This window comes from Acipenser ruthenus, chromosome 18 (genome assembly GCF_902713425.1).
Source record: "Acipenser ruthenus chromosome 18, fAciRut3.2 maternal haplotype, whole genome shotgun sequence".
Taxonomy (NCBI): domain Eukaryota; kingdom Metazoa; phylum Chordata; class Actinopteri; order Acipenseriformes; family Acipenseridae; genus Acipenser; species Acipenser ruthenus.
This window is the reverse complement of record NC_081206.1, coordinates 26,996,239-27,140,417: the sequence shown is the minus strand read 5'-3', so window position 1 is coordinate 27,140,417 and position 144,179 is coordinate 26,996,239. Positions and strand designations below refer to the sequence as shown.

At 36.0% G+C, this 144,179-nt stretch overlaps 1 protein-coding gene across 2 annotated transcripts; it reads right to left on the bottom strand.

Annotated features, from left to right (window-relative positions):
• Positions 1–90,669: 90,669 nt before the first annotated feature.
• Positions 90,670–134,383, bottom strand: LOC117419657 (B-cell lymphoma/leukemia 11B-like). 2 transcript variants are annotated; one of them, XM_034032647.3, is made up of 4 exons: positions 133,434–134,383; positions 123,963–124,337; positions 95,882–97,735; positions 90,670–93,377 (listed from the first exon to the last, which is right to left on the bottom strand). In XM_034032647.3, the coding sequence occupies exons 1-4, from the start codon at positions 133,489–133,491 to the stop codon at positions 93,355–93,357; spliced, it is 2,310 nt and encodes a 769-aa protein (XP_033888538.3). In that variant the 5' UTR covers positions 133,492–134,383; the 3' UTR covers positions 90,670–93,354. The 2 variants fall into 2 exon arrangements, with proteins under 2 accessions (XP_033888538.3, XP_058847755.1); XM_058991772.1 differs by lacking the exon at positions 90,670–93,377 and having other exon boundaries at positions 94,548–97,735.
• Positions 134,384–144,179: the final 9,796 nt, after the last annotated feature.

The following is a 144,179-nucleotide window of genomic DNA, read 5'->3' as shown; positions in this document are numbered from 1 at the left end:
CCCTTTTCTCTGAAGGGTTAATATTTCTTTTCAGCTTTCCTCATTTTTTCAAAATCAGATGTTTTAGCAACTCAGTTGAAAAGGTTCAGGGAACTTACTTTAGAAAATATTATTTGAATTAAACACAACTGGTGGATAAATGCCTGCCTCAAGGATTTGCTAAATGATTAAATAAACTTTAGTTTTTTGTCACACATACTGTACATTTAAATGGTGGTATGTATTTGAATATGGTATAATTGGGAAATCATTGCAGCATGGACTGTTTAACAGCTACAAAATGTTTGTAAAACAATGTGTTCTGGATTTTTATCTTCCCAGTCTTTGTGGACCTGACTTGAAGATAACAATTACAAATGTAGTCCAGAAACAGGGATACTATACATGACAGTACTGAAATGACATCTAAACTGCCTTCATACTCACTGGCTCTTGATGTTATAATAGAGGTGAATTGTGCCACAAGGGGGAGGCAGGCAAAGCAAATTTGGCTTCTAATTCTCCAGCACGCAGGCAGAGTTGCTTAATGCTGTATGGGTTCCAGATATTACGCTGAATATTTTCTAATGGAAATCTAAAACTACAAAGCATTTTAGAATATATTGTGATTTTCGTTTTTTTAAAACAAATTTACCAAACAACACTAGGGTGGTAGCCAAAGAGGTTGTTGTGCATTTCGCTCTGCTCTAAACCCTGTGTTGGTCTGAGCCTGGACTATACCAAATGACTGCATACTGTACTTCAGTTTTGAGGTATTGGTAATGTATTTGTTTCTGTTATCTTTTTCAGAATGATTATGATAAAAAGGTACTACTTGTTGTAGTGGACACATATAAGCTGTGTAATAGCACGGGAAGCAAAAAAGATTTTTGTCAAATTATGTTTATAGGCATTTTCAACATGTGCTTTAAATGTAATCCTCAATAGACTGTGGGTAACAAAACCAGCACACAATTTGGCACAATTGGTTGACCTGGTTGAAACTGATAAACCCAAGAATAAGGCATGGAAATGATAGCTTCCTTTAACCTAAAGTAGTACCAGAAATCATGTTTTTAAATTAAAATGCAAGTCTGTTATAACATGTGTTTTTGTAAAACTGCACATTTGAGACCTATGTAGCTACCAGAAGTGTGAAATGATTTATAGAAATATTTTGTTAGCTGCAATTACTTTAAAGCATCTGTTTATTAGGACCTCAGTAAAATCCTTTGTTATACTTATGCTGTGGCCAATTGTTTTAGTGGTAGGACATTGTACGTATTCCATGTGATTATATGTGAAACTATCCTGATGAATAGTATTACAACGAGTCAGGTTCTGATGTAAGGTCCTTTTATATTCAATAGTGGATTACTGTTTCTCAGCCTGGTGTGCTGCAAAAGGAGACACACCCTAGCTTTGTGGCATTATTCCAGATAATAATCAAGTACCAACATGTTGCTTCTTGTGGTCATGGCGTGAGTGGTTCTCACAGGAGATTCAAAACCAAAGCCAGCTTCATTCACACCAATGACCAAATCGCTTTTCGTCTTCGAAAGCCAGTGGCTTTGGTGTGCTTTACTGCTTATCTAATCTCACCCTGCCCTAGCACAAGTCAGTGCTTAATGTATGTGCTTAATTTTTTTAAAATTTAAGGAGACAATTTGAAATGTGTTTTTTGTCTCTTTTCTGCTGCATAAGGAAGCATAAGAAAATAATCACAAAAAGTGTGCGATCATATTATTATTTATTAGCAGATGCCCTTATCCAGGGCGACTTACAATTGTTACAAGATATCACATTTTTTACATACAATTACATTATTTTTTTACACATTATTTTTACATACAATTACCCATTTATACAGTTGGGTTTTTACTGGAGCAATTTAGGTAAAGTACCTTGCTCAAGGGTACAGCAGCAGTGTCCCCCACCTGGAATTGAACCCACGCGCCTCCAGTCAAGAGTTCAGAGCCCTAACCACTACTCCACACTTAGTCAAGTTATTAAATCAGTTCCACTGAATTCAGCTTCTGACCTGAAACTGTTGTCAATGTAATAAACAAATGCATATTTTTTTTATCGGATATGTTGACCAAATTAAATAATGTTTTCACCTACTTTGAATGGCCACTGAATAGAACAGCAGGCACCTGGTATAAGCACATATGACTAACACATTTGTAAATAATGCTGGATAAAATAAACCAGACAATGTTAGTAACAATCCCACCCTAGTCGTATGCTATTAAGAACAGCCGCATATATCTGTATCTTTCCAAACAGTGTGTAAATGTCAGTCTATTATTGCCTTCAATGGCTTCATATAAACTAAGTGATTTATGTATTCTGTAAATTGTTCAGCATTTTCTCAGTAGCTTACAGAGGGTCTGTTTTACAGCTCATATTACTACACAAGGGGTTAACCTTCATGGATGTCCTGTAAAATCTACTGCTGAAAGTTTCTGGCAATGTCTGTATTTAATAAAGAAAGGTATGATTATACAGGTTTCAGCCAAATGCAGTCCAGCAAGTTGGGCAAGATTCATAAACATTTATATAATACAGTATACTGAACACAGCTTAATGGTTCTATAACACTTTTTAATAGTGACTTGTAGCTTTTAGCCTCTGTTTTTTCAATTTTTGTTGCCAGCTGTATTATAAAAAAGCTAACTGGACAGGATATCCATTAAACAAAGCATGTTTTTTTTCTTTTTTTTTTTTTTTTTAATTTACATAGGATGGCACAACAGGTATGCAATACAGTACTTATCATTTAAATTAAGGAATTGGTTCTGTACACAGAGACACCAAGTAAAAAGGCTTTCAAGTAAGGCCTTGCTTGAGTCATGGTTTGAACCATTGCCAAACTTGTCAGCTTGTACCATAAGGATAGCACACATACAAAACTTTAAAGGTTCCATATGGTATTTGAATCATTTTGCACTTACTTTGTAATTAGACATTAAATCATTTTACTGTATGTACTTCAAAACTGCAAGAGCTTCAGGAATTCTAGCCTCATATATATTTGCATATCTGTGTTCTTTGCTTTATATATGTTTGGCCTTGTTTTTCTACACTTTGCTGATACCATTAGGATACCAAATTGCGGTCCCTAATTCAGTTTAATTTATTTATGTATTTTTTTAATCCAGCAGTTTTGAAACTGCGTGGGGCTTTGGCACAATGAGGCACAGAGCAAGTTGGTGTTTAAGGGAAGTGACTTGCTCAGGGGAACATTACGTAACTGTCTAAGCTGTAGTTATGAAATAGGATCTTAGAACTCCCACTCATTAGGTCTGTCCATCAGGCTAGACCAAATTATTTAGGTAATAATACACAATAAACATCAAATCAGTTTATTTTTCAATAAGGATTTTACTTTCATGGTTATATCTAGCATGACCAAATGGAATTATGTTGATGTTTTTAAACAAAATAAGTCATTTTGTATGGCTTGTTGAAGTTGATGAATTGAAGACAAAAGGGTTAAACTGAAGTGACCCACTTTGTTGTTAACAAATCCAAACACATGCTGTATTAAAGGGTACTTAAGGACCTTTTTATTTTATTGTGTTACATGTTCCCATGTGTTGCTACAACTGTTTACGTAAGGTGTGTGTATTGTTTTATTTTATTTTTTTTACATTTTGACCACTTTTTTAAACTTTTAAATTGCATTCCCTGCCTCAAGATGGCTTCACATGTACCCGCATGAACCTCTCAGAACTACATTTCCCATCATCCTCCTGCTCACTGGTGAATCCATCTCTGTTACATATGGTGGTTCACGTACGCCACTACTGACATATTGTCTGTGCAGACAAGGGCATGTCTGTTCTGGAGCACAGGAAGAAAATGTTGAAGCATGAGGTGGACCGCTCTCAGCTCCCACGCATTTATGTGCAGGGATGTCCAGCGACCCGACCAGGGTCCGCATACTCTTCTGCCTGCCCAGACCGCCCCCCAACCAGAGTTGGATGCGTTTGTCATCACCAATTGACGGTTGTGTATCACTCCCATCCTTACTCCTTTAGTCAGGTGAGAGGCTCACCTCCACCAGCACAGGGCTTCCCAGCATAGGCGAGACACGGTCAGCCGACGGTGTCTGTTGTACTTGGGAAGTAGCCGAAAAGCACCAAGCCGAAAAGTGCACGAGTACCATGCGTACTGAGCGCAGTGAGGCACTGAAGTACCGCACCGAGCACCATGTGCACCGAAGTATCAAGTGCTGAGTATGCACCGAGGTACCGAAGCACCGGGGGCAGCTAATGCAGCGGTGCCTACCCAACCGCGTGTAGTCAGCCACCTGGTCAGTGCGCAGCATGCACCAGGGGAGACACGTAGGCCGAAGCCACGGCGGGCGCGTGTGCACCGAGCACCGTGTGCAGCAGGACACCGAAGTACCAAGGGCTGAGCATGCACCGAGGTACCGAAGCAGTGCCTACCCTGACCGTGTGTAGTCACATCAGCGCTCAGCATGTACCAGGGAGACACACAGGCTAAAGCCGTGGCGGGTGATTGAAAAACAATATGGGGGGAGAATAGACGACTTTTTTTTTTTTTTTGAAGGCCCGACACACCGGGGTGGGTGGGTCGAGGCAGCCTGCAAGATCTACTCTACATCGGGGCAGGTTACAACACAGCCCCGGTGGAGGAACTGACTGGCTGTTTGTTTGTTTGTTTGTTTTTTAACTACACTGCAGCTAATTTTCGCAGCATAACACAGGAAAAGCAGGGTTGTGCGGCGGGGTCAACACACAGGTGGACCCGCAACAACAGTTACAATAAAATATTATTTATTTATATTTCGCCCGACCGCGTGCACGGCAGCCGGCTGAATCGCTCAACGGCGGGGGTACACCAGAGCTTCACCCCGGCGGAGAAACTGCGTTCTCCCCAAGAGTGTTTAGGCTTGAAAAGACACACACACACACGCACTCCTTTAAATCAGTACTGCACAGGCAGTCGCTTACATTCGACAGACAGTAAAGAAAAGGCAGCCTGCAACGCAAGCGAGGCAGGCTGCTGAAGAAAGGAGAATAAGAGGCTTTATTTTAGAGCCACTGATTCCACAAAAGCAGCAAGCCAGCTTTCAGCATGAATGCAGGGGAACTGCAGTCGACTCAGAAAAGCTTGTAATTTTATACTCAGTTGCTACTACACCAGGTTAAATAAATCTCTATTTGCAAGCCTTGTTTTCAGATTGCCTTCAACTTCTATGGTCATTTCACCATACGCCTTCTTTCCTGTCACAACCAGCTGCTTCCCCTATTCACTGACATGCTTTGCAGACAATAAGATTCTTTGACCCCAAAGACTGCTGGAGGGAAATAACCTAGGAAGTAAAGCATTAATATACTTACTGGAAGGCAAGTCAAGAAAACTGAGAACTTTCATTAACCTACTATAGTGCCAGATTTCATGTTTTAAAAATAAAATACAGGTTTGCTGTACATTTGAGACCTACTAAGTGAATGGAAGAAAAAAAAACAGGTAACATGCATTAAATGTTAGCTACAACCAATTTAAGATTTAAATACATTAGAGAACATTAACATTGTATTAGGTGACAGCCAAGTAGAGGCTACAGTTAGAAAAAGCCACTGGTTGCTTCCTATAGGACAGTACATAGCAAGTTATCGTATGCATCAGTTTTGCAACAAAATAAACTATACAGTAATTGGCTGTGAAGATGCCAGAGAGTATAAGACAGGTGTAAGACAAAAGTTATTTGCATCACTTATTGAAGAAATTGCAGCAGAAAATATAGCAGAAGAAAAATTAAGCATACTAAACATGGCCATTTATGCACAATAGCATTTACAGTGCCAAACATAAAGCACTCCAGTTTATTGTTCAATAGAACAACTGTTGCAAGGAATATATATATAGATTTTCTACCTCAAAAAATACTACACCTATTTGCATTCCATTGAATGTCATAGGTTATTGTGTTATTGTTGGGAATAAAATGCAGGTATTCTGTTTTATTAATAGGTACATATTTTTCCTGTTGAAAAATAGCTACATATATTTCCTGGCAAAAGAAGGCAGGCCAAAGTTACTTGCCTCAGGGTAACTTTGACTGGAAACTTAGTGGCTGGGCTGGGGTATGAAACTGTGCTGAGATGCAATGACTATTCTTGCTCTATCTAGGTCAGATGATCAAACCCAGCGTGCACGGAATGTCTATAGGGAAAATGCTGGAACATAAGTGTCCATTTGCAAGGTTTCTTCCTAATGTCCATCATATATTTTATATCTCAGAATCATACTTGTCTCACATGATCTACAGAACAATAATGTTGAGTTTCATCTTCCAGTTCTGTTTCAGCATGGGTTACAGTTCTTAACAAACTTGACAGTTTAAAATGTGCCCTCTTTCATGGTCCCACGCTCACCTTCATTTACATAAATGCCGACCTTGTTACCTGAAAACATTTGCCGTGATTTACGAGGAAGTCTGCACCATTCACATTTTAAATCTTTCACCTCCAAGACACTCCTTCCCTGGTATTCATCGACCAAAGATATTTTGTTAAGCGCACTTTGGACTTAGGCCAGAAAAGCCACCGGGGATTTTCTTAAGGGATAGCCAGAATGATGTGTGAATTACAACCAGCTTGTGAGCTAAAAAAAAAAAAGAAGATAAGTTTTTTTTGTTGTTGTTGTTCTTTCAGGATTTTTAACTGTTCATCTAAAGAAATAATAGCTTAAAAAGAAGCTCATGTTTTTATAAAAAAGAACAATGACACAGGTTACTAGGTAGGTAAGGTAAGGAGGCCAGTAAGGATTTATTGCTGTTGGAGATCTCACTTCCTTTGCCTTTTTAAAATTAGTTAACAGTGCCCTCTCCATACCTGTCTGACTGTTCACTTTCACACTGCAACTTCCATGTTGTGACATCATTTTAATCACTCAGCATGGGGTTGTCTACAAAGGTCAACTCAATTGATTAAAAGGAAAAAGGAAGAGTATACTCATCTTTCATTAGAAGGTGTGCAGATGATACTCTAAATAATTTAGTGGCAGTTAGATATATTTATTTATTTATGTATTTATTTATTGTTGTCAAGGATGCTTATACTGAAGCATACTCCTATTTTCATAAGGGTATTAATTGCCCCCTACAACTCTTTGCTAATGACTTGAATACCATTCTGACATGGAACAGTACAAATACTAAAAGTGGGAGGGCACATGTAAACAACTTGCCAAAAATCACTTAAAACTAAGGTTTGTTTTGGGGGATTTGGAAGTCATGAATTTGGTCTTAAATACAATTAAAATAGTATTTATGGGTTAACAAAAGTTAAGAAAAAAATATGAATGAATGGATACACAGTATCTCTACAATCACCATGATCCATGACATTGTTCTGATCAAGCCTAATACATCAGAGAAAAGGAAAAGCTTACTATCAAAAGTTAAATTGTTAATTGTCAAATGAATTACTGAATTCTAAACTAAAGTCCCCTGAAGTTAAAGAGGACAACCTATAAACAATGCACACATTATCAAATACAGCACTGGTGCTACTTGACATGCATATATCTACAAATGTTGCCTTATTGACATGAAATCTGCTAATCATTGTCTCTATTTTGTCTCAGGTCTAAGCCTGTGTTATCTGTGCAACTAGAGTTTTTCCCAGCCATGCTGCCTGATGTAGGTAACAGTATGAAAAAAAAAGTCAACTGGGATGCTGCCTTTAAAAACAGGAGGTGGGAAAGTCCTATTGGAAAGGAGCTTGAATCTTTGTAAAATTGAAAAGTTACAAGGGCAGAGGTTAGAGTCCAGTCAGCAGCCAATGTGCTTTGTTACCATGGTGACAGACTTACTTGGGATATCAAAGCAGCATGGTATGTGTCTCATATAAGCATCTCCTTATGTATAATTGTATGCAGTCATTAAACAAAATAAAGATTTCTAAATAGCTTACAAGCTGCTTGAAGTAAGGTAACTGTGTTGTAAATGGGGTTTTTTTTAGAGGAAAAAAAAACACTCCTGGGAAGAACAGCTTTATAGGAACAATAACTTGCAAAATGTCAACAGGGAGACTACATCGATGCTTTGTTACAGTATTTGTAATGGTTTATGCTGTACCAAACTAAATTGTATAAAGGACTAGAATACTACTATTTTAATTCTAAATTAATATATTAATGAAAATAATTAAAGACATAAATGCTAATTTCAAATATCTCCGCATCGTTAAAATTGTCAACATAAAAAAAATTAACAAGGTCATTGGCTACAAAAAGCCTTCATACATAAACAGAAAATGCCAGACCTAAACCTTACTTCTCTCTGGCCCGCAGCTGCTGTCACAGAGGATGTGAATTCATAAGGCAGTTTATATGTGTGATTATTTCACGTGAATCGACAATACGTGTGAAACTTGTCAGGGAAAGTTTGTGAAAGTGTCCCAAAAAACTATTTTACTGTGAAAGTCACAATTTCATGTGAGATTCCAGGAAAAGCTCATGAAATCAATGCCCACTTACACCTGTAAACACGAGTTTCTCATGAAAATGTTAATTAGCTCGTTCAAGTCCTTTCCTAAAGCTGCTATAATAGTCTGGTCCCAAATCTTAAAAAGGTCTGGAAAATGGGTTATAAGGTATCTTTTGTTAAATTTGTGTTCTTGACCCTCAAAATTGGAAAAAACAAAATGGCTGCCAACTGTACTGTATACCTCTATAACTTCTGACTGCTTTATTGAAAAGTATAACTCTTGCTTTGTCTGTTGTGGCCACATTGGGAACTTTGTAAACTCTACATATGAATGACTCTACATTCACCATTGTTTCCTCAGTAAGAGGTTATTGTCCAAGGCCACGAAGCAGTTCTTTGTGCTGGAAAAAAACATTGAAAGCTGTTTTCTTGGTGTGGCCAGACAGGAATGAGGTTGTATCACTACCAGGTATGGCATGGAAGGGTAGAAGCAGCTGTGCAGTTGAGTGGTCTAAGCCACATGATTTAATCACCTCCCTGAGAGGAATGAACTTTGGCTTCTTATGTGTTCCTGCCTTCATCCACAAGTGTGTGCACCTCATACTTTCATAATGTGCTATGAGTAACAGCAATACATCTGTGTCACGTGCAGACACCACAATGGTATCAGAACTTGCATTCACACAGTGAAGCACAATCCTAGTGTCTGCCTCCTCATGGAAACCTTTAAGATGTGTGGCATTAATGTTAGGGCTATTGCATGCAACACGTGTTTCCTCCAGGAATCCCCCAGCAACTACAATTGTCTTGCCTGAGTGAACTGCTAACTAACTCCTCGATAAAAATCGTGCCAGGTCAGCTTTGTTGTCAGGGTGGGATAGGAAACCATGCCAGTCCTGTGGTAACGGTACATCTTCTGATGTTATATGTATTCGAATAGGTGCTCCTCTCATTCTTTTGGCCCTGGTTCCTGCTTTGATTGAATCCTGATTATACCTGTCAAAAACAACGTCAATGCGAGCATATCCTGACCGATCCTGAACCCAGCTTTCTGTTTCCATGGTAATAACCTTTTAACTTTGGACAAGCACCAAGCCTCATTGATTTCCTATCTTTAGTAGGCATTAAGCATGTTTGCCATTTTGATTGTAACCATATAAAAAATATTTTAAAATAAGTTATTTAAATACTTTTATCACACCCATATATTTAAGGTATAAATAATCTATCACTGTATTAGGCTTAAGAATTTTAAAAAAGGAGATAATGAATAATAATTTGGAAACATGCTGTCCATCCTCCAGGGATGTGACAGAGTAGAAATTCATTAGGAATGCAATCACACTTTCAAGTGAATGACCATATCAGCTTACTAAATGCAAATACCAAAAATCTACTAAGGAAGAAAAAAGGGATTAGTTGGTCGGTCTATTAACCTTTCATGGGGCTCGCTGACACCTTATCTCACAAAAATGGCAGTAAAAGCTTGACTGTCATCAACTAGAGTTCGACAAAGAAGTCTGCAGTAATTAATGGGATCAGATGAAATTTTAAATAGGCTGACTCGTTTCTATTATGGGTCTCCTGGGTCGTGAAAAACATATGCAATATTTGGTGTTTTACTACATTTGACTCAACAACGCTCTTTGTAATAGTTATACTATCCAGATCTATTTATGACTGCCACTTTGTAAAAAAAAAACTAGACCCCCGAAACAAAAACTTTTTGGTCAGGTCCAGATATAAATCAGACCCCTTAGACATCTCTGATGCTATAGAAATAGCCTTCTGACACTGGTCAATAAACAAGCTTTACTGTATGCTTGACTGCACAAGATTTCAGATCAACTGGAAACTGACCTTAAGTCAGTTAAGAGATTACTTCATTTTAAACAGTAAGCTTTTAGAGCTTGGGTCGTATTTTATGAAAGTAATTAAATTGGCATGGGTAGATTTATTATTGTAATAAATACAAAAGAGTTTGCTTTTGTTTTTATTTTTTGAATATATCGATTTCTTTTTTTAACAAATACAAACATCACATTGACATTTATACTAATTTAAACATGCAGCATATTTTAACTGTACTACAAGGCATTATCTTGAACATTACAGTTATAATCATGATCTGGTGAGCTCTAAAATAAATGAAATCCATTGCACACTGGAAAGTAGTATGTTTTGTGAATGGAAATTATTTTTGAAATGTGGGATTCCAGTACCTGCGGCTGTAACATCTATATGTTACTCACACAAGATAGTGATATATGCTTATTATGTATGATGAAAAGGTGAATATTTGTTTACTCAACACTATAAATATGAATAATAAAATACATGCATGTTGAAAAAGAGAAACATGCATATAAAGAATGATACTATTAGAAAAGACATTTTGAAATTAAATTAAAAGGCCACATCACTGTTTTATGCTTGCCGCAGTTTTCTATTAAAGTGTCTTGTTATTGCTTTTGAAAAGCTTAGACACGGTGTTTGCAAAATTAACTGCGCAATGTCAAGACAATCAAGTGAAAATGTAATGATTGCAGCACATTCACAGCAGGTAGCAGATCAATAAAATTAAAGTCAGCAAAAGCTAGATTTCATTTTTATAGTTATGTGCTATACAGTATTTCTTGAAGTGCTTTTGTCGTCTCCAGAAAGGGAGAGAAAATCTGTGAAAAAATAACCATCCAAAAATAACACACCATAATTCAAAAGTGAGACCTTTATGGTTATTCATGAAGGTCGTTATCATGTGTAAGTGACATGTCAAAACTCTTCTGATAGAGCTTGCATTGTTTTCAGTGAGTGTGAACATTCACACTGACACTCTGTTCAGGAAAAAGAAATGCAGAAAACATGAATACGTCTTCAATCTATTTATCACTGGTCCTCCAACACCTCTTCAGAAAACAATGTTTTAGAAATGTTTAAACTTCTTTCCCAGACTTCATACTGCTTCGACCCCATTGATAAATGAAGGGGGCAGAAAGCGTATACAATGACTGTATATGAAAATAACCTGTAAAGCATTGTTAAGGCATTCATAACATTTCTTTAGATATGTATTGTTCAAAGCATTTTCTTATGACTAACCAAAATAAAAGTAATGATCATAAACACTGATGAGATGCTTGCGTTTATTCTGGGCATTACTGGATAGAGTTTAATCTGCTCCTCAACCAGTCAAAATAGTCATTCGTGCACAAAAAAGTTCATGGTGAGGTGCTTACTACAAAGGGAAAAAAAACACTCTCAAGTAGATCCAAATGGTGACGAGCAGTTCAATGTCAGGACTGCCCAGTCCCTGACCACATTCCGGCGCCTCCTTAAGACTCACCTCTTCAAACAGCACCTGTAGAACTCCTCTGTTGTATCCTGGGACACTATCACCCTTCATTTAAATATGCTTTATTTTGCTCTTATCTGCCCCCTATTTTACTGCATTTAATCCTGTACCTCAGAATATTGTAATCTGCCAAGTGTTTAATCTGTAGTATTTTGTACTTAATCATATCCTGATGTAACTATCACTATTTAATCATATCCTGATGTAACTTTCACTATTATCTGCTGTATTATTGAATTGTGGTTTGTCACACTTGAGAATTATTGTATTTCTTGTTCTTATTGTATGACTTATATTGTAACACTTGAATGTATTTGTATTTGCTTGCGATTGTAAGTCGCCCTGGATAAGGGCGTCTGCTAAGAAATAAATAATAATAATAATAAAAGGTGAAGAGACAGGTATCCCATCAAAGTTTATTCATTGACATTAAAAATGGTCTAGAACAACGCATTTCGACACGTCCGTGTCTTCATCAGGTTACAATGTACCTGCTGTATCAGAGACAATTCATTTAAAATATATATATATATATATATATATATATATATATATATATATATATATATATATATATATATATATATATATATATTAGCTCAAAGAGCCAGCTGCCCAATGTTTCGATATGTTGTACATATCTTTCTCAAGGGAGCCTGTGTTTGAATCAAAACATTGGAGGTATATATAGGTTTTTGATGGCATGACAACTACCTGTTATTGTTTATATTCAAATCCATGATTTATTCTTACATGATGTAATGGTGTTCTGTATATTGTGACATCATTTTTTTTTAATCTGTATTAATTTTAATTAACATTGTTTTATATAAACTTATATTTATATTATCATGCAATGCTGCCTCTGAGGATCAGCCTTGATTTGGCCTCCCCAGCGCATCAGCAGGCACAACTTTTGAATTAATTTTGTTGATTTATTTATTAAAATGTTATATATTAATTGGAGTTAATTAGTTAATTATTTTCTGTTGAGCCCCGCTGGCATAATCGTGTTCAGTCTATTTATCCATTTACTTTCTTTTATTCTTCTATATGTTGCATTTTCTAATTTTAGCTGTTCTAATACCACAAACTTTACATCATTTATGTCATGTCCTTGACTGGTGAAGTGCTGTACTATTGGTTCATTATTTTTTTTTTATTTCTGATTAATGACAGGTGGTTCTGAATTATTTTATATAAAGTTGTCCCAGTCTATCCAATATATTTTATTTCATCACATTTTTCACAGGCTATTCCATAAACAACATTGCTATTAACTACTATATAAATGAAATTGAAACATAATCTAAATACTATCAAATATTTTCCTGTTTTGGCTATACCAGTATATTGGGAGTACGCATGTTATTTTACCTTTTTTCACATTCACACGCATACAAGGAACTTAAAATCCTCTGGGACAATGTATTAGTCAAGATCATTAATTTTTACACACATAGGAACTTGGAGGTTATTGACCCCAGATCATTAAAAACTTCACTCCTTGTCTGGTCAGCAGCTTTCATTGGGACCTTAGAAAAATGGTCAGCTACAAATTGGGTGTGATTAGCATTGTGTGATGTTCACATGGTAATGGTTTTTTACAAGTAAGCTGGACTGAACAGCCTTTAGCCTACGGACATGAATCCATTTTAAACTAGCGTTAAAAAGGCGCCTCAGATATCAATCCGAATTTTGGTGTGCAATTCAATGTTGCTGTATTGCCATTCAAATCATCAGATTAAAATATAGTGTACAGAGTGTGTTTTCTCTGATGACTTTACCCCAGACACATTGGGGTGCTAAATACCAATATATAAATAAAAACAGCTGAGCTCCCAGATTAAATAGAAATATTTACTGGAAGAAAGGATGAAATCAGAAACGAGTAGATGAGGTAATTGTAAGAGAGGTAGAGAACAGCTGTTATCAAGCAGACTGGCATCAGAACCAAAAGTAAGACACATCTCCAATAAAAACAATGTTTTACTGCCCTGTAACAATACTACAATGGTACAAATCACCACTATAAAAACTGTTAATAACACATATGTTTGGACACAAAATAACAACTGTCAACCAATTTACGGTACTTTAATAAGTGAAATATATGTTAGAGAGAAGTTAGCAAAACAAACAAACAAAAAAAAACATACCCCACCTTTCCACATAAAAGTACTGTGTGAATCATACATTTGCCAATTCCAGTGACACCACTAAAAGTAATTGAGGATAAAGAAAAACAAGATATAATAATAAGAAATGTCAATATCAGACACTGTGGTCGTGACACAAAGAGGCTCCAATTAGGAGGTCAGACTCTTAATAGTTGGACAGATCCCAACACGCTGACCTGCAGCTGTCATTGGGACCCAGGAGTGATGATCAGGTTTACAGCATGGTTTGTTGTGCTGTGGTAACAACTCTTCTAATTGAATAGTGTCTGACTGCATTAGCCCACAAATTCAAATTCTGCTCACATTCACTGAAAAAAAAATGGAAGAAATAAGTTTTAAGAGAAGAAGCGTTTGGGTTTTAATTGATGTGTTCGTAAGCCAATACACGGTCTATAAGTTTGTTTTATCAGATATAAAATGTCATGTAATTGTGGAAATGAATTATGTCTGTAATCAAAAGCACTCTTTTTTCATCATTAATGTTAATGCTGACATTTGCACACCTCAACCTGTCTATATGCACAGTCTGCCTAATTCAACCACTCGTCTCTTAGGTAATCTCTTTCAGATTAATACAGTATTCTTAAAGGAAGGAAACAATAGGAAGTGTAATAGGGATTTTTTTTTTTTAAATATAATATTGCTAATTATTAGCTGCAGGATGTTTCTTATTTGACTATAATAATGGGGAAAATGTATAATTATGTCTTGTGCTTTATACCTCCATAATGTTCCAGTTTAAACTCTCACCAGTGTCTTTCAAAGAGTTCAAATTAGTTCAAACGACAGTATAATGATAACATTGACTCAATCACTGAGGAAAATAGATTTTATTACATTGTATTATTTTATTTCAGTGAGTATAATAGGTGCTCTACTAAGCAATACTGGATGAACATAATTTGATATCTATGTAACTGGAGCAATGGCTTTAACTTTTTAATGAGGCCTACAGGCAAAGTTAACATATTATAATTTTGGGAAACACATTGATATTTTAGAAAGTTCAAAGCAACCTAAAATATATTTTTTACTGATGAGCCTTTATCTTCTGTAATGTATGTGGACTGAGTTTCTTTCAGCTTTGGTCAGTGATTAGTGGTTAGGAGTTTTAACCACTATAGATGATGGATACCTTGCACAGGCTGATGTGAGAAGGTAAATTACTTCATCCACAACAGCTGTTGAGCACAACCTCAGGCAAAATGTAAACCCAAGGGGTCAGTGAAAAAAAGTCAGTTACCCACCTCTTCAGAACAAGGTATATATCTTTGTAATAATACAATAATAAGAAGAAGAATTTGTGAGTGCACATTATATTTTTTTTAATTTTGTTATTCTCTTGGTGACTGCCATTTAATTAATGTGAACTTGGCCTTCTTGTAAAACAGAAGCTCCCTGCCATAACTTAGTTGCAACTGTTGACTCTGTGACTGGTTGCTGCTGTTTTTTATGCAACCAAATAACCAGCATTTTTTAAAAAAAAAAACTGCCCTCAAGGCCATGTAGCCTGCTGGGCTGAACTCCCCCTGAACTAAAGCGGTCATTATGTCATCAGGGTTATAAGTATCCAAAGTCATACTGCCAGACTCCCAAAGAGTAGCCTGTCCCCATAGCCAAGGCTCTTTGACATTAATCACTAACCTGACCTCTCTACATGAATCTTTTGTGGGCCCCAGGTCACTGGAGGTTCATCTTATAATTAGGCTTGCTACTTTTCGATATTAATTGGTAAAGCTTGTTAAATGTCAAATTCCCCAAAAATACGAGTTTGACTGAAATAAATTTATATAGGATAAACGTCGGTAAAACCACTCACTGTTTTTTGTTTTTATTTTCTTACCAAAAATAATCATTTAGAAATCATCTCTAGTTTGTGTAGTTTGTATACTTACTGTCTGTCCCGTCTCTGTTCCTCTCTGAATGGCTAAGGGTTGCTGTCAGTCATCAGTTAGTACTATAGTGTCACGGTCACTTTCACCCTGTTCTGACATTGTTGACTGAAGCAGCGCTAGAATGCTCTCATTCGTTTAAATGACTGTCAATCATCAAGACCTGCACTGACTGTGCACTTTCATTTGCCAGCTACAGCGGCTGTCATTCAAAGCACCTACTTTGAAATTAGCGGCTTAAGGTGTAAGCTTTTGTTATAGGTATACAGTGACAGTTACTAGTTTGATTTGAAAATGGTGCGAAAGAGGAAAACACTTAATGAATATTGTGCACAATACCCTGACTGACAGTTGAAGTCTCCGCGGCAGGACAAAGCAGGTCTGTCTTCCTTGCCTTCCAATGACTCTGACTCCAGCTCTGCTGAAGCAGGAGAGGGGGGACCTCAGACTCGAAATAATAAGCACAAGTTAGTTCTCTTCAACTATCTGATGTTTTGTTCTGTGCATATTTTTACTCGTAAACTTATGCTATAAAAGTCTGTGTATGCTGTGTTTTCTACGGTTTATTTGAGAACATTTTAAAATTTGTGTAGGATCTTTATCTTTACAAGGTATAGCTCTGCTGTAACCAAACGTTATTTCAATTAGAATGTTGGTAACCATGGTTTTGTTGCATGTTGAATATGATAAACGGGTTTCGTTAAATGAGACATTTCTCAATGACAAAAAGTCTGTGTTTTTTTTTTTTTTTAAAGATTAAAGGTTGATTTCACTGATTATCTGCTTGAATTGAAAAATAAACATTGAAAAAAGGGTACATTCTTTCTAAAATAAACGTCGATATTAATCGACGATTTGGCAAAAAAATAAAAATCGAACAGTAGCACGCTTACTTATAATACATTCATCCAGTGTCCTGCTTTCAGAACAAACTTTATGAAAAGTGGTTTGCAGCATAATACAATATCCACCCACCACCCTGTATGTACTGAAAAGCTTCTAACTGCACACACATTCATGTGTTTTATTACACAGACACAATAGCTTTACTTATTTGCATAACGAGCACTTATACAAACGTAAATGTAGCACAGCAAGCATACAATACTATTTCTAGAAATGCTTCTGAAATGTGATACTACAGCCAAGCAGTAGTTATTATATTCAGTGCCAGTATAACTTATACGGCATGAATTATTATATGCAATAAAGGCATTAGTAAAGACCTGAATTTCATTACTTTCAAATGTGAGCAAGCACCAGATATTTTTTTTTCCTATAAAAAATAAAATATTGTGCAAACTTGTGTATCAAGCAACTATAACCTCCTATAAATATGCTTGGTTTGGTTTATTAATCCAAATGAACTGTTTAAATGAAATCGTGTGCTCCTAGTAGTTGAGATTTTTTAGAGCTTTGTTACTACATATATATGTTTGGATCTGTTTAGCATCTAATGATATATGTATTTAATGGTTATTTATTTCAGTTTTTGACCTAATAAACTCTTTCAGGGGGAAGACATTACAGATTAACACTTCTAGTGGTCAGTTTTATACTGGCCTCCTTACAGAAATATCCATTAAGAGAGGGTATTTATAGAACTCAATTTGACCCAGCTGAAATTCAACGAATTTACACCTTGCTCAGGCTTGCTCAGAGACGGTCCCAGAGGTAAAATATGATGGCGACTTTGACATGACAAAGATGAGTGCAGAAACAGTATTAAATGATGGTAAGGAAAACATATTATTAGATAATACACAGTTAAGACATTAAATAGTATGCAGCATATATAAAGGGACAGCAGTGTGGAGTAGTGGTTAGGGCTCTGGACTCTTGACCGGAGAGTCATGGGTTCAATCCCAGCTGGGGGACACTGCTGCTGTAGCCTTGAGCAAGGTACTTTACCTAGATTGCTCCAGTAAAAACCCAACTGTATAAATGGGTAATTATATGTAAAAATTATGTGTGAAAAATAATGTAATTGTATGTAAAAAATAATATGATATCTTGTAACAATTGTAAGTCGCCCTGGATAAGGGCATCTGCTAAGAAATAAATAATAATCATAATGAAGTATTACTTCAGGTCAAAGTATATGAAGTATTACTTCAGGTGTGAGTAAAACAATGAAATAATGCTAAATTACTTGGTAATATTTCAAAACAGACTGTGTCTGACAGTATGTACAATCTTTTTTTTTTACTAAATGGTGGGTACACAAGAGGCCAAAGGAAACCCAACTATGTCAGCATGCATGTATTAATTTTAAAGCAAACAGATGGAACCAATAAAACAAGAAACAATAATTTCTTGTTAAATATTAAACATTTCTACCTACTGAGTTTTTCCATCATGATCTGACAGCAAGGTAGTTAACTGGAAGCCCATAGGCCACTGGTGTCAATGTCAAAGGTCATGGTAACCAAAAGAACATCTCTGAGGCCGCAGCTCCCTCCGGGGCTAAACTTGACTTACCTTTGACCTGCAGCTGTCTGTCACAGGAACCCAGGGTCATGGTCAGATGCAAAGCTGCTTATCTAGTATGTTAGACACAGACATTGCTATTAATCAAAGGCAGGCTTCTTTACTTGCCTGACTTACTAGGCCACAGGTAAATAAAGATATTATTGATTTATCATTTGTCTGACTGGACAGACCACAGCTACAAATGGTAAAAGAGTAGTTCATCACAGAAAGTACCCAGGCAAAACTTTAATTTAGTTTATTACCTACTTTAATAAGAAGAAATAACAAATTATACAAAAGGCATTCATAATAGTTGTTCACTGATGCTTCTGAAATTGAATGGTATGTCCTCCTATTTATTGAACTCACATTTCATGTCTTGTTTTGGAGTTTTATATAAGCAGTTCTTACTATAAGTAGTCCTGCAGGGATCTCTGTAGTATTATACCACCAGTGGGATTAATGTGTTTGTCACTTGTTAGAATTTATAACCACTGTTAACAAAATTCACAAAAACAACAGGAAAATGTGTAGTTTCCTTTTGTAGTTTAGGTACTCCTAAAGCCTTCATTCAGAAAAAATAGAATCCCTTGGTGTCTTTAAACATTATGGAGGCATATTTTGTGCATGATTGCATGTGAAACTCCTGGATTATAAAATGCAGTATTAGTGCAAGTAGAGAGTCTGATGTATACCCCAATTACATTAATTGCCAAATGCGTTTATAGTAAATTTCACTTTCCCCTCTTAGATCCTTTTGCTAGTACATAACAAAATATATAACTTTTTTTTTTAATAAATAAATAAATCATAAGTTGCCCCCAAGCAAACACCCAGATTCCATCCTCCGCGAAGCATTTGTCTGTTTCCTAAGTGGCTGTAACAAAAGAAATGCTCTTTCCGAGAGGACCTGACAGCAGTTTTCCCTCTTATCGATCGCGGTGCTAGCTCTGAGTGCTCAGTTTATGACAAAAGAGTTCACGACACCACAGTCAGAAAGTCAATAATGTGATAAATACTCCCTTCTGTTGCTCCCTTGTCCGGCACTTTACCAGGCATTTGCCATGACAGTTATTACTGCTGCAGTAAATTCTATGGAGAGAAAAAAATAGTCTTCTGGTGAATTTATTAACCCTGGATGCTGGAGTTTACCTAATTTAAACACTTGTTATATAGGATATCAAAGAAATGGGGGCATTTGTTATTCAAAATTTGCTAGTAAATATGTTTTTTTCAGTGACCAGGGGAGCAGTCTCTTTTGAGCTTCTGCTTTTATGTACGTATTAAACAAACGCACAGTCCTTTGAAACATGAGATTTATGTCTAGATTTAGATAATATCAATAGAGGTGTAAACGTTCATGCTTAAAATTCACTTCAGGGACAATAATAAAGACTTTGGTTAGCCAAGATTTACAGTCCCAGATCAGTTTATATATATCAGGTAATATTTATATTTAGATGATTTAGTATGGGAAACATATTCGTGGAGATTAATTAAAGTGGTCTCTGGTCCTTCTATAAAGGTGAATCCAACCTTACATTGTTTGCAATTTTTTGTCGTGATTGAGTCTATTAATGTTCAGTGGGAGGGACACTAATATTGTATATACCTGTGCTGCCTCCTATGTAGGCTCTTAAACGGGGGATATTCCTGACTGTAACATAGTTGTGAAAGTAACTGCCTAGAAAATCCCCCTGCTGGGTTTAAATTCCTCCCCGAATGGCATCAACGATGAGAGAAGAGAGAGATCACAGAGAGCTCATGGCTACAGTGAGACATTTAAAGGACCACAGTGTCCACATCCAGTTCGGGTCTCTTCAATTATTTCTAATTTAATACAGACTTTATTGTTTTTGATTTGGAACACAAATATGCAACACAGCTCTTACAATACTTACAAGATCTTACATCACTAGTAGCTACATGTGCTGATAGATCTGCCTGATTGGATAACAGCCATGTTCCTGTTTTATTGGTATAGTTGTACACTTGAGGTTGTTCCAGTTATCCCGAGATATACACCCGTCTCATGTGGCTGGAAGTTCTCTACTTTGCCTTGAACCTGTACATCAAGATAACAGGATACCCTCTTTTCAAATACCAACAGTAAGCACCAAAATACCTTCAAGGAGGCCTAACCCAGAGTAAATGTTTAGCCTACCTGCCCAACTGCTTAACTATCTGTGTCGGTGTTTAAACAATTATGCATAATTGTCATAATTTTCTCCGGTTAAAATAACAGTGCAGTAATTTTATTTTTAATAATGTTGACTGTGGTGCATGTTTACAATAGTAAAATTTAAAAATTGTTTATTTATTTAATTTTATAAGTAAAGAGATTTCCTTTTCTAAAGAGGATTATCCATATTTTGTAGGACGTTACTGTCAACTCTTGTCTTTTGTGTTTAAAGGAATTACTTCCAGAATGTCGGGATCAAGGAAATGAATTCAAACACGTTAAGAAAAGCACCATTGAAGCACTTTATATATCTATAATTGAGTTTATACTAGACAAGAAAGAGGCATTTCTTGTTTGACTCAGTTACAAGTTTGTTTGGACTGGCTTAAGCTCATTCTTTGGGAAGGATCAGAAGTTACTTTGTAACCTAACAGGGACAAAGAATATAATGACGTAATCCCCAGATAGCATATAAAAAAGACCTCCCACCAGATTACTTGGAGTATGTGCCTTATGAGAAACCCTATTAGCAAAACAGTGTATAACAAAAGAAAACAGTCCAGTGATGCAAACTGAAGTTTTAACCTCTAAGCCAACACCTATTACCTGGCTTAAAACTGCTTGTCAGCGATGGTACTGTAGCTATTGTCAAAGTCTGCATTCTGCCCAGTCATTATGAAACATGGACAGAGCAATGCATTGATCAAGTGATGTTAACTGTAGACACCAATAACATAGATCATTCCAAAGGGATTCCCTCCAGACAGCACAGGAGAACTGTGATAAAGCAGAGAGAGAAAGAAACACGAGCAGCTTCAGAAACTCTGAGTGAAACTATTTACGTACGAGCCACTGGGTGGGTGAATTTACAATGAGAAGAGCTCTGTTTGTTTTACGTTATTAGCTGATGTCATGTCAGCTAAATGTTTAAAAATAACAAAGACCAAAGTGTAGGACTGTACTGCTAAAGCAATAATATACAGTATCTCAATGATGCAATCTGTCTGTACTAACAGAGCTGCGTCCTTTACGATCATATACATGTGCATAATTGTGTATTTATAATATTTTGAATATGTTAACTGTTATTTTGTATATCTGCTGTTGCTGCTGCCAAATATAATTATTATTGCCAAGTATAATAATAATAATAATAATAATAATAATAATAATAATAATAATAATAATGTTTTATTAGGATGGATACCTGTTGTCCATCATCTATAAGATTTTAAATTAGTGTGGTGTGGGGGTTGGGAGGTGTATGACTCTCATATTTGTGCTGATTATGTTTTGTGTCATTAAAAAGGAGCGAAAATTTAAATATTTACAACCCAGCCAATTGAAATAATATACTTTTATCAAGAGGGTTTGACTTTAAGTGGTATTTTTTTCATACCTATTAGTGAACCAAAACATGTGACTCTTGTCAATGCTGTGCTTTCTGCAACTCTTCTTGAGGTTTTTACAAGAACTCAAATTACGAGAAGCTTCATATAAGGTCTATCCTTCCCAGTAACCTTTCATTGCTTTCCCATGACTGAAGAAAGGAAGTGAAGAATTGAAATACATATGCAGAATGAGCAATATTTTTTCTTCACTAATATCTTAGAGAAATCTAATAAGCCTTTACAATAATGGCTGCATGTATCATATAGGAAATGTAAGCTCTAAGAAATTATGACAATACATAATAGATAAGATTTAATGGAATTATTTGGTTAGCTCTGTGTACTGGGTTTGAAGAGGTTAAAAAGATGGTCAAAGTGATGTATGCCTTTCTCTGCCAGTGAGCAGCCATGCAGCAAAACTCTGTTGTTGACTGGGGCCTCTGGGGGTGAAGGGACACTCATGGTGCACACTGATCATTTTGTTTTACCTGCCGGCAAGCTGTTCCTAGGTGCCTTGTTGTGAAATATGAACCTAAAAAGCTGTACCTTGCTGTTTACTATACTTGCGGCAAAAAATGAAAAAAAAAAAAAAAAAAAAAGAAACCAATACCTGTTATGGTAATTTGCTGTTTCTATTGACTGTGTAAAAGCTTGAGGCCACAAATTAAACCGTATTAGTACTTGTATATATAATGTATGGAAATACAATAATGGTCATTCATGGTAAATTCAAAAGTTTCAAATGATTCCATATGATAAAAACAAAACCAGATTCTGTTCCTAAACCCCAATCAATAGGCTCTCAGTATTCAGTTCATTAATAGATACTAGGAAGACAGGGTGTATATTTTTTTAAAGATCACTGAACTGTTTGAATGAATTCCAAACTGGAGGTTTATATTTAGTTCACAATCCCCCATACCACTTTACCCTTTTGATTCAGGGACAAAGCTACTGCCACCTGAAGGTGCTTGAGGTCAAATTTGCATTGTAGATGTATTGCAGAAATAATGCCAGGGTTGGAACCTTACAATTACTGAACCATTGCATAAGTAGAACAAAAAAATTGAATATGCATTTTGTCCCACGCATAAGATGTCAATTCAAAAGAGAAGTTCTCTTTACAAATGACGGAACACTCAGGTGCATAGAAATTAGTAGTAATTAGTACATTTTACACACAACGGAAGAAATAAAAATAGACAAGCAATGCTGAGTATGGCTACACAGGAACTGTCCTAACTTTATAATCAAGAAAGAAAATGTCTTATTGTTGGAAAGATATACTGTTTTGTTTTACTTTCATTTAGAACATATTTCACAAGGAAAGTTTTGTGTTAATTTTAGTGTCATAGTTCCAGGTTGAATAAAGCTGTTATTGTTTTCTTTCAGTAACTAGTATTGACAGTACATCCCCATGCATGGTGTGACCTTAAGCGTTTGTCGTTAAGAAACAAGCCTTGTCCTAGTCATGTCTGATATTATTTTCCTGAAGCTCCTTTTAAAAAAGTGTTACCTGGAGTGTAGCGGATCAACTAATCCTCTGAGTAAAGTAACTGGTGGCTAATCCGCTGAGTTTTTCATGAGAACCTGCTTGCACTGATCCCAGCAGAGACAGAGATTCATGTTCCTGTTCTCTCTCCTTAAACGATGCCCAAGCTCATCAACATCAAGACTGAATACTTCCCACTTGAGCAGTGGTATGGCTCCCCAATTACCAATGATTCTTTGAACATCCACAAAGGTAGGAAATCAAGCACTTTCATAATGAAGTCCAACACTTTTTTTTCAGGACGTCATTTTGGTTGAAACCAGTGGCGTACTAGGGCAGTTTTATGAATGCTCTTGACACTCTGCCAGCACCCTGATTCAAGTGAGATGTATATTTTCACAAATTATTATAAACGTTAGTGAGTTATTGTTTTAAAATGCCCTAAATGATGTTTGTGCATAACAAAAACTCTCAGTGAGACATGTATATGTATTACATCTAAGGGCACCAGTGTCGCAATTACTATCTTACTGTCTTGAATAAATCATTCCAACCAATGTCTAACTATGTGATTTAAACTTGAAACGAACCTGCTGCCAGTTGTATTGTGTGATGCTATAAGCATGGGGTAGAGTGGCCAAGTGGGATTTGGCCAACCATGAGACCTCCGATGTAAACAATGGAAAAGTTAAATGGACACAATGCTTTTACATACAACATACAACACTCATCTTAGCAACATCTTAGTTTGTGCTTCATCTATCCAGTTTTAACCATTCTTTTTATTTGTTTAAGGGTTGTGATTCTTAATGTTCCTCAAATAATTTGCATATTCACTTGGTAGACATATAGGTGTTTCACCTAGCAGTAATTTGGTTATATACTGTATGTTTGCTGCCAAGGCTTGTGACATATGTTTACAGTATCTCTACTACAAATATTTGAAAAACCCGACAAGACCAAATGTCGGACCATGTGTGGTTTGCCGTTTTCTTCCCACATCCTCTCCAACATGCTGGGTTAACTGACCTATCACATTTAGGCTGTATTTTGGGGATTTTGCTGTATTTTGGGGAGTCTGTGTTTGTTTAAGGTGGTACATCGTTTTTTTCAAATAAACCTTTATAAATAAAATCTGTGCAGTCATTACAGATTAAATTTGAAAATCCTTAAAAAGTGAGTGTCTTTTTTTGAAGAACAGTGCTGTACAGTATGTACACTGACACCAGTATATTTTAGACAGGTGAAGAGAATGAACATGCACACTTTATAAGGTGAAGAAGACTGACACTGGTGTAATGACAACATCATTGAGCACCATCATTTGAAAATACTACCTTCTTCAATGCTTTTGGTGGACGTTGATGAAGAGGATTAGAAAAAACTTTTGGAAAGGTAAGCAACATATACTATGTTCATGTAATGTATAATGCAGTGAATATCCAATCACAATAGTTAACGCTACCGCCTAGTTAATCACGGGAAGGCAACAAGGTGATGACATAGCTGGCTTGCGTGCAGTGCCTGCTGGGAATTTTCTGGAATCGTTCCGGAATGTGTCCTCAACGCGGTTCCCCGAACTTTTGAGAGGATAAGAGGATGTGTTCCAGTACACGTTGGTAGCATTTACACTTCCTAAATACATTCTCTTGGACGCTCGTTCTAGAATATTTGTGCAAGTGTAAACGCACATATTGGCACTTAGTGAGAACACAAAATAATGTTCCAAGACATAAAGTCCAGCAATGTGAATAGTGAGAGTACGTGGCTGTTTCACCATTAAGATAGTCATTCTGACTTTAACATATCAGGCTTTTATGTATTTGTTTTTCTTCAATAAATCTTTTTATTTATTTATGTTTTTTATTTAGTAGTCGCAAATTATTTTTTAATATTTTCTCCCAATTTAGAATTTCCAATTATTATTTAGGCTCAGCTCACCGCTACCACCCCTGCACTGACTTTGGAATGGCGAAGACGAACACATGCTGTACTCCGAAGCATGTGCCGTTAGCCGACCGCTTCTTTTCACGCTGCAGACTCACCATGCAGCCACCTCCGCAGGTGCCTGGCCAGACTACAGGGGTCGCTGGTGCGCGGTGAGTCGAGGACACCCTGGCTCCCCCCCCAATCTTTTCAAAGAATGTTCAAACTGGTAGAGGAATGACCTGTTAGGTGCACATTTTCATAATTATGCTCCATGTTAAGAATGATCTAATAGCTCATGTCTACAAGTGAATTAAAGGCTGGTTTGTAAAAGACTTGAAGTTGATCTCCCCTTTCATAAAACAAGAGCCCATTCTGGTTTAAGACAATAAATGTCTCTGAGAAAAGATTTTTTGAAAACATGACGACAAACAGTGATTTGATAAACTAAGATTACTGTGTGGAACACTTTCCCTTTAATTATGTTGTGGCCAGCATTTCAAAGGTGAATTAAACTATTCCCCTGCAAGGTGCGGTATATATTTAAGAGAAATATGGTCCTTTTTTGTGGTTTCACATGGCAATTAAAGCTGTCTCCAAATGCTGGGTGGCATTAGGCGTTAAGAGGCGAAAAAAAAAGTGTTTTTTGGCTTGAGGCAACGACAAACTGAAGAAAAAACACAAGGAGTTACTGTAGACAGGTATCTATTAGAATAGATTTGGTTTCCAGAGCCTTGGAGGTCTTTTAAAACCAATAATATGATTTTTAAGCCAAACACTGTCCAAAAAAAAAAATAGATAAGAAAAATACTAAACCCTACCTAGCTATTAAAACTTCAAATATGCTTGTAAATGTTTTCTTTATTGGACTCACAGCTCCAGCTGGTCTCTATTTAGCCATAGTGAACAGCAACTGTGTATATCAAAGCACTAAAATAGTTAAAGTGGTTATATCTGATTAAATAATTTCACAGACCTTAAATGGTGGCCAATATGTTGTTTCTCCATGTCGTAGTAGTAGTAGTAATAATAATAATAATAATAATGTTTACACTATTGGCATATTTCCTTTTACTGTACATATTATTGATTTACAAAGGCATGTGAACTATGTTGTGACTGTAAGACTGTAAAAGCAGCATATCACAAATGTTCAAAAGAGAAGCTGCTAACTCGCAGATTTTAGAACCCTGCTCTGTGATTAAACATTATGAAAGCTGTATTATTTTTTGAGTAAACCAGACTTTGTGGGTCATGATTATCAGGCTTGGTTCTGGCATCTTCATGCATTGTAGTCATACGTCTCATCACTGCTTATAATTATAATGACTCAATAGTTAACATCTGACATGTTTCTTTAACTAATGCTGTACAGCAACATGGTTAATTAAAAATCCCAGTATGCTATTTAGGAAAAACATTAACACACATTGTATATTAATGAGAATTTGACAGTAAACAATTTGTATAGTCATGTTTAACTCTTTAACATAAAAAAATAAAATACTGTATTGTCATTTTTCACTGACAATTCCCAGCCCTCCTTCTTAATGATTATATTAAAGAATAAAACTGTTTCTTAACCACAGCTTTTAAAAGGTGCATACATGAGCAATTGTTAGTTGCTAATAACACGTGCTGTGTTTTGTTGTGAATTATTTCATTCAACAACCAAAATTCAGCAAAATTGCTTAATTTCTAAATTGACATTTTCCCCCTGTAAACTGGCAATAATGTAGTTGATGTATATATATAAAAAGTCGTGTGTGTCAATGTAAGTGCCTTTATTTTTCAGGTGTTTCTAATTAAGTGCTATCTGGCCTGTACAGGCAGATTTGTATAGGCAGAACCAATGTTATTTTAGCAACAATTTTAGCAACTGTTCTGTCCTGCTGGATTCATTAAACTGCATGATATGTTCACAATGTTCCAGGATTGACTGAAAACATCAGGTTGCATCTAAAAGCAATTTGTCAAATAATCAATACCTATTATATAGTTCACACTGCCCTAAATAGATTGGAATATTAATTTGACAGGAGTAACTGATCAATATTGTAAAGTACAATAAAGCACTGAACGATTGGTGAAGTATGGTAATATCTATGGCTATACAGTAATAAACTACATGAAATGCATAATATATTCATGGTGTATGGCACATTTATCATGTTAAACTTTAAAAAGGAATGATGCATTAAAAATTAAATTTGTGCGTAACACGCCTCAGCAATGACGCAGTGCCACAAGCATCAGTGAATGAAGCACTGTACATGGTTTTATTTTTTGAAGAATGATAAGGACAAACTCTACCTTACTGAATGTTTTCCACCTTATTCATTGCAAATATTTTGGAAATTAAATGTTGCTCTGTGACAGCATTCAGACCGCATCGTATTGCAAAAGGGCACAAGGCCAATTTTCCTACACAAAGCACCTCTCTGTGAGGGACAACCCTCTTTTTCGGTTTAAGCTTACCGTGTTCCAACATAGACAACCCTAATCTCATTCTTTATAATAATCTATTATTTACATCAGAAGGGAGGCTGAAAAAATCTCTTTCCTGATACTAACAGGTTCGGGTGGGTTGACAGTTTTAAATAAGTAGACTTTTCATCAATCATGATCTTTTTTTCACAGCCTTCAATTGTTCCATTAATAGAAATTAATTGTTCTTGTTACCAAATCTTTAATGACATTTTCAAAAAAAGGAGAACAAAGAGATTCCACACAATTAGGTCACTAAAAGAGGGAAAGTGTCTAGACTTTTATTTGCGTCTAGTGTCTCTTCTTTGAATTCGGGGGTGGCCACATTATCAGGTTTGCCTCGACAGGTAGAGTGAAGGCTGGATCAAGGTGTGGCATTCCTGCTTTGATGTCTGCCTGTCATGCTCGGCTGCCTCAAGAGTTCTTTGGCTGCCGGAAAGTCTGTTGCAGGAGACCAGGTAAACTGGGTCCTGGACAGTCTTTTCTTCCTGTTTCTGGCTCTGTCTTACAAAGCCAATAAAGTGTACAATTGCAGTTCTTTTTCTTGTAGTGTAACAAAGGCTAGTTCTGTCATTTAAGAAGTATTATGCCTCGGGTATTAAGCTGCGAAATAAAAGTCAGTGGCAGGTAAAGATTTTGCTGCCAACTTCAAGTTTCATCAAACAACTACTGTAACAGACTTTACATTAACCCATGTATATATTAAATAATGTAGAATGTAACGCTTTGAGATGTTACATTAATTTTCACAGAACAGTTCACAGCAGGTTGGTATAATAAAACTTGCATATGTTTAAACACCAGGGTGTGAATGCAGCTAATTTTTATTACAAGAGTGGTTCATCGATGACTAATAACTAATTTTGATTGACTTGATTTGATCCTAGAGAATGGCAAAACCTGTGCCTTAGCGGGATGCAGACAACAACAACCCTCTTTTTAATTAAATTCAGTACTCAATCTGAAAAAACTTAATTTAGGCCAAAGTATTATTTGTAAAAAACATATCTATAAACCTGCAGATTCCACTGGTGACTTTTAATGCAGTCCAGTAGTCAAGCTAATGGAGTAGTCAGGTTAATTCTGTGGAATCCAAACACAGAATCATCATGATCCATTCACACTGTGACGTTCATCAATAGTTAATTAATTCCACTTTGAATGTTTCTTTTTTTTAAGATGCCTGTAAGATGAAAGAGCCATGGCCTTGCCTTATCACTATCTTTTGAGCTTTCAGAACTTGGCAGCCCCGTTACAAGAGAAACAGAATTTGGGATTATAGTTCTAAGGACAACCCTGACTATTCACACTTGGCATTAGCAAGACAGCCTTAGTACAAGAAGGATATTTTTTTTATTCCTTCAATTTAACTTTAATTACTCAAATCTATGTGAGGGTACATAAGAAAGGCCCAGGCATTTGTGTCAAGAAGATTACCAGACTGCCCTGCCAAGTCTGTGTATAGCTGCATCGTTAGATAGAATTCAAATTCAAATCCAGGCTAAAGACAGCACAGCTGTCACCCCCCTGGCCTGCAAAGCCCCTCTTGGATCAAGAATTAGCTGTCCTCCCTCTGCCTGTGTCTCATCTCCTTCGTGTTCCCCCAGAGGTTACTAATCCTCCTTTCTTTGCTTACTGTGACATCTAAAATAAAGCCATAAAACCTCCCAAATAATTAGTAATTAAAAATAAAAATGCTTTATTGTCAGGTAGGGAGGGGGGCAATTTAACTGCCAAGTGAAACTATGAGTCCTTCATGATTTATGTCTTTATTCTATTAAAGGACTGAATTCACTGAACCAATATCAGCTAAAAAACAGACTTTCAAGTTGAGAACCTCTAAATTAATTTAAAGTGTGAAACTTTTTAAATAATGGTATAGTTAGGGGGGGTGGACATCCTGTTGTGCCACGGACCAAAGACATTCATCTGTAAGTGCAATGTAGCCAAATCTAGGTAAAGGGACTCTAAATCTTCAAAACCTCTTATGCCAGACTCAGTTAAGCCATATTTATCAACCACAGTAATGTTTCAGCTTCTGAGTCTCAAAAGCTAGAAAAGTGAAGGAACACAAATGATTGTCTAACAATGTGAGGTTTAGCCATTTGAAGGCATAACTTCTTTATTTGAGTAGAAAAGGAAGGCTTTTTATCAGCAGGAAACATATCCTCAAAACAATTAGTAAACTTAACCTGTTGGGCAATGAATTTAAACTTTTGAAGTGTTTATGGTTTACTTTTGTCCACGGGGCAGGCATGTACTTTCTTCCCTTTTGAAATGCAGTCAAAGAATTCTGGCTTCTTTAACTCAAAGATTACAATTTAAGTGTTGAATAAATGTCTTCTATAATGTTCTGTGACTGTGTACACCCACGCATAAACAGGCATAGTAGAGCTTAGTCCACAGACAAGTTATCCACACTGAAGCATTGAATGGCTTTGCTATAGCAAGACGACATTTAGGCATATCACAGGATCAAACATGCCATTGATTAGGAACAATTGACCCAAAGCGTAAAGTCTGGTATCTATTTTTAGTTATGGTCACATTGGTTTGGGAAAGAAGAATTTTGCATTGTAATAAAACAGTTCTTCCAAGAATGGGTATGGCAGCCTGTTTGTGCTTTCCAACCCAATAAAATGTACTATAGTGTACAAAATGTACTATATGTACTATTTATGGAATAAGTCAAAGATGGTAGAGGCAGAAGTCAGTTGTTTCCTGGTGCTTCGGACATTCAGAACTCTAGGTAAATAGAAGATCATCAAGAAAAAACGGAATTAAAAAATTAAAGTGCATAAAAAAAGATTTGTCTCCTCAAGGGCTTTTCTCACTGCCTTATTCTGACTTCTAACAAGCCGCAAGAGCTAACTTAATAACCCCCCCCCCCCACACCCCCTCAGCTCCCTCTGGCCTCAGGGAGGCAAGGCCGATTAATATCTGCCTACCTTGTTACCTAATTCATTATGGAATAGCAGTTAATTTGATTTGATATTATTTTAATAAAATTCTGTAATATATTAGATTGTTTCAGGCTATCAAAATAATTTTCCAATTATTACGGTTACTCAAGCAAGTCTTTTTTTCCCTTTGCGAGCGGCAGTTGGTCTGACTCGGAATACATTAGCTCCTATAACTCCATCCCGGTTGAAGGAATAAGAAATATATATGCATGATTACACCAGAAATGTTATTACTGGTAATGTGCTGCCCGCAGAACCAAGCAAACGGCCTACAGATTGATGTGTGATTGGCGCAACATGAAGCCTTAAATGCTTTTGATTATGTCCTTGTAAAAAAAAAAATCTGATTTCTTTTATGCTAATAATTGAGACTTGGTATTATTTTTTCATTAATTAGCGACACGGTTGAACAACTCTGGCCTTCTGGTTGCATCAGGGCATTATGGGTTGCAACTTGGATTTAATCTGCCTATTATCCTAAAGGCTTTGATTATAATGGCTGGCATGGTGGCACAACATACTGGTATACTACTGAATTCACAATCTACAACACAAGACTAGTATGAATTCCAGCACTGGCAGACAGCTAAAATTAGAGGCCAGAAAGATTAGGTGCCAGTGAAATAAAGCAGGTAAAAATTAGTTATGTTTGCGCTCTGTGTAAACCAATTCACACTTGTCAATAGATGCGTTTCTATTTTCAGACAACAATGAGACGATGTATAAAGAAGACACTAAGGGACCAAATGCAGGCTTCTTTCTAATAAATAAGAGTATTCCATTCAGTGCAAGACACATTTTTATTGATGGAGTAAGACACACTAATAATACCTATAAAGTGGAATTTCTGTAATTCTTTGCTAATGGTTGATATGAATAAGTAACACAACTATTATCCATTATGAAGTAGCATTTACATTCTTTTGGATCTCAATACTCTGATAAAATCCCAGACAATTATCGTCATGCCATCATAAGTACTATACTTTCAGGAATACAGACATGCTCAGTTGTACTTTTTGTTCCTTTTGTTTAGTGGCTTAAATAGTGGCATTACTATGTAGTACTTATGGGAGATGGGTGGGTGTGGGTGGGTGTGGGGGAAGGGGGCAGACATGCAATCTGAAGATATTTTGGGTGGTCATAAGGAAATTCTTTTAAAATGCTTTTCTATGTTTTTATTTTTATTTTAAATTATGATTTTAATTCCAAAAGACTTTTTTTGGCCAGAGTCCAGTTTTCTATTTGAAAAAAATGTTTAATGCTAGATGTTCAAAAATCTTCAAATCTAAAGAGTATTATAGTCTTCTTGTGATGGTTAATTTAATGGAAAACTTATGTTGAAATTCAACTGAAATAAATCAGCAGTACATAATGTTAATTCGTTCTTACGTCTATACTAGCGATTGAAGAATCAAAACATATTTATTGTAAAAAATCACACACTAAAGAATGACAGTAAAACATTAAAATAGTATTCTAAATTCTTTATGTAAAATTTGGCATTTTAAATGCCATGATCACAGTACAGAAAAATAAACTAATATAGTTCATATTTTTTGTGCTCCTTTGTACACGCTATAGTCCACTTTACTGTACCTTACTGTATCTGGCACAGAAATAATATATAACAGGTGAGCTCAAGGTTATACGCAACCTACGTCATCTGCGACCTCAGAATCAGAGAATCTCAGTTGTTAAAGACTTTTTTTAAAAACATGACTTTATTAATGGCACAGGTAACAGTTAAGCACAGTGCCGACAGGCACCATTAGAACTTCTTCTCAAAGCTTTGTGAGTGCTTCTCAATGCCCGCCTGACCACCACATGTTGTTAAGTCTGGGGCTTTTTTCAAGCAAGGAAAGACAATTGTGCGTAATTGTGTACATTACTATTTACTGGGGGCTAAGCAGGAACCACTACTTCTCTCGACCTGAACAGGCATCAAACTCAAGCCTCAAGAAGTGAAGGCCGTAACAGTCAAGTGATTTAGCCCCAGCAACTACAAGGTAGCAATATATCCCAGATATCCCCTAAGCTCCTTTTATTTTGTCACAGGCCATTTTGTCAACACATTACACAATCAATATATGTTCTAGCTATTTTCATCATACACACAACAAAATGAAACATAAAAATAAAACAACTTTCACGCAGAAAGGAGAAAAAAAATCAATCATGTGACATGGTGACACAAACCTATCATCAGATATTGCCCTGTCAGATCTATCACCTGAAGACTGTAGAAAATACAATATAATGGGACCTCTCTCCTCTTAGTCATGAATAGTTATTCTTAGTTGTTAATGTCTAATACAATTTTAGGTAGGCATCATCATTTTGCCACCCATATTACTGGAACATCTCCAATACAAGTATATGATAGATACAAACCAATTAACACACTGTAATATATCCAGCTCAGTTGGATTACAAATGTAAGAAATAGATCAGACGCCTACAAATACCAGAGAACTCATTACATCTTACATCTTAGATGAAACTTGCAAATACTTGACATCCAAAGAAGATGGAATTATAATATTTAAAACAATGCCAGGCAGAAACTAATGACCACAAAAACACATCAAAGTTAACCACCAATTAGATACAACCAACAGTTGTGACCTTGTAACTTTTTCACATGTTCTGTCCAATAATGTCACCAAAATACGCTGTTACAGTACAGTACAACTGCAGTTAAACTACACTATATCCCTGTATCTGGTATTCCACGTTACTCATTAGTTCCAGTTTCAGCCTGCTTCGATCTACGAATACCCTGCTGGGTGAGCTAAAGTACCCATGCATACCAGTTAATGCACGTTCATAAGTGGGCTTATGGTGGCCGAGTGGATGGCAGTGGATGGTAAAAGTATTTTTGATTGGCATGTTACTGGCAAGACTCCCTGATAGGTTTAAGGATTAAGATATTGGTTTGCACAGGCCCGGCTGTATACTGATGCAGATTCTACACAGGTATATTCCTTATCTCTCTACTGCTCCATCATTCCAACATATTTCACTTAACAAGTATTATCATTTGTCATTGCTATCAAGGACACTGGTCACCCAATGCTTTTTATCATCACGTTTTATTGATATTAAAACCTTAACTGCAGTAAATTTTGAATTTCAAATAAAATGATGTGTGTTGTAACTTGATTTAAAATCTACAGGAGAAGGTCTTGTTGCTGTCTCTATATTTTAACCAGGTATATACATTTCCAAACTGAGCCCTCGTAAGTCCCCCTATAATTACCTTGTATGGTTAATGGTTTTTGGGTTTTGAAATTGTATACATTTGAACAAAAAATCTATAATTATGTGGCATATTCTTAATTAAAGTATACTGTAATTGTAAAAGTATTTTATTGAAGTGAATCCTTTTTGCTAGGGACAGGATTTACAGATGATAAAACTTGTCTTGTGGTTTTACAGTGTGTGCCAGAAATGCCCGGAGGTAAGTACAGTGGGCTGGGTCAGATGTGGACGCCAGCATTTCTGTTAATGTCGCTCTTTTCTGTGTACTCATAAGACTTGACTGGTGCTTGAAGCCAAAAAGTATTCTCAGCAAAAGTTATAACCTATGTGGGTGTTTTTGTGCTTTTAGACAATTGAAGCTGACTTTCAATGCCATACTCTCTCTCTCTCTCTCTCTCTCTCTCTCTCTCTCTCTCTCTCTCTCTCTCTCTCTCTCTCTCACTCACACACACACACACACACACACACACACACACACACACACACACACACACATACACAGACAGTGGAATGAATGTATGAGGGTAACACTTTGTGAGTCACAATCTCTACTGTGAAATTCTTCAGTACTTTTATACAATTGCATATTGACTATTGTAGATGGGTTATATGAGGCATTAATATAAATGGAGTGATATTAAAGAGGAGCTTGATATGGGTATAGACTGTTAGTTACTTAAAAGCAATGTTTTCTTCCTGTTGTTTATATTGGTCTCAATGTAGCTTTCTTTGATGTGGTATTTATTACTGGTGTATTTCTTGCATCTACCACAGGCAATTTCTTGCATCTACTGGAGTGTTGCAAGGGGATTAATGGCCATACTGTGATCTATAAAATGCACCTTGAGGTTAGGCGTGATTCTGAGAGCTCTATTGAGGCCACAGGTGTTTTACACTTGTTTTTTTTTTAAAAGGATGTGACGACTGAATCTAAACGACAAGAAGAATGCCTCTTCATATCTCAGGCCCATAGCAAGTTCCAATGCCCTTTTTGGATATCCATTCAGATGCAATGGAAAAGGTTTGGGGTCACATCTGGAAAACAAAAATTTCCCAAATAATCACTATCTGCTTTACATATGCTATTGCGGTTTAGCATTAAATTATATGTCAAAAATGCTGGTCACCACTTTAAGTTTTGCCAGAGCCCAAAGGACAGGAATGTTCTTGTCTGTCATTGCCACTCCCTTCACAGTCAGTCAGGCGTGGCATCAGCTGTTATAATAAAGAAGATGATTGTTGATTTTCCATCGTTTCCACCCCCTTGATGTGTCATGCCGTCCACCCAGCGATAGAGGCAAGAATGAAAACGAGTGAATGAAGAAGAATGAAAAAATGAGTTTATTTAGGGCTACTCGTAAGGACTACTTTGCTTTTTTAAACTGTGTGGGAAATAATGCTCATTGTATTGTGAACTTACATATGTGAAATCTCAATTTTTAAGCAAAATACATACACATACATACATACATACATACATACATACATACATACATACATACATACAGTTTATTTGCTAATTGTGTGTGTTTGTGTGTGTGAAAAGGCTCTTTACGTGCAATGTATAGATTTGTGTATGTCACTTTGTTCAGAAGCACCCTAAAAATGAAATGTGTGTACATGTATTTATAATGTAGTTTAGATTTGTATCATTATTTATAAATGTCCTTGACATTTACTATTAGTAACACTAAATATTGTGGGTTATATTGCTTAACTTAGTGTGTTTTACTACATGTTGTGTAAAGAAAAATACCTTTGTCTTTGACTGTTGCAAATGCTCCATTTTAAAGATTGATAACAAAAAGAAAGATTTGATTAAACCTTGCAGTGTATACTGAGATCTTGTTCTCAAGTAAAAGACATCTTAGCTGCACTTGTGGTTCCCAATGTTTTATAAGATGAGGACCACCTTGGTGTTCAGGGACTTCCCCAGGATCCACTACCAGCAAGGCGCCAAAAACATGTATTGTTACTACAAACAAGTACCTTAAATGTAAGCAACCTCAGTAACTTTAATTTTTCACCTTTTCATTTTAATGATTTTGTGTTGCTCCAGTTTTAATGTAGAATTAACATTTCACCCCTAAGTTTATTCTAAGCAGGGTATTCATGTTTTGTTTAAAACAAAAAATGAATTTAACACTGTATGATTCATTGTGTGTGGGTTTTTTTTTTAAGATGACGTTTATGATGTTTTTCTGACTGCGCTTTTAGACCTTTTAAGTTGAAAAAAATGCAGCTCAGTTTACTTCCTTGTCTGTCACTTATCTTACATGATCTAATCGATGAACCAATGAAAGTTAATAGTCGTCGTAGTAATTTGCCACTGAACAGCATGAAAAGGTAATACATTATTCAACAGTAAAATGATTGTTCTTTTATATTATGTTAATGGTTAACATTAAACACTCTTTAATTTACTGGTTAAAAGAGTCATGCATCCAGCGCACAATTTATCTGAGCAATTAAACATTGGCAATTTAGAATGGTAAAGTAAGTAAGCTTTTAACCCACCAATTATAGAGCGTCATGCCAAGACTTTACAAGGCGGTTACTAAACCAGAATAAACCAAGCTGGCAATGTGCATGCAAGTCCATAACTCCAATTCTGGAATAATAATCAAGTTGCATTCCCTGATTATCAAGATAATATTTACACACAGGAAGTGCTGGCCAAGTGTATCAAGTGATTCTACTTGATTATTTAATGTATGCAACGCTTTGCACATTAAAGATCCATTTCATTCTATCTGTGCAGATGTTGTGCACTCTGCCATGCTAACTGTGTGACTGTTTGTGATAAACATTAACTTTAGCATGTTTTATGAAAGAAAATACACAACATATCATGTGTTGATATTTCCAAATATAAATGTATAAATATCAATATCTAAATTGAATCTATACTCTGCAAAGGATACAAATTTACTGTATGTATTCTGTTTTGCATCATCCTCTGAACAAACCTTATTTTGTTCTTTCAACAGATTTGTTTTACCTATAGCATAACCACCAAACTATAGCACACATGCCAGAACTGAAAAATGAACTCACGTCAGAATGCTTCAAAATAAATATGAATATAAAAAAATATATTCAGATCTGCTCCTTCAATGAAAAGGCTAATTTCAAGTTCTTAAGTTAATCCTTTAGAAACATCCAAAGGATTTGATTATCCAATATGCGTGGAATATCTATTGTATAAATAGCTTATAATGCGTGCTAATAAATTCACAGAAGTCAACATAAGTAGGAGGCATAGTACCAATACAGGCCTGTTGGTGAAAGGAAGTGATATGAGTCACCGTCTGTCAGCTGCATATTAAAAATAAGTCTCAGAATAATTTGCACTAATATTAACATATACGATATTGAACAGTTTCATCAATATAGAAGTATAAAGTATGCAAAGGGGATCATGTGCTATGTAAAGGTATTGTATGACAGACAGCTACATCATTCACTTATGCCTGCTGTGTCAGAGAACTGAGTGGTCTTCATCACTCAGTTATATAAAAACAACACATAAATCCAGCTGGCATCATGTTTCCTCTATGAATAAATTAAGTCGTTTCCTGAGCAAATTTAAACAAGAATTTCTTGTGTTCAGAAACTTGCATCTGGCACTAACACAGTCTAATTTTTTCTTAGAAAATGGATCACTGAGATAAAAAAATAAATAAATAAATAAACAGCATGTTTCTTGGATCATAATGAAGGCATCCAATCATATTTTACATACCTGTCATTACAGTTAAAACTTTGGGGGATGTTAACGACTGCTTTTCAATAAAGGACGCAGATGTGTAAACTATTGAGGAATATAGTAAAACTACCAAGATATATTTGTGTAAAACTGAACATGGTAGCTTTAACTGAAATGTTCACCCTACTGGCTCCTGTTCATGAGTAAAATGAATGAAATATTTAACAAAGGTCTAGAACAGTTTTGTGGATCTATAACTGTGAATGCGACCCACTTTATATAAAGAAATAAAGATGCATTAAACAATCTTTAAAAAAAGTTGCAAATGCAATTAAAATATGTATTTATTAATTTTTCTACCCCTTTTATGGTTTATCCAGTAATTTACCATGAAGCAGGAGGGGTCTACAAAGTTAAAATGTCACTATATTATATGATTAATCAAGATTGGGAGGAAAAAAAACAAATAGCAAAACCAGACAAGCAGGATGGCAGCCAGTTTGAAAATGATAATACAGAATCATATTTTAAACAACTAGGAATAATTCAGAATGTTTGCAAACAAAATCGAAGGGATATTGTATTACTATATCATACATATTTGACAATGAGAGTTATTTTAACGTATGTGTACTCAGTGTAACCATAAAAATGCCATATTACCAATGTGGTGTTTCTTACATCCACTAGGGGCAGTGTTGGAGGGCAAGTTAATGCTGACACTGGTGTTACAGACATGAGAGCTCTTTTAGACACTTTAATCATATTAGTTTTAAAGGATGTGAAACAGAAAATTATATACAAAGTGAATCTAAACAAGAAAACTAACATATTTGTTATGATAACTGGCATTTCATTATCCACACTAAGCTTCTCTTTGATTTGTCACTTTGAAGACATATCTGATATGTTTGCAAAAATTTATCTAAAGTTTAGCACCATTGGCATGCAGATCGATTCATAATCCTTCTAAAGAGCCCAAACATTGCCACTGACCTTGTTGGACCTACTCTGTGCATTGAGCCTAGAACCTGTCAGAACAATATTCACATGTAACAAAAATAATTTAAAATAGAGAGCATAGAGATTTCAGAACTTCTGTTTTATCCAAAAAGTAGAGCAAACTGTTCTAAAGAGGATACCCAATTATAAGGGTAAGGACCATACCACCCTACAGAAGACATGAGTCAACTTATTCTAGAACACTAACACAATACATCTTGGATTTCAAATGCATACATGTACTCTGTAGTCACTGAGTATTTTTTCTTAAACTGTGAAGTCATATGGTTGTTATGGATTCAGCATGTTATAAGGTAAACTCAGGGAGACATGGAGAACATATGTGTCCAGTCGTGATAATTACAGGAGACACATTATTAGTGGAGTGTATTATGGGTCATGGAACTTAAAATTCTGAATACATATTTTAAATTAATTGCATCCCATATGTATTTCTGCACTCGTATTTGTTTTGGACACCAAAGCCTTTAGACAGATGTATATGAGCCTGTCCCATTGTTCTAAGAGGCTCAAGGTGGCCAAGCCTTCAATGTTGTATTATTTCCCCATTAAATTATATATATATTCAAGGGTCCAATTTGATACATGAAGAACCGTAAACTTAACATATTTTTTCTGAAGGCAAAAACTGCGAGCTGCACGTTAAGATGATAGTATTGACAGTGTTTCCTTTTACTGATTTCGAAAAAAAAGCTCAGCAATGAGTCGACACCCTGGAAAACTATAGGTTACAGATGTAACCCCAGTTCCCTGAAAGAGAAGACAACCAACAACCAATACTTTTGGGATATGCCTGCCACAGGTCAGGTATTTACTGAGCATTTTATGTCAGAGCTGTCGATAGGCCCTTCCGGGGAGTGATGTCCTTGGTCCCACCTACAGAGGGAATAAGTAGGTTTGTTGGTCATCTTCTCTTTCAGGGAACTGGGGTTACATCCGTAACCTATTGTTGCCTTTCAATTCAAAGACGAGGCGGGACCGTGGACATCACTCCCCGGAGGGGCCTAAATACGTGACCTGTGGCAGGCATATCCCAAAATATTGGTTGTTGGCCATCTTCGAATTGAAACAACCAGTTTTACGCTTTTAAGAAACTTGCTATACCAAAGTAAATTATTTTGATTGACAGTATGAGGCAATTTCCAGCACAGCTGATTTAATTGAGAGTGCCAGGGGGCATCATTGGGGGCCAGGTAACAGAGCTTTTTGAGCGTTTTTTTGATCTCTCCGTCTCTCAATAGTAGCGTCCGCTCTGGCACCGAGGGCTAGAGAGCACGAGAACAAAGGGAATTTTATGTCTCTGAATTCCAATTCTTTCCCTTTGAAACAAAGCTTCTGGATTGGGCAAAAAAAGTGTAAAAATGGATTTCCACGCTCATTTGATGTTAAGTCTTTAGTGTCAAGAGCAGTGCATTCATTGATAAAAAGCAACATCTTCTAACAAACAGCACTTGCCTTCCGTGACAGAAGAGGTGTGGATAGTTTTAGAAATGGGCTTGGAGGATTAGGAACTGAGGCTAAAAAATAATAATAAAATAAAATGAAAAAAAATCTGTGTCAACCGACATCCCTTTCAGCTACAGCATCAAAAAACGTGGCCGCCCTGTACACTGTGCTGGCTGAATAGCCGGAGCCTGTAAGCCATTTTATTAAGTTCAGCTGCTGCTACCTCTCTGACCCCAGTGTATTCCGGGGTTGTAAATTCACATCTCAGCACTAGTTCTGACCTTAATGTAACTGATGCAGCTAGTCAATCATGCCAGCTAAAAGACTTTTTCTTTGTGGTGTTGAAGAGAGCTACTGCCCCCCTGGGTAGGAGGAAAAGACAACTTTGTCCCTGGGTCAAAATTGTTCTGGCTTCCACGTAAAACAAGAACAGCTTGGCAGAGTTGAGTTGCACAGATGCTTGCTGCTGTAAATATAGAGCCTACCTTTACAAGTGTGTGCACAAACCCAAACCCAGAATAATTCAAGCAACATAGAAATCAATATGTTTGTTTTGGACACATACCAATTTAAGAGCCAGTACCATATCCATATAAATTATAACAATACCTGTAAGAGGTATTGGACCTTGCTGTGCTGTTTCCTAATTTCCTGGATCACTTGAAATAACTTTCTGTACTTTTTCGGCATTCTGAACTGCATTGTTTACATTTTGGCTGCAGTCCCGGGATTAGCATCTTCATTCTTTCCAGCACGGTTCACCCCAATAAAAGTCAGTAGATATACACCTATTATTCTCACTCATGAGTACGCCACGCTAACTTTTACACACAGTAGCTGCTCAGGTTTCTAATATACGGTCTGCCTAGCGCCACAAGCATCAGTGTCGTTTGGGATGATTCCAAACTGTAATTCCACCATTTTACAAAGGCTATTTATTCATTCAATTATGTTTTATGTTACTGTAAAAATAGAAAAAAAGACTAGCTGTACAAAATGATAAAATGAGGGAAAACTGTTTATAATTTAAAAAGAATGCATGTACAACACTATGATATTGGACCATTAAACACCAGCACCCTGACTAAAAATAATTATTGAATTTTGACCAAAATATTCAGTGTATATTATAATTAATGTAACTTTATAAAAAAAAAAACTGAAAACCTGAACTTTTTAAAAAATAATAATATAATTTCTAAATAAATAAGTGCTTATGTCAGCTAAACAAACAGGAGACTTCCAAAAACTCGGATCTTGGTATGTATTGGTTCATACCATTAGGATACCATTGAAATGTAAAAACATTAGAATCTGGTTTACTGTTCTAGCAATGGCTTACAGCTACTCCTGTTCCATTGCTTGTGCATATAGAAGCACTGAATTGCTCTTGTAGTACCATTGCATTATATAGCTTTTGTTTGGTGACTTTAAAACTTGTAAACCAGTCTAAAATCTGAACAGTTAGCTTGTGTTTTTGTTCAGTTCTCTTTCAACACAGAAAAAAGAATGGTAGCCTTCGTCCCATTATTTTATTCACTTGCCTTTGCATTATAAACAGAATATATAATATACTGTGATTTACCTCTAGAGGGTTTTCTGGCAGTTTGATATAAAGGCAGCTCACCATTAGCCATAAGGAAGAGGTTTAGACTTCTCTTTCGTTTATTAAGCATATTAATAAACATGGCAAACCAGGGTAAACTATGGTAAGTGCATAGTATAACCATAGGAAAAGCATGGGAAAACTGTAAAAATATCATGCAAAAATACTGTGATAACATTTTATAAAGCTAACAACATAAATACAGAAATAAGCCCCCAAATTTTCAAAAAATAATTTATTGACGTTATTTATTGTTTCCATAGTTATGCACTGCTAATTTACTATCCCAAACCAAAATGTTGCAGCACATATTTGACTTCAGTTTAGATTCACCTACAGAATCTCACTATAGTCAAAATGTGAACATCCTCTTCAGATTATATAAGGTTTTCGATCCACCATCTATCCACTACTATATTCTAAGTACAGGTTAAGGTCGCAAGGCTTTTTCAGTACAACTAACTTTTGCAGAATGTTGATGGTCCTGTGTTTAACACTTCATACATTTTAAAACAGAGGAAAATAATTTTTGTAGCTACCCTGGGCATTGCAATACTGCATCAAGGCCTATCAGAAATGATACTGTACATCTAATAATGTCTTTATGAAATCCCACTGCTTATGCAGTGTATTATAAAACAGATGCACATTACATTTCAACAGAAAAACATACCTCATATAAAAGCATGCATTCAGATAGAACTGCATAATTTCATTTGCAGAGATAAAATCTTAAACCGGCCTAAAATTAAACCCCTTCTGGCTAGATATTTGTGCATACAATAGACCCTTAATCCAATGAAGAGACCCTGCACTTTGAATTAATGTGCATTACTCCCCCTCTATCACCTTTTTCACTTCCAGCATTTCCCTAATTTTTATACTTTTTAAAAGTCTGCATCCTTTTGTTTTGTATCCGGTTTATTGACATGATTAATCACCAGAGAACCAAATTATTCATATAAAATTTTAAAAGAAAGATTAAACAATATAAAGCAATGTTCTTTCACAGTTTTTCTACCAGAGAATAAAAAGCTGTTATTTCTTTATACTTATTTCTTTCTCATTTATAATTGTAAAAAGAATGTATAGTGTCTTCTTTGAACATTTTCATAAGACATTGTCACTATTCCCCTGCACCCCCCCCCCCGTTATGAGAACAAAAAAACTCCTGCTATTAAATAGAAGACTAGGGGGAAAAAAGTGTAGTTATGAATAAAAACATAAAGCTGCCTTTTAGATAATACAGATTATTTGAAACAATTACCCTCTGAAGGACAAACTTTTAATTCAAATAACCTTCCATCAGGTGCAGGCATTGATAGAAATCAAAAGGCATTGCCTTAGTAATTGTATTATTATAGTGCAGCTAGCTGAAAAGTTGCAAGCCACAATTTAAATTTCCTTGCACTTTATTGTTTTCAAACTTTTTAGTCTTCACACAATAAAATCCTTTATTTAGCCAAATAATCAAAGAGATGAATTAACATATGACTAACCAAGTTAACTCTGGAACCAAACAAAGTCACACAGACAATCAAAACTTTAGGTTTGCTCTTCTTCTTACTGTATAACAACATACATGGATATGTTTGTACTGTATGTGTATCTACTAGGTTTCATGTATATATGTATATGGTGAATAATGACCACAAAAAAAAATTATGCTTTAAAATATACAAATCCCCACTGCTTTTGAAGAAAATGCATGGATGCAGCCCACTTGGAAATCCAAGATTGAAATGTAGATTTGTGCATTGCCTTTAAAATAGGCTACATAAGAAGCAGAGTATATATTTCCCCTTATTTTCATTCAGACGGCATCTGATCTATGGTATGTAAAATATTTTTGAAATGTGGATAAAATAACATAATTAAAAAAATATGTATATGTGCTGGTCAAAATATTTACAGCTTGTCAGCAAGAATGCATGAATCCAGTACTGTATGTACATAACTTGTCATTATGTTTACCCAATAAAAACATCAGAAATACATTTGCAAGTGTCATTGTGAATGACGGATGGCAAGCTCCAAACTTCCACAAATTCTCAAAGTTGGAAAATAATTAAGACAAAAAGTTTAAAAAAAAAAAAAAAAAAAGTTGAACTTTTTTTTTTATAGATTATAAAAACAAAATAAATGTACAAATGGGAAAGTTATCCTTTAAAGTAAGTGTTAGTAGCAATTAATAATTGCAACACATAGTTATGGCTACAATATTAGGTTCCCTTTTATTATTATTTATTTCTTAGCAGACGCCCTTATCCAGGGCGACTTACAATTGTTACAAGATATCACATTATACATTTTTTCACATTATACAGATATCACATTATTTATTTATTTTTACATACAATTACCCATTTATACAGTTGGGTTTTTACTGGAGCAATGTAGGTAAAGTACCTTGCTCAAGGGTACAACAGCAGTGCCCCCCACTGGGGATTGAACCCACAACCCTCTGGTCAAGAGTCCAGAGCCCTAACCACTACTCCACACTGCTGCCTTTTACATGAGCTTCAAATGTAGCCTTGCATATGTCATAAGAATTTAGCAGAAATAAGTGGTATTGTGTTACATTGAAATACTCACATAACAACCGACAAGTTAAAGTTCCTTTGAGCAAAGACTTTACTTACTGTATGGTCCTCATGTTGGAACAGAATATAGCACCATATTGGTAAGTAGTTTGAAGCCAGTTAAACAATGTGAAATGCCATTCCTTTGCTTAATTACACATGTGCCAGCCAGGGCCTGAATTATTGTGGTGTTATTAATACCAGATGGGCCACTTGCTATGTGTCGTGAGTATAAAGAAGCAAGCAGAGACTTTAATTGTAGCACAGTCGTTTAAAAAGTTATAGTTTGGTATATGTAAATTCATGATCAATTTTCTGTTTACAAGGTGGAGCTGTGGTGGATTTCCGTAATAGGTTGTAGCTTTTAGAGTCATGATTGTGGACCATGTTATAAACAGCCAAGAAATGTGAGGAAATGTTGTGGATGGATAGATCAATCCAAAGATTGGGATTAAAGGGTTAAGGTTGTGACTCTGATGTTTAACCTAACAATACCTACCAGTACTGAAACAATATTAAACATTTCTAGTTAAGCCCTGCCTTATGATTTATCTTTATACAATCATGTAGTTATTAGTTAAATAAAAATAATATAGTACGTAGGCATAAAGCTTGTGTGTGATTTCTGCAGACATGTATACAGGTTGTTTCTGACTGCATGCAGACCACTCAGTAGATTCCCGTTCCATAAAGAGTCACTAAATGAATCTTATGAAAGTTAAGGTCAACCCACCACTGCTTGAATGCTAATGGCATCACACACCCATCAAACAAGCATGTATCTTTAAAGATCAGTGGTGGCTTTTGAATATCACAACTCCCTCTCACTTGATCTGGTAAATCAGAGCTCTTACAGTGCAACCCAACCAAAAAGGAGATTTCTTTAAATGTATGAATTTCAAATGATTATTTAACTTTGCTTGTTGTTGATTTTACTATACAAGTCAATAATCTTTTCTATTCCCAAGATTTAGTTAATCTTCCTAATTACAAATTAGCATTCTTCACATACCAGTCATAGATTTCCAAATTAACACCCCCAGTTTCAAGGGAATGGGAATGAGCTGTGCTCACTCGTTCCACCACGGATTGCCTGGCGCACAGCAGATTTTAATATTCTTTTTTTTTAAGTGTCTAGCTTGCAAAAATGAATGTATGAATCCCGCTATCGCTCGCACTTATCCTGTTACTGCTAGAGGGGGAGAAACGGAGCTGGCTGTGATCAGGAGCATTAATAACAATTAAGGAATAAAGTGGTGAGGTGGTACGGGATGATATCTCTGTCTTTCCTCATCAGGCAGGCACAGGGTTTGAATATTGGAGGACTGACCTGTCAAGGTGGTGTCTGATTCCATACTGTCATTTTAGGAGCCCTGTATCCAGGTAGCTGCATGTCCCCATTTTCAATACAGTACAATTGGAGAGCCCAGAAAAGTCTTGATTACTAAGAGAGAGTCCACTGGACTTGGGTGTGTGTCCTCAAAACTGTATTTTGTGTTTAGAAATTATTGTTTGCTACTAAGTGTTTGTTTATTCTTTTAAATCCCAAATGTATCATTTACAAATAACTGCAATACATAAGATTTAGTACAACATATATCTGTCCCTGACAAATATATTTAAATGTACCATACATATTAAAATAATGTACTTCTATTGAAAAAGTAATTACTTCTGAGGTGCAAGAATGATTAGCTTAATGCTGTTAGAGTAAATTCAATCTCCATTTAAATGTATCTATATTTGAGTAAAATTACAAAGTCCACTAGGGGAAGAACTGAGGCAACAAAACTCGTAGTTCTTCATGGTTGTTTTATTTATACTAAAGTCAGTAAGTCCTTGAAGAGTCCAGGAGCTGGAAAATAAAAAAAGTGAACCAATTCACAGTTTTTCATCAAATACCAAGGTGAGGGCAACAAGGGGAAAAATAAACAGATTTGAAAAAGCAATCAACATTTCCCTAAAGCTTGGAATCTGATTTGCATCAGATTCCAAGATCATGTTTTATTTATCTGTAATCACAACCAATCAGGAGAGAAATTAATCAATGAAGGCGCTAGCAGGAGTGATATCCGGCCATATGGGGGTCGAGGTTGCCTCCCTTTTTCTGCTGTGCTTGTCTTGGGCCTGTATTTAGGTGATGATTTTTTTTTTTTCTTACAAGCTCTAAGGAACTCCATATGGCCAGGATCAGAGGTGTCGCTGGGTGCATGGTTCTGCTTTATTGCCAGCCGCTACTGTTAATTAGAAAACAAGATCAGAGGCAGTATTAAAATCCAATTAAACTGATATGAACAGATTGCCAAGTGATGTTCGCTAATGTATAATTGAGCACCATGCAAATTTCAGTAGCTCCCTTTTGTTTTTTGTGTCTCTCTTTTTTCTATCTCTCTTGCACAGAATGAGCAATGAAGCTTGAATGTTTTTACCCCCCAACCCCCACCACCCTTTGCAAAAGATAAACCAGTTAATGTTGTGATATGAGGGTATGGCTTTCATCAGTTAAGTTAAAGCAGTACACTGCAGATGTAGTCTAAGCATACAGCAGCACTTCACTTTACATTCCTACATGTCATGCCTATCTTGGAAGGATGTGCATTCTATGGAGCTGGTCTCTGAAAGCCTGTTCAAACATGAGCATATTAGGGAAATGAATAACCCTTTGTAACAACCACTGATATCAAGGGGGTTGCTGCATTGGCTGATCTATAAAATGTAAGTAAATACAGTACATGATGTAAGCAATTGTTTTTCCCTTTCATCTGAAATATTATTAAATGGCATTAAATGAACAGCAGATTGAATGTTAATGCTATATAAAGTGCCAATAGGGCAGCTGTTGAGAAAGGGTTGATAAGGGCCCCCTGTCAGTTGTATTCTGTGTCTGGGCACATTCAACAAATGCCTTAATCTCACTATAGATCTGAAACGATGATGAAGTGAAGCCTTCAAGGAATCTACATCTGGGCTAGATTTTGCATGATGCCATCAGATTACCACAGTGCTTTCTTCTTGAGCTACAACTGCATTTATTTTTGAAACTCAATAAGATAATTTTGATAATATAATTGGTTTTATATTACATACGGTATGAATCACACAAAATGCTTCTTGGAAAATGTGAGCGACCAATGAGAAACAAATTTCTGATTTTGAAAACCACAAGAATAATGAATGCATTCAATATTTTGTTGTATTCAATAATGTTTTAGACAATATATTGAAAACTAGCTTTCAATTAATCAAAATAGGGCAACTAACTACATAGCCCATAGCCAACACCGCACAAGGCCATTAGAATAATTTGGCGTACCATCATTTATTATGTATAAACATGTTTTTTATTGTAATTTTTTCTGGCCACATTATAGTATAGTTCTAATTACTGGAATGGCAAAAATATGACAGTGCTTTATAAGGTATATAGTGTGCATGATATAAAATATTAATTGAAAAACAAAAACATGTGCTATACACAGTTGCACATTATCCATGAATATGAGATGTACTCTGAAAAAACTGACGTGTTGAATAATAGAAAAATACTACAGTTCTATGGTGATGGAAGTATTGTATGGAAAGGTGATACATTCAATCAGTGTACATAAAGTATAGGGACATACTGTACAGTACACTGGCCATAACATAACATACCAAATAATGCTGAAACCTTTACAAAAATGTGTAAATAATTTCAGGATAATATTATGATAATTGGAACATATGGACAAAATCCAACTGCCTACGGTTTTTCATAATCTCTACAGATCTGGCAATATAGATACAAGCTTGTAAGTTCTGGCTTTTTTATACAGTTTCATGCAATGTCTCTTGTTTGATGTAACCAGATTAATACAACAGCACTTGTTTCTTTGTGTAACTACCAATGAACAGCAAAGTTATCCGTTTCAGACAGAAACAGGATCATTTAAACCAGACATGGTTCAGATGTTGTATGACCAGGACAATGATGTTGTATCATTTCTATTTGCTTGTTGGCGTCTGGCCTCACAGTTTGAAACTTGCTATGTTCGCGTGTTACACGACTACATAATTAACTTTAGAGATTCTAAGCCGTCAAAGAAGATCCAGTCTTTTCTAAGGAGAAACAAGAATCAATTAATTAACTTCAGTTACTTAAAGTATGTGTATTGAGAACTGTGTTATCTCATTGAGCCTTTAAAAAAAAAAAAAAAAAAAGCAGTCTTTTTTGATATAGTCCTATATGTTCAGATATTTAACACTAATGCTCCTAAACATTTATCATCATGCTCCAAACACTTTTATTGATGTTAGCTGTGTGCACAGAAAAAGTTTATAAGTGCTTCCAGCTGGTGACCGTTGTAACCATTCAACACAAATTTCCTAATGAAATGTCTTATGAATCGCATGAGAAGATTTGTAAGGTCTGATAATGATATGCTAATGTGATTGTCAGGAAAGAAATGTCAAGTATCGGAAATTGCTAAAAAATATAGTGTTAAAATGAGGAAATTTAGGAAATATGCTTAGATTTATGAATAGCATACTCTCAAAAGCAGCTTGGCAAATTCTGAACAAATTTTTTTTTTTAAAAACCAGCATAGATAGCAGTCTGGGTAATGAAAAGGCTGCAATTTTATTGAGAGGATCTGACAAAGCCAGAGAATATATAACACAGTTAAAGGAATACTCCTCTGAATTGGCATAATATTTCATTTTGTATGTTTATTATATCAAGATCTGTGTAATTTGATCGATATTCATTATTTTTTCTTCATTATTTTCCTTTGTGGTGGAATATTTGTAACGTCAGTATAAAATGACCACTAGGAGTACTCCTCAGAAAAGGGGTTTGTTAGATATTTAACATTTTAAATCTTTAACAGACGTGTAAGGGTGATGGTTGGAGAAATTAAGAGTGCTTACACACTATTGGTCATTTTTAAATTACACTTTGCTCAGGCTTGCTCAGACACTGACCCAAAAGTAAAATAAGATAGTGACTTTATTAAACATGGCAAATATCCAGGGCAGACACAGAAATAAATGATGATTAAGAACACATATAATGGGGTAATACATTCTTAATGGACCAGCGGTATACCATACTGCTTACTATATATATATATTGTGATATGATGAGGGGATTGGTGCAAAATGGGAGATACATTAGGGCAGTCTTGATGGCAAATTCTGGCTTCAGTCATACCGGAAGCAAGATGGCTGCCAAACAGGAAGTGACTAGTTTTAATGCCACATCATCAAAAGGGGCGTTCCCAGGGGGATAAAAAGGGAGGCCCAGGCAAGTACCAGGGGGAAAAGAGTTGGGAGAGTGGTATGCTACAGGAAGTGAGTACTGAGAATTGTTGGATTACTTGTTATTGACCTTGGATTGTTTGACTGCCTGCTGTGTGCTTAATACCTGGACTGTTTTGAAAACCCTGGATTGTGTATGAACCTTTGCCTGTTTCACCGACTACCCTATGCTGGATGGACATGTAAATAAAGCACTAACAGGTACCGCCCTGTTTGGAACTAACTTTACAGTATTTTGTCTCTGTTTACACACTGTCCCGCTACAAAGTACTGTATGCATATTCTACACAGCCTATGAAGTTGCTACAATATATATATATATATATATATATATATATATATATATATATATATGATTTATACTAGTATAAAATACATACATTTAAGTGTCATTTTCTGTGCTGTGAACAGACGTGAGTGGTTTAAAGACATAGCTGATTGTTTAATATCATATTAATTGTTTGGTGTTACAATAATCCTTTCAAATGTTAGATATGAATAAATATAATTAATGTATTACTTCCCTGCTGTTTTAGCATTGGCACTGTATTTTCTACAACCAAGTAACAGATCATTTCTGAGAGCACACTGCATTTAAGGGCATTCAATTTGTAATATAAACGTAAATGTCCTGCTATTATCATTACATTGTGCAATGGAAATTCTATCTTTATTAGACTCATATGTTATGCTGCCAAATGGCACTGCCCTGTGCATTGGAAGATAATAATTAAATTAGACGCCTTGAGTTGCTTTTGTTCTGACACTGTAGCAGTAGTCTGTATAACGTTAGCTCAGTTTTGTGTATCTATTTGATGCTTTTAACCAAATACTTTAAACACAAAAAGGATGCCTCTTGTTTAAAAATATGTATCTGGAATACACTGTACAAAACAAACAATAGATGAGATTTTTTTATGCTTTCAACCCACTAATCTCAAGAAATCGATGGTATCTTTCATAAACCAGAATTCAATTTTCCTTTGAAACAGTGACCCTTAACCTTTCTTTTCTCTACTGTTCATACCCAAGGCCCCTAGTCAGTAACACTATTACATTTTAATAATAATTGGCAATAGTAGCAATAAGAGCAGTGATTTTCATTTTGTAAAAGTAAGGTACTTGCATTACACATGTTAATAGATTCACACATCTTTACATCAGATAGTGGTATACATTTTAATTTTTTTTTTTTATTACATATTTAAGTAGGTTGAAACCTTATAAGCTCTCCATATGTGATCCCTGTAAAAAGAAGACGATCCCCTTTTTTTCTTTTCTTTTGTTTTATATTACTAGTTAGTTTCTAGAGCTTGTCGATAACAAAACACACCCAGTAATCTTTGATCTACAGTAGATATACTGATAAAGTGTTTTAAGTGGTTAAAGAAAAGGGGATGCTTGTGTGCAAGCTACTGAAAACACCTTTAGGTTATTGTGGCAGTGTGGCAGGGAACGCCCTGCTGTTGCATGTGTGCATGTGCTGGTGTGGGGAATAATGGGTTGGCAGGGAGGGGGTTAAATTTCTTCCTGTCAAAACACGTGGGAATGTGTGTAAATAGGGTTATCACGGGTGTTACAAAGAGATGGTTAAAGTAAATGTTGGTGAAGGTGAAGGTATGTGTTCCGTGCTGTGCTGCATTTCCGTCTGTGTCTGTGTTTGTTGCGTTTGTGTGTTTTGTTAAACCTGTTTATTTTGGCCATCGTGCCTTTTGTTTTGTTCCAGTGTTTGTTTAGTGTTATTTGTAGTTATAATTAAAGTGCCCATTAGCGCTTGAAACTGCAACTTCTGAGTCTGAGTCTTCCTTCTTGGTCAAAACAGCATTGCCAGACACTGTCCTGTCACAGCTATATAAAACAAAATGGGAAGGAAACGCATAGTAAACAGTCACCTAGGAATACATTTCTACACTTGAACGATTAGAGGATCACAAAAAATGATTTGATGGAACTGTAAATGTGCATTATTTTAATTACATTTATCATCAGCGATTACATGAATAATACTACAATATGCTCTACTGGTATGCTTATCATTTGTGACTAAAACAAAGATTTGGTTCAAATTAGGACCAACACATGTGTTACCAGTCCTGGGAAGTTGTTTTACTCTTTGATTTGTGATGTATGGTTTTCAGTTAACTCTTCAACACTGCAGACCTCCAAAGAGGTCTAGGATAAATTACTTCAATCAAAATTGCAGACTGCTTGTGCAGCCTCGGAAAAATAGATCCTTGTCTGTGAAATATAATTTCTGTTCTTGGGTTGCCAGCTGTGCAGTTCACCAGTATCAAACCAGGTGATAATAGTTCATCTTTTAACAGTAATTCTACAGATCAAACCAGTGATACTATGCTGGCCAAAATGTACATATAAAAGCAGAAGCAAAGAATTATGCTATAAATCAGATTCACAAAAAACATTTAAAAAGTACTAAGATAAATCTCAAAGTGATTCCTAATTTGATGGAGCATTATAAAACTGGTACTGAAACTGAGAAGTTTTGGCAGCTGCTGGTGTTCAATCAGCAAACAAGCCCATTTATCATAACACTATATTAAATTAAAGCTAAGGTGAGGTTTCTATTGACCAGTAATAGAGCTCCTTCTAGGGAAAAGGTTTTAAAATAGGTGTGTGTACCAGTCTTGTAATGCTACCGAAATGGAAAGGATGTCAAATAAAAAAATAAAAAAAGAGTAGTCCCACTGCTTTTTACTATAGATTATTCAGAAACTTTCCTTTTATAATAGGAGCTACTCAGTCTACTCTGAGCCGGAGGGCCTACTCCGGCCTTGGAGCCAAAGACTGGAGGACAAAGTGTGCTACAGAGTGAGCACATAAAAGTATCGCAGAGACTTTGATGCAATACATAAGACAAGAAAATAAGTCCTTTTCCTGATATAGTCTTACAGATGGCTTATAGTTTGAACTGAGTTAGTCCCGTGACTTACTAGAAGTTGTGTCCAATGGGAGTTTACTGAAAGCTTTGCTTTATTATGCTATATAATAGTTTTATACAATGACTGTGACAGAGATTGAATGATCTGTGAGGGCACGGTGCGAGAGGAACAGAGTACCCTTAATTAAATGTCACGACAATTTATTCCGTAGGGTAGGTGGAAGTCGGTCATTTAGGAAAGGGGCGGTGCTACGGCACCCAAGCTCAGTGACCCGGACGGTAAGCGGCGTGGCATCCGAGGATTGGAGGAGCGGATGCGCTCGTTAACCTCGGGGTCATGAGCGAGGGTATAAATAGGGGGCATGGCTTGAGTGATCTGTTCCTTTGTGAATGGTTAGAGAGAACCAGAAGGAAACCGTGAACGTGAACTGTGAGTGTTGTTTGTTAGTTTGGTCTTGTAAACTGTGTGTCTTTTGTGTCATTAAAGATTACTAGCACAATCGGCCAGCATTAACCCGGACGTCAGCACTCTCTTCTTTCATGACAGGACTGTCTTTTCACCACGAGCACCTAAATCACGCACTGTAGAAACTGTGTCTGTGTTTGTGTTTTGTGTGGGTGAGGAAAAACGGGACATTTTGGTTGCGGGTCAAACCCGTGGGATTCATATAAACGGAGTGATACACGCCGCTGTACCACTTCCAACAATATTATTATTTACAAGTTGTTGCCATAAAGCTCTGGACATTAAAACATTAATAAACACCCTTGCACCTGTACCTGCACCTGTTTTCTGTGTGATTATTCCGCTCTGCACTGCACTCACCTGCACGTAGTTACCACTTTGCCACAAAGACACAATGGGTTGTATTCTAAAAGCATATGTGTAATGCTAAGTGCATTTGCCAGCGTGATAATACTTCATGTTGCAGATTTTTGAGATTACCAAATCCTCAGGTCAGAACTACAGTAAGTCTTCTTTTGAGAACCAGAATGAAACTGTTAGTTAATTGAAAATATACGGTAATGGATAGACAGCTTTCAAAATTCAAAATGATTGTGAAGTACCTGGGATACCAATTTAAACTTAGATAGAACAACCAGCTGACAACCGTGTATTTTTTTTCAGATGGTAGTCCAGCTGGCCACCAATTTTTCTTTGCATCTAAACTAATAGAAAATATTAAGGTTGTCACTAATTTGTGTCAGACAAGTGACTACCTGCCACAACCACTTGAAGACAAAATGGATCAACTCCCACCTTCCCATTCCTCATTGCGTAAGCAAGCATGAAGCGTACAGTCACTGTCACATACTCCTTGAGCTATCTGCCACACAGGCAGGACATACAATGACATATACTTCTGATGCTCCTCTTTTATGGGTAATGTAATGGCTTGAATTAATCCACAAAGGGTTGCCACTAATCAATTCTCGTTGAATTTCTCCAAACTGGACCACAGTTGACCCTCAGCAGGCACAAGTCATTTGCACTTCATGGACATCAAATGAATATGAAGACTATAATGAAATCAGAACTTCCGTGTGTGTTCTGTCTGAAATCTATCATTTGTTTTTGCTTGTAACTTTTACACTTCCACTGAGCCAATTAAATTCAGCATAAAAAGGTTAGACTGATTATATGCCCAGGTGTACAGAACTATGTTATCCCCCCGTACACCCTTTAACCAACCAAACTGAATTGCTGTTTAATTTGAGGTCTAGGATTTTACCTGGATGGAGGGGGAGGGGTGCACGTTATTCTCCATAAACATCATGGTCTGGACAGGTTTTAAAAAGCCAGCGCCTACTCATGTCACACACACTATCTCGCCAGAAATTATTACAGCTGCCAGGCTGCCCCCCATGGTAGCAAGCTGTAAGAATTACAGTAGAGGAGATATAAATACTGCCCAGTCTCATAAAGAACATCCTCTAGACCTAGGCAGTGTGTTCCCTTTCTGTTTCTGCATCACAATAAATGACACTGTGCACACACACACACACACACACACACACACAGACTTGCCTATTTCTGCATTATAGACTATTGTAAGCTCAGACCTTGGCATTTTTCAGTTAGTGATTAGAATCAAACACAGCTCTATTCTATAGCCACTTTTAATGGATTTTCTTTTATGAGTTGCTCATTTTTTTTTTTTTGCCAAGGTTCTGACTTGCAGTAAACCGCAACCTTGCAGCCACATGTGTCCAAACAGAAAAAAAACTAAAAATAAAAAAATCATAACCACACCCATTTCATATTTTGATTTATCTGCTAGTAATAAAAATATATATTTTTTACCCATCATTGTAAAAAGTGGCCACAGGATATGTAAATGGTAAACACAAGTGCAGCTAAACTGTACCCATAGGAACCCTTAAAGTTAACATCCAAACCAACTCGGATTGGACTATGCAATATGAATACTGTATTGGTGGCATAATCTCTCAAATTCAAGTTAATGGTAATCTGCAATTGCTCTAAGTACAGATTCTTTACACCAAGATTATGCATCTGCAAGTTAAAAACCTTGGGGACTACATAATCCAAATTCCAGACCTCAGTTCAGTTTGACAAACAAAAAACAGTATTAGACCAGTTCAAATCCAAATAGGTAACACATAAAATTCCTCCTCTTCTTAATTTTTCTTATCACTCTTATACAAGTTTCCCCAATAAATGAGTTGCACTATCATTGTACTAAACATGATCATGGAAGGTTTTCTATTGTGATAAACCACATAATAATTTGATTTATTATTGGTTTCACCAAATGTCATTAAAACATTTTCCTTTTAACAAAACAGTCTATCATTAAAGACTATTTAATCTCATTACTGGTCATACCAAGTTGTAAGAATCAACATATGAAATGCACTGCTTTGTGACCTTCAGTATCATTACATCTCTATTATCAAGTAGGCAGAGCTATAACTTAATCAGCTGGTGGGTCAAGTCCAGTAAGTTCTTAAATACCCTGCCACTTGAGATGAGGCTCTAAGACATGTCAAGGCCTGGAAGTCTATACTTTAATGTTAGATGCATTTTCGAACCAAGTGGAGCCTTTGAAACTCCTTTTACATTGGGGGTCAGAATATTGATCTAGCTCTGGTGATGGTAATTGTGGGGGTAGAACCAGTCTTTTTGTAAAGTTCAAACAGTCACACATGTATTTGGGTACAGGTATTTACAAGCTTGGAAAATAGACAAAACAATATAAGACACCGCAGGGAGACAGCTGTCTTCAGATAGATAGGGGTCACGGGCCAGACGGATATGAGCTGGCACCGTCAATATTCACAGTCCACCGCTCACGAATTCCACTCCTTGGTCACAATGCTCCCTGGATCACCAGTCCTGGTCACACTGAATAGTTTGAGTTATCAAAAACAAGAGTCTCTGGCTGTCCATCCTTTCTGTGTCCCTTTCCCAGTTGCCCTCAATCTGCTGGCTCAACACAGTTCCCTATATGGTCTTGGCTCCACCCTGCCAGCCCTGCAGTAGCCCAATCATTTAATTTATTGAGCTACTGCTAAGCAGTGGTTCTTGATGAGATGAAGCCTGGAGCACCTGTGAAGCTGCCCTTATCAGGATGCCTGCCTTACATAGGCTATGAGCCTAATGCTAAGGCAGGGAAGCTAGCCTTAGTTCCACCGTCTGTCGGGAGGCCGTACTTCACTCCCCTGCGCAACCATCACCGTGCTACGGTAACCAAGAGTCATTTTTTATCTGAAAGTGATTTCATCATGTGACAGTAATTAAGGTCTATACATTTATGAATAATGTAATAAATGAGCCTAAATCCTTGAGGCAGAAGTCAGTTTAACATAACCACTGCCATTACTATTGACATTAATTGCCACCTAATTTTGGCAGTTGTAGCACAGAAAGGCCAAAAGAAAACAGTATCCCATAGTACATACTACTGTAAAAGACTTTATGCAGAATGGAAAGGTTTTAGGTTTTTTTCAGAAAAGAACATAGAATATGAAACAATTCCCATTTTTAAAACATGACTAAAGACCACCACATAGGGGTATCCATGATTAACAAATGGTTGAAACCATTACTTTTTTTCTTTTTTAAACAAATTCAAAACAATTGTTTAATGTAGTTGACAATGACATGCTATAGTGACATGAAGGTTTTCTTCATGTGTCGTTCTTTTACTGCACCTGAAGGCAGCCACAGAATGTCACATGTTTGGGCAGCAGAGGCTTTGTTACACCTATTAATGCAGTGAAAGTGAATTAGTTAAAACATGAAAAACACAAATCACTGAAACGTTTATTCTGAAGTAGCAAGCCACAGTCGATGGCAAGGAGAACAAGTATCTGTAACAGTTTTCTCCTCTTGCTACAACGAACATGAGGACATCAACCCTCACATTTAATTAAGGGCTATTTGTCTCAAATCGTAAAACTTTTCCTTCATTAGTAGGTTCGGGGGCACTTATATTATTTCCAGTATAACTATAGTTTCGAAAACAATTAGCGTTGTTAAATCTACCTAAATCTAGGTAGCATGGGGAAGTTATCTTAACCAAAGCTACCAACAGAAAGTGAGACTGCTGCCAATTGGATACTGCAGGACAAATAATACTTCAAGGTGTAGACTGGTTTATTTCTCTCATCACTAAGCTTCCAGAACGCATGCCTTTACTTATATTGTATTGAAAAATATTTTTGGTAGGATTTACGGTTAAAATAAACTGAATTACACATAAAATTGATAGAATGTAGTCTGTGTATTCCTAATGTATTCTATTCTCGTTATAACTAAAAAAAAACAAAGGCAACATACAAGAAGGGTGATGTGTTGTTTTTTAGGATTCTACTATATAAGCGTATTGATACTGTTGAGCAATCTCATATTACATTGTGAATATACTGCTCTCAGTAGAGTTTGACTGTCCCTGAGTACCCCAGTGAGGTAGCCCAAGCCCACCTACTGTACCCCCCCCCCCCCCCCCATTGCATTTAAATACAATAAATGACTCAATTAACAAGATGAAGCAAGGCAGCATGGTTGCAGGCCTCCTTAATGGCATGAAGAATAAGTTGGATAAAAAAGAATGATCCCAGCGGGGTGTTAATGCAGTAAAGGGGCGCACTCCACAGCGGGTGCAGCCTTTGACTGACAGCCACCCAGAAAAGTTGACAGCATTGCCAGCTCTCTGACTGCTGGCTTCAGTCATCTGCACAACCCTAGGAATAAATTGCTGTGCAGTAACGTAGCGACAGGCAATCACTTGTCTTTCTTTTAGTCTAATTTAATTTTCTTTTTAAGCTTAGCTCAATTGTGTATGCTGCTATTTGTCTGGCCAAGATATCTCTGTTTTAAGTTATGTACAGCAACTTCCAGAGTTGAGAGGGCAGGGACTTCAAGGTTGGCTGAACCTTACCGTTTCATTTGTTGAGGGAGCTACTCCTCTTAAATTATTATATCTGATATAATTTTAGATTACTACCCCAGTCAAGGCTGATTGGATGAGTTTCCAGATGGTCTAATCTCATTCAAGAACTGGTTGTGCTGGTTCAGGAAAGTCTTTTTTTACTGTAAGAAAAAAAAGCATCCAGCAATTGTTTTCTTGTATTTATTTTAAAAATGATATGTTGCAGGTATTAAGACATTATTAAAATGTAGATGGTGCAACCTCAGAAATCTGAGTTTATTATTATGTGGCTGTTACACAGCCTGTCTCTTGTAGCACAGCCAATAGAACATTGATTTCATAACCTAAAGACAGTGGTCTACTCCTCATATTATTGTCAGTTCCTTATAACTTCTAAATCTCTGCATTCAATATTTTAATAAATACAGTGGGTGTTGACAAAAAAACATCTTAAAGACAATAACTATACAATCTATTTTCAAAAATAGCTAAGCTTGAATGAATGAAAACCAGCATCTTTAAAATTCCTAAAATCTTAATCTTGAGTACTATTTGGAGTATGCGCCTAATTTTATCTTTTGGTAGAAAACCCTAATTGTTTGAGTGAAATGTGTTTGTTTTTTTTTGGGGGGGGGGGGGGAATCAAAAGTAAATCTGCTACTGTTCTGATTCCCTACAACATACCTCCCCAGAAAGCCTAGAACTCTTATCTTGTTTTAATAAACACAAAAGAGAATTTCCTTCCAGCCAGCATTAATTTATTTATTTAAAACTCTTAATATGTGGCAATAGTCAAAGGATCACACAACACATGTAAGGAATTATTTTCTCTCTCCATAGTTTTTTTTAATTAAAAAAAGGTCAGGGAATGATTCTTCTTCTTCTTGTTACAATGAAAATATATTCCATTTGCAGTTATTCAGCCAACAACAAAAGCTTTACAGAATATAAAACAAGCTTTTAAGTTGGAACAGAAATGAACTACGTTATTGTCTAAGGTAATCAAACAAAACCTTGCAGACATTTTTCTTATCCCATTGATGTTTGCCATATTATTCTCAGATCAGGGGTCACATGCTAATTATTGTCAATCACTATTTAAAGGAAAATGTACAATATGAGATAACAGAACACATCCCAGACTGACAGACATGTAGTATATATATATATATATATATATATATATATATATATATATATACAGTGCCTTGCGAAAGTATTCGGCCCCCTTGAACTTTGCGACCTTTTGCCACATTTCAGGCTTCAAACATAAAGATATGAAACTGTAATTTTTTGTGAAGAATCAACAACAAGTGGGACACAATCATGAAGTGGAACGAAATTTATTGGATATTTCAAACTTTTTTAACAAATAAAAAACTGAAAAATTGGGCGTGCAAAATTATTCAGCCCCCTTAAGTTAATACTTTGTAGCGCCACCTTTTGCTGCGATTACAGCTGTAAGTTGCTTGGGGTATGTCTCTATCAGTTTTGCACATCGAGAGACTGAAATTTTTGCCCATTCCTCCTTGCAAAACAGCTCGAGCTCAGTGAGGTTGGATGGAGAGCATTTGTGAACAGCAGTTTTCAGTTCTTTCCACAGATTCTCGATTGGATTCAGGTCTGGACTTTGACTTGGCCATTCTAACACCTGGATATGTTTATTTGTGAACCATTCCATTGTAGATTTTGCTTTATGTTTTGGATCATTGTCTTGTTGGAAGACAAATCTCCGTCCCAGTCTCAGGTCATTTGCAGACTCCATCAGGTTTTCTTCCAGAATGGTCCTGTATTTGGCTCCATCCATCTTCCCATCAATTTTAACCATCTTCCCTGTCCCTGCTGAAGAAAAGCAGGCCCAAACCATGATGCTGCCACCACCATGTTTGACAGTGGGGATGGTGTGTTCAGGGTGATGAGCTGTGTTGCTTTTACGCCAAACATAACGTTTTGCATTGTTGCCAAAAAGTTCGATTTTGGTTTCATCTGACCAGAGCACCTTCTTCCACATGTTTGGTGTGTCTCCCAGGTGGCTTGTGGCAAACTGTAAACGACACTTTTTATGGATATCTTTAAGAAATGGCTTTCTTCTTGCCACTCTTCCATAAAGGCCAGATTTGTGCAGTATACGACTGATTGTTGTCCTATGGACAGAGTCTCCCACCTCAGCTGTAGATCTCTGCAGTTCATCCAGAGTGATCATGGGCCTCTTGGCTGCATCTCTGATCAGTCTTCTCCTTGTATGAGCTGAAAGTTTAGAGGGACGGCCAGGTCTTGGTAGATTTGCAGTGGTCTGATACTCCTTCCATTTCAATATTATCGCTTGCACAGTGCTCCTTGGGATGTTTAAAGCTTGGGAAATCTTTTTGTATCCAAATCCGGCTTTAAACTTCTCCACAACAGTATCTCGGACCTGCCTGGTGTGTTCCTTGTTCTTCATGATGCTCTCTGCGCTTTAAACGGACCTCTGAGACTATCACAGTGCAGGTGCATTTATACGGAGACTTAATTACACACAGGTGGATTCTATTTATCATCATTAGTCATTTAGGTCAACATTGGATCATTCAGAGATCCTCACTGAACTTCTGGAGAGAGTTTGCTGCACTGAAAGTAAAGGGGCTGAATAATTTTGCACGCCCAATTTTTCAGTTTTTTATTTGTTAAAAAAGTTTGAAATATCCAATAAATTTCGTTCCACTTCATGATTGTGTCCCACTTGTTGTTGATTCTTCACAAAAAATTACAGTTTCATATCTTTATGTTTGAAGCCTGAAATGTGGCAAAAGGTCGCAAAGTTCAAGGGGGCCGAATACTTTCGCAAGGCACTGTATATATATATATATATATATATATATATATATATATATATATATATATATATATATATGGGTGTTTCATTTTTTGCCCCAGATTATGCCAACCTTTTCATGGGGTTTCTAGAACAGCATTACATATACACAGAAAACCCTTATCTTAATTACATTACACTGTGGAAACGCTACATTGATGACATCTTTATCATCTGGACTGGTAGGTCTATTGAGTTGGAAGCCTTTGTTAACCATCTTAATGGCTTGATTCCTTCCATTAAATTTAATTTAGAATATAACACCAGTACCGTCAATTTTCTAGATACACGAGTCTGTTTCACTAAGGGAAATCTATATACTAATCTGTATACAAAACCGACTGATAAAAATAGCATTTTGCATGCTTCAAGTTTTCATTTTGTACCCCTTAAACGAGGAGTTCCATACAGTCAGTTCTTAAGGCTTAAGTGGATCTGCTCAAAACCTAGAGATTTTGAATTTGAGGTACAGAAGATGTACAATCAATTTCTATCTAGAAACTATCCAAGAGCCTTGTAAGATAAAGCTCTCTCCCAGGTTCGATGCAAAACTATTAATGAGCTCCCTCATCTAGATAAAAAAGATAAAGAACACAATCATTTGTTATACTACGCAAAGTCTGGAAATTAATAATATAATTAGGAAGCATTGGCATGTTCTGTCTGCAGATACTATTGGCAGCAGGATTTTTAATAAATTACTGTAATTTACTCCTTACAGAGGGAGAAACCTGAGAGACAATTTGGTTAGGTCTGATTAGTTTAAATGTTCAAGAACTGGAGGTGTACTGAACAAATGGACTGGTTTCTTTCCTTGTCATAATTGTGCTACCTGTGGTAATGCGGTTAAAACCAATAATTTCACAAGCAACTCAACACAGAATAAGTACAATATTTTACAGGTGATTACCTGTGCCTCGACTAAAGTCATGTATTTGATTTCCTGTCCTTGCCATTTACAGTACATTGGAAAAACCACCAGACAGTCAAGATTGGGCATTAATGAACCCAAGAGCTCAATCCGGAGAAAAGACATCCATTCACCAATAGAGAGACATTTTCTCGATGCCAGACATTCAGTTTCGAATCTTGAATTTTGTGGCATACAACAATTATTCCAAGCATGTATGGGTGGAAATCTTGACCAAAAATTGTTACAGTGTGAATCAAAATGGATTCTTTATTTACGCACAGTACAACCGGAGGGATTGAACGAAGAACATTATCGTGTTTTCTATAGACTACTGTGCTGTTATATTTGTCTGAATTCCTGTAGACCCTAATAAGCTATAAGCTATTTTCTTTTCTTTTCTCTTAACTTTGATATGGTCGAAACTGTGTAATTGATCTAATTTAATCATGAGCTATGAATATTGATTATATATTGAAGATGACAATGATGTAACTTTTTGAATATGACTTTATTGTGATGTAATTGTCCTGCTAGCTGTGAACATGCTGTCTATCCTTGCACTGCTTGTTGTTGTATTATTTCTGTTCATGCACATAATGCATAGTATATATGGTCTGTATATGTCGACATACTCGAACACCTGTTTTTAATTGTTTTCAATTGTCTGTTTTGCACATAATTCACATCAGTAAAGCTAATTGAAACAACTATTTATAAACGTGTTTGTTCTTTGTTTCTGGTAGCACTGATGCTGTTCAATGTTTGACCAAAACGTCTGCACATTGTGTTATAGCCTGTCATTAATAAATACAGCCTTTTGTTTTTCTTTGAATTTAGCATTGGTACGCTTTTTTTCATCGGTGTGCGGATCTGTTATATGGCGTGTTACCTGTGTATAGATTAATTACCATGATCTATTCCTGAAAAAAAATTCAGGCAGAAACAGTATAAAAGTATATTGTTTTAATCCCTGACATTGTGGGTTCTGCACAATAAACACGGTGGCAAAAGACACATTTCCATAAAATACAGTTTACTTATGCCTTTTTTTAGATGTACACACAAGTGAAAACTCAAATTTAACTTAAATAAAAAATGTAGAAAAGGGGGCATTGTACAAAGAAAAAACACCTCACCGTTTTTGTTTTTGTTTTCTTACAGTTCTCATAACAGGAAATACTAGGATCACAACAAAACAAAACATTGATCACTATACTTAACATGTACCTTGCAATTTTGAAACATTCAATCGCATACTCATTTCATAAAAGACATTTCTGTGTTCTTTCTATGTTTTAACCTCTTGCTTATTTGCCCACCAAATCCCTTCCTAAGTGCTCTATTGCCTATGGCAGATCTTGCAGATATATGGCAGATATACTAGGACCTAAGTAGCTGCAAGCTTCCCTGCAGCTAATGCCTGTCAATACCTACTCTGGGGCCAACAGAGAACACTCACCTCAGTAGAGGGAAGTCCTTTGGGATACAGTTGTTCACCCGTTGACTGAGATGAGAAACTTCAACTTCTACCTCATATTTCTCCAGGAACATGTTTGACTCCCCAGTCCAAGTACAATGACATTTCCCAAGGGAGTTATATACTGTAAAACTGTAAATATATTAAAAATATTCTCATAGCTAAAATATGACCTCCTTGGTACAGATTTGATTTAGAAATATTACATACATTCGTATATGAAATTACCATAACCTATTGAGGAACTATACCCATGTCACCTAGATATCGCTTTTTATGAGCAGAAATAAGGGTATAACCCAGTCTGGCAATTAATCAGTAAAAATTAGTCAAGGCGAATGTAATGGTTTTGGAAACCATTACACACCTTCCAGTATAAGGCAATGTCTCATTTTAACTTGGGAAAACCAGCTTATCATTCACACTGTTAAATATTGTTGAAATGAATCATGAACTCCTGGCACCTTCACACACAGATTTAATTTAAAAAGACAGATGTCCTAAAAGGTTATTTCATGTACAGTACATAGATAAAGAAATCATGTACTATATTATATTATTTTACTATGCAGCAAACAAAACCTCTGCATGGGCCAACAGGTAATTTTAGGGATAACTGAGATGTATTTTCTTGTGATGGGAATATATAGGTATGCAGGGCTATACTAATTGTTTATCATTCTTTCCATTGATAGAAATATATACAGGCGGTCATTATTGTTTAGGAATTCAAACTGATTTAACAAGTGTTAGCATTTGTAAGAATATTAGAGGCTTTCAATTTGAGAGCTGATTGCTATTCATCACTTTTGCATTAAAAAATAACAGGATACTTTAGAGCTCTTTAAAATTTGAAATCTCTGGGTTGGATAGTTGGTTGCATACGGGGAAACTGCCCAGGCAAACTCTTTCCACAGCCGCTGTTTCAACACAGCTTGAGGCTGAGTCAGGTTGTATAGGCCCTGACCCAGCAAGGTCATCTTCTGTGAAAAAATTCTAAGGCCTGACATCTGCTGCCTGGCTTTTTGATGGAAACTCAGGCCCCTTGTCAGCTAAAACACAGGCCTATGTAAAATAATCCCCCAGCAAGGAACCTAGACTGCAGTACAAAAAAGGCTAAATAGGTTTCCTTTTCTTTGTCTGGGTGCCCGGCCTTTTTTAGTCCCCCATACTACATAGCACAGAGTTCAGGGCAACAAGAAACACAGCATGCAAATGGTAGCCCAGTTCTCACGCCACTGTGGCATAGCTTTCTCACCTTTTAGTCAGCGTACATTCAAGCAGTGAACAGTTAGCCATTAAACAAATGGCAAGTTTATTTACTATTTATAAAAATAGAAATTATTTCATTTGCTTATTGTTTGTGGAATTAGAGAGGTGATGTGAACAAAAAGAAAACATGTTTGTATGTACGATTAGCAATTGATTCTGAACAGTGTTTTTAAATTTAGTTTTACAAGTATTACGAACTGTTTAGTACTGTCAGAATAATTTAAATGATATAAAACTAGCAATAAACTATTAAGAACAAGACATGTCTTGCTATTGTTATACCGTTACAATTGTTCCTCACAGCAAATGTGCCCAAAGTCTTTTCCAGTATCAATCATCTGTTTGAAAACTGATTAACTTGTTAACTTGATTCTGTATTATCAGTATGCTTAAAGGTCCCAGTTTTGGAAAAATAAAAGCTATAGTCCCCTATATAGTTGGCATGGTTACCAAAGGGAGAACGATGAGACTTAAATCTTATGACTGAATCTGCCTGAACCTTATGTAATCTGGGGCCAATTTCAGTATTAACACTGAACTCGTAGATCATCCTTCTTTTATTCCACTCCTTTTGCACATGATGAAACCGCACCGATGTACAAAGGTTTTATTATAGGATGAAAAATATACAATGGGGCTCCAAAATCATTTTGGATCAAAGCTGTTTTGCTTTATATATAGTATCTGTGTCAAAGGTTCATTTAAAAAGGGAAATAAAAAGTTGCCCTGTGGTCGCTTCAAACCTCTGAATGCTACTATAGTGCATATGATTCAAAGGGTGAATAAATACAAAGTTTTTTTGCGGCTTAGAGCTTGACAGAAATCTCATAAAATTAAAGAAAAAAAACATGAATTATTGTGTTTATAAACCCCCAATGTCTTCCTACAGTGATTAAAAAGGTATATTAAAATGTAATTTGTTGACATATTCTTTTCTTTAACTACTGAATTCAAATTCTACATTCTCATGCTATGTTTTTTAACAAACATTGACCATTATAAATGGCCTTTTTCTTTTTATTTTGTAAATAATCATTAGTCAAATAGATAAACTTAAATTACATCATTCTCCTTGGGGAGAGCCTGAAAAAGCTGACCTTCTATTTAAAAGAAAAGTAGAGGATTCATTTTTACTGTCTGCTTAAGATAATGTGTTTTTAAGACATAAAGGAATGATCGATATGATGTACAGTGCAGTGACATTGTTCAATGCAATTTATGGACAAAGTCTGCTCACTAATCCATTAAATAAATTACTTTAAAAGACACCCCATTGATCTTTAATTAGGAGTCACACTTAATCACCTTTACAATTATTTTATCAACAAGCTAAAATCAGGGCCCTGCAACATGTGAAGGAATACTTGTTTTGCAGTTATGCAGTAGTTCTCCTGAAGCCAGGCATTACACATCTTCTTGGCCTCTAAGTCTCTGACCACGAGCATCTGCCTCTAACTTCAGTACAAAGTAAGTACATACTTTTTTTTTTTATCTGTACCAGGAGCTGACAGTTTTTGCTGCTCCCTAATTCACTCATCACTGAATAGTAGTAATGTTTAATTCTCAACATTTTATGATTGCTCTTTTAATTTGCTCCTCATTGAATAGTGATAATATGTATATTTGCAACATAATTACACACACTATCATTTGTATTTTGCCACTTTCTGTTTAAATTATTTTTAAAAAATCCTCTTTCTGCCCCGGCAATGGTCTATCTGAATACATCAGAATTTATTAGATTTTACTTTTCTGGATTCAGTCTTCGGCTTCGTGCACCTCGAATGATTATATAAGTTTCAAACTTTTTTATTCCCCTTTGAAAGGATTAAAATATACAGTGACTCAAATTAAAATCTGCATTTTACACATTCTGTATTCTAGAGGATCACAGTACTCGTTTTATCTTGCAACATATGGGTATTCAGTTTTTTTATTGTTGTACTGTCAACATAATATCTCTGAAAATCGTTTCCCCAATATTTCTAGTAATAGCTTTTTTTGTGTGTGTTTTCTTTTTTTACTTTTTTGTTCATTTGAGTTGACTTTTTGCTAACAAGCATAAAGATACTTGAGAAATGTACACTTTAACAAACTTCACAGCAAACATAAAATTGGCTTTTCATCAGCATGCCATGATTGCCAGACAATTGACAAAATAATATGTACCCGTCGCTTTCGCTAAAGCACATTTTTTTTACAAAGGATTTTTTTTTAATTTTAATCAGTAAAGGAAGAATGACAAGCCCAATCATAACAAAACATCACTCGTTAAATGGGCTTTTGCAATCACTGTCATATGGGCTCCATTAGAGAGTCGTCCCTTCATGGGCATCAATCATCTTTTCTTCACATTTTTCTCAGTACTTATTCTCAGATTTGAATAGATGTTGATGTTTCTTTTTATGAGGTAATATGGTATACTATAGGTGAAATAAAATAAAAATGTTTTGCTTTCTCAGATATTCTGTATCCAATTTAAATATAGTTTAAGAGTGCTGTAAATACTAGTGTATCAAGCCTAGAATAACACTTGCGTTACACTATTTAATATTTGTACTATCCTCAATCACATAATTATTATTTACAGTGGAACTACTGTATATGTAGTTAATGTGCCTGCATTTTGAAGTTTATGCAAACATTTTGGCAGCTGGCATCATGGTATTTCTTCTAAATACTTAATACCTAAAAGTTATGCTAAATGAGAAAAAGTCAGGAGTTAGAAAACAAATAACGATGTAAATCCCATACAGTTTTTTTTTCAGAAATGTAAAGCACATAAATGATGGATAATACTAAATCATTTTCATATAAGTCATCTAGGGGAAAGGTGCTTGTTTTGTTTGCATACTGGTATGCATTGAGCTGATTGAAATTGGTAGTGCCCGAGGCACTGGAAGCACATTTAAGTGTAGACATTTATGTCAATGTGATGAAGACTCCTACAGCCAAATTAAGATATATGATAAACAATATATATATATATATATATATATATATATATATATATATATATATATATATATATATATATATATATATAATATGGGAATTCAAGGGGGGGTCTAAATCTACTATTAGATTTGAAGATTACTGGATTCACAACTCTATAGTAAGTACAGGAACACAGAGAGCAGGATTAAATCTAAACTGTGGAGGTTCAATAGTAATTATAAAGTATGGATATGGCGGAACCATAAACTTTTTGTTTTTTAATTCATGCCAAGGTGTCACAGGGGGTAACATGCAAATGCAGCCCCTCGGTTCTTATTCGTTTTAAAGAATGCCTGTTAAACAGGACCAGGCAATGCCCACCATCTTTCATTTGTCTGTGTAAATTAATGGCAGCAGATATCGGAACATGATTTTAGTTCTATGTGGTGTAGATCACTACACAGTGGATTTCTTACAGATTTCAAAACATATCTCAATGTGTGGTTAAATGATGCTTTTAATAAAACTGAAATAAGATGACAATGTGTTAGGACGTGTGTATCCTGTCAGCTGTTTTGAACATTTAGCCTACTGAGAACTCATTCTGTGTGATTTTGTCCCATGCAGTAGCAATACATTTGTTCACAGCTCTTAATAAATGGTGCCAGACATCATCTTTAAACCCTGCAGTAAGCTTTTTCATTATGGGTGATTCAAACTGTATTTAAACACTTAATAGCTGTTTTATAATCATACTACTTCTATGTGAAGAAAAGTGTGTGTGTGTGTGTGTGTGCGTGTGGGTGTGCGTACGTGCGTGCGTGTGTGTGTGTGCGTGTGCGTGTGCGTGTGGGTGTGTGCGTGTGTGTGTGGGTGTGTGTGAGTGTGCGTGTGTGTGTGTGCGTGTGTGTGTGTGTGTGCGTGCGTGTGTGTGTGTAATCATGAACCAATACAATTGGCTTGGTTTGTAACTGTACTTGGGTTAATGTATGACAGTTTTATTATCATTTTTACATTTAAAATGTTGTTAGCAGTGTAGTCTATACAAATAACACTTTAACATATTTTTGTATGAAACCTGTACCACTGCACGATATATTTTCTAATACAACTAATTCCAACATTTTTAATCACTACATAACACAGGTTTGCCATGGTTAGAAAAGAATGTGTTATAACCATAATAAAACTTAAATTACTTCTACTTACAATAAAATCTTCCTGTAAGTTGTTGTAGTCAATGTTCAAAAAATATTTTATGGTACAAAACAATTTTTTATATTTATATTACACACATTATCCAAATAAAATAAACTGTTACATAATCAGGCTTGCCGATATTGAATTTTTCTATTAGTGGCCAGATTTTGTAAAGTGTTTTGTAAATATTTTGTACAGTTACCCTGTATGTGGTTTGTTTCATCCTGGGATATTTGTTTTACATCATTGTGATCCATAACTACCCCACACTCCCCCCCAACAATAATACACATATGATATAAGAGCCAACAGAGACAAGGTAATCATGCACTGTCTAATATTTGTCAGCATGAACTTATATGTAGCGCATCAAGATTAATAAACATTTAAAGATCTAACAGCTGAACAAGGGAGAAGCAGAGGTGCTGCATCTAACAAGTGAAAGCACGTGAAGAGGCAGGATAGGATGAGTAATGTTTATACTGGCAGTTATGTGTATCAGTGGATTGTAACTTGGATATGAACTGGTTTGAATCTAGCCAAGATCAATAGTGATCGAACATTGAAAAATATCATTGCTGTTAATGTTTTGTTTGAACTCACAATAAAGTGTCTCATACCCCATTTACACTTACAACTTATAGAATGGCGGTTATCAGCACTGTTTTGGAATATGTATAGTAGATTTCACTTTAGTCATATAGAAATCAACCAACAATTAGATGATAAGTTATTGTTAACTTTCTTTTCTCTAGCTTCCTTTCATTTGAGACATGGGTAGAGAAGCTCTTAATACAGTGGTTAAATTCTGCTTATATACTGTAGATGCAAGATGCAGTGTTAAGGGTTGGTTTGAGTTTGCTGTATTTAGAATAACCCTAATTTAAATAAGTAGCAGGGGGAAAAGAGCACAGGCATTGTGCTAATGAGAGCTTTCCCTCGCAGCTCTTGGAGCCCCCCTCAATCTTGACTTCAATGTGAAAATCCTTGCTAGTCCTTGGCCTCTCTCAAGTAAAGGCTGTCAATTATGTAACCTATAAAATTAATCCATAATTATAAGCCTCAATCATAAAAAAAAGTTCATTTAAGAAAGTTAAAAACATTTTTAATCAACATATGAAATTATAGTTAAATTATAGTGGAAGCTGCGTCACATTTTTTCTCACTTTTATTTTTAATTTCCATCCATTGAATTAATTCCTATTAGGAAGGCCTTGTTAAACCATATGCTGCCTATTGGCTCTTGCTGCAGACAAGTGCCAGAAGGCTCACCCCCACATACCTGTCAATGGTAGTTACTGTTCCAGCATTAACTTGCTAAATGGTCATCTTGCTCTGTTCTTCCTCTTTCTGAAGTCAACTGTGAACTAACCACCAACTGTTTGTTTTTGAGACATGAAAACTCCCAAAGGATCATTAAAATACACACATACACAGAGACAGATAGCTATAATGTTAGGTCTTATCTTTTAACAAGCTAGATCAAATAATATTTTTACCAAACAATTGATACTATGAAATTTATTTTCCTGAAAGTACTGTATCACACTTATGAATTGCCCCGAGACCGAATGGTAAACTATAGATTAGTATAAAAATACAACTGAAGTTGGACAGACAGTAAGGAAACTGTTCATAGCAAAGCATGGGCATTATTGTGTTTAAACCCAACTCTTAACAAGTCCACGATCCATATGAAATTTAGTTTGCTGCCTGAAAAATGTAGACTTGAAAGAGAGCCAAAGGACACCTAGCAAAATAAGATTTGCAATAGTAAACACTGTTCTCACAAAAATGGAATTCAAAAGGTTAAAAATAAGAGCATAGTAAAGCACAGGGATAGCATGTTAATAATCTTCTAATATTCTAATAAAATCTAACCCTTCTTTCATTTTCAATCAGCAGACTGAGAATATAACGAATCACATTTTGTTTTCACACAAGGTCTGTATCCCTCTTAGCAACTCAGCAATGGATTTGGTATCAAAAATAGGGTTTAGAAGAGTGCATCTTTACATAAGCTTGGCCTTCAGTTAATCATGATATAAAAGCTTGATTGTGATACAAAGATTATTACTCACAGCTCAGAAATGCGCCCAGGGCAACGAGACACTTAATTCTGCTATTTTAAGAGTGAGGTTTCTGTTAGGTGATTTAAGGTTTCTTAACTCTTATAAATGTCATTGGCACCTCCCTACACACCTACGGTATATCAGTCATTTGTGAGAAATTCTGTAGCATATTGCTAAACTCCAAAACAAAAAATGATTAATATAAGGTTTTTGACAAAAGTTTGTACGCTTAATTTTATTTCATGTTGGTTATCCATTTTCAAAAGCAGGTTAAACATGTTTTGGCCAGAGTTAACTAAAAAATCTTCCATTTCATACAGGTCAGCTTGAGAATTTAAAAGCAAGGCACTGTAGCTCCAGGGGAATCTCATGATAACTTGATGTGATGGGTCATGCATGATGTGAATCCAGTTTATATTCAGCATTGAATAATGCAAAGTAGATGTATTTTATTTAAAAACCATTACACATATATACTTTAGGACTTTAGGATTTCTTAGCCCTGTTTAGCACATACCTGTTTAAAGATCTATTTATAAAACATATATAAATATGTTATTACAATAACATTTAATGACACTTTAATAGTCATATAAAGTAATTAAAAGGTTTTTTATAAATGCCTTATGTAGGTTTTCCACCAGTGAGTGTGAGCGTTGTGTGCTGTATATTATTATGTATCACAAGTGTTATTATATTCTGGTTACAGAAGTTAAGTGGCTCCATAGTTCTATGTTTGCTAAACCTGTGTAAGTAAATGGAGATTGGTAGGTTTTAATAATGGGGAATGGAGGATAGAGAGGGAGGTGGGGAAGGGTTTGGTAAGTACCTAGCTTGTAATTATGAATAACCGTTTAGTGTACTCACTAGAAATACATCATTTCTGGGGGCCTGTATGCTTGATATGTTATGATATTTTAAAGTTTTAAAGAAAATCTCTCATAATAACCCCCATTGTGTATCAAAACACTTTTAAAAAGGCTTTATTTATTTAAACAGTAACTAATGTATACAACACAATGAGTCCTTGTAAGTAAAATTAAAAAACATTGTGTAAATTATTCTTGAGTCAGAAATAAATTCCGAAATGCATTTTCCTTATTTTTTATAGACTTCATAACTACCAAAAATTGCTTTTTCTAACTATGTTAAAAAAATGTAAATCTGTTTAACCCATTTGTACTTAAATCGTTTACTAATCATCAAAACTTTGATCTGAAGTCCTTTACACTGTTGCACATGAATTGAATTTTAAAAGACGTTTTAATGGGAGATGAGAACAAACATGTACTGAAATCTAATTTATGTTAAAGGATCTGCTTTTGATACAAACCAGACAATAGGGCATTGTTTTTCTAGGCTGCACATCTTATAAAATTGTACTCTCTCTCTTCAAAGCCGTCAGCTTCTTGCATGTCCATGACAAACACAGAAGCAAATATTTATTTAAAGGGACCAAGCTCAATTCAGCACTGTTTGCAGTAAATGTATCCCATGTGGAAAAGATCATTTCATTCCGTAAATGCAGGTTACACCCATTAGGAACTTATTGCTATAAACTGTTATTATAATTACTGTCTAAAATGATTTACAACACATTTATAGAAGTATTAAATACATATATATATTTTACATCTTCTTAAACAAAATTGGGTCACCCGTGTTGAATACACAATATCTTCCTAAGACCTTCACATTCTATTCATAACATTGAATTACCCACCCTCTTTGCCAACCTTTAATTTATTTTGATGCTTTGTAATGTCAAACTGTAAGTACTTTTAAGGGAATGTGGATGATTCATACATACAACAAAGATGCGATCTAATTTAGAACCGGACTCGAGACTACCCACTGAGGTGATCTCGAGTCCGGTTCTCGAGTACGGTATTAAACACTGCGTAGTGTAGAAGCTAATCATATTTATCACTTTTAAGCCGGTTAAAGGCAACTAATACGGTTTAAAGGCATAGTGTGGATAGGGCCAAAGTGTTACCTCGTTCTGGGGGATTTTCAATTTCAAACTAACTAACACACCTGTGTATCAAAAACAAGAAGTCATTTTTACAGTGTTTTCAATTAGGACCTTCTAACGCATATAGAAAATGAAAGAAGGGGCTATTTGTCATTTACAACCACATCTGTAATCCAAATGAGTATCTTTAATTTCCTTACACTTCTTCACTGACCATGTTCATATTTAGTAACATAGAATGAGTTAACAATATATACTGATGGGAGATGTTCTCTATATTATATTCTGTACGATCAAGGTGAAACCCTCCTCCAACAAATGCACATGCATATAGACATGGTAATGATTACTTGCAAAGTCTTCTTTTTTAATAGACAAGATAATTGGCTATCATTGAATCCCCCCCCCCCCCCCCCACTCCATATTCTGATTCAAAATGAAAATGGCACAGAGCAGATGCCCAGCTCCTGTTCTCAAAGCACTTTAATTAGAGCAGGGCTTCTGAACCTAAGGACCACAAGAATACAATGAAAAAAGAGCAATTAACGCTTGTGCAAGCCCCCTTCTATCCATCTGTCATATCGCAGGTGAAATGATGATAAAAGATCTCAGTCTCCGCACACAAAAGACTGGGCCGTATGGAGACCCTTATGGTCTCCCCCCACCACTTTAAACTTCCCTATTTTCTACATCAAAACCTGTCTGGGAGCTCTTGAATTATTTTGGGGGTAGTTGTGCATGCAGCATGCCTTTTTCATTTTAGTTTCATTTTTTGAAATACTAAAACAAGCAGTGCAAAAAATTTGCACAACAAGGCTCACGGGAGAAATGATTATTCATGTACAGTATTTCTTTTTCTTTTTTTAAATGTGTTGTGCTAGCTTCTTTTAATTATCCAATGTTTAAATCATGATGACGCTTGGCACCAATCCACCCAAAGGTCAAAATTGCATTATACCTCCTTCTGCAGAGAGCTACTAAGGGCATGAGAACATTTTCAGCCATGCCAAATATAATTCTGGTTTCTGAAGCAAAGAAACCAGACAAAACAGACAGGTGTATGATCATCAAGTAGACACACAGGGTACACAGCTCTGTAAAAGTATTGTAACTCTTACAACATAGCCTCTTAATAATAATAGCAGTCCTCAGTGTGTCAAAGTCTTTAAGTAACAGGATGGATCCATCACTAAGGTTCTGTCTGTAGCAAAATGGACACAAATCTTTACATTTTGGAGCCCCGTGGAAATCTGTAACAAACAGTCACACAGCTTATTTTTCATTTTTTGCTGTGATTCTGAAAGCTTTTTTTAAAATGGTCAGAGCTAAAGTCTGATGTTATATTACACTTCAGTAACTTAAGTTTATAACACATTTTAATAAGCCAATAAGCTTTCTTATTTATATCTGTTAATTAATGAGGCTCCTGCATGTCAATATTTTCACACTACAGGCACTATAAATATATAATCTGTTTAAGTTTGTAATTGAGAAGAAATGGTACCTTTATCACAGAGTTCAGCCTCTCAACTGGGGTTATCAGTCTTCCCAAATAGGTCTTAAGCCCTACAGTAGTTAACTTTTTCATTTTTTCATTTAATAAAAATAGGGCACGTCTATAACATTTACCATACGTATTGTCTACATTTGAAATGCTGAGTAGGGCCTCTGGTTTCCCATTGCTATGGTGAAGTGGAATCAGATAAGATCTGTCTATATTCGATTATCAGAAAGACAAGTATGCTATGCAGCAACTACTCATTAAAATGTCTTGCTGTAAAGCTATTAAATCTGCAACAGGGTCCTGTTCGTATCAGATGAAGTATGAAACAAGATAAAAAAAAATAATAAAAACCTTGACAACATCTTTGCACTTGAGAAACAGGGTGAGCTGTTTTTGATGTGATCTACAGGATGTTTCATTAATAAAGAAAATAACACCATGGCTGCCTCAAAATAGATGTGGGGGTATCATACCCTAGGAGACAGATGGCAACATTGATGTATATAATATTTAACATACATTTTCTATTGGTTGAGAAAATATAACTAAAATATTTTTTTTTTAAACAGGCTCTATTTGAAAGAAATGAGCCTTGTAAGATTTGCCTCTTTGTCTTTAAAGTTAGTAAAATAAAGATTCCCAGTGTGGAGGTTTACATTCCAAAACATAAATAGAAGACACAGCATAATAATAGACTGGTTACCAAGTATCTTATAATTAAACCAGCAACACGATGAAAGCAACAATCCCAACACAAGGCACCGGCTTCACAGCTTGTTTGGTTTCATGACATAATTATAGGTCATTTGAACAAAAATAAAACATTTTGGAGAAGCAAGTGTGTATGTACAGTAATTTGACAATAAGCAGTCTTAGCGATCAGCTTGTTAGTAGTTGTTTCTTTCTGTATTTTTCAGTTCTCACGTTTTACGTTCCTCCTCTGAACATTCGATCAGGCCCAGGCACAGTCTGCACGTGAAGTAATTTGGCAGGGAATACTATTACTCCTTCCCTGCCGACCTAAAACACCCATGCACGCCAAACATTCATACATGTAAATAATAATACCATGCCACAAACACAAAATCCATATAAACACAGGGGCGGGGTGTACCCCGTCACATATGCCCCCCCTTGTGCGCAGCACACATGGCCTCAAAGACCACATCCCTCTTTAATGGCCCAAAAGTCTCCTGGCCCCTGACAGGAGCTACTAATGGGCCCACTGGCAGCCATTAACAATGTTGTCGGCGGCAATACTAACATTGGCAAGACTGGCCCCTCTAGCAAAGACAAATTTGGCAGCGGAAATGCCGCCAGTGGCAACGCTAGCAGTGGCAAGACAACAGCAATGCTGTCAGTGGAAATGCTGACAGTGGCAAGGTTGGCTTCTCCAGCCGGGGCAATCCTGGCAGTGGAAATGCTGGCAGCGACAAGGCTGGCTCCTCCAGCAAAGGCAAATTTGTCAGGGTAATGCTGCCCTCAGCACGGGACACTCCGGCAGTGGCAGCAGCCACAGCACTGAAGGACCCACGGGCGGTGACAAACAGGCATCCCCAGGGTTCTCCCTGTGGCGCTGGAGGCTCGGGATTCTTCGCCTTCCTTTGGGGACGGCCGTATTCGGTTTGGTATTCGGCCGAATCCCAAAAACTTGGATTCAGTGCATTCCTAAAAAATACACAAGTCTGACAATAGTAACACCCATGCTGTTGACTTGCAAAGCTGTGAGTAAGCAAAGGATTGTGGGACATTGATGTCAAGATGTGGTGGTTTACATGTATTTGAATCTTTTAAGCATAAGTGTTATTTTTTGTTCTATTTATCCTCTATAACTGTTCAGATTATATACACTTTACATATTGTGATTATTATGGAATTCTTAAAAAAGGTACAACATAACATCAATTACAATATGAACATACTGTAAATACACTTTCTGTTAGGGGGATAAATCTTCTGTGAAACCTGAGGCCTTTGTTAAATGCCTGTTTTGTAATGTATTGCAGCGGTAATAATGAAAAAAAGAGTATTGTAATGTATTGCAGAAGTAATAATGAAAACACCTTTGTTACACCACTGCAATCGTATATTCAGAATGTACAAATACCAAACCACTGTTTTTTTTTTTGTTTTTTTTCAATCTTTCTGCTTGGGAATATTGAAATAAGCATTCAATCTGATTGAGAAGCAAGATTTGCGAAAGGTCAACTTATCTCCCCAACACATATGCAAGCAACGTGAAAAAAAATGCACTACTCAGACAATAAAAGCACAGATTCTATCATTAAAAAAATAATAAAGTACTGTAAAGTAGACTGGTGTGTAATGTAATGTTCAGTGAGGGAAGCATTTTACTTATCATCTCCTGATCATGAGATTGGGGGACGTTGCTCTGCCCCCATACGCTGCCTTTTTGTTCTCTTTTCAAGTCAGGGTCCTTTTATCATCTAATTTGGCATCGAAAGGGGGAGGTGAACAGCTCAATGCTATTAGCTTGAACCAAGCTCAAGTGTAATCAGATGTAGCAGAGGTTCTTTTTTCCAAAGCCCTGTCTAAGGTCACATTAAAATGTAAAAGGGCTCTTCTTTTTTATTTCTCAGGCTGTACAGAGAAAAGAGGTGAGGTGGGAGAAGGGAGGTTCAGGCTCAGAGCCTGGGAGTTTTGGCAATGACCATAGGCTGAAGACAAAAACAAAAGCAATGCCAGGCCTTTTCAATTCAAAGTGAGAGATCTAAGGTTTCAGTTCAGTTTGCCCCTCAGGCATGGAGACTGGCACCACAGGCTTTGTAAACCTTTGGAACAGGTCAGACCAGCTTTTGTCATGGCTGTCTTAACCCCTTTGTGCCTACGAGGACCAAATGTCCATTAGCCGTCTTTTCTCGCAGGAGACACATTCGTTTACAGGAGCAATGTTTCTGAATTATGACACCTGTCATTAGACATCCCCCTGAAGACAGTTGCAACATTTCACTGACAATTTTTATTTGTATTACTTCTATTTTATTTGTATTACATCTCAGGCACTTTGCCATCTCTTTCAGACATCATTAAAGGGATACAATTTCATCCAGAAACCAAAGGTATCATTTGTAACAAGTGACTCATACCACACAAGTACAGTCAAATCCGCAAATGTGCAGCCATGCCATTTACATAAGTGTACTAAAATCTTGGTACAAGACTTTAAAAAAAATCTAGTACAAGACTTGTTTTATGTTGCTGAAATACAATTATTGTGATTATAAAGTAAGTTGGACCATGCTGCTTTAGGACTTTTTTTATTAACATACCTGCAATCTTTCAACCTTACCTAGGGTCATCATAGTTGGTAGCCATCTTCGTTTCAACATGCAACACCTCCCCAACATCATCCCCAAGGTTCAAGGTTCGAACACAAGAACCCTACTGTGGGGTCATGGTGTAAGCCAGCGGTTCTCAAACGTTTTGGGCCGCAGTTCACAAACTTTTTGGGCTGCGACCCCCTTCCTCTTGTCTGTGGTACTTGTGGAATACTGTATGCAACCCTCTGATTGGTGGAAGTATTACTGGCGATCCAAATAGCCAATAAAGCCCAAATAAAGTATCCGCCCATTATATTATTATTATTATTATTATTATTATTATTATTATTATTATTATAGGTGAGTGGTGAGTGGCTAAATTGATTAGCAGTTGATTTTGCTATTTGATTGGTTTCCACACAGTTTAGTTGGTTCTTTTGCCAAGCAGGGGTAACAACATTTATTCAAGCAGCTTATTTTAGCGCCAGCACGAAGCGCCAGCCAACAGAAGAGCCTCAACAAAAGAGCCGGGAGTCTAGCTGTGGGAGTCCAGCGAGGGGAGGCCTGCGCTGAGACGCTGTTCGACTAGATCCGAACCTCCCAGCGCTCTGGAAGAAGCCATCTACTAGTCAGGTCTGTATCCTCCACCCCACTGCTCCTACTGTGCCTTTTGTCTTGCTTGTCCTGCTATGACTGTCTCTCACATCCCTGTTCTGTCCTCCTGTCCTCGTCCTCTGCCCTCCCTCCGCTGTTGCTCCTCCAACCCCTCTAACCTCATTTCTCTGCCTCTCCCCCCCTCCCGCACACTCTCTGGTGCACTCTGGAACTGTCACTCTTCTGCTAACAAAGCTGATTTCATCTCTGCCTTTGCCTCCCACCTCTCGCTCGATTTCCTTGCTCTCACTGAAACCTGGCTGTCCCCTGATAACACTGTTACTCCTGCTGCCCTGTCCTCTCTCTACGTCCTGTCCCATACCCCGCGTCTCACCGGACGGGGAGGTGGGACGGGTCTTCTCCTCTCTCCCTCCTTACTCTTTTCTGTCCCCTCTGATCTCACCTCCCTCTCTGTCACTACCTTTGAATTTCATGCAGTCCAACTAACCTCTCCCTGTCAACTCCTGCTCATTGTTTTGTACCGCCCCCCTGGGCCTCTCACTCACTTTCTGGATGAACTCGACTATCTACTCTCCTCCCTCCCCTCTCTGTCTACCCCGACTGTCCTGTTGGGTGACTTCAACATCCATCTCTCCAACCCCAGCCACTCTGCTGGATTCCTCCCTCTCCTTCACTCCTTCGACTTCTGTCTCTCTCCGTCCCCTCCTACCCACAAAGCTGGCCGTCAACTGGACCTCACCTTCTCCAGGGCCTGCTGCCCCTCCAACCTCTCTGTCACCCCCCTGGACCTCTCTGATCACTATTTCATCTCTTTTTCTCTGTCTCTCCCCCCTCTCCCTGCTCCTCCTACCCCCACTGTCACCTCTCGCCGTAACCTCCGCTCTCTCTCCCCCTCTGTCCTTGCCTCCACTGCTCTCTCTCACCTCCCTCCTATCGACTCCTTTTCACAACTCTCCGTAGACTCTGCTACCTCCACCCTCTTCTCCTCACTCACCTCCTCCCTCGACTCCCTCTGTCCCCTCACCTCCCGACCCGCTCGCCCCTCCCCTCCCCATCCCTGGCTCTCCTCTGTGCTCCGCTCGGCAAGAATCACACTGCGATCTGCTGAAAAGAAATGGAAGAGAACCAAACTCCCTGCTGCCCTAGACCTTTACCGCACTCTTCTCTCCTCCTTCTCCTCTACTCTCTCCTCTGCTAAATGTGCTTATTTCCAATCTGTAATCCAAGCCTCCACTAACAACCCACGTAAACTATTCTCTACCTTCTCCTCCCTCCTAAACCCTCCCCCCCCCTCCTCCTCCCTCCTCTATCTCCCCTGACGACTTTGCCTCCTTCTTCTCTTCTAAAATCTCAGATATCCGCAAACTCTTTAACACCTCTCCCTCCCCCGCACCCCCTCCTGCTCCAACCCCTACACCCACTACATCCCCTACTAACTCGCCCTCCCTCTCCACCTTCTTGCCCCTCTCAGACTCTGACCTCTCCTCCCTGCTCCAGGGTCACAAACCCACCACGTGTGCCTTGGACCCCCTCCCCACTCACCTCTTTCAAGCTGCTGCTCCTGCTCTACTCCCCTTCATCTCCTCCCTCCTCAACACCTCTCTACTTTCTGGCATCTTCCCCTCTGCCTTCAAAAAAGCCTCTATCACTCCCCTCCTCAAAAAACCTACCCTCGACCCCACCTCCCTCCAGAGCTACCGTCCTGTCTCCCTCCTACCCTTCCTCTCCAAAACCCTCGAGCGGACTGTACACCGCCAGCTCTCTGCTTTCCTGTCCAACCACTCTCTGCTTGACCCTCTCCAATCTGGCTTCCGCTCTGCTCACTCCACTGAAACCGCCCTTCTCTCTGTCACCAACTCACTTAAGTGTGCCCGAGCTGCCTCTCTCTCCTCTGTCCTAATTCTCCTCGACCTCTCTGCTGCCTTTGACACTGTTGATCACTCTATTCTACTATCATCTCTTGCTGACCTGGGGATCTCTGGCACTGCTCTGGCCTGGTTCTCCTCCTACCTCTCCAACCGCACTTACCAGGTAACCTGGCGTGGAGCAACCTCCACACCTCACCCTCTCTTGACTGGAGTCCCCCAAGGGTCAGTCTTGGGTCCTCTCCTGTTCTCTCTCTACACCCGCTCCCTGGGCCCCCTCATCGCATCCTATGGTTTCTCATACCATTTCTATGCTGATGATGCTCAGATTTTCCTCTCCTTCCCCACCTCTGACTCCACCATCTCCTCCCGTATCTCTACCTGTCTGTCTGCTATTTCCTCCTGGATGCACTCGCATCACCTCAAACTCAACCTCTCTAAATCTGACCTCCTTTTCTTTCCCTCCTCCTCCCCCTCCTCTGATCTCTCTATCTCTGTTCCTCTGGAATCTACCACACTCTCTCCCTCTTCCTCAGCTAAAAACCTTGGAGTCACCCTGGACCCCTGCCTCTCTTATTCCCAGCACATCTCCACTCTGGCACGCACTTGCAGATTCTTCCTGAGCAACATCCGAAGAATCCGACCCTTCCTCACCAACTATGCTACCCAGCTCCTGGTCCAGGCCCTGGTACTCTCCCGCCTAGACTACTGCAACTCCCTCCTGGCTGGCCTCCCTGCGTCCGCCACCCGTCCGCTCCAGCTCATCCAGAACTCTGCTGCTCGCCTGGTGTTCTCTCTACCTCGCTTCGCCCACGCTACTCCACTACTCCGCTCGCTCCACTGGCTCCCGATCACCGCTCGCATCCAGTTCAAGACTCTTGTACTAGCCTACAGATGCCTTGATCAGACTGCACCCAGCTACCTCCAGACCCTCATCTCTCCCTACACCCCCACTCGACCTCTCCGCTCCGCCTGCACTAGAAGACTGGCTCTACCTCCGCTCCGCTCCCCTGCCTCCCGAGCCCGCTCCTTCTCCACCCTTGCTCCGCAGTGGTGGAACGACCTTCCTACAGATGTCAGGACTGCCCAGTCCCTGACCACATTCCGGCGCCTCCTTAAGACTCACCTCTTCAAACAGCACCTGTAGAACTCCTCTGTTGTATCCTGGGACACTATCACCCTTCATTTAAATATGCTTTATTTTGCTCTTATCTGCCCCCTATTTTACTGCATTTAATCCTGTACCTCAGAATATTGTAATCTCCCAAGTGTTTAATCTGTAGTATTTTGTACTTAATCATATCCTGATGTAACTATCACTACTTAATCATATCCTGATGTAACTTTCACTATTATCTGCTGTATTATTGAATTGTGGTTTGTCACACTTGAGAATTATTGTATTTCTTGTTCTTATTGTATGACTTATATTGTAACACTTGAATGTATTTGTATTTGCTTGCGATTGTAAGTCGCCCTGGATAAGGGCGTCTGCTAAGAAATAAATAATAATAATATTATTATTATTATTATTTAATAGCCTTACAAATTGCAGGGGGTAATCAATCTGCTCTTCCCCTCCTTACAGCTATGCTTCTGATTATACGAATGCAATGTGGAGAATGTTGGCAGTCATTACACCCTGCAGCTGGGCTGCTACATCAAGTGGAAATGTAGTAGGCTGCTCTTCTCTAAAGACAGCATAAAAGTGTTTATGGGTCGGCATTTAGCAAGAGTGCCACAGGAAACACAAAGCTAAGCTGTTATTATTATCTGGCCCAAATAGGCCTCACAGAAAAGCAGACCCTGTGAACACACAGCTGTCCCACACAACTGAACGGCAACAGCAGGAGCAGCTGTCATGTTTCATCTTTCTGGAGGTAAAAAAAAGAGAAAAACTTTTGGGGGATTTTCACACTTTTAATTTAATATTTCATCTATCCTATTATACACTGGATAGAGACTGCATCACTGGCAATGTCTGTCACTGTGAACTGATAAAACCATGATTGTGTGAAATCTCTTGGATTTAGAACACAACCTCTTCAAACAATATTTATTTCGCGGCAGAAATGACCAGTGGGACATATAACCTAAGGTAGCCCCTTACTACAACATGCACCACCAAGATTACAACAGCAGACAAAACAAGCACATTCATACATAGACTCCTCCACAACTGGTATCTCAGTCTGTGCTATGAGGCTGGCATTGAAGGATGGGAGGTGTGTCCAAAACAGTAAACACTCTACTCTTCACTCAAGAAAAATCTGTGTGCTGGACTCACTTGAAATCTGTTCACTTTAGAAAAAGTGTCAGTCTTATGTGATGTGAACTGATCTAGTAATGCATTCCCCAAGGAGAAGGCTCAATGTTCCAGTGTTGCTGTTGCATTTCACTTCTATAAAATGCATGCAATGTTTTATTGCAAAGAGCTGAACATTACGGTACCCATGCATTATGATTTTTAATGTATTGGCATCTCAGTCCATTGAAAAACCAAGGGCTTGATGCTAATCAGCTCAGAGACAATTGTCTTGCAGTCAATTAAAGAGTGGAGCATTAGGTCTTTTTCTGAGGTCAGTCTGCAGCACAGCAGGGCTATAGAGATTGCAGACCATTTCCCTTTCCCTTTAAGGTACTTGCTATGTCTTCTGTTACGTGGTATTGGTTTCTAAGCAAGAATTGTATTAGAAATACATTTAAATAAAATGTTAAAGAAAAATATATCAGCTGTAATTATTTTTGTATTTGCAAGCTCGATCCACATACAAATCTGAAGTTTCATAGAACTGCAGTATTTTGATGTTTGATTGGCAATACGATTATATAGGGTATTAATATAAGCAATTGCCTTACAAGTAAAAAATAACAAAGAGAAAAACTCAGCTGAATTGTGCTGACTTCTAAACTAAACCTTAAAGACAAAAGGCCACTTCACTAGGAGAGTATACTGGAAGGCAATAGCTGTGTTTTATCTTAGCTGTCACTCCCAGCTCCAGACACTTCTGTCCAGAGTTGCTGTAGGGAAGGTGATGGTGTACAGACCTTCACCTCAGGCAAACACTGGGTAATGACAGGAGATTAAAATTGAGGTAAAGGGATTAATTCATTGCAAATGAATTTTAAAACAGTTTTTAGGATATGTAATGTTAGCTGCAACCCAAAAATGAATTGACTGTGGTGTTCCTTTAGGGAATAATAACCACAATACTGTAACTGAAGCTTTCTTTATTTCGGATTGTTTTTGAGGTCCAATATAGAATCAGATAAACTACTTTAATTTCTCTAAAAACACAGTGTCACACTTTAAGTGCTGATCAAAACTCACAATTTGGTTACATGCCATTATTTTAACCTAGGTCCACAAGAAGAACCTACTGGATACTGACTCATTCCTCAGTAAAGTACCAGCAAATGAAACCATGTGTGTCATCACGAGGCCATGCTTATGAAAAAGGCATCAGTGAGCAAACTGAACGCTTAACCTTACAGAAGAAATGTTTTAAGTAGATCTCCAGTAGAGTTCTGAAGAGAAAATGCTGTGCTGTTGAATATCTAAGTACTACTGTACCTGGTTATTTGGTGGTGTGTCCTGCTATGAGGAAGTTTGGCTAAGGCTCTTGGTCCATCATCTGTATTATGTTTCTCAGTGTTTGGATATATATGGTGACAACAGTCCCACAAAGAAAGTGTAACAAAATCATGATCAGTTTTATAGAAAAATATAATTTTTTGGTGAGTGTTTTTTACTACAATATTCCACAGTTTACTTTTTAGCTAAATTGGTTAATCAGTATGTTTCAGTTGCCAGTGTCAAACACACGTTTCCTTGAAACCTATGTGTTACTCTGTCGGATTGATCTGATTGCATCTGTAAAACTAGTTTAGAAAATGAACATCTACATGTGTCAAAATGAAAAGAAAACCGGATCTGGAAAGTTAGAAAAAGAGGTTCTGCTCATTATAAAGGAAAAAAGCCTACACTGTCTGAAATCCAGTTAGGTTTGTTCTATGTGAAATATTATTTAAGCACCGCAGTGTGTGTGGCCACTTTTAAATACTGTACCTCGACAAACTCTTCGCTGGAGGCCAACTATTCAATCTAATATTTCAAGGAGATAGCTATCGGCTAATCCAGCATTGCCTAAATGAGTAGATCCTCTTAGACTAAAGGGAAAATGAATAGTGATTGGCATTTGGATGTATTTTCTGCAAGACAGGTTTATGCCTATCAAGGCCATCTGGTACTAATAGAACATCAATTGATGTGAATAGGAACAGAGACCAATTTGTTTTCTCACTAGGGGGCTTAAAGCTGGCTGGAGTGTCCCCCTCAGCAGCACAGGAAGAAAATAGGTCCCTGCACTCCAAGCTGGATGGCACTAACATGACTGTGGGGAAGCCTGAGGCTGCTGATGTCCTGCGTCCTGCCATCCAAGTTATGACAGACAAGTGGACGGAGGCTGTAGTTATGAAGTGTGCTGCTGTACAAAATATGCCATGATTACAAAGTGCCTGAACTCATCTCTCTTGTTAGAAATATGGTTTATTGTTGTTTCAGTACTACTGCTAAAATGTGTGTGTGTGTGTGTGTGTGTGTGTGTGTGTGTGTGGCAGGGAGGAGGAGTTAAGTATGCATTGTTGTAATCAGCCAGCTGGCAGCATCATCCCATATCATGGTCCAAAATACAGTAACTGTAATGTATTATTTAATATGCCTGATATAATATGTGAAAATATTAAGTTGCTAATAAAATGTATCATTGGTTAGTGAATTTACCAGACAAATTAAAGGATTTTACCTAGCAAAACATACTAACAAACACAAACATTATCTACATATACACCTAATAACATTATTTTCTTCTTTTAATAAACCTTATATTTGATTTCTCACTGGATAATGGTGCTTTTTTTCTTTTAATAGATTCATTACTGACACATGAAAGAGATGCTGCATGTTTAAGCACTGATAAAATATGACAAAGGATCTTTTGATTCAGACCTTTTTGACTTGGCTCCAGAAAACCTTTTTTTTTTTCTTTTTAAAGAAATAGTAGCTGCCCGGTTGCGTAAATCCCACCCCCAACCACGGGAGCTACTCTGTCTTAATTACCTCAGGACGAGCGAGTAGCCCCTAAAGCAATCATCTTTGTTTGTTAAAACAGCCATTATCTCCTACAGTAGGGTCCATAAATAAAACATGGCCAAGATTACAATGTCATGTTCCTGAGGACTCCAGACCCCGGGAACTGATCACAACAGAAAGCACCAAAACATCCCAGAGCGATGTAACACAGAGGAAAGAGGCTTTCTTTCTTTATCAGCTGCAAACCTGTCAAGCCTGAATGATCTATCAAAGACCGATTATAATATTGAAAGATGTAAATAACCTTTTCAATGGTTCAAGATAGGATGTTCGCCACAGGTCAATTGATTACTTTATTACATATTTAGGTTTTTTAGAATGTAGATTTTAATTTTTAAAAACACAACAGACAGGGCGATGAGTGGCTTTTTAAATAACAGTTATCAAAAATGCTGCTTTACCTGAAGGTACCAGAAGGAACCTCCTATTAAGTGTACTGTATAAGGTGGATATATGATAAAAAAATAAAAAGTGTGGATTGCTATGAAACTTTCATTAGGCTTATTCAGTGCTTGAATAAGTTTTCATTTTAAAATAGGCAATATTAAATTAAATCATGTTCTTACCACTCGTCTTATTTTGGCTTTAGTGGCTGAATTGAGATATGATCTCTTGGCTTAATATAAACAGATTCACAATCACGTAGACTACATCCAATCAAGGGAAAGTAGGCACAACAATCTTAATCCGTTTTGAAAATGGCTGCTACCAGCGCAAAGTACTGTAGTAAAATGGATCACTAACCCAGTGATGAACGAAGCACTTTCTATTGTTTTTCAACGCTTACAGCTAATACTTATGACAGGATGAAAAAAAGGAGCAATGCATCCTTGTATCTACAATGCAGTGGATCATTTAGAATAAAACTTTCTCCCTATTTCACTTTTTCCATTTCTAAAGCTTAACTTCATTGTCTCAAACCTTTCTTTCATCTTAAGACAAAGATTTATGTAAATCTTCAGTCCCTGCGTTAATGCGAGGAACTGTGCGAGAAATAGCATTCCTAAATCGTGGTATTGTTGTTGAAAATGACAAGGCAGCCTCTTAATCCCACAATGCGATCATCCAAATGTGTCATAATGCTCTGTGTAGGCAGGCAAATCTGAATATCAAAAAGGCACTGTGCACCTCAGGAGCAGTTTTATTTCTTCAGAGTGCAGTTTTAAAGAACTTACCCTTTTGTCACTTTTATAAAAAATATATAAAAATATGTGGTTTGATTGATTGCAGCTGTTTGTAGTTGTCAAGAGAAAAAAAAAATTAAGTACTGGCAGCCTTTTCTAAGACCCTATTTAAAGTAAAAAAAAACATTGGTTTCTCATTAATAGGGTTCTGGGTGTAGTCATGAAATAAAACAAGCATGATGAAATGCAGTGTATTTTTGTTCAGTGTGTCTGTGTGTGTTTTCCTCTCACCTACTTGGAGAGGTAACACTACAGCTCCAAACCAGCAGTTAGTAGTATAGCAAGACAGTTAATACTGAAACCCCCCCCAGCCAAGCAAGGGGATCTGACTGAAACGTTACGTCACATTCTTAAAAAATCTGGAACTGACTCTTGACATGCATCAAGGCATTCATGGATGCACACTGTTGTGTGGACTAGGCTGTCCCTCACAGTAACCATCAGGACAATTGCGGGACCTTTACAGAAAGAGTGGACTTTGACCACTTAAAATAATGCACATGACACAACCATACCAAATCGATTGGATAAGGACATGACTGCTTAACAATAATGATATTAATTATAATAATGGTCTTGGGAATCCCCTGATTTGCCATGACACCCTCATTGAGTGTGCCCATTGAGACTTATTCTGTTACTTTAATTAAGTGCAGTCCCCTCTTAACATATCTATTTGCTGTAGGTGCACTGATACAGCCTTTCTTTATGAACTGTATTACTGCCTCTCATTTATGATCTCGCGCACCTTCCTGTCTATTGGCAATCTTAATTGTTACTTGAGATGTGGCAGATTATATGACAAGTATCCTCCTCAGATCATTTCTGCTTGTACTTCCTCTAAGACCTTTGACCTTCAGGTATTCAAATTGCATCTTCATTGTATCTTACAGTCTTTGAATAGCAGCGAAGTACTGTACCTTTCTTATTTTGGTGTCACCTTCTTATACTGCTTCTCAAATATGGATGTTGTTTTTAATGTTTTTTGGACAAAGAACGTACTATATAGGTTATTACTCTAGAGTTAGCACTCTTCTGTACAGATAAATTTCAGTTTTCAGAAGTTTTGTTCATTTCTCCGTCCTATTATCTGTACTGTTATTACTATTTGCCCTTTTCACCATTTCTAATTGCGGTTATTGGATTACAACATTTTAAGGAATTGCTAAACTGTGGTTTAAGTGCATTTTTAAAATTAAATTCAAAAGTTTTTGTGATAACGTATACTGCAAATTTAGTTAACAGTGTCTTTTTTTAACAAAAGCTTTATTTGCTTGGTTTGTAGAAATGATTATTAAACACATTTAAATTACATTTTTAAAATGACATGAAAATAAAAAAAATAAATGATAGCCTGTGTGGGAGAATAAGCATTCCTAGATCATGGAACTGTGTATTTGTAATCCATGACCTTGAGTCTAAGATGGAATGTGATAAGAGTTATGCTGAAGCTTTAAAAACATATGAACAAAATAACTACTTCACAAAGCAATGTCTGGAGGAGAAATAAAAGAAAACTCATTGTGATTCATATTAAATTCTAAAGGTTTGTGTTCTAAAACTGTCAATGCGTTGCGTGTCTATAGATGCAGCTTTTAAGAAACAGACAAGACTGGCTAAGTTTGATCAGAAAGTTTAATGTCCAATTTATTTTTGTAGCACTTGAAACTGGAAATAAACACTGTGTTTTTTTTGTTTTTTTTTTGTAAAGATTATAAAAATGAAAAGGACAGACACTGGTAAACCAAACTATGTGACGTACAAAATGAAATAAAGCGAGAGCAAAAGAGAAAAACATTCAAAAAGCCACAATGAAATGACCAGCGGCCATCTCAATAATTAAAAACCAAAAAAAAAGTATAAAGCAGCTCTGTTGTTTAAACAAAATACATATATTCAAGAATAATAAATAGTTCAAAACATATAGCAAAAAAGATGTGATTACAAGAATTATAAAAATAAAAAATGTGTCACTTTGCAAATGCAAAGGTTTTGCTTTGCAGTTGTACAAACAAAAGAGCACCATTAACTGAGATTATTGAATTGTCTGTGATCACACAAAGCATGACAAAGGATGAAAGCCTGAACTTGGACCTTTTGATATCTGTAATTTCAAGTAAACCTACATGTGCGAAGTACCAGCTTCCGTGTGTGTGATTGCATGTGCTGGGACAATAGAAACATGTTAAACGAAGGGCTAAAACAAGATTGTAGGGATGTCATGCATTTTGTGTTCTTATGGCTCCCTCTTTTCATGCCTGTGAATCTTTTTCAAAGCAGTCTAGCTGAAACAAGACTTCCCCACAGCTAAGCTTCCAGTGCCATTTAACTAGTCTGTGAGTTTCAGTGGAATGCATAGAGGAGATGCCTGTCAGTTTTTTTTCTCCCCATGCTGAGATAATCCTCCCTGCAGGCACTTCAAAGAGAAGGGTAGTCGAGGATATGGTTAATTACAGAATCTCCTTGCAACTGATGCCAAATCAAGACTTACCAACAGAACGATTGAATTTGGTCTAGCCAAGACTAATTGTGGGCTCTGGCCTAATTTCTTTTTCTGGTTTCCTATGATCGTAGACAAGAAACATGCCAGTAAATCCATGTGTTTTTATATAAAGTACCTTTTTGCAGCACTAATGGTTTAGAAAGTGTAAATTATTGAACCAGAAGAATCTAACTTCAGCACAACTTTTGGGAAAGTACCTTATGGGGTCTGATCATGTTTGGGTGAAAATATTGAAGTGATTGCAGATCTGATCAAACAGTAGTGTAAATGGGTCTGAATGTGTGGTCCCTCAGGCCCAATTTAGTTTGAAAATCCAATAGGGGCGATATGCACCTATAGTTATCTGCTCCTTACCGTTCCACGCAGGAGTCATTCCAGGTTTTATGATTGTGCCCGACTAATCCCCATATGTTCACATATCCTGAAAATGTTATTTTCAATAAGCAATACATTTCTAAAGGAAATATCTTAACTGTTGTGCCACAATTTTATTTAATTTTTATCAAAGGAGTTAACATTGCTATCTTTGTATCAGTGATTGGGTTTTAAGCAGCCTTGTAAAATGGTGGTGATTATAATGAATTTCATTTTCTGATAAAGAAAGGGTGACAGAGTGTGATATCCTTTGGAGCTCTGCAGAATGTTTCATTCTAGTGAGTGATTAGTACCTGTAAACTGGAACAATCAAGTAGGAATAACAATATGCAGATCAATCGAACAAACATATTTCTTTGTGTGTTCATTTTGATTTTACTTTTGCTTAATATAGGAGTTGGATTATGTCAAGTTAACTGAACACTTCTCAAATTAAGTTGCATAAACCATGACAGTGACATTAAACAGTGTGTTAAAAGTGTGCACACCAAGACGATTGCTACTTTATCAGTCAATGATACATTGGTACTTTATGCAACACATTTCCAGTTGCAGTCTAGTAAGTGTTCCAAACTCAGAAAATGTTTATAAGAGCTGTGACTCTTGTGTGCACCTTTCATGGTTAGCTTTGAAATTATAGGAAGTACACTTGTATTGATGGTTTAATGATTGTAGTGTAGTGAGAGACTGCAATAACTGCTACTTCTCAGTTGAGTGTGGTAACGCTTAGTGGAAACACCTGCAGTTCCCATATTACTCCGTTTGCAAGCTTTAAGAGGTACAGATGCACATTCAGAGCAAAGCAAAATCTCTAAATATAACCAAATAATGTCAAATAATTCAGAATAATTATTACAGATTTGCTACTGAATGTTGACCTAAAAATATAATGATATATTAGCTCTGCAAATCAATCTGTGCAAATTTGTTCTAAATAAAGGATGGATGTCAACTAGATTGTGGCCAGATTTTGCCAACAAAATATTGAACAATAAAGCTTTAGGGTTTGAAGTGAATTTTGAGATACCAGATGTGTGACCATATGTGAAAAGGGCCACTTGGAAAACATTGTGAGGATTGAAACTACATTTCAAATAGGGTGCCAACATTGATCTAAATGAAACTGCAGCACGAGGACTGTTTTGATATTACTACTGGAGGAAATCAAACCTCACACTTTTTTTTTCACAAGAATAACTTTTGCCTCATGGTCACACAGGTGGAAAATAAAACGGAAGTATCTCAAATTTCAGTTTGCACATTACCTTTTAAGTTCATATTGTGACAATAGTCAGACTTTATTTTCAAGGACAAAATCCAGGTGCTGTCAAAAAAAGAATTGAAAAAATTATGAGAAGAGAAATATATTAGTATCAATAAATGGTGTTAGAATGAAATGTGGACATTTGGTGTAAGTAATGTGAAACGTTTTTGCTGTTTTCATTGAAATTGAATAAAGAAAGAGATTCCACAAATACTAGTTGGAGTCCTCATATGACGTTTACTATATTGACTGAAAATAGGCTGAACTGGCCTCAGAACATATCTGCGGCTTGAAATGACATCATAGACAACACAAGCCTATAGAATCAGTTCATGTATTTAAATAAAGTGACATCACACACAGTATGCATAACATCCCTACTCATATTCCCCCCCTCCCCTCCCCTCCCCTCGAACATTAGGACATATCAAAAGGTACAGATTTTCATCCCAACCCTGTATAATTATTAAATACAAACATTTTAAGAAAAAATAATGGAATGTCAAATAAGGAGTGAACAGCAGCAAAGCACTTTTATTCAAAGGACTGGCAAGACCTGCATACCAAAGTTGTCTTGTTCTGACTAGGAGGTGAGAGCTTCTAATGCTAGGACCTGCCCAAGCACAATAGGGCAGTTATAAAGTTGAACAGGCACAAGCAACCAGCAGTAACTGGTTGCTTGTGCTTAATGTTGGTCCTTAAATTCTCAGTGTCTGGCAAAAAGCATTGTCAACAGGAAGTAGCTCTTAACAATTATCAACCATTTTATTTTAAAAAACACAGTCAAATTGGGCCACTGCAAATTAATGCACAGAAATCGTAAATTGTAGCATTTTTTTTTTTTTTTGCAGAGAATTGATATGAATTTAAATTATGGTCAGATTAAGAAGCATTAAGTGCCATCATTTCTTAATGGGTACAAATAACTGTTGCAACAGTGCATAGCAAATTCCCAGGTCCTTGTTTTCCTGTTTTAACTGGAATCCACGTACACAGCCCACTAGTTTTGACTGTTGATCATGACGTGATGAATAACTATAGAGAAGAGTGTACCAGTTTTGTGGTCTGTATTTGGGGCAGGTGGCTATAAACTCAGGTCTGTCTTTTACACCCAGAAAGGTTAAGGGTAGGCCCAAAAAGCAAAAGTTGCTTCCAGTACCTGTCAGAACACAACCAAAAACAGGGCAATCATAAAAAATATTTACAACCAAAATACTAGTAAACAAAACATTTACTTTTGCATTTTTTTTTGTAGCCAAAAGGCTGTCAAACAACCTTTTTAACCCATCTGTACAATAGGATTCATTTAAGCATACAAATTATTATTATTATTATTATTATTATTATTATTATTATTATTATTATTATTATTTTTGCAATATTTTATCCTGCCAAATTAAAAAAATATATTATGGCAGCTTGTGTGATCTATGTTAGAATTGTTTTTCTTTTCAATTAACTACCCAAAAATGAGTAAAGGTACTTTGAATACCTTTTTCACAAAGGATGAGCGTACAATTTAAAAAATACAAGCTCCAGTAAAAAGACAGCAAGTGCCTACACAAGTATTTTAAACCAGCCATTAAGAATATCCATTCCATAAGAAGAAAAATAAGTACAGTTCAGGAATATGATTAATTTCCTGCAAAGCAATAACAATAGGCAATATTTTCTAATAGGGATTTTTCTACATTGTATAGCTGGTCACCTTGCCCATCCACCCCCCCCCCCCCCCCCCATTTTGTTTACAATTCTGGATTTTTTTACACCCAAGGCAGAATAAAAGTTTTACTAAAACTCAAGACTACAATTACAGTGACAAAAAACATTTTAATAGACCCACCATTTAAATTTGACTGGAAAATAAAAAATAAAAACTTTTTTTTTCTGTTTTTGTAAAATGCCCAGGCATTCTCCAATATTACAAATACTGGTATACTTTTACAGTAAACAAGAAAATTGTAATATATATTTATATATATTTACTAAAACCCCGTCACCAAAAAAACAAGATACACATTGCCACTATGGCATTCAGAGAAACTTTATAAGCAAACTCAGAAAAAAAAATACTTGATCGTTCAAAACACACATACACAGACGTATTTTTTTTTTTTTTACCCTTGTACTTGTTTCAATACTGTAAACGTATTTTAAGAGAGTGCACTAAATTTCTTTTTTAAGTTTCTGTTGTTCCTGATTTTTGTCCAGTCTCTTCCTTGACTATCTGTGGTATTACAATTCGCTCCGGCGATTTCTATTGAGGGATGCAGTCTTGTCCTGAAGTGAAGAATTCAATATATATATAAGTTGTGCTGGGTACTTCTACTTAATCTTTTTTTTTTTTTTTTATCACATCTTGCCTGATATTCTGATTCATGAAAACTAGGATTATGTCACTTAATTGATTTTTTTTCTCAATCCTTTTGCTTCACAAAAGTATCAAGATACATCAGATAGGAAGATCAGTATTCAAGGCACACTCACGTCAAATTGAAAGGCAGCACAAAAACTGTCCCAATAAATTAATTTTACATTTTATAGTGCCAGTATTGTGAATGCCATGCTTAGCAACACTGACACTTGAATCTCAGATGCTCCCTTGTACTTTGACCCTTTTACAAGGCCAAATAGATCTATTAACTGTAATTTCTTGTTCAGAAGCCGTTGTTGTATTAACAAATTATAAAGTGCGGGTCAACTTAATAGAAACAGTTTATTTCAATTATTCTGTAAATGATCATCAATTCAAAAAGTTGACTGGATTGGGAAAACGCATTATTTAAAATAATGCAGTGTGGTGCACTAGGCATGACAGTGCTTACTGACAATAGATTTTTTTTCAAAACTCAAATTCTGCTGTGCATTCTTTATGTGATAAAGTTGCTACTCCTTAGAATGTTCAACTACACATCATGGGAAGTCCTATATGAAAAAAAGAAGAAAAAAATAGTCTTATTTTAAAGTAGGTGCTTCAATGAGATTTTCAGGTACTGCTACTGTGAGATTAACTGGTCTGGATAACTGGCATTGGCTCGATTCAGCTGGGTTCTAACCTACTTAACCAGATAAGTGAGCTTCATAATCTTTTTCAGTGAAGCACTAATTTACCATATATATTTTAAAAGCACGCACACAGCCTCTGTAGGCCGAGTCTGTACAGACCACTTCATTTGTTATACATGGGTGTCTAAAAATCAATTCCTTTATTAAAAGAATAGGGGCTCTTCACAGAAATTTGCAACTGGAGATCAGTTTAACCTACTATTACAGATTATGCTTGATTAAACAAATGCCACAAATTAGGTGTGTGGTTTATCTGGTTAATTAGGTGACATCACTGAATAAAGCTATTAAAGTTATTCTGACAAAATTACCCACCCCTATTCCCAAACTAGACAATATAAGCTGTGGTATCCATTGAAAACAATCATTTCTTATTCAAACCTGATGTAAAGAAAATGTACAGTATATATATATATATATATATATATATATATATATATATATATATATCTCTCTCTAATATATATATATATATATATATATATATATATATATATATATATATATATATAGTACTAAAACAGTTATATCAGATATGCATTAAGATGATCATTTAAACCAGGAACTGCCTTGTATGATATAATTTACATATTTTCTGAGATTTTTGCTGCTCAACTGAATGACCAGATATAAAATGATATGTCAAGCCATGAGTTTTAATAGGTAGCTTGCAGTTTCAACAGTGTGAGAAGCGAGAATTCGTAAAAATTACGAAGAGTGGACTTGGAAAATACAGATACTGTACTAAACTATGCTTCCTAATTATTTTGAATAAGTGAACCACAAAAAAATGGCTATTCAAGGATGAGTGTCAGTAAGGACTTTTTTGGCTCATGGCTGGCATGAAAAATGAAATGTCTGGAAAACTTGAAATAACTAACAATATGCCCCCCAAAGAAAATAATGATAGCTAGACTACAGCACTTTACTATAGCACTGTACTTGATGAGGCAACCTGGCCCTTTGGTTCCTACAGAACTTTTTTTTCTGTAGCAAAAATGGCAGGCTTGAGCTGAGACGTCATCTGGGTTATCCATGGTGGACATCTTCCAAGTCAATTTAAGCTTAGGCCGTTTTTTTTTTTTTTACAATGGAAATAGATGTTAAAGCCTAGCCAAGTTTAAAGTATAATGATACAGAAAGAGCAGACAACAAACATGAAATGAATATTTAATAGCCAGCCATGGGCCAAGAAAAAAGGCCTTACTGACACCTTTTTACTGAGCTATGGACCGTTCATGCAGATTTATAATCAGTGTAACTGTTCCAACTGAGGTGTTCTAATTAATGCCAAATGGTTATGTGAAACATTACAGATGTTCCAAGGTTCGGCTAATAGATACAACTTACTTTAAATGGGATTTAATTTAAATGCAATGTATAAACTGTTATAATTCTATCTACTATGAGTATTAATGTCAATATATAACAAGCAAATTCCTAATAATATCTTTTTTCGTCTGGTATTTTGTACCTAAAAGCAGCTGCCTATAACAGTTTTTACAGTGTTTTTCTTTTATTAATTTAGACATTTGTTTCTGGAAACCCTGCTATTTAATAGAAATAAAACTAAAAATAAAACTCCCCCTACCATTTTCACTGTCATTACTAAACAGTCAGTGCTACATATTCAATGCCATTGTTACAAATAGTAGGATGCTACAACTTTATAGGATTGTTGTCTGCTCTTTTTTCTGTAAAATGTCGCTTCTGTTTCACTTGTAAAAAATATGTAGATAATATTCAGCTTCTCCTCAAGAAATTACATATATGTAGCTTAAATGTACAATTTGCTAGAAGCAGCGGTCCAAAAATATAATTAAAAGTAACAAGGATTTTCTATTTCGCTCAAAAAAAAAATCATCTCAGGATTTCCACTGGGTAAAACACAAAAAGACACCCAGTAATAAAAATAATAATATTAATAATAAAAAATAAAATAAAAAAAAACAGAAAAAAAATGTACCTGCACATGCCAAAATTATTACAAAAATCCAATAAATACAGAAATTATTGCACAGTTAAAAGGCTCCATGTATACTTTACTGCTTAAAATCACCCTCAGATAGATAGTTAAAAAATTAAATGCCAAGTGAGGCAGTTTAGACCGGCTTTAATTTTTTCTCAGTTGGCAGTTGACAAAAAAAAAACCTAAAACATAAAAAACAATATCCAGCTAGCGTCTTGATTCCTTTCAAGAAGTGGAGAGGAGGACATGGAGGGGGCTTAGCTTCTCTCTGCTTGTTCAATTTTTACTTCGTTTGTCATCAAATGTTCTCCATGCCATTTTTTCATGTGTTTCTCAAGGGTACTGTACACGCTGAAGGGCATTTGGCAAATGTCACAGCGGTACACTTCCTTACCAAGCTGGCCGTGCGTCTTCATGTGGCGGGTGAGCTTGCTACTCTGGGCGCAGGCGTAGTTACACAGATCACACTTGTAGGGTCGCTCTCCCGTGTGACTGCGTCGATGGACTGTCAGGTTGCTGCAGTTCTTGAAGATCTTGCCGCAGTACTCGCAGGTGTCGCTCCTCCGGCTCTCCTTGGAGCTGGGTCTGCCTGGCCTGGGCCCACCTCCCAGGTGAGGGGTGCTGCCACCACTCGCTGTCCCGCTGCGCCCTGAGAGACCCCCATCTAGCATGTCTCCAGGTGGTGTAGAGAAACGCAGACTGCCATTCTCTGACGAGTGCTCGGATGACGTGGCGAAGGGAGATTGTCTGGAGTCTGTGAATCCGAGGAACGGGTCCTTAATGAAGTGCCTTGAAGCTGCATAACCTACCAGCCACTGGGAGTATACGTTCTCTGAGGGGATCAGAGGCGCTGGTGGCAATTCCAGGTCCTTCTCTATTTTTATTCTCTTCGCTGATGAGTTGGACAAGCTGGGGCTTGTGATAGGGGTGGGCTTTCGAGGAAACAGACCTGAGAAAGAGTCACCTGATCCAAAGTTTCTACCATTCACAGTCCTTTCTTCCACACGATGTATCTCCCCTGCCACTGAGTTTGCATCTTCTGTGTCTCGCTGGCCGTCAGAACACCTTTTGGAAAAGGGGCCTCTTTTACGATTGTCTTCCAACAAGTCATTGTACTGTTGTATAGTGCTTAAACTCACATTTTCCACAATCTTGCCTAAAGAAAAGGACTTTTCATCTGGTGGGGGCTTAGAGCCATTTTCCCTATTGCGATAGAACTCAGAGTCCATGCTATAGTTTGACTCAGGTCTGCTCTCATTTTCCAGCTCTTCTTCTTCCTCCTCCTCCTCTTCCTCCTCATTGTCCTGCCCCAGGGAAGCTTCACTTTCATTTCTGAACTCTCTGTGTTTGATCCCCTCACCAGGGATTTCGCTGGTGCCGGGCTCAGGAGAACTAGTGGTAGATAGTCCATCATCAGACCTTCCTGTCATTGAGCCAGACTTATGCATGTGCGTCTTCATGTGTCTCTTCAGTTTGCTGGCTTGGGAGCAGGCATGGTCACAGAGCTGGCACTTATAGGGCTTTTCTCCTGTGTGACTTCGCCGGTGTACAACAAGGTTACTCTGAAACTTGAAAGTCTTTCCACAGAATTCACAGGACTTACTTTTTAACTGGGGCTGAGGAGATGTGGTATGGTTAGGGGCCATTGGTGGCAGTGGAGGGGTGCTCATGAAAGGTGATTTCGGGCTAGGTTGGAATGGGTTGAGTAGGCGGTGCATAGGGTTAGTGCGGCTTGGCGAAAGGGGTGGGGTGGAACTGCTGTTTCCTGCAAGTTCTCTGAGTCGTCTGGAAAAATCCATCGATTGGGACTCTATTGCCATTGGTGTCAGGCGCATAACTCTTTCGAAGGCACTGGGATGTTGGGAGATCAAGCCCATTTCCTCGGCACTAAGGTGTTCCAGGCGGTGTGGGTCCAAATGATGGCGGGGTGGAGGGCTGACAAAAGGGGGAGTGTTCGGAAGACGGCTTTCCAGAAAGCTTGGCGGGTCCCGAAGCACAGGTCCTGTCATTCGAAGAAGATGGAAGGGGTTGCTGTCTCCAAGGAAACTGGTTAGAGGGGAATGGGGTACAGGTTCAGATCCCATTGGTGGAGGAATGGTGATCCTTGGAGTCAAGGAACTGCTGGAGGGATTTGTCTCCAGGTAGATGCGAATCCCATGTGTATTCTGAGCATGCTGGAGAAGGAACCAGGCGCTGTTAAAGGGCTGCTTGCAAGTTGTGCAAATATAGCTTGAAGGTTCATCTCTACCTGTAATGAAATTGAAAAGAATGTCAATTATTGTGTATTAAATCACTTTCGTATAAAAACAGTGTTAATTTTCTTCATTTAGGAATAAATAAATAATGTCAATCACTTTTTATTGATTTTTTATTGATCATCAAACTGAGCAGATCAGAATGTACAAACTGTTTTACAAAACAAACAAGGGTTACTAATTTTTTCCAAATATTTAGCTTCATCCACCTTTTTTCTGCTCTTCACCACAACATACATGTCGTTTTGTTTGCAGTGAATCTTGGTCAGTATCCAAACATACTATTGCCGCAACTTTGAATGGCATCACACAGCACTGAAATATTAGTTATCTTCTGACACTCAGTTTAGTGTTATTTCTGGTTCATTCAGTGGTGAAGAAGATCCTAGCCTAAAGGATAATGTTTTCCAAGCACAGTCATAATTATAAATGCATTTCATAATATATTACTGCATTGTCTACAAATTTCTTCCATAATACCTACCACATGGAACTGAGTATTATATCAATGAGTAATTATATAAATTATATAAATGGTTTGGTAGTATTGTGTAGCTTTAACTACACATGCCGAATTGATGCTGCTGTTCTGTGTTATACAGGATCTGTAATGCAAAAGGGACTCATTAAGCAGCACTACAAACAGGCAGTGATATACAATGTATACAGTAGGTAGGAATGTTATTCACGGTGTCCAGTGGTCTTTGGGGATTTATAAAAACACAATCAAAATGATAACTGTGCACTCGTTTTTCTCGTGTATCTATTAAATGAAAGCGCACTGCGCTGGCCTACTCTGGCCACGAGAAAGATGGGCATTAGGATAGAATAACTCTCCCCTTTCCATTCCAAACAGAAACCAAGTGTAGCAGTACACACTGATTTTAATCCTCAGAGATGTTTAAATTGTGTAGCAAGGTTTTGAGGTTCAGCTTTATTACCACACTAAGAAAAAAGCGGATGCCCTTAGAGTAGACAGAGAAAAAGAAGAAAGGAGGAGGGTGGATGGTAATTATCTTACAAATTCCATGCTATTACTATTCAATAAATTACTTATCTTAGTATCTTACTTCTGTTGAAAGGCATCCCATACAGTCATATTGTATTTGCTTCTCATAGTGCCATGTGCATAAAGTCCAAATAACACCATCCTTGCAGGAATATTTTTATCTGACAGCTTGCAGAACTGCCCTACCCTACACACATGTAATTAAATGGTCTTTAATTGCAATATTGATTCAGCTACCATACTTAAAAAATAATCAGCTTCTTCAAAAACACAAAACACTGAATCATGAGGGCATATTTAAGGGACAAAGTACATTCAATATTTCTGCATCTTTAATGTAATTAATTTAGTATGAAATACAAGTGTAAATTATCTGAAAGAAGAAATACAGCCCATCCTAATTATAAACCACTAATAGAACACCATTTCTGCCTTTGACATAAGGCAACTACCTACCTTGGCTCCCAGCAACATTACATCCTATTAGAATCACCGTCATTATATCACATACCTCATTATAACGTGCAGAGTACAGCATAGTTGCTTCCCAAAGGCAGTCTAAGGATGGCACGTGGAATTAAACTTTTAATGCCGACTTTCACATTTTATAAAGTTTTTATTTGTTCATTAAGTAATGAACAGTTACAAATGGAAGTCCGTTTCCTTAAAAGGTGTTTCATCTCCAGGATATTCCTATGAAAAGAGCACCTGCTCTGCACTAATGAAAAGCAGAAGGATAGAAACTTGCTTCGACCTTGTAACAATAGAAACCCCTTCGAAAAAACACAAATCAAATTTAAAATGATCAAAAGCAAGAGGCTCATTTAGTCATTACACACTTATTAAAAACTAAAAATTACATCTTAAAAGCAAGCTACTAAACGAACCAACAAAGTCAACATTTGTTACACTTGGAAGGAACACTGTCTACATATCATCAGAGCCAGCAAGGTGTCACCGCAAGGTTACCCACCACATTCAAAGGTACAGCAATTTCACGATTATTTTTTCAGAATTCAAAATCCTTATTAAAAATTATGAAAGCTTTAAACTATAAACTGTAAAAAAAAAGCACATTGTCACTGTGTACTGTTTTCATATCTGATTTTCTATGATTTAAAAATCTGTAAAATATGTGTTAACTTACTATCAAGGCTAAATAACATAAAAACTAGAGTAATGTATACCGTTAGGAAACAAAAGGATTTCTTTGGGGTATCCATTCACTATGCCTTACTTGGTGCACTGTATAGAGTGTACCACTATACAATTTCAATTGAGTGTGACAGCATCCCTCAATGCTTTAATCCAAAAGACGCTACTAAACCCTACAACAATTATCCAACTGTTGTCATTTTTTTTTTCCTGCAGGTTTTAATGATTGGGTGTGAAGTTAACTGCAAACCGAACTTCTCACACAGCACAAAAGTCATTGGGGTATGAATGTTCATTTCTGCCCCACAATTAAGACGAATCAATGCGTACTGCTTAAAATGGTATTTCTCCTCACGATAAAGGGACTCAAGCATGAGTTTATTGAGAACTGTTCAGCGTCTGCCCTCCCGGGGGGAATTCAGTCCAACGCAGATGGTAAATAAAGTATCCAGCCTTAGGCGAGAGCACATTATGCTAATTCTAATGTCAGCTGTACTTTAATATACAGCTCTATTTAATCACCCCATTATTTCACATTTCCATATGAAAAAAAAAGAGAAAAACCTGCGGCACTTCTTTTGCTGCAGCGGATGCTCTTCTGCTCAGCGTGGTGACAGTGTGAGGCTCTTTGCGATTTAACACACACGCACCCACCGACACACACTACAGGAACGGGCAACGGATGTATGTATGTGTAAACATACAAAAAAAAGAAATGCTGTGTTTTTTCTAAAGGCTACTCAAACATCATAAAATATTTGTGTTCCAGTCTGAAATTCCATGAAGGCAGTTCCTTTATGGTCAAATTTTCTTTTTTGGTTTTTATCTATCGTTCTTCAATATATCACTTAATTTCTCAGTAAAGGGGTTCACATGCTGTAAAAAAAAAAAGACAGTAATCCAAGTTTCACTCAGATTACCTGATATTTTAGCAAAAAAAAAAATTCAGACAACATGTGCACAGTATGAACCAGCTGCCAGGATTAAGGAAATTGAAAACTCAACAGTGGCTGTGTCATCCGTGGTGTGCTTTCACAACATGGAAGGCTTGATTCAATTAAGAAGATATTTTTAATAATAACCATCTTAAGATTTATAAAGCTTAACAAAATACTGTACCTGCCCAATGTTTATTTTACAGTGTGAATATACATTACTAGCCCATACATTTTTTAATTGATTTATTGTTATGTTTCATTACCAATATTTATTAATTAACATCAGTTCCAATACCTTTTAGTGTAGAACTGTAGCAGCCGGTTAGGAGTGATATTTAGGGCTCGATGTTAGAATTTTCCTGATTGGCAATTCTTTTTCATGTTAAAAATGTAGGTAATGTAAATGTATCATACAACCTATACATTGTGGAGATTTTGTTTATTCATGTATTTCTTTATACTTTTTATTGTACAAGATTAAAACAGAATGCGTTGAAAGTAAAATATAATAATGATCATTACTAGATCAGCAAATAGACCTATAGGCCTATTTTGTTTTTGTTCCTCAGAAAAATGAAGGGTACCGTGAGATACTGAAAAGTAGGGGGGCTATGATAAGAGAACTACATTTTGTGTGAACAAAAGGTTCACGCACATCCATTTTTTGACAAAGCCCCCCATCCCCCCCCCCCCCCCCCCCCCCTCATTTGGGAATCTGTTTTTCTTTACAATAAAGTGTCATTTAAATCTCAGAAAATGGATATTGGATCTTTTAATGAGGTGCTCATTTGCTGACATTCGTTTTACCACAGAGACTTCATTTACTCTGTCATTAAGCTATTATCTAGCGTAAAGAATTTTGCTTTCCTGTAAGTACCGTGTTAGGTCTGGAAGCCTTTCTCTCTCTATTAGTGGAAGCGTGCCTCGTTTGGCTGGAAGGGCGCCTGTGTTTTGTTTGGCTTTCGTTCATACACTGCCTTGGCAGGAAATCTCTTGGACGGCTTACAGAGAGAAAAAAAAAAACTTGTGCACGGTAGCACTCTCGTTCTAATGGGAGTCTGTCACACACTCTTTGTAATATCTACTATTAAAGTCAATGCTTCCCACCGAGCACAAACAGATATTGTCAAAATGTAAAACTTTTAAAAAGGACTGTCTAACAATAAAGGTTTATTTTAACCTTTTTTTATCAGTTATCCTTTCCTGTAAAATCTCATGTGCAAATTTAGTTACTGGCTAAAAAACTTCTGCTGAAATGAAACCTCCACTGCTCAATAGCCATAAACGCAACATCCTAATTTAAATGAGTAAGTCGTTTTCTAACAGCTTTTCCTAACTAGACTTGCAATTGTATCTGTGGGATTCTCAGCTCTGTCTAAATGAAATGGATCCCCATAGATTCAGTCATTGCAGTACTAAACTAGACATGAATGTTTTTGTTAACAAAAAACAAACCCTCTCTGGGGTCCAATAGCACCTTTAACAGTATCAAATGTTAGTAAAAATACTTGGGGGGGGGGGGGGGGGGGGGGAACTAGCACAATTCTTTAACAAATGTTTCAATATCAAGTCTTTATCATGTGTTATGACAGAGTGTTTTACAGTTATAGATGACAATAAATATGTGGAAAATGAGTGGTGGTTGTAAAGTATATGAAATACGTGTCCTTAATAGTTTCTGAAACATGGCACAGAATGGTTTATTTGTATTAACCAATAATCACAGATGACTGAGGGAATCACAGAACATAGCTGTGTACCAAATTATGGAAACAGAGAAAATCAAAGAACTCAGATGTGCACTCAATTTTAAAGAAATATTTCAACGTGCGTGGTGTTATGAAAAGGAAAAAATCACATAACAGCAAATATGACAGCCATATTAGGTCAAGTTGAAGGTCACTGGTCACTAACCACAAAAGGGTTCATTTTGAATGCTACCCGTAAGAAAACTTGACCTAAATTAGAACCTCACAGAACAGCAGTTTACTGAATACAAAGCCAGTATCTCAAAGGTGGAACCAAAAACGGTATGCTCCAAAAAATGACTCCAGTGTGCATAAAAAAGTCAGATTGCTTAATTAAAGTACCCAGCTCCTTAACAGAACATTACTATTGGAATCCAAATATTAGTTCAGAGGACCTTTTTATTATGCTATAATTTCTGACAAAGTATTTTACCTTATTCAGTTCCACCATCACTGGATTCAAACCAGATATATGATGTAGGATATCTGCGCCTTAATTTTAAATCCTAGTAATATAAGCTTTAGTATAGCTCATCTTGTGGGCGGTGTCACACATTCTGTACAGTGGAGCACCCTGCTGTTACTCTCCAGAACACTGATGTATTATCTTCAAAAGATTCATGTCTCAGTCTCACTCTAAATTAAAGTCAGACTCCCTCGATTTGCATCTTTTCTTCCTGGATGTGCCATATGCTGTTAAATGACAATGGTTACAAATAAATTGGCAATAAAAAATGTGCTAGTTGTTGATTGAGAGTGAAGAGGACAGCCAGTAGCCTTCTTCTAAAGCACATGTACGTTTTGGAGGTGCAGTATAGGATAGGGGGTATTGTTTCACCAGTGCAAAATGCCCTGGGATAACATGTCATTAATTTCTACTACAGTACCAACCAGCTTCTAGTAATATACAAAAGCCCTTTTGCAGAGATCACTAACGCCATACTTCAGAGCTAGCAGTGCAATAACGAATAAAACTGCTCATTATGGACGGATTTCAGTTTTCACTATGATTCAATTTGCAGTAATTACTGTGGCCTGCGCTAATAAAAACTGCTACAAAATGCGAAGGTCAACTACCAGTTAGGAGTGTTCATTTTCATCTCAATGTATTCATCGTCAGCTCCTAATGGCCCAATTTTCTCCCCTCGCTCTTCAATAAATATTGCTGGAATTACAGGTTAAATAGCTAAATTAAATCATCGCTATTATGGTAGGCTGCACTGCACTGCTTCAGAAACAGGTTTACCTCTCAATGTTCAATTAAAGAGGAAGTGCCAATAGCCACACAGTTTACGATTAATGTCAGAAGAGCAGAACGATCATATATTAAAAATTTTTTTCACTGCTCAAAACAAGACAAATGTCTTCTGTAGCTTTTTTTTATTACAGAACTACTAGAGTGGATCTGTTATGCATAGTAGTTAGTGAGAAAGAACAAAGGAAAAAATAATTATAAAAAGCAATCACATCCTAGCTTTGGGATGCATCTCTCTGTAACTGGTAAGTGATTCTGAATCATTTATCTCACACTGAGGTAAAATGCACCACTTTCTGCACTATGTATGTCAAACCAAATAGACAATGCCTTGCCCCTGATCACTTCTGTGTGTCTAGAAAATAGAGTAGTAGCCCAAGGTGATTTTTCAATGTTTGTGTTGCATGTCATTTTCTTCCTGCAAAATAACTACCACAACTAATTCCAAATTTAACTCCTTAGATATATCCAATCAAATCTGAAAAATCTTTAAATGAAAGATTACATGGATGCTAACTGGTGTTCTACTGGTTTTGTGACATCTTTTGCCACTACAGCCAATTTCACTCTAGTTTCATGATGTACTGAACCACACATTCTTAGAAATACCTAAATAAAATACAATTTGATATTGTCTGGGATATTATAGGGTTAAAGGATGGCAAGCATCTGTGTATGTGGATAATACTGGCACAAGTAAGAGGGAAAACACGGTTGATGAAGAGAATACTGGACAATTGTCACCATTTTGAATTGAATGTAGTTGAATGGAATTTTAAAAGGTGCCTCAGGTATGATTTCTTAAAGCAGGTAACACCAACCATGCTGATATGGAGAATACGTCATGGTAAAAAATGAAAGTGGCACGGTTTTTCTGTGATGTGTCGTGGAATACAGAAGGCGAAAATTCCACTGTGATTGGCTGAAAGATCCTGAACAGTCCACAATCCACTTATATAACCTACAATATACTTTTTTTTTAAAAAAAGGGAAATCCTGCTTCTAAAATTGACATTCTCTTAACTATTTAATCTCATACTAAACTCCTGTTTCTTAGTGAGGCATTTATATTATTAAATCAGACTATCCATCTTTTTGTATTAAGACACATGGTTTTTGATTGTGCATGGAACCTGTCAATTGAAAAAAAATATTATTTATGCAAGTAAAAGTTCAGTAAACTAGATTGATAAAAACATACAGCGATCTCCATGAACATCCGAAACCTGATAAAGGTTAATTATGCAAACTCTGCTGCTAGGGAAATGTGATTAATTGATTGCCTAATGTACAGTATTGTGCGTAGAGCCACAAACCAGTTTCTTCATTTTTATACTTCTTTACTTGTGCACACTCAGTGTGAATTTCTACATCCTCAAGATTGAGGAAAGCCTTGTGGTAAACCCAAAAACTGTAGGAAAGCTAAAGGTGATAATTAATTGTGATAAACCACAAATGACTATACTGTGTCAGTCTATGGTACTGTTAAAAAAAGTATTACCCTCTATAGTAAAAAAAAAAAAAAGAAAACGAGTTATTTTAAAGAATGCAACAATCTGTTATGTGGACTAATAATGATTGTTATTGTTGGCAAAATGTAAATAATTGTACTGTTTTTACAATTCCAGTACATCTGATTTTCATTTAGAACAAGTGAGGTGGCAGTTGAACGTTTCTCTGCATTTTCTGTACTTCTAATGTTTCCTGCCATTTCTAGCTTGATGTTCATTACTATCTACAGCATACAATCTAAAGCTCCCTGCAGTCTCTAATTCCAAACCTTGCATGTCTACGTTCTCATTCACGCTAGATCGAAGGCAACAATTACATGCAAATCACTTAATGGTATTATAAAACCAGGAACAATACTGCTAGAACCAGGTGGGACAGCATGGATCCCATTTGTTTCTACAGTATATTAGTTTGCATATTTCACATTGAAGAACTCTTTCTTTATATATACTTGGTATGGATTTTCACTTTACCTGCTCTCTTATATAATGCATGAAAACAAGTTCACTGGAAACTGATCGTTTTAAATTAAAGTTGTAGCATTTTGAATACCCAGTAAAAAAAAAAAAAAAAAAGTATGTTTTTCATCAACTTAAAGGCAGCTACAGATTAGAGGATACCAAATGAATAAATATTGCACCATGCCTCTTGTCATTTCTTTCATATTCATGGGTTATATCACAACACAGTATTTAGCGTTACACAGGATTTAAGTTTGACCTTCAAGAAAAACAAAGCTAGTAAACCCACAAAAATGTTTGTCGAAAACAAAATGGAAACAGAGTGCTTGTGTCCACATTGTAAATAACACCCAATGGGCTATATTCTCAATACGTTTTACTCCAAACTAATGATGATTCAGAGAATCTAAACCACAGTGTATCTGAAAAAGTTTGGAAAAAACATGTTTACTTCTTTAAGTTTAAAACAAACATAACTTAAGCAAAAAATGTAAGTCATATTGGCTGCTGTAAAATCCTCCTTCAAGAGCATAGATATTATATTTACTCACATGCTGTTCCTGCAGTTTAAAATGTACACTGAAAGAAAACAAACAGTAGGTGTATTTATGTTGCTTAAACAGAAGTTTCTGGAAGTTTATATAAAATAAAATAATATTTTTTAGGATTTTAAAAGGGCAGAAAATACGTATATAGTATTGCGAGAAATCCTTTGTGGTTTATTAAGCATATATGAGTCAAATAAATCTGGAAGCAGATGTTTGTTTACAACCTGTTTGACATACCAGTTGAAATCCAAAATGGACAGCGCACAGACTTCACATAATAAACATCTGCTTTACATTTTGCCTTTCAACATGTCCAATCTTCTTCACTGGTCACGTTCAGGGCTCTGAATTAAAGATACAGCACTTGTTTTTCAGTTGAGAACATTAAGATACACAGACTTTAATAAACATAAATCAGTAAGAATTTTTTACTGTCCATCTAGTCAAACTATTAAATGTTTCTTTTTGTATTACTATATGTACTACCACTGAGTGTTTTATAGTTCTTAATCATTAAAGCAGCTTCCAATTATGAAATTAGTCTCCACACGTGTCTAAACAACAACAGGCACCAATATATAACACAATGAATATTGAGGATTTCAGTCTGAAAGCGGAAGCAACGTAACATTTAAAGAAACATACTAAATTAATGATAATAAAAAAAAAAAAAATCCAGGACCTTAAAAGGGGATTGTCATATAATTATAATACAAAAATGTGCAAAAATATAATCTGGCCAAATATAAAGCAATAAATTAACACTTAAATGTATCTGCAGTGGGATAGGGGGAGTCTGATTTAAATGAAACTTACTTCAAACTATGTTTTACCCCCTCTGACTGTTTTGGAATTGACACTCCCAGGCTTAATGTGCACCTTTATGTGTGGGTCAAGCTATGTTTAACTTATAAGCCTGAACTTGATTTTCAGTTACATTTGATTTAGTTAGTGTCAAAGGAATCAGTAGGTAAAAGTGTCAATATCGCTGTGAATATTCTTAAGGCCACTGCACACTGGATCCGATAACGCATCCGAATTTAACGTGCGTCTAAACAGAAAAAAAAACCATCATGTCCATTCCCTATTGCATCTTGCATACTGAGTCTGTAATTGTCGTACGACGGTGATGCATCAGTTTTGGAACTGAAACAAGTTCGATTTGATCCGATTGACCAATGAAAAACGACTGGGAAGATACGTGGATTCTTGCAGTTCCTTGAACAAAATGGAAAATCTAATTGTGTGTGTCGCCAAACAAAAATGACTTTATGATAAATCCAACAAAGTTTACAAAGACTTTGAAATAAAAGAAAATGTAAGGAAAGAATGATATGTATTATAAAACATGAAATTATGAACTGATAGCATACATAAACATGTGGATTTTGTGCAGTATAGGTTATTACAAGCATATATTTTTTATTTCAATTGTAGTCGAGGAAGTAAAGAAAATGGCCTAACCTGGAGACACATACCAGAGAATGAAGCGTGACAGGGCAAGAGCGGTCAGGGCTTAACAGTCAGAAAAGAGGGGCAGTACATGAAAGGGATGACATTTCTGGTTCCATACACAGAGAGTAGTAGAAGGTCATTGTTGTAAAGTATTTTCGGTAGCTCATTGCTAGCTTCCCAACTTTTAGATATATTTATTACAGGAGCGAAAAATGAAATATTGGTCATATGGTTTCTGATGCTGTGACAACTGTGTTGTGTAATATCAAATGTTTTTTTTTATTTTTTATTATTAAGTATTGCGCAACAACATTATTGTACATCTAGTAGAAACGTAATAATTAGCAAACATTTTCACTTCCAGCAGCGTTTGCTGATCATTAAGTTTATACTACATTTAAAAAAAAATGTGTTCAAAGTTATATACAACTTATAGAATTGTACTTATTTTTTATTAAAATACTGAAACTAGGTATATTTACTACAAAGCCTCCACTGCACACCAGCGCTCTGAAGTACGATATTAACGCACAACTTTTTCGGATGACGGATGCTAAATGACGGAACGTATCCAGTGTGCATTGGCCTTTAAAGGCTCATTTTATGAGAACCACAGCTTCCTGTTGAGGTTGGTGTATCCTGTGCGCAGTAGAGGAAGTAAACGTGTACACTCAGTAATTGTTAAACTGGCTTAAGGTAATACTTTTAGTTTTGGAAACAAATTGGCTAAACTAATCTTACTAGTTATGTCTGGCAAATTAATGTATTCTAATGTGAATAAAATGACCAGACACTAAATGTATAATAATAATAATAATAATAATAATAATAATAATAATAATAATAATAATAATAAACTGATTTACTTACCACAACATGTATACATCACTGATCGTTTTTCAATGTTATTGAATATTGTTAAATATTCATTATATAACAGTTCATTTTGAAACTATATATAGTCAGTTTCTTCAATGTGCACAATTTATTTACAGGCTGTTTGTCAGGAATACAAGCTTGTCGACCTGCTCTGGATTCAAGGAGCCATGCTTTTTTGTTTGTTTACATCGAATACACAAAGGGGCGTACTTCCAAAGCATTTTCAAAACTGAAGCTGGTAGGATGGGACCAGCAATCAGATGCTAGTTAACACGAGCAGGAAAAGAAGAGCACGCCCACTGCTTGTCTGGCAGAAATACTGTAAATAGCAAGGCAGGGCGTTCGGTGCGTTGACAAACTTAAATAATGTTATTAAGTATGCACATTACAAAAATGTAATTATTGAATCGATTATCCAGTATTTATATCGATGTATATAATGAGGAATGGAATCGATTGAAATGTCAACTAATAATTAAAAATGGCTTTGTATTATTGGATTGTTTATAACTGATTTAATGTATTAGTCGGGGGTCAAAAATATTTCTCTGATGGCATACTGAATATAAACCATAAAAATTCCTTATTGATCAATAAAAATAAAACACTCAGTCCAGAATTTGCTGGTTGCCTATGTGACAGCAGCTGTGTTTCCTATACTTCCAGTGTACTAAAACCTAAGAGATGTTTATCCAGCAAAGCATATTTAAAGTGTTACATAGCACTACATAATAATGTAACCTAGATATATATCATGTAATACAAAGGAAATTCTTAAAATAAATAATAAATAACAAGAATTTTAGAATATCCAGACCATACGCATCTCTGTGCCACTGAAGAGCAATTTGTTTGAAACAGAGAAAGTAAATATATAATTTTGTCATGAACATAAACATTACCACAGACAATGCTGATCCCCATATTTTTATAATTGGCATAAAATAAAATAAAATAAATCTTACTAGGAAGAGACAACGTCAGTCCAGTTTGCCTAAAGCTTAGAGATCCAGACCAGATGAGGTTTAAAATGTTCACTGGTGAGGAGACAATTTGCTCCTCAAGGCCTTATAAGGTAAGTAAATTTACTTCTCACAATGCAGAGGTATCCTCCTTATTCCTAGTAAAACTCTTAGTTGTTATTTTTCTGCTTTTACATACATACATACATACATACATACATACATGTTACAGTAAACTAGAAATTCAAAGTCTTTCTTCAATACACGTGTGAATCGAGCACTCAGTAATGGTGCCATCCTTGAGTTACAAGCCTGTGTGCCACGGTCAAATTCAGTTTCCCATTTACAGTGCCATTTGTATTTCTTTCTGGTTTCATGTCACCTTAAGTCTTATTTTTATTTAAAAAAAAACAACAACACTGAAGTCTTATCAGATGCCCCCAACACACTCACAACACAGCTGCTGATCAGCATCTTGCAACACCAAGAAATAAACTTACAAGAAGCACACTTTAACAGACTCTGCACACTTATCTGGGGCAGAGTACTTATACAGAGTATATTTTAAATAAATAAATACAGGAGAAATACAATAGTTTGTCTAAAAGAAAAATGCAATATGCATATTGTGTAGTGAATATATATATATATATATATATATATATATATATATATATATATATATATATATTATATATATATATATGCTTTAAAAAAGTCCAGAAAGTAATTCTGGCAAAGGCATGTCAGAGACTGCAAACCCAACAAAGGGTGGTAGTAGTGGGGGGTATGGCATTCACTCAGTAAGTCTGGCTCCAGTGTAACTGAAACCAGGCACTCTCGTATAACCAGTCCAATCTGTTTTGATTTGCAAGAAACAGTACATTTTTTTCAAGCAGAAGAGGGACTTTAAAAATGTAACAGACCCACTCAGTCTTTAAAGAGACAGTGTCTGTCTTTCTTTCACTCAAAAAGAGAGCATTTTCACCAAATACATTAGAATAATGGTTACAATACGTAGTATATTTATTTACTGCCCGGAGTAGGGTATTATATTATATACTTACTGTACATTATAAAATGCTGTCTTGTTTTACTGTCAAAAATGCTAGATTCCCCATTACTGTATGTAAACAGGGGATTGTTTTGACATTGATATGGTATTTTCCGAGCAGTAACTAACAAAAATCACAAAGGAAATTTATGGATGACCCACACAACAATATTTTCATCTCACGAAATATGTAAAGGCTTGGATCATTCTTATAGGGGGATGAAAGACAATGAAAAATAACTGGAACAAGCTCTGTCACTGAGACCTATGATGCTTGGCATTGCTTCAGCAGGATGAAAAGCTGCACTGCAAAAATTGCATTAGCTAAGCTTCTCATTTCATTTCAGCAAATTTAAATCATTGCTTCTGCAGAAACTGTATGCACGCTAGTGTGTATATTCCCTGTTTAATATACTTTTTGTCTGGCAGGTTACATATAGCAGGTTAACCTTTTAACAGGAAAATGAGTTTGGTTGATGGAACCTTAAATGCAACTGAAGCATTTACAAGAAGATACAGAGGTAGTTTTATATTTTTTGTTGTCTGCTGAGATTAAATTCTATAGAACGATGGCCTCAATTATAAATGCAATTATCAGTATCTGTAAACGTTACGAAAATGTGTGCAGGTCATTCTCCACCCTTAATACAAAAAACTATAAATGCTTAAGTAATATATTTTTAAAGACTCATGGCAACTTACTGATCATTATGTGTCTAACTGTTGTCATGTAGCCTAAGCAGTTCTCCAATTACCACATCCTATACTTTCAAAATCAATGGAAACCTTCAAAGGCCCTGAATAGAGAGCTGTATTTGAATTAATTGCATGTGCATTTTTTGATAGCATATATCATAATGAGCACCAGCTGTGCCAAGCATCCAGCCCCCTTTAAAATCAGCTATAAAAGGCTGGGGCACTACACATGCCTTTTCTCGAAACTATAATATAATCTAAAGATTTGAGCACATACCGTACTGTATGTACAGTATTACAAAGAGACTGTGTTTGTGCAGTAAAAACCACTGCTGCCTGTATTTTCCAATTAGCATTTTCTATCCCTTATGTATTCCATTTTTACTGTATGCATGTTACTTTTTTTTAAATTGCCATGTTGTAAATCACACTTGTTCACAGATTTTCCTCACATGACTGCAGATGGTTGCTCTGTATGTTGTGCTCTATTTATATATGCATGCACTGCTAGCATCATGAATTCCCTTGTTATACACAAGGAACAACATAAGCTAAACTGACTGATGCTGCAACATGTAAAGCTGACACATAGCCATTTTACTTTAATATTTAGTGATACTGAAAAATATAGCTACGCTACATTTAATCTAAAACTAAACTTGAAACCTACAAAAAATAAACATTGAAGCACATTGCTCAAATCACTCACATGATAAAGACTGTAACATAGCGTTAGACTGAATTATATACGAGAACTAACGAGAATGTTCAGACAACAATAAAACAATGCACTAGTCCCTTTAATTTCACACTGTTTCAAATAAGGCAGATGGCCACAGTTCTGCCAACAGAACAGTTCCACATAATGCCCTTCATTTAAAACTGCTACCAAGTGAAAGTAACGGAGAAACTATCTTGTCAGTCCAACTAACTCCATCACTCACTAAATCTTAAGTGCCATAAAATGGGGGAAAAGCTTGCTATATTGTACAAACAGGAAGGGAAAAAGAAAAAAAAACCTTACCATAGTGTGAATGTGCAACATGGGTGGTCTTACTGCACCAGTCAAATTGCATTGGCCAGTTTAAATTATCTAATTGGAACACGATTGCATCTTTTATATAATTAAGGGTAGAGAAATGTAACTGTTAAAAACTTTAAAACCTACAGTTCCCTTAAAGGTATGCCTTTTATCTCATCATTGCCTTAAACTAATGCCAGGTGTGTTAAACACCTCCTCATTCATACATCAGAGGTGCTTACTTCAAACTGCAGGGGAAATCCCATTCCTATGATCAGCGAATCAGGTTTATGAAGTCCTGTGTTTTGCTTGTGGTTCTGATCTTCTGCAGGTTTTTTTTTTTTTTGTTGTTGTTGTTTTTTGTTTTGTCTAGTAATCAGATTCATGGATTCATTATGAGTTCTCTGACTGCCAGCTTTGGCTCTGATCCATTATTGTCTACAGCATTGGGTTTCAAAGTGAAAGGCTGTCTAGCAATGCCTCTACATCAAAAAAAAAAGATAAATGGAATTTTAAAAGCTGAAAAAACACCCAAAATGACTGCCATACATCTTACTGGTATTACTGCCTTGAAAACATTATTGTGCATGACTTTCTATTTCTAGGCAATTCAAGACCACAGAAAAATGCCTTAGTTCATTTTTTTGATTTTTCAGAATGGAGTTAACACACCCAAATAAAACACTATCAATGTATTGGTTCACCCACTAAGCCAGTAACAGACTAAATATACACATTCCTACGTTGTGATGCTGCCTGGTGGACAGCTTCACTTAAAAACAAACTGCCACCATAATCACTCTAGCTAAAACAAGCACAGAACAATGGAGAAGAAATAATCAATTCAAAATGAATGGACATTGAACCAAACAATGACAGAAACAATGACGTTCAGACCTTATACACTACTCATGCATTACTACTGAAAACCAACTCAAGATATATGTTACGTAAGGGATACATTATTCTAGCCATAATGGAATTTAACATGAACACAGTACAGTAACCTACTATGTATTTTGTACTTACGTTCTGAAGCTAATGCATATATCCTGCATACACTCGACTCCTCCCACAAAAGGGATAATAAAAAGAAAACATATGCTGCATAACATTTTCTTACAAATATCTATGGCACTCGCCTTAGAGGGTTAACTCCACTTATAATGTTGTCTCTAAGGAGATCATAGCCATGCCAACATGTACCATGAAAACGCAGCCTGTGCTTTGATAGAACACATCTTCTGAACCCAGCAGACGAGAATAATTACTGTAAGAGACCATGATTACAGGTCTGCATATCCACAGAGAGCTGGCATTCACTTTTTGGAGGCTGAGCATCCAGAAAAAACTGAAAGCATGCATTTCAAATACAGGGCTTTGTTTTTGTTAAAAAAAAAAAAAAAAAATTGGTACAGCATTACCCAAATAACCTTGTACTTAGTCACTATTTAAAGCACATTCTTAAAGCAAGCCTGCAGCTTTAACAGTGGGACTACATTAACAGACATTGGGGTCCTTATTGGTCCGATGGGCCACTTAAAATCCAATCAGACAAAAAACTTTACCCCTTTTGTAATTGCACTTTAAATCTCTTGTATTTTAAATTATTCCAGTACAAACCTTAATCCTCCCAGTTAACAGACTGAAAAATTAGATTTTGTTAAGTGGTGATTTGTCTTGCTAAATGGCAACATCCTTTGTCAAAATATTTTCGGCTGAAAGGCTTCATTAAACAGCTGGAATTAAGAAGTAAACAGCAATATTGACTAATTCCTTTAGTTTCTGATCCAAGAGGGTATAGCACCTCATGTGAAACAAGTACAAACCTGTTCATCACGTAGGTTTCAGTGTCCACCAAAAACATGTATTGTAAGTGTAGTTCATGACATATTATAGCAATACAATATAATCAATATTATAGAGGCAAATTCAATGCCTTGCTCCTTAAATTGTATGCCATTTAATACTTCAGTCATAAAAAACATTGTGCCAAGAGGGACAAACAAACAAGACTCTAGACTCTAGACAGAAGGTCTGTGCAGGTTTATAAATTTTATAAAAATACAAATTATGTAAATTCATCTAAAACTAACACTATAAAAAATGCAACAAATTCAGCGGACGAGAAAGTGATCTCCCAATTTAAAGTATCCTCCTAACTAGATAAATCCAGGATCACAGTGAGAAAAAGGTAGGAAAATACACTGCTATCACTTTATTTATTAAATAATAAATTATTAGCACATGCCAAAATGTAGGAGCATTTGCTACCAAATTAGTGGCAAGTTGTATTCCCTGCTGTGGTAGGAAAAATATAAAAAATACCACCATGTGACCACCATAAACCCACATTTGGATTGTTTGATGTTGTTCTGTGGGATATTTTAACTCATTCTACAGAGGTTTTCCAGACACTGAATTGGTTTCTGGAAACTCTCTTAACATCATAGTGATTTCCAAACTTGGGACATTAAAAGCATGACTGGAAATACCTGGCACAGTTACACTTTCACTATGTAAACCAACGATATGTTTTAGGTTGTTCTTTCTACAAACTTAATACCCTATCCACACAACCCAAATATATGTATGATTAATTGGCGCTGAAACCACGTGATTACCATGCACATCATTCACAATCATTTTCTGAACCAGATGATCACAAATTATGCAGTTAGTAAGATTTGGGTAAAACTGGTCAGAACGGCACATACGCAGTTAAGACACTTTGTTAAAACTCTTTTGAAAGTTGTGCAGAATGTTCATTCAGATTGAACAAGGTGACCAACAACAAAGCATTTGAGGCTAAAAGTATGTGTAGTGAGATACAGATAAAGATATAAAAGGCCTTATATGTTGACTTACAGACACTTCATGTTTTGTTTCATTTCTTGTAAATGCTTTTTGCAGTGCAATTACCACAACAGTTGACATACAGCAAGCCTTTCCAATTGCCAGAACCGCTTCTGCCAAATCGTAGCAACTGCTTTTCCGCAGCACACTGCAGCTTTAAGTCTGCCTGCTGTGGATATCTTTGTTTTGGCAATGGACCCAGCCTCTCCACGTTGATAAAAGGACTGTGTTAAAGTCTGTCGTTATGTTAAACGGCTGGGAGACCACCAGTTTAAAAAAAATAAATAAAAAAATAAACACACACACACACTCAAACTTGTGTGAAGCTCCTGCCAAAACCACAAGTGAGGGCCAACATACCGTGAGTAAATACTTGAACTCCATGGGCCCTGAGCAACATTGTATACTGAAATGCTGCTTTCTGTAAATGGGGTACACATTAAAATGTAAACAAATAAGATAGTCCTCATGGGATATTTAAGTTTGCTCAAAATAAAATTGTATAGAACAGAATTTTACCCAATGTTTAATTGAATAAAGAGAACTATGACTAAATATGTATTTATAGTATTGCATAAAAGCTAGACATGTTTCTAAACCTGCAAACAATGTTGTCACTAGTAAGATCTGGGTTATCTAAAATTAAACATAATGGAGGTTATTTAAGCTTATAAATTCTTCTTGTGGTGTTCCTGAGTACCACAGGTTAAGAATACAAAATATCAAATTATTTTTTTTTATCTCTAAGGCTAATCAAATTGTGAATGTTTTGCAAGGTGTGTAGTTGGCTTCCAGTCCTCTAGACAGCATTTGTGAAAGCAAAAGTCAGTTAAAAAATGTATTTAAAAAAAACTGTCAGTCTTAAGGTATCCATTTTTTAAATTATTATTTCTAAGATTTAAATATTTTATGTATACCTAGTAGGAAGTTTTTTTTGATTTGCTAGAAACAATTCAAATCATATTTGAATGTACACTCTGGAGCGTGTCAACAAATTTCCAGGAGGAATTATCATTTTTATATTTAGATCCAACCTGTATTGTAATGAGTTGCTGTGACCTAAATGATTAACTAATGCATTTCTATGTAACTTTTGCTTGTCTTTCTATGTACCATTCTGAACTATTAGATCAATTATATACATTGTATGTACCAATATAATAAATGTCCTTCTTTTCGTAATTATACATAATTGTTGCAATAACAGAGGATGGAAGAAAAGCCAGCACAAATACACAAATGTGCTATCCTCTCCCTCCCCCTCCCCATCACAACACCAATGCCAAGACATCAATTCTCGCAAGTCGCACAAAATTACCATGCATGAATGCAAAAAAGCCTGATCAGGAGTAATTAACACGGCTTCATATGCAAATTTTATTAATGCAGAACTACAAAGTCATTATGCAAATGAAACTTCGTCAAGCCTCCTGACAAACATTCAGAGCTTGAGCCAGAGAACAGGTTTTCTATTTCTTTCTAAAGCAGAAAGAATGTATAAGACGTATGCAAAGTTATTTTAAACTTGAGAAATGAATTTTATCTTCGTATGAAACTTAAAATCTTAGTAAGGTGATGATGGCTGGGCATCAGTAATTAAAAAGCTGGCTCTTGATGATGACTGTTTGGCTTTAGAGCGAGGTAATGAACCTGTAATACAGTGGAAGGAATGGTGAGGAGAAGATATGAATATTCATGAGATGCACTGCCTTTGATGATTAAAGAAAATTTTAATATTTAAATCAGTGCTTGCAAAGTGATTAGCAAAAAAAAAAAAAAAAAAAACAAACAACGAGGCAAAAATATGAAAAGGATTTGGAGATACTAAGAGCTAGATAGAGTCAGCGTTCCTTTTTATGGTCTATTAATGAGTCTAACAGCATTTTCTGCATCTGGACCTCTACCAGACAACCGGGACTTTGAAATCATTTCAAACAGAGCATAAGGTAGCAGTTTTCTGGTTTCTAAATTGGTGGATAAATGTATTTCTTCATATAAAATATATCAACAGGAAACAAACAAAAAACTTGAAGCATCTACACATAAATGGCTACCAAAATACCAACACTTGTCTTACAATAATGGTATGTACGCATAGCACATTATATATATATTTAAGAGATGCCCATACTTCCTCGGGTCTCTGGTGATGGTTTTTATCTAATTTTTTTATAAGGGATACATATCAGATTCGAGTGATATATGATATTTTTCTACACAAGAAAGGTATAACATAATGACAAATAAATGACAGCCACATGCAAGCTATACCAATCTTTCCCTGTGCAAAGAAAAGCAACAGTATATCATTTTATAAAAAACGAAATATATTTCACTTAATAGCCCAATGTTTAGTACTGAATGAAATATAAGATTACTAGTTTGGTTTTACATTTTAAAACAAGCTTAAGGAGGGTGTCATAAGCGTTAATATTTTCAGCAGTGAAATAATAAAAAAAAAAAGAACTCAACGTTGTGTTAGATGGGCATCCATACATAAAGGAAACTCCCATTCAACTCAAAAACATCATTCAGGTTTACAGTCCAAATATGAAGCTGGCATGGGAACTGAAAGCTGGCATGGGAGACAGTTTCCTGACAAACAAATCTTTCTGGGCAGCCACTCAAAAACAGGTAGGAAGAGGGTTCTTAGAAACAGGAAGTAGAATTGGCCAGGCAGTTTTTCTATGTTTGGAGCCAAGTGTAAATTTGGGCTATCTTGCAGTTAAACTAAATGTCCTGAAGCCAGTTTATTTTTTCTTATATTTACCTTCAACACAAATTAACACAATATGAACATTACAAAGTACTTGGACAGATATTTATACTGAATTGTTTGCTAAATTTGAGACCCTACATGCAGTGATCAGGGAATTAACCAAGTGTATTTGGATGGTCTTTGATGTAGTGTGTTGACATGAACTACCACATGTCCAGTTCTTCTTCGCCAGTATTTTTGTACTCGATTTCAAACACATTTTCAGTTAGCTCAGTTCTTACAGAACAATAAAATAACAACATTGTGTAACATGTTGATTCACATAAACAGGCATTGACATGTACCACAATACAAATCAACCGCTCTAAAAAGGGTGTATTACATATGACTCACACTTTTTTCACCGATCCTGTATCAATCTCAGTTAAACTCAAGTCTTTCTTCAAAGATGTATGCTGTTACCATTATTTTTAAGTTATTTACATTATTATGTTTGTGTTTGTATTATTTTGAAAGTGTTTATTTCATCAGGACATCATTTCACAATGGGAAGTCCCAGAATATATCGATTGTTATCGACTATTGGTAGTTGTGTAAGTTGGTGGCTGTCAAAATGAACATCAGTCACAATCGTGCACAGCGCCCCCTAGATGGTTGACACTGACACCAAAAATTGTAACCAAAACTTCTTAATGTCTGTGTACAATTGTTATTTGGACTGTAAAGAGTATAAAAACAGGAAATTGTTGGTGGTGTGTGATCCTGAACCTAAGTGGGAGGGGGGGTTATATGTGTTTTATATTTAGTTCAATAAAACCTAATGAGAATAAACTGTTTTGCTCTGAATTGTCTAGCCAAACAAGAACAAGATCTTCCTAACATTATAACCAGTAATTTATTTTGCACAGAATAATTGTTAATTGTGAAGCCCATACACATTTTATAGCGGGTATCCATCACAACCAATTCACGGTACATGATGAATAACTTTACCATTACATCTTCATCAGGATCTATTTATAAAGTTCAAGGGGTCTGAGATTAAGGATCAGGCAAAAAATGGTAATTTAAAAACAAAAACAGGCAATTCACTGTGAAGTTTAATGAGGAAGACATATTATGGCAAACTATTGTCTATTGTCTGCCTAAATTTACAAGTATTTCTGGGTTTTTTTAAGATGCTTTAATATATGCCCACATTTAACTGTTGTTTTTATGTTTTAAATGTTAATGGAATTCAAGCATTAAAAAAAGTTGCTTATTGAAAAAGCATATACAAAAAAAAAACATTATTTTCTCTTTACGTAAGGAATACATTATTTTTCCTGTTACACCACATTAGCTTTAAAACATTATGTTTTAGGTTACTGATGACTTAATAATATGGTAGCAGAGATAAACACGTAACAGAATCAAAGGTACAAAGGGGTTCACATGTTTAATGTAAAATGTGTGCTTTTCCTGTAAAGTTAAATTTTAGCCATTTTATAACCGTGGTTACATAAAGGGTAGAATGACCTGCATCATTCTGAAAGCTGTGGTTAAAACAAAGTGCCACATCTCCTCCAGAACTTCAACTGGCCAGTAAAGAGTAAGGCTTTTTAAATGAAAGCTACAGCAGGCTGAAGTTAAAGTAAAATCCAGTGCTGAATAACATCAGAAATAGGATTTACAGAATCTTGTAAAACAAATGTAATATTTTATATGGTGAAAATGGACTAATTAAGTAAAGATATACTTCAAAGTGAACATGACTTTCCAACTTTCAAATGTGCAACATGTTTAATGTAAAAATGTACTTTTTCTTTATCTAAATTGACTAAAAGAGAAACCAAAATGAATGTAACATATATAGTTGTAGAACATTTCCTTTGCTAGACATGTCTGGGGCTGTTCTATTAACAACATTATTATCATTATTATTATTATTATTATTATTATTATTATTATTATTATTATTATTATTATTATCGCAGTTTTATTCAAGATTTGTAGCGCTGATTAGTATTGGCCAATAACACAGGGGCTGGAATGAGGGAGAAGTGAATAAACGAACCAATTTCATAACAAAGAGCTGCCTATTCTTCACTTTGCTCTAAGCCACCAAGGGTCACGATGGCTCTCGTCTTAGGAAAAGATATGCTGGAACTGTGCCAGGTCTAGCCAGTGCTGTAAACAAAATCCAGCTTCAGATACTTCCCTTTCAATCTTTATGTGACAACAAAAGACCGCCCCCAGACTCTTTTTGAGAGCAAATGAAACATTACAGGTTCCTTTCTGTTAACCAATTCACTACCAACTGTAGGTTGTTAACTTACACACGTGGTATTGCGAACAAATAAGAATGGGTGTCTGTTTCTGTATTCAATCTGAACTGTCTAACACAAGTTACAGATACACTGTAAAGGGAACGAATTGCACCACAATGTGTCCATATTATAAACTATTTCCATCAAATTAATACACTAAAGTATGATAAACTGATCAATAAGTTAACACAAGCTTTGATTGTAATTAAATTTAACTCTGTGTTTCACACGACTGGACTAATGTTAGTCACTCCCCAACTCCAGCACATAATCATGCTAATTTAACCCTCAATTCACCCACATGAAATGTTCATTGTTATGAGGTTGTAGAAACATGGTTCTTTGTTTGGAACATTGGCTTGGAAGGGTATATCTCTGTCCTTTATTACCCAACAACAGAAACATTGCCTCATTAAAACAGCTTGCTCTACCAACACACCACTGCAAGAGTTGAAAGTCATTTTATGCTTTGATGCTTTTGTAAATGTGGAGTACAGAGCATAAAACACATTCTGAAAAGCTTGCTGCCATACCAGTTTACATGGAACACTATTTGGAAGGGTCCTGTGACCAGTCCCTCCATAGCTGTAGGATAGGTTTATAGGCTGTCAATCAGCTGCAGGTGGTGAACCTACAAGAAGTGATTGTCCAATCAGAAAAAATGGGTCAGTGAAGTTATCAAGTTTGAAACCTGTCACAACGGCTGACATATTTCTGGGTAGTTTAAACTTCAGATTATAAAAAATAGCTTTAAATCCTTCAAGTGAATACAAAGCAACGCCCACAGGTTTTTAATGTAATTCCAAAGCATTTTCTATATAGGGATGGTGAATCATTTTGATATGACATATTGGCAGATTATTCCATTTGAATTTTTTTTTTAAAAAATCAATGAAGTGTATCCATACATTTAGAATAGGGACGTTTGCCGATCTTTATAATGGATCCTGAGTTTTTAAGATACATGTTGAGAGCAAATGGAGCTGTTAAAGGTTTAACATAAAAAAAGATTTTAGCCTGCTGTGAGGCAATTATGAATATGTATCGTACAATGAATGTTTAGTTCAGTGCATACACAGTTTGACATTCGACTAGATCATCACTCCCTGTACAGATTAAATCTTTTGGTTTTATGTTCTGCCATCATTATCTCTGGCTGTACACTACTTTAGTAACAGAACAGATTTGCTCAGGTATAAAATTAAATTTTGATAGCCATAATCTGATTAACAGAGATATTCTTTACATTTTTTTTCAAATTTTACAGTTTGATAATCCGGAGCAAAATTGCCTTTTTTAATATCTCATGGTGTTAGGAGGTTGAATACATTTAAGACCATAAAAACTGGACATTAACACTGATCGCCACTATGTTCTGACTGTATTGCCTATATGAATGCCCTGGAATATCATATTTATTATTTTGTTGTTACACAAGTTCTGCTTGTTAAAAACGAATGCTCAACTCAAGATCCACAGAATTTGTAACACTCTGCAGCAGTGTAATACTACTAGTGCTGCAGTGATGCAACCTCTTGGTGGTTCAGTTTGGTCTAAGCTGCCTCACATGATTTTCATATTGATTAAGCATAGAGTATTGCTTTCCTGGAACAAAAATGCATCTGTTAGGATAAACATACTGGTGAAGAAGGGTATAGCTTGTTAACATAATTTGAACCAAGAGCTGTGCATAACTTTGGGCCAGTTAATTCAAACTTTATAAAATATCTGACCATCTTAAAAAAATAAAATACACTTCATCATCTCCCTTAGTGAACTATCCAATGCCATTATTGTTCCAACTTTTGTGGCATATAAATTATGTTCTACCCCATTCTGACTGTTCTGAAATAAACACACCCTAAGCTCAGGCTTATTTAGCAACTTTGCGTGTGGGTCATTATGGTTAACAGTCTCTGTTCCCAAAGAAATCAACTTAGAATGCAGATATATTAAAAGTATGAGTTCTACATCTTGTTTTTCAAAACGTCCTTGCCGAAGAAAATGTTATATATAAACTGCTACTCAAATTGAAGACCTTTGTGCATTCAAAAGACTCTGTAAGTATTTTATTCTTTCTTGTTTCAAGTATTAATCTTTCTGAGTTGCAGCTGTGAACCTAACTTTTCACAGCATGGCGACTTTGTCTCTGCAGCCTAAAAATGTAAATGATCATGAAAGATCATTTATAGTGACATAAATGATCACAGCTCTCTGGATATTAATCTGATTATCTGATTTTAAAACACATGCAAAATAAAGAATATTTTTTTCATAGTTCATAACACACTCAGTAACAATCAAATGTTGTACAGTATCACCTGAAGGCAATAAAACACACCTTCATGATGTGAAGTCTCTTACCAAGAAGCATATTGTAACTGGTTGGATGTTTATAACACATACTCTTCATTTAAACAGGCTTCTTTATATGTTGTTGCAGACAACAATTTGCTTCACTAAAAACATATATTGAAAGTGTTCACTATTCTTGTACCATAATATGATACATAACACATAAATATTATTAAAATAATATGCTAAATCTACAGTAATAAAATACATTCCAGAATTCCAAATACGCTACCGTCTACTTTAAAGTAAAGCTTCTGTGGCTTTATATAACAATCATTAAACTCCAAATCCATAAGTACCTTAGAATTTCATTTTGCAGCTTAGTAAAAAAAAAAATCCACATGTGTGACACTAATATAAACAGGACATTTGGATACCATTAACAGATATTCAATATTTTTCTTGCACTGCATAACGATAACTAGACAGTCTTCCAAATGTTGAATGTGTATGCTCTACTCATTTCAGAGGAATCAGTATCTATTAATTTCATAGGGACTGAGTATAGTTAATAGGACCTTTTTAAAGGCTACATAACATTAAGGATATTAGACAAAACATGTAGCCACAGATGACCCCTTTAATCAAGGATTCTGAAGACTGAACGTGCCCTTAAGAAAATCAACTGGTCCATTAGCAGTCCCTTCACATTTTCAAGTAAGTTTTGTGCAATGCCAAATTGTATTTTCTAAGAACCGTTTTTAAGATCCCTGCAGGTTCTTTGTCGAGGTTTTGACTATACTGCTTTTTAAGATAACTATTAAAGTTTACCCTGCTGCAGGCCTATTACAAAATGCCTCTTCACACTCCTCAATATGAAAACTGGCTTTTTAATCCCCTTTTTTTAGTATTAGGATTTAAATGAGCTTTTCACCTTTTAAGCACATGGCTCAGGCTGGATTTTACCTTGAAAGTAGGGTGAGTTTTCCTAGTCGTGTTTGCCTACAATGTTTTTTTAATTCCAGTACTAAACCCTATCAGGGAGTTTATTCAAATTACAATGACTTCCCTCATGCCATCAGGTGGAAAATATCATGAAAACAAATCCTTACAGACTGTCAAGGAAATCCAATGTATGCTAAGTATAAAGTCACAAACATTCAGGTTCCATTTTGAAATGTCTACAACAGTACAAAATGTACTGCTAGGGCAGAACAGTCATGTGATCATTTGTCCTATGGATGCTTTGCTGCCTGATGATCAATTACTTTACTTGTGTTTGTCAGTATTTCTTTTTTTTCTCCCATGTTTTAAGTACTCCTGCCAAGAGGAGCAAAGGAAGACATACCTGCTGTGATGTTTTCTTGCTTGGGGCAAATTCCTTTTGTGGGAGTCAACAGTCTTTCGTCCTCCTCCTCAGGTGTGACCTGGATGCCGATTTCTACTGGTTCCACCACTTTCCTGAGCTCAGTGCGTTGGGGTGAGGGGCTGCCCCTATCCAGGCTCTTCTCATAACAGCCCGGCCCACTAATGAGGCCATTACACTGCTTTTTTTTGTGCTCAATAAAAACCAAGATGTGCCCCAGAGGGAAATTCATCTGGCACTGTCCGCAGGTCAGGAGGTCATGGTCTCCCACCCCACCGCCGGTACCAACGGGACTCGGGTCCATTGCGGTATGAGCTTCGGCATCGTTGATCCTTGCTTCCACATGGTCAGCTTCGGCTTCAGGGTGGAAAAAAGGATACAAGTTTAGAATCAAGTAAAATGCCATTGGTTTGAATACTGTGCATAACTGTGAGGTGGTTTATCATGTCACACAGATTGCGATCCTTAACAACATCGCTGAAACCATATAATCCAGACTACTTTTGAGCTGGCATTCATGTGTAGCACCTGATTTCTTTTTTTTTTATTTAGCTTTTATTCGACACAAAAATAGTTTCAGACACTTGTGAAAAAAAAAAACATCAGTTGTTTTGTTTTGTTTTCAAAGATGTAGCTCTGTCTTTGAAACTGCCTTTGCATGCTAACATTTCCTCTTACTAGATTCAGTACAGGAAGCCATCAAGCCAGCAGAGTGAACACTGTCTTGTCTAATACACTTCAAAGATGCCTTTATTTTTTATATATTACACTCCCAGGGACCCTTTACAGAGTTTTCACTGGCCTTTTGTTTTTACATGTAACACAAGTAAGGTTAAATAGACAGTTTGGTAAGTCAGTTTCCTAGTTCTTGCCAAGGATGTCAACAATGCTGTATGAAGCATATCTACGTGGTTATGTTTTTTCCAACATGCACGGCAAAGAATTGTCAATTTAAAAACCTTGCATGTTCCTTGCACTATATAATTATAACTAGCCCAATCACCTAGTCAGACTGTATAATGGACTACTTTACCTGATACAATGTTGTCACCTAGGTAACATTAAGGCTCATCATTTTCTTAAGCCTTCAACAAATATTCAAAAATATATATTTCAGCTCAAAGGAGTTTTAATGTTTTTTTAATCTTTATCTTGAAGTATACAAAAAAGGAAGGACGCTGTACATGCAAAGTTGCTACACCTTGATGCCCAGAAATGAAAGTCAGCATGAGCCTCTTTGCCCCCAACCCCCCAAACTCATTGGCCATGAAGGCTGTCCATTTTGTTTAATGGTGCACCAATGTTTATCCCATTATGTTGTTCTCAAAATGTAATTTAGCACTTTGTTAAACAGGTTCCTCAGAAGAGTTGAATGAATTTTAGGTAATTTCCTGTGCTGAATTTCAGTGGGTTAACGGCAGTGAATTGGTTATGGTGGAACCTATTGCCAAAACTTTCATTTAAAGTCTGTTTTTTTTATGAATAAATAACAGACTGATGTTTGTGAAACTGTTCAAGACTGTTTTCTATGAACATGTCATGAATAGGGATAGGTTTTCCAAATGAAATACAGTACTAGTACTCCTTGCCTAACAATGAAGAAAATCATTTCTGTTTACAATCTGTTAATGGAAGCATTGGTCTCACTCCAGGAGCAGACCTTTATGTAAAGGAGATGCAGAAATGAGTGAATAATCAACAATAATTATGTAGATCTGATGACTCTGTAAAATATATTAATGTCTGGTTATATAGTTCATTGTGTTTCAGACTTTTTTTTTGCATTATTAATATTTTTATGCATTTTATTGAATTTTAGTTAGAATGCACAGTAACTACACTGCCGTACTGCAAAGATACAAAAAGCAGGTGAATGAACTTGCCATCATGGCATTTTACTGTTTGTAATTTCTAACACAGAAATACATAGATTGTGTGCCTATGGGGTAATCTGCTTTACAGACATTGCCCTAGCAAAATATTATGATGCAAACTCTAAAGTGGTCACCCTATAGCTGTAGCATCAATGTAAAACCAGCAATGAAAAGCATAAAGAAACTATTGCGAGCTTTTTATTTTTTATTTATTTATTTTTTATTCTTAGCTGGCTATCAAACTAACACGGTATAATTACTATACATGTAGAATATAAAAAAAAATCTAAATAAAAAGATTATAATCTATAATCTCAAAACCTTTTTTTGTAAATGCAACCTTACGAACACCGCCAAATGGGCTACACATTCAAACGGTACATATAAACATAATCTTCAAGACGTAAACTGCTGGAAACATGCTTGGGCAACAACCCTTGCAGCCAAACCAGTGCAATGCAACAACTACCGTTTAAACAGGACTAACTAACCCAGGGCTCTCTGAAGCACAACCGCAGATTTATTTCCATTTCAATGGGATTTATGGTACTGTCCAGAATTATACTGCAGCAAGCCAAAATATTTACATGTGTCATGTGAACTGAGCCACACTGTTGCTGAAAACAAGTGCAATATCTAATCGGAAGCTATCAGCTCAACATTTATCATTTATTTGTCTTTATTTCATTTTTTTTTAATCCTCAAAAGTCCCCTATCAATTTAACAGATCCTCTCCGTGCTCCGTAGTGGCTCACTGATGGGAGGGGTGTAGCTGCAATAGCTGCAAGCTACCCAGTAACCAATGCATGCCAATGCCCGCTCATGACTGGCACCCAGACCCACAGTTTGCAGCAAAGGATCTTCATTTATTTCCCAGTTCTCCACTGTCACCTGAGGGCAAATACAATCCCGTCACTGATGAAAGTACCCCCTGCCCTGTCTGCATCTCTGAGCTGAATTTGGAAACCAGCCTGACAAGACTCTGTTTCAAAAACCTTCTGATTCAGATGGTCAAGAAACAAACGAAGCGTTGTAATGAGGCACCGTGCTGGCCCATACAGGAATCCATTTTATTCTATTCAGAGATGACAATGAATATTGATTACAGTAACCTGCAGATACACATACACTTGAGCCTTTCGCTTGAAAGTCTTCTTTTTATTTTTATTTTTTTTACTTTATTACATAAACAGGCTCGGTAAAATAAATCTCGCAAACAATGGAATTTCACTGAGATGGTCAACTCCAAAAGATAACAATCAGTGTCTGCAAGATGTGACACAACAACCTTAATATATAGATTATAAGGCAACTGTACCTGGGTTCCTTAAATGGTGCATTAAATTATAGCATGCAGTATATATGCCGCAGAGCAGCAGTACATGTTCATAGTCTCCTTACTGTAACAGGCATCCTAAAATTAAAATTAAGAAGTCCACTAGGATCCAAAATATACAAACCTCTTAATCTCAGCGTATAAAACATCTAAGGGTGCTTTTACTGCATACACAATGACGCAAAGTATGTGCAAATTATGTATGTCATTTTTATGAATGAGATACGCAATTCAATCAAAAACATGTCTTGCAAAACTAGGCAATTACAAGATTTATAATGTCCTTAACCATTTATCTGTATTACTGCAGAATACACATTGTGTTTGTTTTATTAAAATTTAGCAATATCAACTACAAAAAATTGTATTGTATTAGAATGTTTTTTTAGATTTTTAAAAATTATATTTTTACAATAGACAAATACCAGAGAAACCATTATATTTTATGAAAAAAAGAGAAATAATCATTGTAAGGTTTTGAGGAAAATGTTCAGCAATGGCAGAATGTAGCAATTTTCCCTTTTACATTTGAATACCGGCAAACAAAAGTGCAACACAAAAAGCTACAATAACCCCCTCCTGAGCAGGACATTTTGTAAATTGGGTACAATGTGTTACTGTACGATATAACACTGCTGAACCCATGTTCTCGTCATGTCTGACAGTCTGCATATTTTTAAATAATAAACAAATGTGTATCTGACTTTTATTGCTACAGTAATCAAGTCAAGCTATATGAAATTAATAAAAATAATTAATAATTAAGTCAAACAACATAAAAACTCGTTCCCATGAGATTCTAGAAATATTGTAGCTCCTGAGGTGTGGTTACAAGTTGGTCGACACAACTTTGGCCACGTACTGTAAGTAAATTCTTTAACTGAAAAATAGTTATCTTACCATCACAAGGTTCCAGTGCTGTATTCATTAACTGTTTAAAAATGTTCATATTACATATATATATATATATATATATATATATATATATATATATATATATATATTTGCAATCAAAATGTGACATAGTGCACAGTATCAGTATTAGGACTTATATTAATGTCATTGTCACAGATTGTAGTGCATCTGTGTGACAATGATCAAATGTTTAATTAGTAATAATATTGATGATTCAAATATAAATGCCAATATTGTGGATTGAGTAGTGACTATATCATAACTGCAACAACTCTAATCTTTATTTATTGTGATGTGATCTAAAACATGCATGAGAGATCAGAATAAACTACAGTACCCAACCCCCATGAAAACAAAGATTTAGGAAATGTGTGTATGCTCCTCCTTCCGCTTACAACCTTACACACAGACTAAGAGCTCCCCCTAGCAGGTCTGATATAGCAATAACAACCAAGGTGAAGTCTGAAAAGGAAGTTACAACAAAGAAACTGATCTAGAAAAATAAACTTCATAGATAAGAAAGACACAAACAAAAATGACATCAAGCTTACTAAAAACATGTATGATAAGTATAGAACATCCATTACTCAATAGTGTAGGGTTACATAAATGAAGCAATAATTTAAGACACAGCCCACCACCCCCCACCCCCTTTATTGACTTCCTAGGTCGAAAGATCAGGGAGGACCTGTTGATGTAACCCACTGCTAAACTAAAAACTAATTGTAAAATAAAAGTTTGTAAATGTGAAACTATTATGTTTTCATTTCCACAAGGTGTAAATTAGTCTGCACTGCAATTGTTAATCCATTTGTTTGCACGCATAAGATATCTCTTCCTTTTCAAGAGAAAGCTTTTGTTTAATACATTAATCTTCTGTCAAGTGATTGTATCAATCAACCAGATACAGAACGACATTAACCTTTGAACAGTAACAGTAATTATTGTGTTAATTTCTATTTCAAACCAAAATATTTTAATTATGCATGGAGTAAAATTAAAATAATACAAAGGTGCTGTAGGTAGGGGCTTATATATGAATACCGTGAATGGAGTCTTTTATTTTAAGTATTCAAACTTGGCTGTTGAATTTACATTACTGTTCTATTTGATACAAATAAAAATATAATTTACACCACCATTAGAATGATGTACATACAGTACTGTAGTCTACATTTAGGAAATATATTTGGTCAGCCAAAATGTACACCTATATACATTGTCAACAGTTTTGTTCTATATTACAAAACCTGTACCAATCAAACAACTTCGACCAATAATATCACAAAATAGTAAAACAATAAATATATATTTTTTAAAAAACTGTTTTTTATTTGCCGCTCTTGAATTAGTAAAATGGTCGTCCTATGTTCAGTAACAATATCTGTACATTTGTCGCGTAATTTACGCAGACAGGTGATTACACTCATGCACAACACAGATTATTTTTATGTGATTTGCATGCAGTATAATAAAGCAATTGTCAGAATAAACTCTGCAACTGAAAAGTAAAATGTTTACTTTGCAAAAAACTAAGTCCTCTGGAAGACTAGATGTTTACAAAAACAGAATACCGTAGAAGGCATATTGACGATCAAGCAAACACCTACATTGCATCTTAAGAGGCTCACCTCTAAAAAAAATTTTAATTACCCCCCCCCCCCCCCCCCCAAATAAAATTATAATAATAATTCAAAATATTAATAATATGTTCTTTATTGTTCTAGCTGGGCCATTGTCCGAATCCTAAGTGGACACAAAACATGTTGTAGCCTTTTTTGATGCAATTTTATTGAACAATATCTAACATCGACAAATATTGTTGTTTTTTTTTTATAATAATCAGTGTAGCAAAGTCATTTTTTTATTAATTTGTGTTATTTATTCACTAAGTGATCAATTAGAATGATAAAAAAACATGCAGGTAATACAGATCAGTACTTAAGTTCTTATGATAAACTGATCCATTCGCAAAAATAAGTTGCAGGCTGCAGTATGATTGGTGCTTTAAGCTAAATTAATCTTAAGGAAAGTTTTAAACAATCAAGTGTTAGAACAGATGAAGAACAAACTACATAGCTGTGCTTTTTTAAGCTAACTCAGTTTTCAACACAGAAAACTACCTGTGGACTTTATATAGGACTTTATAACATTTCAAAGTGCATTTGAACTGCAGGCAGTGAAACAGACAAAAAAAAAAAATACTTCATTTCTGGCTACGACAGCTAAATTTTTTCATTACAGAATTTCAGATCATGTTTTAAGTCCTTTGCCTAGAAATTTCTCTCCAGTCTAGTACAATCTATTCAAGATTCATTAAACTATTATAATCTATTCAAGATTCACTATTCTTTTTCTCTATGTCGCCAAAATGTTTCCTGAGATGACTATACTGGATTATCCATGTCGCTTTCCATTTGACATATAAAGCCATATATTATTTCTTCTTCTCCATGAGTCTAGATCTTTCTTTTTTCTTCACAAATGTCTAGGTACAGCTTAAAATACCTGCAATGATGAATTTATGATGTGGATTTAGCCACCCTTTCTGTCTGGCCCTTAGATTGTGGGCTATCAAATCATGCCTAGTTCCAAAACACACCCTCACACACACATACACTCTCTCACACACACACAGTTCATAACACTGCATGCATGTTCAATATTTCTTGGTTACATTGTAATTAGCTGTAACCTTTTAAGCAAATAAATGATTTGTTTACCATAGCAATAGGAATTAAGTAATTGGCCTATGAAATACTACAGGCTCAACTATAAAATGCCTTATAAAAGTTGCATGAATGTCAAATGCCCAGTTTGATTAAACACTAATAACACTAATATGCATGTAAAAGCCTCTTTTGGAAAGAGCTTTCTAGTAATTACATTTAGTAGATTTAAATGTAAACTCAGTTTGTAATAAACAGATACAAAACAAAATACAGTGCTAACAAAATAAAACAGAAAAAGAACTTGAATTATCTAAATAAGCCCACATTACCAGCATTTTTTAAACAAACTTGTTGGATATGGCTTTGTAGATTCAAAGTCATATCCAATTGACTTTCATTGTCATTGACTGTAATATTAAAACTAAATGATTTGCTTCTGTTTCAACAGAATCTAGATTTGTCATTAATTTAAAAAAGTATATATATATATATATATATATATATATATATATATATATATATATATATATATATATATATATATATATATTTCTAACAAAAGAGCTATTTGTCTCCTCATTTTGAACACGTACAACTCACTGTAAAAATACCTGTAGGTATTAATCTGTAAACTGTTTACTTTGGTCACATTTCCAAGTGATATTAACTCATATCCACGCTTTCAACGTTCAACTCAAGTACCGGGGAAATACAGGTTTTCTCTTAAAATGTCTGCATTTCCTGCACCTTCCTCTTTGCTACCTTTGACTTTCATTGTGCAAACCTGGCTGCACCCCCTTATACATTACCCTGCATGCACTATCACAAACCATTTGCGAGATAATTCTACAGATGATGGTTCTGCTTTGTCACATTGATATAACTACACACCTTTAGACATTACATTATGATTATAATACACGATACGTGTTCAAATTATAGTCCATTATACTGCATACAGTACCTAGTAGTATCCCAAAAAGAAATGGCCCTTTTGACGTACTGAAATGTATCTCCTTGATAATGATTGTTGCCGAGGAACTGTATTTAGGCTGTGTGAGTATAATAGTGCACAAATATTACAATGATATAAAAGTGAACAAATTTCCTTTCCTGAGTATAAATGACAATAACACATTTAAATGACTTCACCAGTAACATCCCATAAACATGTGAAAATAATACTTATAATAATAAATACAATAATGTAATGTAATAGAGAGAGAGACAGAGAGAGAGAGAGAGAGAGAGAGAGAAACTACCTTTTCCCATGCAAAAAAAAAAAGTTTTTATCATTAAAAAAACAATAACTGTGATGGCAGATATGCTCACGTTTTCAAAAAAAAAATACAGATGAATAGTAACAAACGGCACAAAAGAGATACATACGGTCGCTAAAAGAAATACGAAGCTGCTGCTTGTGCTGTTGGTGAAAGGGTTTTGCAACAGTAGATTTGTCATGGAAGGGGAAATCTCTATAATATGTATGTATGTATGTATGTATGTATGTATTTATTTATTTATTTATTTAAATGATCTTGCAAAATAAAACATAAATATTCGGATTTCAAACGTATCGCGCAAGGACTCTGCCCAGTTCGACACGCCTCAGACTTGGAAGTTTTTTTTTTTTTCATCGTTACCAGTAGCTACGCTTGTCAAGAGCCAACACTTTGGTGAAAGACTGCTTGTTTTATCAAAATAATTAATATTTTCAGAAATATTGGTGGATATATAACTTTTCACAAAAATTGCATCAGACATTATAAAGCAGACAGTTTGCACACTCAAGTAACAGCACACATACCCTGGGGGCTTGTGGGGTGAATTTACCCGAAGATAATTGTAGTTTTACCACTGAATAAAGTTCCTTCTTTGTTTATATAGTAATACAATTTTATTTAGCTTGTTGTCTTTATTTCAAGAGAATTTGAATTATTATTACTATATAAACAAAGAATTAACACAATACACTTCCCCTTTATTTTCATCATACCTACGAAATGGCCTAACAACACTCATGCACGACTATACCGATCACGTTTAGTTTTCATTTATCAAAATGTTTTACACGCACTCTTTTAAAATGTTTTTGTTATTATTATTATTATTATTATTATTATTATTATTATTATTATTATTATTATTATGACGATGACTTACTCATTTAGTTATTTATGTATGTATTTTGCTTATTTTTTTAACAAATGGATGTTACATCATGTTTTAATTTATTCGGCTGCAGTTTATATTATAGTTTAGATATATTTTGAGAAATGTTTACTTTAAAAAAAAATCTTCTACCGCTAATTCATCAAAACATCAAACTAAATGACATTTTAATCGTTTTCTGTTATGCATGCCACGTCTTTTTAAAAATGTAAGGTTCTTCATCACTCACTTACAGCAGCTTAGGCTACAATATATCAGTAGCTTTGGTCTAACAGCTTCATTTCTGGACTGTGTCTACATAGACTACAGAACAGTCCCATCACCTGGTAAAATACAATGTTACTTCGGCTTAACCTTGACAACAAAGTCGTCGTGTAACTTAAAGGCAACCAAAAAAAAAAACATCTTTAAATTATGTAAAAGCTAAATGCATAAAACTTTACTTCGTTCAGTGTGTTCAAATTAAAATGACAATTCTACTTACATGTAATTATTTCTCGTTGTGACAAGTGCTGTGGATTTCCCTGCTTGCGACGGGACATTGCCCTGGCATTTACACTGGCATCGCCCGGAGACTCGTACTCTGAAGGATCGGATGGTTTTCCCCCCGTTTCTTCTTTTTTTTTTGTCCCTTCAGTAACTTTTCCTGCGACTTCCCCAACACTGGCACTGCTCCACTGCTTGGACTGCAAACCAGAGCAATCAGATTGTATAGAGGTCCCTGGATCAAAGCTGAAAACTGTCTTTGTGTCAGGCAGTGACTTATAAGTACAGTAGTCTTTCCTTGTTGAACAGAACTGGAAATTGTGAAGAAAACTGTCTTTTGTCCCCAGCCAAAACCAATGTCACACCACCTGGCAATAGGGTTTACCAGTAAATCTAGCCAGGTATAAAAGCGCAAAAATATCCCTTTTCGCAATTGCCTGTGACTGACAGTATCTTGTAGACTACCGCACTCTACCTTTCTAAAAAAAAAATAATAAAAAAGTCAATGCCTAGTGCTTGAGAGCTGAGGTACGCAGGGTACCTTTCTTCACCCAAATTGTGGATATGATGTTTGGCACGCAAAATGCACTTTTGTTTCTGAACACAAAATCCAATGTCCACTCGCACTTGAGTTTGCCATGCGATGGACACCTTCTTTTCTCTTAGTACCGGCACTACTAGTGCGTGGAATGCCAATTACTTTTAGCCTTTGTAACTCGTTGCACTTGCCCCCCTTGTCTGACACTGGGAGAACACTGACTGCCGCCTCCTTCCAAATAAAACAAGACCTGCTGCCTTTTTTTTCACTGTGAAGATGGCGGAGTCCTGCGTCTCTGGGAGCTCTCTGTCTCTCTGTGGCTGGGGCTGCCTCTGTACAATGGGATAAAATTCAAGTTCAAGTGCGGACGTGACGTTAAGTCTACGGTGAGAAAGAAAATGTGTAGTCTGAGAGACTGCAAGAGCACTGGGGGCGACTAGCGGTGGCTTTTCACATTGGATCACTTGAGTTGGGGGGGAAAAAATAAATAATAAAAAACCCATGGACATCGTGCGCTTGTGTGCAGTAGCACTATGAGAAAACAAGAGAACGTGTCTATATACAGTGATTAATGTTGTAATAAACGTGATATTAAGTCGATGCAATAAGTCCTTCAGATCAATAAACGGTTTTTAAAATTCAGTGGATGTTATTTGTTGCAAATTAAAAACACATGGCCATTCTCAACTACGATGACTACAGCGGTGTGGAATTCCAACCATTCAGCATTTGATAGTAGGCTACTCAACTAGAGACAAATATACATTCACGTATTTTGCTGGCCTTCGTTTATATTGACCGTTTACTGTATGTTGAATGTTTTGCATTCGACTAAAGCATGGGGTACATGGTAGTAAAAGATGAGCTTCATAATTTCGGTTGATTTAATATATAAAAAAAGAAAGTCAGAGTCTTAGGGTTATAGTTTTCTTTCATACTTACGTAGTATGTCTATTTTCTGAAATACTCACATTAAGGGAGATAATTTGCTTGTAGCTGTAATATAACCACGTTTATGTTAACAGTGGGCAAAACTGACCTATTAGAAATATGTGTTACAGGGGGAGCAGAGACAGAAGAAAAGCATACGTACTGTAACAGAAAAATGAAGCCAAGGAATGTCACTGGCTTGAGAGAGACAGAAAAGAGAGGGCATCTTGCGCCATTCAGTTAAGTAGGTACACTGCCGAGATAACTAACCAAAGTTCACAGTCAGTAGTAGAGAGCTATTGTCCGCATGTCATGATTCGAACAGTTTATATTATATTTGACAATAGGTTGGCGCATTAGACTCTATTTAATCTGAATTATGTTTTCAGAACTAAATATGCGTAAATTCTAATAGTATAAAAATGTAGCCATTATGTCAGTACGTCAGTATCATTTCGGGGGAAAAAGATTACATTTACTAATAGCTTGTATAATTGTACATCCAAAGACATCACTTTGACTTCCACAGAAGTATACTTTGTATATGTATTGGAGTCATTCATCTTATAATGTGTCAACCTATTCTGATTGAAAGGATCCGCACATAATACCGCATATTAGACTGACCCCTGTCCCTGGAGCTTGAAAGACTTCAATTGTTGGTGATCATCAACATTTATGTTTACAAAGAGCTGTGCTTGTTGTATTTAAAACTACAGTGGTCAGCATCCTACTTAGAAATAGCAGTGTCTAGAAGGCAGCAGTCACAAAGTCTGGACCTGCTTTTACCCCGCACACATTTAGTTATCATCTCTGAGTCATTACCTAAAAGTTAGCAATACTTTTTTATTATTATTATTGTTGAAGTTTGTATTAATTATAATTTCACTAAAATTACAGAAGATTTAAAGGGGACTTAGTTGTTATAGTTTAAAAGTGTGTGTGTATATATATATATATATATATATATATATATATATATATATATATATATATATATATATATAGTTAAAACAGCCTAACTTTTATGGAACTAGTTAATTTCATCAGACATTGTATCTCGTTTGCTAAAAAAAAAAAAAAAAAGTTGCACTGTAATTGCATATAATGGTTTGTATTTGCTGTTGACTTTATACTAACAGAGCATTTATCTTAAAAGAGTCCCTGCTTATGAGGTTCCACTTAATTAAGTCAGAATAAGAAGACATCTTTTCTAGAAATTTAGCTAATCTGTAAAAAAATCAGGCAGGAAACATATATCATGCGACAGGAGTTTGTTGAAATTAAACAGCAGTTATAAAACAATGTATTCAGATTGAAGTGAAAAAAAAAACAACTTTGGAATTATTATTATCATATCAATGCAAAACTATCACACAAATGTAAAAATAAGATTTAAAAAATACAGTTCAATAAATTACAATGATCTTTGTGTCATTTTTTTTTTTTTTTAACGTTTTCAGTTATCTATCTAAAATGGACCCCTGGCTTCAGTGAAATGTATAAACTGACCCCACAAGCACACAGCATGCACATTCACTAGCGATACCTATCTAAAATGTATTTAACATCTAAACAATACATCACAACCCTTGCATGCTATAATAATTCCAGATAGCTGTTAAGCACTTTGTGATGGTGGTCCACTATGAAAGGCAAAAGATTCATTGATATAATGTCTGTATACGATACGTTGACAAAATTATATTTATAAACACAAAAAAATAGATTCAGTAGCCTACTGTATGAAGTATACATTTGGAGTGATTCCCGCAGTCATTATCGCAACTGTAACTACAGCTATTGTAAATACGTTGTTAAACAGCTCCCCTTGCAGAAGTCTTTGTTGTGGTATTTAGAGACTAAAGCAATGGTACTGTCTCTTCCAGTCCATTCCCAACCAAAGCCATTCCAGTCCATTCCAAACCAGGACCTTGTTCTAATTAACTTACATTATTCCATTGAACACCTGGATTGGTTGAAACAATTCAATACCTAGTTGGAACAAGGCTCTCAGATGTGCTATTCAATAATTAAAGACCTGCTGTTATGCCAAATAGTGTTATCCAAAGAAAAGAGTCTCATTTGTAGGCAGCACCCATGCGAATTCATTAGTGCATGCCTAGTTTATGTTTTGCGCCATCTCTGAATCTTGTCTGGTAAAAACGGTCTCATTTCAATGGTTTTGCATTGGAATTTAAAGATGGAATGTAATTTGCAATGGGACTCAGTTGTGCTGGAGACAGTATTTGGCACCTAAAATGCCAAATACAGTCTCAATTGAAAAGTAAATAGAGACACTACTGTATTCTGCTCTGCTACAGTGGTAAATGCACTAATCATCAGTACAATGTTCTCTGATCTTACAAAGCCAAGAATGTAAAACAAATTACATATCCAATTAATACGGTTATACAACATATTGCACATTATTACTTTATTATAAAAATTGTGCTGGTGTCAAATACGGCTAGGAGACACTATTTGGCAGGGACAGTATTTAGCACCTAAGGTGCCAAATACTGCCAGGAGACTTTATTTGGCATAACATCTGTACCGGTATCCAGATACTTGCATACATATTTTGAAATGTTCCCAATGAATTAATTTGCTGAAACATAATTTAACAATTGTGCTGTCATAAAGTCAGCATTATATTACTGGTTGTATGACTGGATTTGCTTTACTTGTCTATTCATCCGAATGATGTAAGCACCTATAATTTCCTGAAGTGGTAAGGTAGCCCTACTATTTGCTTGTAGTATACAATAAAGCATGATTTTACAATACTTTGACTCCTTTAATATGAAGACTTGCATCACATTTCATTTGGGAACATCCATATTTTAATAAACCCAGCCCACAAGTAGATCCTTTTTTTAAAGTAGAAAGCAACTGAGAAAATATTTGTACTTTTTTGAACATGATAATTTAGCTCAAGGTACCTATGTAACACCTTATTTTACATCACTGTGTAACTGTCCGTTAAATGCTAGCAAATACCCATATTTAATTTAATTGGATTTGCAATTAAGTTAAGACTCATTAACTCCCTCCAGTTAGCGCTCAATTATTTTACTAGCATTTTTGTGCATGTAACTTCAATTATTACAATAAAGATGTGATAATGACCATCACATACTCAAACACCAGCAATTACTAATTGTAAAAGTCTACATTTTTTGTGGGGGAAAAAACTTAGTAAAGGTTTAGTTGCATAACTTATTGTCTTGCATTAGGCGCTTACATAATTGTATATGTATTACCTTTTAAAATTGTAATGTTCTTAAACATTTCGGTTTCAAATATGAGGAGATTGAAATGATATGACGGTTAAAATAAGCAATTTAATACAATTGGTATACGTATCTCCACTGGTAAACCGGTAGGGAGTATGGACCATTTATTTGTTATTTTATTTTTATTTTAGCTTCCGATCCAAATATTTGCATGTATACTACAAAACATGAGTGTGATTATTATTATTTGTTTATTTAGCAGATGCCTTTATACAAGGCAACTTACAGAGATCAGGGTGTGTGTACTATGCATCAGTTGCAGTGTCACTTACAACAACATCTCACCCGAAAGATGGAACACAAAGAGATTAAATGAATTGCTGAGGGTCACACAGTGAGTCAGTGAGTGAGCCAAGATTTGAACCAGGGACCTCCTGGTTGCAAGCCCTTTTTTTAACCACTGGATCACACAGCCTCCAATAAGTATGATTTACAAAAATAACAGTTATGTATTTATTTATTTAATTAATTTTATTATTATTATTATTATTATTATTATTATTATTATTATTATTATTATTATTATTATTATGTTGGGGATATTTCAGGGACCACCTATGATTTGCTCACAGACCAAAGGCTGCTATCCTATGAGGCAAAACAAATGAGGGTGAAATATAATACTGTTAATCTGAAAGACAATCACAGCACGTAATGCAGCAGGGACCTCTGTTGGAATGTTTAGGTAACTGCTCATGTGAGGGTAATTATTTTAAATACAGATCCCGAAATCAAGCACCAGGCTTTTCTGGCTTAAATTCCAAAAGTACAAAGGTGTATAAACTCAGAAATCATCATTGTGTAGCATACTATACAGAACCTGGAACCAATACATTAAAACACAGGAGGGAAGTTCCATAACTTCACACAAAAAATACATTGACTTGACTGCAACGTATTGATGGGAATTTGAACTTAGCACAGTGTCACTTGCAGCTTGCCTGATGGGAATTTGAACTTAGCACACAGTTTCACCTGCAGCTTGCCTGCTCTAGGCCTCTATTTATCAGACTGCATTATGGAAGTGAATCTGGTAAAATATTCAATAGGCTTGACATTATTTACCCCCTCAAATAAAATGCAAAAAAGTAGAATTAGCACACAGGTGAAAATATATTTTTGTAGTTTGAAAACAATGAACCAAAGTGAAACCTTTTCAGTTTTTCCAGTTCTTGCAATAAAAGCATTTCTATTTAGTGTTTCTTGGATGCTCCAAAACAAAACCACTACTTCACAGCCACCTGTGGACTTCTTTTTCCTCATTGAAATAAAATTACAAGGTACAGGCAGAAACACTTTATCCTTGGTTGATGTTTGTTTGTTTATTTATTTATTTATTTATTTATTTATTTGCAGCCATTGTGTTGAGCAACAAAACAAAATATAATTCCAAATCATTGTGTTGCTAGCTTGGGGGAATTGAAACCTCATAATTCCCATTTATCTCCAGTAATTTGGAGTAATTTCTCTTTTACAATAACTTTGTAATGAAAAAACGGATGTGCCAACACAGTGCAGCTTTTAAAAAAGGGTAAAATAAGTAATAAAGATGCTCTCTGCTTCATGTGTATGTCAAACTCTAATCCCAGCAGCAATATACACTAACACACTGGGTTGGTTCTGTCCACAAAATGAAAAATAAACTTGTTTGTGGGTGCTGAGAGGATCACTGATTTCTTTTGTGATTCACTCTTGGGTACCTCTCGTGTGGGCAATCTAGTCTTTCTGTTTGTGGAATTTGGGTAACAAATATGGTGCGAAATGTCATTGTTTAAAGAAAGATTGCAGTGATGTGTGACTAAACCTATTACTGGCAGTACGATGCAGGCTTGCTCCAACTACTCTGGGGAGTAAGGTCCACAACTTTGGCATAAAATAGGAAGGTTTAATATTGCCAAAGGCAAAATATATATATACATAATTATACTGAATCTTCCAGCTTTCATTCTATAGAGAAGAGGCAGTCTTCCAGGCAGATAGACGTAGCTTAGTGGTGTTTAATTGGAAAATAGTTTACAGGAAATGTTACAGAGATCGGAAGTGCAGATGTTTAATATTTTAATTGAATTGTAAGATATTCTCATTTACATTAAATATTCTGTACCATGTTATTAAATGTACAATTACATTTTCTGAGCAGAGTAAAACAATTGTAACAATATCAAATGAATAAGAAACAGTTTCAGAAAGGAGCAGCATTATTGTTCTTAAATGTTAAAAAAAAAAAAAAATGTTGCCTTGGCATTTGCTTTAAAATAGGAGACATAGTGATATTTTTTAGTGTTCTATTTACCGTGAAACAGTTTTTTTTTAGATTCTGACCTCAGACTTCACAATAACAAACATACACAAAAGGGCTCCGATATGGAATTGTACATTTGCGGTTGTATTTATACTGACACAACCAAACATGTGATAATGGCAGTACTGAGTGTTTTTTCTCAGTTGGGTGCACCTGCAAAGCTCACTGGTAAGTCAGAGGGCTTGTGATGCAGAGAGATGGTGGGAAGTTCTCCACAACCCTTATTACAGGGGGATCTGACCAATAGGTTATGATTCCCTTCATGCTGACATAACCCTTAGGCATTCTTCAGATAGCTCAGCCATTCCAAAGCATGCAGGGTGAAATGTAGTACACCTGCTACTAACCCAAGACCAGGGGCACGGTAGGCATTGGTACCGATGTGCTGTAAAGATCTATAAGCGATTATTAGTGACATCTTTGGCCGCAGATGGGTGGGCTTTACAATGAGCAATCTTAGATTCACTGTCCACATATTGGCTGCTTTGCAGACCCTTGCACTTCAGTGTGAGCGTTATGAGGTCCCAAGGGAATGCTGACCCTTTGCATCAGTGTTGTTTCATGCTTACTGTACAATATTTGCAAAAGAGAATGACTGCACATCTGCTCATCTTCATGTAGAAAAATCTCAAGCGGATCCTGGTGTATATAACAGCGCCATCTACATACTTTAGATCCTGTCTATTAAACTTTGTACTCATTTTTGTACTGTGTTCTTTTCACAATGTGCACAGAAGTTGTGCTAATTAATAGTATTTCTGTTTTATTTGCAAATAAATGTTTTTTTTTTTTTCTGTATATGCTTCTAAAATATGCCCTATTAGAAATACTTAGAGTAGTGATGATTTTATAATCATAATGAATTTATAATTTACCAGTGGGAAAGCTGTGTTTAAAGGTATATTAAAATGGGTCAAGTGTCCGTGTTTGATATTGGTAAAGAGATTAGGTGGAAACCTGTGCCCATTTAATTCTTTACAAAGGGGAATTGACTTCATTCAAATTTACACTCTCGCACCCACACTCAATGGAACATTTGTTTTATAGTTCTTGTCTATGATAGTTATGGGTTTTTCTTCCCAATTAGTTTGGCAGTTTTGATTAATTGTAGTCTAGTTTGTAGTCTTCATTTTAGGTTTACGATTCATGTATTTATTTTATATTGTAAAATGCTGTTTATAGTTTAAATTCACAAATCTAGCAAGGTGCAAATCGTCACCTTTCTTTAGATGCCGCAAATGAGTCACAACACCACTAGGGCAATGTTTGTGAACTATATTTTATTTCTCAATACTGTTGAATGCTCTGTATGAAAATGCATAATGTCAGGGTAGTACAGTTCTGGTGAAATGAGAGTAATAACCAAAAGTAACTGAATACGTTTTTATGACCAGAAATGATTAGTACTTGAGTAGAATGTCCTCATTAGGTGCAAATTTGTTAACACTTAATCTATGATAACTTAATTCAGCATTGCTGGAGGCTTGCATAGTGCAAATAAGAAGTGACCTTTAATGTTTCTGCCAGTGTGAATTATTTTATTCAAAAGGTGCTGTCATTATTTCAGTTTAAAATCTACTGACTACTGTTGGTATCTGGATGGAATATAAAACAGTAACCTTCCTCTAAAATAACAACCATATACTTGATTTAGTTTCATTCTTGTCTGAACTTAGAAGAACTTAGAAGTGTGAATCAGCAACCATCTGCATATTTGAGAATGATGCAATAGTAATGCTAATAACAGTCATTTTTTGCCCCATATGGATGTATTTTTTATTTAATAATGTACAGTATTTGCAGACATGCTACATCTGATGAAACTATACTTTAAATATTTCTGTCTTTCTGTACTGTCAAGTAAATTATTTATTGATAATATGAAATTGTCAGTGTCAGTTGCAACAAGACCAATAAAGTTGACCAGTATTTATTTAATCTTGCAAGAGAGAAGTAAAGACAAATACAGCTGTACGACTGTGTACCTGGATCTTCCATCCATATCTATTTAAAGCCCTTATGCTGCTGCATATGACTATGAATAATGGATTCCCTTTTGGAAGCTGTCAGTTTAACTGGTATTTTCTCCACAAAGCACAATCAGCAGTTTAGCAGTTTAAGTCCTGCCTTATCATATTTATTTTTTTCCTTGGATCAACCTCCCTTAAAGATTTCCCACATTGCTTCTTGGGACTAGGTCTACCATATCCTCATTGTTCTAATTCAGTCTCTTTGGAGCCTATCTGCTCCCGCTGCTGCTAGTAACCTATTCTACCTGCTACTGCATTCCTATTCTTATTCTGCATCACCAAGTCTAGCTTGTTCACATAATCCTTCATCCTGTCATCATTCCTTATCTGCTCAATCTCTCAATGTTTTACAGTATGTGTCTAGCAGGACCTGGGTATAAGCTCTGGCCTAGCTGTAAGTGGTATGAATCTGTGTTGCCTGCTTACAGGGTCCCTAACTTTCTCTGGTAGGGCAGCATAGGACCAAATGACACTCTTCCAATATCCTCAAACATCCTAGCCTGCTCTTAGGAGTATATTTTGAAATGGCAATAGTTTTTTTTTTTTTACAGGTAAAACCAATATCAGACTGGTACCATTTACAATATACAAAGTGATATTTGCAATATAGAGTATTTTACCAGTCACCTGAACTAATCAGTCACCTGTCTTACCAACGAATAATAGCAGTGATAAACAGAGGCAGCTTGAGCAAACCTTGAATTGTTTAGTACCTTAGGTGACTGGTTAATTCAGTTTTTACTATCGTAGGCAAAAAGGTTAACAACATATACTGATATGCTGTTTTAGTTGAATTTGTTTTACTACTGTATATCCTGAGTGTCTGCTTCCTACCAATTGTCCTTGTAATTATTTGAAAGCTGCTAACAAACAGGGTTGTTAGTTGTTTATAAGCAAAGCTTTTTTTTAGAAGTGGCATTACAGCAAGTGCCCATTGCACACAATTAAATGATTTTAATTCATCCAAACCAAGCAGTTCACTTTATAATTCACATCCTATTGTTTTCTATATACTCTCCTGAACATTTTTTTTTATAGACAAAATAATTGTAGCAGTTTAAATAAAGCACTTTCTTCCATTACTATCTGTTTAAAAATTACATTTTGTAAGATAAGAGCTAAATTGTGTTTATGACTACAATGGTAAACAATTAATTTAGATATTTAGAACAGCATCCTACCATAATAATGAAAAAGTATTTCATTAATTAATCTTTTTTTGCCATTATTTTAGACTATCGGCTTTGCCGTGAGCAAAAAAACAAAATCTATTAAATGGAGATCAATACTTACTATTCATTTTAACATACTGGTAGTATATTTCTATGTAGCTCAGAGCCTCACTGACACACTAAAAACAGTTATTGACAAAATAATATTACAAAACTATAACATATTTGTGATATTAATGACAATGATATGTGTATGTGAGTAATAAATATGTTTTTTTGTTGTGCCATCAAATATAATTTGAACTCTTGGATTAGCCATTTTTTATGATTTGCTTATGCTTTAACGTGGCCAATGTTAAAATCACTTCAGTGTTTAATAAATTATTTGCTTTTTCAAGAATCTCAATTAGAGTTTTGTCTTTTTAGCTGCATTCTTTATACTGGCTGACTTTATATCAGTTTTGTTCACTGAG

Bases quoted from the DNA above. Each gene is read 5' to 3' on its own strand.
- LOC117419657 (XM_058991772.1), bottom strand. From the start codon at position 133,491: ATGTCCCGTCGCAAGCAGGGAAATCCACAGCACTTGTCACAACGAGAA. The intron at 124,338-133,433 runs GTAAGTAGAATT...TCCACCCTGAAG, and splicing joins ACAACGAGAAATAATTACAT to CCGAAGCTGACCATGTGGAA. The intron at 97,736-123,962 runs GTATGTCTTCCT...ATTTCATTACAG, and splicing joins GCAAGAAAACATCACAGCAG to GTAGAGATGAACCTTCAAGC.